Source organism: Elaeis guineensis, chromosome 10, assembly GCF_000442705.2.
Source record: "Elaeis guineensis isolate ETL-2024a chromosome 10, EG11, whole genome shotgun sequence".
In the NCBI taxonomy this organism is placed as follows: Eukaryota; Viridiplantae; Streptophyta; class Magnoliopsida; order Arecales; family Arecaceae; genus Elaeis; species Elaeis guineensis.
The window spans coordinates 22,003,091-22,147,269 of NC_026002.2; the positions used below are offsets into that span (position 1 = coordinate 22,003,091).

Below are 144,179 nucleotides of genomic sequence, written 5' to 3' on the forward strand. Positions count from 1 at the left end.
TCCAAGAATTCCGAATGAAACAACCTTGGGCCTTATCGAAGAGGAATGGGACGTGAGATTAATAACTTAAAAAAAAGAATTAAACTATCCCGATCCCTTTCAATGTTTGGAGTAATTATATGTCCCCATCCAATATTTCAAAAATATACACATACTCTCATATTTAAATATAAAAATTTAAAATTTAAAAAATAAAAAATTATTAAAATAAAAAATATAAAATATTATAAGATTCAAATAAATTAGATAATGATGATGTTAGTGAGGCCATTAATTTATTTAACAGAAAGATATTAATAAGAATTACATATCATGTATATAATAAAAATTAAATAATAAAATATATATTTTCAAAATAGAGGTGACTAATAATTAGCCCAACCTTCGAGGGAGGCTAGTATAATTTAGTTAAAAAAGTAGTATTTAGCACGTGCCATACACGACCATTTCACCAATTGATGGATGGCCATGATCCACCATGGCATCAGGATTTTGTTACATATACCCCGCCGCGGGCAGGCAAGACCACGAGGGAGAGGTCGCGGTGAGTGAAGGATGGATCGGGACTGGGGATCGAAGCCGGGGAGCGGCGGTGCGGCCTCCGCCCAGAATGAGGCGATCGACCGCCGGGAGCGCCTCCGGCGGCTCGCCCTCGAGACCATCGACCTCGCCAAGGACCCCTATTTCATGCGGAACCACCTGGGCAGGTACCTCCTCCTCCCAAACCCTAATCCTCGCCATTGCCGGATCTCCTCATCGTTTGATGCTGTGAATCTTGTGGCAGCTATGAGTGCAAGCTCTGTCTCACGCTCCACAACAACGAGGGGAACTACCTGGCCCACACCCAGGGGAAGCGCCACCAGACCAACCTCGCCAAGAGAGCTGCCCGCGAGGCCAAGGACGCCCCTGCCCAGCCCCAGCCCCACAAGCGAAAGGTCACCGTCCGCAAGACTGGTGAGCGCCCCCTTCCTTCCACCTTTTTCTCCCCCTTCGTCTTCCTCTTTTCCTCTTTGCTCTGCTGGAGTGGAAGAATGGGTAAAAAGCCCTTAAAGATTGGTTTTTTTTTTTTTTTTTTTTATGTTGTTTCCTCACTTGTGAGGTCCAAAGTAGATCGGCCATGAATCTTTTTGATGCGTTCTTATATGCAGGCGCAGATTTCTTCTAAACATAAGATAGTTTGTTCCTACTGAATTTGGTCACTTCTTTTTAAGCACATGAATGCAACGGTGTCTGATATTGTGAGTTTATGTTGGTGGGTTATGAAGGTCAAATCCATGGTTTGATAATTGATAATTGAATATTACCTTAAGTGTGATATGTATTTTGAAAGATTTGATTTTTTTTCCCTTTTAATTTTGGAAGAGGGTTTTAATTCTGCAAGAATTTGATAATCAGAGTTTGGCCATATATGAATTGATTTGATAGGAGACACCATAAGATAATGGAAGCACTTATGCTTTGGTCAAATGCATCTCCAGCAGTTCTAGCAGTGGAAAATACTCGAGATTACTATAAGAAATTTCTCTATTTTTATTCTATTGATGTTTTAAGTCCTCATCATCGAAGAATTTTCATCTGATGTTTTCCCTATATATTCTGTTCAATCAATACTATATCACCTATAGATTGTGTAAACCATGAACTATTCTTTTAAATATTAAACGTATGTTTGTATATTATGAGTAGAAAAAAAGATACATGAGTGCTAATCCTTGGTGTAAGTTCATTGTTAGTGACTCTTTCCATACTAGTTTTTAATGCTTCTCATTATTCGATCATGCATGTCCTAAAAATTTTAACACATCTCCTGTGTGTACCTTTCCTTCTTAAATCCCACCAAATTACTTTTGGTACCTGATCATAAGTTCTCCATAGTTGATCAAGACAATGTAGAATGTTTAATATTCTGTATGTCTTTTTGTTAATTGCAAACAAGAAGATTGCCTCGCATATAGATCTTCCTGTCATGATACTAAATTGGTCATCTAAGCTTGTCAAACTTTTCATATTTTTTTCTTTATCATTGTTTCCCATAACTTTGTTGAGTTCTGATTAGTTTAATGGCAATAGTTTGTGTACTTCCGTAGATCTTTCTTATGAATGGGTACTATAACACTTTTGCAATCATCTGATTTTTTTCTTTTTTCTCTCTTTAATTGTTCAAATCTGTATATGGTGAACTAGTTGCCTAAATTAACTCTACATCTCCCATGATGTATCCAAACATCAAATGATTTTCATCAAGCCTAAGTGCCTTACCTTGTCGCATCCTTTTAAAAGTTATTCTTTTAGTATTGAGCAAGGGAAACTTGCCAAATTGTGTATTATATCTTTTATACAATTCTCTCCAATAGAATCCTTTTTTTAACAATGTCTAGACATAACCTTTCCATCTTTGTTTAACCCAGTCATCTTCCATCAAATGTCTTAACTTTTAATGTATCTAAATCAACTAGTATTTCTTGATTCATCTTTTCATTTTGGCTAAATTTATCAATTTCATTTTCACGTTCCTTTGAATCAAGTCTTTCGAACTAAATTATCACATGCTATATAATAAGCTTTACTGACTACTCCTTTGCATCTTTCCTGACCTTACTTTGTCAACCAAGTTTATATCTTCATTTTTTTTTTTGATATTGTTTGAAGAAAACAATTACCTTGATTACCTCTTGTACTTCATCATTTGACCACCAAGTTTCTTGTTGTGCATGTCTTCGATACTTGACTTCAAGAATTTCTTTAGCCTTTTTAGTATAATAAGTCTTCCAAACTTATAATTTTTTTGGCTCAATTGTCATGTTTGCAATTCCTTTATCAGGTTATTGGTGAAAATGTTACATTTTATCATTAAATCCCACCATGTTATCATTGAAAATTTAGCGGTTCCATTTGTTTCCTCTTGCACCTAGTAAAGACATGCTAGGCTATTCTAGTTTTTTCGTGGAACAAGATATCCCACATCCCTATGCTTGACTTGTTCGTTTGTGATCTAGTCCATTTCCTGACTCGTCTTGACCCGACACTCAATAGCACTGTCCTGTCACTTGGGATGGTAGGATAGCCTTGCCATCCCACCAATATTTTAAATGTTGCTCCCAAGGCTATTGAGTTATTGTATACTAGGTCTCTTATGATATTAGCTTGCGCTCTTTTCATGTTGATCCATTTCTGTCATTGGAAAGAAATCTATGGCATTCTGAATTTTAAAAATAAGAGAATGATAATTTCTTAGCTTGTTGAACTTAGTGTTAGCTTCTAATGTTCATTGAGTTTCCTCATGTACACAACTCATGAAGGTAGTTCAACATCATAATTGAGCTAGTAAGATCCCTAGGAAGGTGCTTCACTTTCCTTTTGGGCTCTTGGGTTATTTAGTAGCATAACTACTAATATGTTAGGGTATCAAGGTTTTTTTTGATTATTGAATTGTTATACATTACTAATTTAGCATATTAGATGAGATGGTAAACCGGTTGTATGATACTCTTTAATGTAGAATTATTGAACATTGTGGTTATTAAACAAATACTATTAAAGATTTCTTTTACTAGATAAATGAAATTTATTTATGAAAATAAGTAGATTGTTGCAAAATAATAATTATAAACAAAAATATGAAATGCAATTAGATGCTATTATTAAGTTAGATTGAAGGTGTAACATTGTCATTGACTAAAGGAGTGAAAAAGGACTTTTTTTAGAGATTTTATACATATATATAATTAATCAGGAATAGGAATACAAAAACTGTTTTTTTTATTATTGCAATTTGTGAATTAGAATAAAATGTTGAACAATTACGACTATAAACATGGGAAAAATTTAATAGAGATTAGGGATATTAATGAACCCATGCTCTTGAGGCTTGTAAGGCCAATTCATGAAAAAAAATCTAGGATTGGAATGCATTTGTGCTAGGCATGGGCTGACCTTGTATTGGCCTTGTGGTAATATATTGCATTAGGAGCAATTTTGATGATATGTTATCTATTTAAAAATTTTTCATCAATAGTTATACAAATTTCTAAACCTAATTCTTGTACTATTCATATCTTCTCCTTTTCTCTCCATTTGTCCTTCACTCCCCTCATTGACATTTGATATAACCGAGGTTGGGCATATCATACCGAAGCGGGATGGTATGGGTTGTTGTGTTCTGGTTCAGTATCGATACATGGTTCCTGGGGCATATTGATACTCGGTATATTGAATTGGCTCATATTGATACTCAGTATGTCGAACCAGCTCCACACCAACACAGTAACAACATGGCATGCCGTGGTAACACAGCAACAGCATGGCACCAATATGGGGCCTGATATCGAAATGACATACCTTGGATGTAACCATAGCCATTGTCTTCCACGACCTTGAGCATGGTTTCTTCCTTGCACAAAATCTGATCGTCATGTTGACTATTATTGTTGTCTTGTTGCCAAATCCGATCACTTACTATTTGTTCCCACCTCTCGTTTTATCCCTAAGTTTATGCTTGCACCTATCTCCAGCAGTTTTGGCCAGGCTCGAGTTTTTGGGTTGACCAGGGTTGAGGTTGGCCCATAAGCTACAGAAAGGAAGGTTTTGTATGGTCTAGTCAAGCAAATGGTTGTATGAGAGAGGCTTTGTTGATAAGGCTACAATGAGGTACATATTGTGTAAAGCCAGGTTTTAAATCTTGTAGGATAGAGGTGTCTCGGTATCTTTATGGAATGGGGCACTTTGCTATCCTGTCCGGTCACAATAGGCATTCTGATCATGCATCTTGATAGATATCCTCCATCTCTCTACTCTTCTTTTTTCCTTTCTTTCTTTCTTTCTTTTTTTCCTTTCCTTCTTTTCTTTTTTCTTTCTACCTTCCTTTCATTTGTTTTCTTTCTTTTCTTATCACTTTCTTTTTTCCTTTTTTTCTTTTTCTTATCCCTTTCTTTTTTTCTTTTTCTTCTTCTTTTTCTTTTCTTTCTTCTTTCCTTCTTTCTTTCCTTCCTTTCTTTCGTTTTTCTTCTTCTTCTTTCCTTTCATTTTTTTCCTTTTTCAATCTTTCTTTTTATCTTTCCTCGTTCTTCTTCTTTCCTTATTTGGTTGGGTTTCGGAGTCTCAACCCCATCCTGATCCCGTTTTTCTTTGAGGAACGGGACGTGCAGGATGCCCCCCTCCCATCGGGATGTAAAACCTTGGTGCAAAGAACTTTTCTCCTACTTCTGTCTACATAGGTGTATTTTGTACACAGCATATTCAAGGTTATGTGGTAACATGAAATGTAGAACCATTAGATGAAGTGGAAACACTATTTGAGCATTATGTCTAAATAAGAGATGTTGACTAATATGTTTTAATCATGCCATGTTTTTTTAAAATAATACAAAAAATTAGGGTGATGAAGTTGCTATTACCATCTGCGAACTTAATATGCTAAACTTTCTTGCAGACTTTTATAATCTAAGTAGACTAAAACAGCCACTTAACATTTAAATATATATTGCTTAAATGGTAAATCATTGCCTAACATTTTAAGTTGCTGTTTTTCATAAAATGTTCAATTTCATCAAATTTTTTGCCAATGGTGCCAATGAAAAAAAGTTGAAGCTTGCCATTTGTTTCCGTTAGAATTATGTGCCCCATTTTAAACTCTTAATGTCGTAATATTAGTAGTGATGAGTTTGTCACAGTTCTTGAGTAAGAGATCACAACTAGAGCATGATGTAAGACTAGTAAATATGGATATAATATTGAATCAGTTATATTTGTTGACTTATTGCGCACCTCTATTGCTAGCAATGATGGTGATACCATCTTGAATCATCCGTTCAAGGCATACCGAGCCATAGTGGGGGGAGGCCAACATGGTTCTGCCCCTCACCTCGAGAAACCGGCGAGGGAGGGGGGGAGAGAGAGAGAGAGAAGGAAAAAGAGGAAAAGAGAGAGGAGGAGGGGGGGAGAGGGAGGCAACAATTGCTGACTTCACTTAAAGAAATTTCCAAAGAAAAAAAGGGGTTGGAGCCCCTATTATGCAGTGGCTAGAGGAGAGGGGCCTGGAAAGACCTCTCTCCCTCTTTCTTTCTCCCCCTCTCTACCCCTTCCTCTTCCTCTCCACCCACCCTTCCTCCCTCTCCTACCCACCCTTTCTCTCTCTCTCTCTGTCCCCCCCCTCTCTTCTCCCTCTCCCCTTCCCTCTTTGACTTCCCTGTGTTGGCATGCTGTTAGTTCGCATGGCACAATTCCATATCATATTGTTGGGCAACCATTGTAGGTTTCGGAACTGGTTCCGCCGACCTTGATGATTGGTGTAAACTTACTTTCTCATTTTTGTGATCAGTTGATTTTGGTACTTCGCATTTCAGAAGTTCTGTAATTATTTCATCATTAGTGGGGCAATATGGTTATTAGCTACTTGCGGTGATAGTGCTATGATTAACAGATACAAGAGGAAGCAACAAGAATGGACTTGAATATTTGTGAAATAAGTGCAAGAAGAAATGTCTCAAGGAATTGGTTAGAATTGGATATGAATAGTGAATGATTTGAGAAGGCTTGCCTAAGGATTTGCACTTGAGTTGAATTATATATGAGGTGATATGATTATCTTGAGGCAGGCTGTTTGGTATGGTTATGCTTGTGTTCCTTCTTGGTAGCAATCATAGACAATCATCTAACAACTTATAAATCTTTTAGCTATTTTTTCAACATCCACTAGGTTCTGTGAACAAGGCTTGAATCTTAAAGGTCAACTTTTAGATTTTTGAAAAATGCACATAGGCTTCTTTAAATGAAGAGTAACGGGAAGTTAATTTATCGAGTCTTTTATGGAAAAAGAATACATTGATGCCACAGAAAGAATGCTGAAGTATGTGATGTTTTACCTTATATCATGCATTCTGATTTTAATGCTTGAAATTTGGATGTTCAGCAATAAATGGATGAGAATTTTGAGGTGGAAGTGTGCTAGGCTAGCTGATGAGGAAGGATGAAACTGTTCCCTTGTTCCAAGTGGTTAGTTCATTATTAGGGCTTCTAGTGTGTAATGATTGGTTTTCTTCTGTTGCTAATTGTGGTTTCAAAGAAGAAATGGATACATTAGAAGAATCCTTGAAGTTAATTTGCCGGCAAAGCAGTGAAGAATCAATTGTAATTTGGCTATGGGCAATGCAGACTTGAGGAAGAAATACTAAGGAAGGCAGATTAGAGCAGAAAGAGGTAAAGAGCTAAGGAGATTAATGTTAAGTTGTGAGCAGATTTCATAACTGCCGAAATGGGATAGTGTGATCGGTACCATATCATTCTAGCACAAAACATGCACTGATGCACCTATACAAGTGTCAGGATGTTGAAACAGCTATCCAGTACATACTGGCTGTATCAGTGTGTATCTGTCAGTATCAGTGGTTTTTCAATTTTTTAGAATCTGTCAGTTTCAATACATACTGTCAGTACCAGTATGGTAGAAATACCATACCTTTCTTATGTAAAAATGTATGATGTTTGATAGCAGTATATGAACCCTTAGTTGTGAGAATATTCTATGAAAAAATTTGCCTGATCATGTATTTGTCCTTTGATTGTATTTATAGGCAAATTGTTTCTGAAGTCGGCTTTGCATAAATGGTATAGTATTGATTAGGTCATGCTTAGGATCTTTTTGTTAGTTTAGATTTTTTAATACCTAACAAACAAAGGAAATTATGAAAGTCATTTCCTTCATCTTTTCTATTATGAACTTTATCCACCTCACTTGACTATGACATTTGTTCAGGCATAGGAGAAATGAAATTGCTTGATGACCTCTGATTTATCCCCGATATCCCCCCCTCCCCCAAACCCAAAATAAAAAGAGGAGAAGAAAAAAAAAACATGAATGGCATTTCTTTCATGCTTAGGTTATCTTGTTTTTCTGTACATGATGAAATATAATTCAGCTGTTCTAGCTTCGTATGAGGAAAACAATATGCTGATACCCTTTCACGAGAATGGGTTTTACACATAATACATCATACCCTTTCAATGTTTCCAGCTGCACAGGAAGTTCATGGCGCCCATCTGTAATTACCAATCATGTAAATGCAACTTGATGATTTAAAGCCGTCTGTTGGAATATCTTGCTGTCCATCAGTTTTTTCTTCCTTTTTCTTTAAGTAGGACACATAGACTCTTCATGATGTGTGTAGCAATTTCACTTTTATTGTATTTATCAGATATGGATTTCAATCAATTTTCTGAGTTGTACTCCAGATTTTATTTTTATGCTAATAATTTTCACTTCTAATATAGTTTCTTAATGTGTCTAAAATATAATCCCTAATTCTCTAGATTGATTTATAGTTTTATATCCATCTACAAACTTCAAGTCCTGTGAAACTATCCAATGAGTAAAATTTCTGCAATATCAGTTTAGTTAGGTCTGTCTTTCATTTAAGATGCCTTTTGGCAAATATTATAATTCATCGTGCGTAGTACTTTAGTTGTCTTGGGAACAGTGTGTATATGTTATTCTTATGTTACATTTGATCTTTCACTTCTACACTAGGTTAGATAGTTTGCAATCTCCCTCCAAAGAAATAGTGGGTGGGGGTAATCTAATTGTGTAGAAGGTGGTTCATAATATTTATGAAGAGCATTCATTGTTATATATCTAAGAGTGTATGCTGGTCATTGATTCTTATGTTAATCTAGATTAGTTGCATGCAAGGATTGCCGTACCGGATTGAACCGTCCGGTACGGGGCGTGCCGAACCGTCCCGACGGAGAACCGAGACAGTTCCGGCATGCAAAACGGCACATGCCGGTGCTGGAGAAAAAGAGAGAGAGAGAGGGAGGGAGGAAGAAAAAGAGGGAGGGGAATCCGTCGGAGGGCAGCTGTGGTCGTCGGGTGACAGAAAGGGCTCCCGCGGCTCCGCGCGGGGAACAGGGGCGATCCGCCCGTTTCTCGGAGTTTTTTTTGAAAAAAGCCTTTTCAAAGTGAAATCGGCATGGGTTTTGCTAGCTTCACTTAAAGTGAAGCCGGCAAGGGTTTTGCCGACTTCACTTTGAAAAGACTTTTTTTAAAAAAAAAGCCCCGAGAAACAGGGGCGGATCGCCCCTATTCCCTGCGCGAAGCCGCGGGAGCCCTTTCTGCCGTCCGACGGTCACGGTGGCCCCTCCGGCAGATTCCCCTCCCTCTTTTTCTTCCTCCCTCCCTCTCTCTCTCTTTTTTTTCCCCGGTTCATCTGTATTTTCCTTCGTCGGTTCGTCTCGGTTCGGAATGGAACAGAGACGTGCTATACCGTACCGCCGGCCGGCCGATCCGGCCACCGGTTCCGCCAACCTTGGTTGCATGTATACTGAGGTATTTAACTATTTTTAATCATGTTTCACTATTATGTCTAAAAATGATATTTTTTCACATCAAATAAGAGTTGTAAAAATGACCAGTACATCGTTTAACTGTTTTTTTTGTTGAACACCATGATCTAAAGGGTGTCTGGTCATTGCACTATTGCATTAAATGTATCTGAAAGCATTCGACACACAAGCTAGATAGCTGAAATTCCCTTCAAGGTAAATGGTGTGATGGTGGTGTGCTTCGATTACACCTTATGCATATTGTAACCGAAGTGGGCACATTCAATGCATATTTCTACACCACGTTATGCCCTGGTGTGCCCAAATTTAAGTCAATATACCTTCATGATTTACACCTTATGCATTATGTATTCAAGAATCATAATGTTATCTGATAACAAAATAAATCAATTAGTTTTATCTGTGTTATTTGTCTCTTACCATGTATAAAGAGAATGCATGAATGATTGACTATCAGACATTAAGTACCTGCTCACGTGTATCACACATCATGTGCAAGGAAAGAACATCGACATCAAAATAGGAAAATACAATCAGACACTAAAAAAACAGGCTTTTAATTTCTAACACAGAAATCACAAGAAAGTTGGCCTTTTAGGAGTTGCAAGAAATAAACTATCTTTAATCAGCTGGGACAGAACAGGATTGTAACTGGATGGGATAGGTTCATTGGGAAAAAAAGAAAGTAATTGGATTCTTGATGCATGATTGGACTCTTAATGCACAACATTCTCTTTTTTTCTCTCAGAAGAAATCTCAAACGGACACTCTCCTTTAATCATCAAACGGCTTTCTCTTTCTCTCTTAACAAGTTTGAACTTCCAAAAATTTTAAAAGAAAATCTAACTAGATGGACTGCTCCTAGTAGTTCATTTTGATACTAATAGGATGATATGATTATAGCCATTCATTTTCAAAAACATGCAACGCACTTGTCAAGGTCAAACTTGTGAATAAAAAGTATTCAGGCACTTGAAATTGTGTCCATATGCAGTGGATCGAGTGGATTATTGACTTTGATTGGTTGTTATACATTTGCCACTTGGGCATAGCTATGTCACAATGCATTGGTAATATCAAGCAAGCTTTTCGATTCCGGTGGGATGGCAAGGCATCCCACCTGCCCAAGAATCAGGATGGGGCACCTTCCCAAGTGTCACTATGGGAAGATTCAGAAAATGGGCCCGGATGGGATGAGATATCCACCATTCCAAGTGTTGGTATGCGGGGCATCTTGTTCTAGGAAAAACTAGGATGCTCCCATGATCCCATCCGACTGTAACTGAAACCTTGATATCAAGTTTATTCATTGCATGTGCACATTCTTCTCTTTTTGCATGCATGTATGTGTGGATTTCCTTGCTTCTCGTTGGTGCTTAGTCTATGTCTTTCTATGGATGCAGTTAAGATTGGCAGACCTGGATATAGGGTAACGAAGCAATTTGATTCAGAGACCAAGCAGCGTTCTCTTCTGTTCCAGGTTTGCGTATATTATTTATGTAGTCTTATTTAGTGGAATTACTTGCTAATATTGGTTTCTAGTCCCTTTTCTAAATTTTACTTTGTTTTGAATATGTTTAGGTTGCAATACTTTGTGACAGTGTGATTGATTTTAATCTCTCTCATTAACTAGATTTTTCACCTCAACTCAGATTAAAGATTCAAGTGCTAGTACCAATGTGCATACCGACCAGCATGGCACATGCCATATGAGCTTAGTGCCAGCAGCATGGAGCCATATGAACCTGTGCTGAACTGACATGGGTTAATACCCAGTGTATATACCCTGTGCTACACATGCTTGCTCAATGCTGGCAGAAGCATGGCATGATGCAAACATTAGTTGAATTCTTGAAGTACATGTTTAGTAATATTTCTCATAGGAAAAAAGTTGTGTTGCTGGGATGATTTATCATACAATGTGTCAATGTCATGACATGTACTCTGGAAATATATTTTCTTCCCTTATGAAGTTATTAAGGCTAAAACATTTTCATTTTTCTCATATATTCTTGTTGTCAGATGGGTGAGCCTTGTTACAACAGTAAGGTTGCTTTACCGTGGCCTGGAGGTCATGGGTTCAAAACACTGAAGTAGCCTCTGTGCATGTGGGTAAGGCTGTGTAAACCTGACCCCTCCCAGACCCAGGCAGGAGTCTAGCACCAGCCTGCCCTTTACATATTCCCATTGTCTGTAAATCTTAACATGAAAATATTGGTGGATTTAAAGAGTAAAGAGCAAACCCTTAAGTTTATAACCTTTGAATGCTATCTCCGGAGAGTGAAATCTCATTGCATGTTTGGTTTTGAGGGTTGGTGACTTACAGATGCATGTATGGCTTTTCTTCTTCTCTTTTTACTTGTTATAACTCTTCATCTTCCTTTTTGCTGCTTCACCTACTTCCACCATCTCTTTTAGATTTTGTATGGAAAACTTTAAAATCATGTCATGGCTTCTTACCAAGTTGTACTCTGTTATTAAACTGTTGATGACAATAAGGTCGACAGTCCAAAATTTTGGGCCAAGTACATATCATGTTAATGTGATCCATTTCTTTCTTGGATGCCCGTGTTGTGCATGTTGCTGGATGGGAAATTATAAAACCTTTATAGTCCTTTTCATATTACTAAAAAATATCATGTTATTGGGGAGAAGAGCACTGGAACAAACATGGGGATAATTAGATATGCACTCTTGTTGGATCATGGACTGGTTCTCCACTACATAGTATGTCTCCATTCCCGAGTCCATCTCATTTGAGCTTTCTTTCTCTTACTAGGAGTCCTCTTAACCTAGGGGTTTTTCTATAATCCTAGTTCCATACAGTATATAATTTTTTCATTCTTTATTTTTTAATGGATGATGTTTCTCAAGGATTGACTTCCGATATATTGTATTTATTATAAGTGGCAAGTCATTGATTTTTAGATATAGAGATGAATATGCTGTTCTTACATTAAGGATAAAAATGTTGATGAATGTTGTATTGTGTCAGTAGGCAAGTTACTTAGAAAAAAAGAATTGTATTTATTGTTTTGGCTTTCATTAGCATACATCAGTGGACGTACTTAAATCGCTTGAATGCTATTTCAGATTGAATATCCGGAAATTGAAGATAATACTAAGCCAAGGCACCGATTCATGTCATCCTTTGAGCAGGTATGTTCTTGCTGTGTTATGGTAGCTCTATTTGGTTAATTTGATTCAATAGAACAAAGATGTGATGTGCTGAGCCAGCTTACCTCCAATATTTGCAGCTGCATCATTTTTCTTAACCTATTCAATTTCCTTTGGAGAACATGCTATTCAGTTCATTGTCTTGTTTGTGGCAGAGGGTCCAAGCCTGTGACAAGAGATACCAGTATCTTCTATTTGCAGCTGAACCATATGAAATCATTGCTTTCAAGGTTTTCTCCTATAGCGTACACCACCTAAAATAATTATTGTCTCGTGTTATTATCTTACTTTAAGCTATTTATTCCTCTCCAGGTTCCTAGCACTGAGATTGATAAATCCACTCCAAAGTTCTTTTCACATTGGGATCCAGACCTAAAAATGTTCACGGTTTGTTGGCGCTGATTGTTTACCCTCTGATTATTATTTCCTTACTGCAGTGACTTATATTTAGCCCTATCTGAAATTGCGTGGGTCTTGGTGTCATCTGCAGCTGCAGCTGTACTTCAAGACCAAGCCACCAGAAGGTAATAAACCACAGGCAGCACCTCCACCGGTGCCCAATGGCACTGCAGCTCCCGGTGTTCCTCCGAGGCCATTACCCCCACCACCTCAAGCACCACCGCCGCCACCACCACCGCCACAAGTACCAACGCCTATGGCAGGCACGCTGCCCCCACCTCCACCACCGGTGGCTAACGGTCCTCCGCGACCAATACCACCTCCACCTGCGGGAAGCGGCACAATGGCTAACTTCACTCCAGGCATCCAGACTGCTCCTCGGCCTCCTCCACAAGGCTTTCCTGGACAGCAGATTCAAGGCCTAGGTGCTCGCCCACCACCACCACCCCCCATGGGTCGCTAGATTCTGAGGCTACTCTCTTCCAGTTATCGAGGGGCAAGCAAGTACCGGGCGATCAGCTTCTGCTTGACATGTCTTACCTGTTATCTGTTGCAATTGGTTTCCTACTTGAAGTGATTTTGTCCCCTCTTACCTAATCATATTTCTTCTCAGAACTGCATGCGCAGCTGCAGAAGACAGCCATATGATAAGATGCAAATCACATGTATGATCAGGTGAATTAGTCTGAACCGCGTTGAAAGTTGATGGATCGCACTATTAAGTCCATTTAAAGGTGATTTCAAGGATCGACTGCACTAATGCTATTTGGTCTTCAGTGATTAACTTCTTTAATTCCTTTTGCAATCTCCCAGAGCTTCAAGTTTGAAAAAGAATGGCAATCATATATCCTTGTAGGTCAGCTGCGCTGATGCAAATTTGATCTTGCAATATGTTTGGCATGCTGCAGGTCCCTGAAGAATTAATGTCCCTTTCAAAAAGAAAATCTGTGCACTTATGAGAACATTGCAACAATAAAATAATAAATCAATGCTAAGATGTTGAGAGCTTTTCCAAAATTATTGTTCTCAAAAAAAAAAAAAAAAAAAAAAATCCAACAATAAGATCGGGGACAAAGGGGTACGACTGCCATGTTATCACTTCCATATCTGGAATCCCTCGTTACATGCTTAGTGGCATTGTCTCTCACGTTTACAATCATTTTGTGGCCTTGCAAATTTGTTGGCAGGTGGCAAGATATTGTTGGCAAAGTTGGCCTTGGGACTTTACTCCACCTAATCAAAATTCGAGTAATTACAGTGGTGGTCAAGTGATATGTGGCGTTCTAATCAATTTTTTTGTAAATTAAATTAAAATTACAAGACGAAAAGAACCAAATATAAACACCTTTATACATGGATTAGTCAACACAGATATATTTGATATTCCTGCCCCCAGAGAAACAAAATTGATTTTCTAAAGCTATTCTTAATTTTTGAAATATCTTTGAGCAAGGAATTACCTTATCAAACAATCAGCAACCATTGCACTGCTCCTGCGGTTAACATGGAAAAGCTACCATCATATGGATCAATTATCTCAGACCATGCTTTCTTGGAGCACAGAGTGCTGCTGCTATTACATAGTCACAGTGTAGATTTAACTCAATACTATTGTTAGCGACGCTCAAATGAAGTTCAAAAGCAACTTCAATAGTGACAAAAATTTAAAATTTAATAAAATTATGAAAATTATTTTCAAAACAAGATATTAATAGTTAAAATGTTGATATGTACATATTAATGAAATATTAATTTTATAATTATGTATTTGTTAATATAAAATAAAATTGGAAAATACTTCAGTGAACTGTATGCAAAGTGATAAAATTTGAAAATTATTTAATATTTTTTTAATATTTAGACTAGCTGCAAATAAATTTTAGCATTATTTGACAAATAACTGAAGATCATGTTTGCCATAATTTTTTAATAATTTAAAGAATATTATTATTATTACTTCATTACTACTTAGTAGTACACTCTTCCATTAGTTGATATGAAAGAGAGATGCCTATCAAGAATATATGTTTAAACAATAACACTTTTCTATCAAAAAAAAAATACTTACAAACCCAAAATATGAACATAGAAATTAAAGGTGGAAGATTAGATTTGCTCGGTTATATAATTCTTTGGAATCAAAAGAGGGTTCCGGCACCCACCCATTTTATTGATAGGACTAGGACTCGAAACTATTTTGTTGCTAAACTATATATTTTATGTAAAAAATATAAATATAAAAATTGAATGAATAATATTGGAAGAAATGGAGGCGCATCAACCAAAAAAAACTATCATAAGGATAATCAAAGTAATCATATAAATAATTCTATATAATTCAGTATTTAGATCTATTAATGAAATGCTGAATGCTAATTACAATCTAATTTACATATAGAGATAATTGATAGCACAAATGGACGATCTTATATTCATTCTATATATGATGAAGTTATGGCTTTTGATAGTTGGTGATGGACTGAAAAAATTGGTAGGAGAGATATTGTTCTTTAGCAAAGATCCATTTTAGTACAATATGTCCAAACTACATGCCTTTACAATACCTATTTTTATTTTCTTGTAGAAAAGATGTTGGCCGATCAATAATCAATACAAAATTATTTCAATTAGAATTGAAAACAAAGTATATATTTTTGTAATGGATTTGATGCTAAAAGAAAAACTCTTCTATAGGATGGTTAGCATATTCAGCAAAACATCATTAATAGTTATAGCATTATTAAAGAAAATTGACTAAAATAATTATGATTCGATTAGAGGAAAAGAAGATTTTTTTCAATCCGTTTAACTCGAATCTTATTAAAAAAAAAAAAAGAAGAGATAAGAATTTCAAAAATAGGGCTTAAGTACTCTTTTGTTTCTTTGATGGATTTATAAACAAGATACAAGTCTCCATTTATAATAGCAAAGTTCTCCCTTAAACAAATTTAGGTTGGATACCTCTTTCTAGCTTTTTGAAGAACTTCCATCCTTACATAATCACGTGAGATTCCTTTTGCTAATTATAGTAGGACCTTTTATTTGAAATAGATATGTCTAATAAAAATAATCTAAACATATATTATGTCATCATCCATACGAGTGATAATGTGATATATGGATGCTAACATATCACTTAGTTATTGGACACTTTCGAATAAAATTTTATAGTAGATGCTACATCATTACCCATGCTATATCAGCAAAATAAAAATTTCTATCTCCTAAGCCACATCATTATCCATATGCCATGTCACCTCAATTAATGCCATATCATCTTTATTTATACGATTTTTGCCATGGATATTTATTTTCACCACATAAGCATTGGTTATTGCCAACTAGAATTTTTGATAAGAGAAAATAATTAGAATCTATAAAAAGGATCATACTCAAATAGTTCACAAAGTATGGGGACTAAATTTTAGGTTTTTATAGTTCAGGGATATTTTTAAAAAATGCATATTAATTCAGGACTAGAAACATAATTGATACCCCCTCAATTTTAAATCAATTTTACTTATACCCCCTCAACTTTAAAAAGCATCAAACTATTCCACCAAATTTTCGAGATATTTCGAAATGATCCTACTGTTCACTTACCAACAAATAGTATTAGCTTGTTATTTGAAATAGATAAATTTTTTTTCACTCATATAAGAGAGGTAGCCGATGAGCAAGGGATGAAGGTGGTGGAGCCGCCATAGAGGAGGAGAGTGGGATTGTAGAGGTCGGCATAGAGGGGAGAGGATGGTATCAAATGTCTTATAAACGAGATTGGAGGAGGAGGAGAGAAGGTGAGGAGGGGAAAAAAGAGATCATAGGCAAGGAAAGGATGGAGGTGGAGGGAGCCAATGTGAAGAGAGAGAGCTTATGAGTAGGCCTAGAGGAGAAGAACAACAAAGAGGAGAAGGGGGTGAGGAGGAAGGGGAGGGAGAAGGAGGTATCGCCGGTTAGGAAGGATGAAGGTAGAGAGAGTCACTATGTATAAGGAGGGCGGGGTCCTGAAAGTTGGCATGGAGGGGGAGGGTGTTATTGAAGGCCTCATGGTCATGGGTAGAATTAGAGGAGACAGAGGAGGAAAAGAAGGAGAAAATAGTGAAGAGGAAGGAGAGGAGGGGGGAGGAGAGGTCACCGACGAAAAAAGAGTGGAGGTAGAAAGAGCCATTGTGGGGAGGGAGAGCTCATAGGCGAGCTTGAAAGAAGACATGTAGCGATCTGAATGGTTCTTTTGATTTTTTGAGAGCCTCCACTCTTGAGATTTGTCAAAGTTAACTTCGATAGCAGTATGAGAAATGACAGAGATAGTGCAAACTATGTTATTCATGGCTTGGATATCAGACTACTGGCTGCTAGGGGCTCATCCCTTTTTGAATCATCAATCCTCAATGCGAAGCTCTGTACCGTTTGAGCTGGCATTATCTGTGCACGTCAGGAACTGTGGGCTGAGAGGATCTTTATTGAGAGTGACTCTACCACGGTTATTAATTGGATCTTTGATGAGGAGAGGTATCTTGATGTTCATCTGTTGCTCCATAACATTTAGAGGGCCCTCAGTCATTCTACCATGATGACTGTTCGACATGTCTTTCGAGAGATGATCAGTGTTGTGGACTACGTTGCTTCCTTCGTGGCCGACCATACTGAAGACTAAATTTGACGTCGAGGTAACGACTATCCAAAAATACTGTGTGATATTTTGTACTTTAATATTTTCGATTGCACTCGTACTAGACTAGTGTGACCGTCCGATTATACAAAAAAAAAAGGACAATAGGGAGGAGAAAGGGATAAGAAGGAAGGGAAGGAGAAGGATGGATTATCGATGAGAAATGAATGGAGATGGAAGAAGTTGTTATAGAGGAAGAGGGCTCATGGGCAAACTTAGATGAGGAGGAGGAGGAGAAGTGGGTGAGGTGGAAGGAGAGAAGAGGGAAGGAGGGGTCACCAACGATGAATGAGTGGAGATAGAGAGAGCCTCTATAAAGGGGGGAGGTCTTATAGACGAGCTTAAAGAAAGAGAACGACGAAGATAGGGGGTGAGAAGAAAGGGGAGGAGGGGAAAGGAGGAAGGAGGGATATCGACGGTGGTGGAAGAGGAGAGGGCAATCAAGGAGAAGAAAGCGAAAGGGGAAGAAAGAGAAAGGAGGGATGTGAGCGGCATAGGAGAAGGGGAGCAATTAGAGAGGAGGAAGAAGAAAAAAGGAGGAAGAGAAACATACTTTGATCATTTTGTATAATAATGATACTATGTGATGATCATATGATATTATTTTATTAACAAAGATAAATGATAGGATTATTTTGGAATATCTCTAAAATTTGAAAGATAGTTTGGTACTTTTTAAAATAAATAGAATATAAATAAAATTAGATTAAAATTTTAAAAAATATTTTTATAATTTATATAAATTTTAAGTTATAATTAAAAAAAAAAACTTCAACCCAACTTTATTTAAGGCTTCCGTAGGTTTTTTCTCTTTTTCTTTTTCACCGGAACCGGTTGCAAAGAGAGAAACCCTTCCAATCCCGGTCCAACCATGAGTCAAGGTCGGTCCAGGAATTCAAACTATCCTAAAAAATCCACACCAAGCGAGGAGCTGCCACGCACCCACTTCTACGTCGGACCCAGTTGCAGTTCAAGTACGCCATCGAACCACCCAGAACAAACGAACGTTTCGCTTCCGCTCTCTCCGATCCCGATTCGGTTTCGAGTGATTTGTTCGCATCTCCCCCGCCGCCATGTCGAAGCTTCCCCTCCCTTTCGCCGCCCCGTCGCCCTCCGCCCCTGTTGCCGCCGGTGCCGTTCAGCCCGTGAAGGACCGGAAGATGGCGTCCGCGGAGCAGCTTGTGCTGGATCTTCTTGACCCGCATCTCCGAGAAAATGCGCTGCTCGATCTCTCCAAGGTTGCTTTCTCCGCGTGTGTTTGAATTTGTGATTTGTTTTTTCATATGTCTTTGAAATTTCTGTTTATTCAATAAAAATTCTGGGAAAAAGTTTCTTTTTGTGGTTAATTTCCGTTGAAGGAAGATTTGTTTTCTTGGTTTTTCCCCGAATTTTTGGTTTGTTTCTTTTATGTTTTCATTGAATTTTTATCTCCATTCAATAAGAATTCTGGAAAAGGATAGCGTTTTTACTGCCATTGAGGGAAGCTTTGTTTTATCTATATATCTTTGGATTTTTTTTGTTGGTTTTCTTCCTGTGTCTTGAATTTTTTATTTAGAATTCTTGGAAAAAGATAGGTTTTTTTTTTTTAATTGCCATTGAGGAGAAAATTTTTCTTTTATAATCACCAAGAATTCTGGAGGAAAGCTTTCCACCCCCCTGATTGATTAGTTGCCTAAGATTTTATTGTAGGAGGGGAATTTTGTTGGTAAAGAAATAGTTCTATGTGCAGTACTATTCTTTATTTTAATTCCATGGAGAGGAGATTCCCATTAAATTTTTGTTGAGGAGAAGACATATTGTAGAAGAATTGTATTAAAATGGCACCATATAGTACTTTTTTTTAAAAAAAAATTGCTATAATGAATGTCTGTCTTGATTTATCTTGGTCTCGGGATATCTTGCTTTGTCGAAAAATTGTGTCATTCTTTTTCCTTTTTTTAAAAGAAAAAAAATCTCTGGGAAGTACAATCCAGATTTTTTACTTTAGGAGTGGGAATTTTGATCCAGATCTGGATTTTGGTGTTACATTGGCCAACAACTTTGGCGCTGGCGCTGAAAGTTTATTATTGTATGAATTAGTATTTATTTCACTACTGCTGTGATAGTACGTACCTTACCTATGTTTTTCCCCAATGAAACCTGAGGAATGTAGTTCTGCTGCACTTTCTTAAAGAGTTTAGTTATCAACATTCTGCAGGGGGATGTAATCTGGTGAAACTAAGTGTGCATTCACTGCAAGGGCCATGCTGAGTACCGACTCTAGGAAAGGAGAAACCTTTGTTACTTTGTACCTAGGTTTTTAGTGCTGGTGTATGTCGTACCAGCATGTGTGCTTGTGCACTGTGGTAGCTTGCCTATAGCAGGATGTTGACCTGTGTCGGTCCATATCGACCTATTCGGATAGTATTATGTTGGTTTGACACGGGTTGATGCAACTTGATACTGCTTCTTATGGAGTCAACCTAGTTTTTATAATTTTGTTTTGAAAGCACATGGAACTTCTTGGCACAGCATGGTTGTGCCAGTCAGTAGCCAGCATGCCATGTATTTTTTTTTTATTGTCACTCTACAAAATGTTTAGACGGTTGAGTTATCATAAATTTCAGGCTTTGTTTCATATCTGACAAACTAAAGGAAAATAAATCAGTGGAAAAAAGGAGAAGAAGAGAAAAGCAGGAAACTTCTCATGTTTGGTTGAACTAAGGAAATTGCAGGGTGGGCTAACAGTTGGCTAAGTTGTCTTGAACAACTTGCCCATTCATCTTTTTATTTCAAATTACTACCTTTCTGAGAGGAAAAGATTTAGTGTTGTTGGTGAAATTGTTGTCCTAGCTTCTCTTTGTTTTCTCTTCTAGAATTCTCTTTCCATTTCGGAACCATAGAAAAGAAATTCAGACTACAACCACCCTAGAATTTAGGTCATGCCGCAGTTTCACATTGATGCCACTTGAGCATAGGCATGAGTGCATGAAAATAATTACCTAAAAAATAAAATTGCAAAATTCTCATGATGAGGAACTTGAATGATAAAAGAAGCAAAGAAATCATGCAACTTTAAATGTACCAATAATTTTTTTATATAGAAAGATAAAAATATGATTCAACTTGTGCAGATGGTTAGTTGTTCTGGCTCTCTCAGATCTCCTCTATTGCAATATTTTTTTGGGCTATAAATCTTTTTTTTTTTTATTACTTGATCAAATTTGGTTTTAATAATAAAAGATGATTTAGTTCATGTAACTAAATAGACAATAGTTCTGTCTTTCTAAGGTCTCTTTTAATTTAAAGATTTTTTCATAGTTTTCTAAAACCCTTTTCTTATTATTTGGCTAAAGGGTTGGAAGATGGATGATTGGAATGAACCAGAGTAAATGGAAATTAGAGGTAATGGTCAATTCATTGTTTTTGGTTTCTCACTCTGATACCTTCTGATTGATTTTTAAAGAAGGAAAGAATCCATTTCCTTTCTTCTCCAACCCTCCTTTATATAGAGGTCGTGAGAAGTAGGTAGCTAGTTGCCAATGTAAATTGGGGGCTTGAAAATTTTTCTAAGTTTCAGGAACCACTTAAGGTTGCTTGATGTTTGCACAAGCTTTTGAACAGCTAATATAGTATGAACATTCTGGCTTCATGGTGTTCTCTTCTTCTACTTCCTTGTCAATGAATTTTGTATTACTCATGAGGGTTCATATTAGGTTTCTAGCTGGTCTAATATGGTTACAAATATTACTCTGATCCTCAAAGCTGAAGGATGGAAATGGGATAACTGCTGCTGGTTAAGGCAATGCAGATGCCTTATTGGTCTGAGATGGTAATGTTACATCTATATGAGCATCTAGAGCCATCTGTTATAAATAAGTGGGTGGATAATTATATAAAAGTTTATCAGATATTATTTGTAATAGATTTTTAAGATGGTTATATGAGATTGGTACTTCATTGTGGGCTTGGTTTAATATGGTATGTTATGTAGTATGCATTTTTTATGGTCCATATTTGAAAAGCCACTTTACTTGATTTTGTTTGAAGGTAATCTGCTCCTTGTAGTCAATTATAAAATTTTGGTGTATGTGTCTATCAAGTTGCTTCCTTGTTTATTTCATAGAAATGGATAATTATGTAGTTTGAGAGCAGAAATGTTGTCTATGAAAATGTTTGTGTCAATCCTATGGTTATAGCTTCATCCTTAATCTAAGCTTGAGCTTTTGTTGATGGTTTTTGTAGTCTTTGAGATGCATGTGTTGATTTGTTTAAACTGTATTACACCTTGCATTTTTCATTTAATTGGTACCGATGAAAGGAACTTTGAAAGCCTAAGATGTGGTTTAGCAACAACATGAGTTTTCATGGGGCAGAATTATCTAATAATGTTAAGACAACCTCCACAAATCTTGGATAATGGAACTTGGAAATACATAGTCTGGGTGGGATCACAAGACCCAATTATGTAGGCTGACAATAGCCTAAACTAGGATCCCTATGTTAAATGAAGGCATCATGATGTATTGTTTACTTCTTGAATTGTCAGTGCTAGAGGGACTATCTTTAATAGATTTGTTGGTATACCAATGAGAATGAGATAAATTTGGCAAAGTATTTGCCTTCATATGAGAGAATGACCTAGATATTGTCTCATCTCAAATTAGACGAATACTATAGCATGGCATTTGTACATGAAACGTGACAAAACATTGTAGAGGAAACAAACTTTAGACATTTTTAGCTTCTTGCAGCAGTTCTTTTGGATGAGCTTTGTCATTGTTATCATTGGTTTTTCTGACATAGTTTAATATGTTGCATCACTTCTTTACTGTTTATTCTTTGACAACTGTAAATGACAAATTTTATTGGTTAACAGTGCCTGTTGCTGATCTCATTCGAGCATGGTGAGTTTGGATAGCAGGAATCAGTAAGACTAAGTGGAACCAATAAAAGCAATAGTTAACTTAAATACACCAATGCAGAAATAGTTAATTAATGTATAAGTCTTAAATACTTATCTAATGCAACTAAAGTGTCCTAACTAAATATGGTAGTAATACTTAGAGAAGACATATAAAAGAAGACTAAAGGTGGAATCAGCAAGACAACAATCCAAAAAATGCACCTTAAATACTCCAATATAGAAGTAGTTCATGAAACTTACAAGTCTTGAATACTTATCTAATGCAACTAAAGTAGACAAACTAAATGTGGCCCAAAACTGTTGCTTCTCTGGGCATGTCATCCTTTGATGCCGATGCTTTGTGAAATTCTGATATTCCTGGAAATTCAACAATTATAGGACTAAAAACTTGTTCATGACATCTTTGTCCTTCACCTAACATACATTTGACATTTGACATGCTTTGAAAAAAAATTTTAAGGCTTGTAGTGTCTTTAGAGCTTTGCATGCACCACCTTAGATCTTTCTTGTCTCTCGAGTTTGGAATGACAATATATATCAAATTTATTAAGAAATATCAAATCATAGATGATTGCTTATGACAATATCATCCAAGGAAATTCTGTTAAATGATAATGCTTGTTATTTCTTTGGAACCTCAACTTCAAGCAATCTTCACTCCAACTAAGATAGCTTTTCTTGCGTCTCTTGAGGATACTTTGTCAAATGTATGTCATACTTATTCAACATATCAACCAATACATAATTGATTGACTATATGTAACAATTGAGAGATTATTTTAATGGTATGTTGAGAAATAGAATTGATATTTGGATTTTCTCTAGTTCCATGTCAGCTTTCCAGGTACTCCCTTAGTTAGAATTTAGAAAAAAAAATGCAGATCTTTTAAGTTACATTAGATCCTTTCTGTTAGTTTTTGGCTTAATGGTACTCCCTTAGTTAGAATTTAGACAAAAAAATGCAGATCTTTTAAGTTGCTTCAGATCCTTTCTGTTAGTTTTTTTGGCTACTACCATACCATCTTTGGATTCAGTTTGCCTATTGAGTTTTTTTAAATTTTTTAAATTGACTTTGGTGCAATTGCTAAATAAGAATTTTATTATGGAATTGCATATTGTCCTAGTTTTTACTTGATCAAAAAAAAAAAATCAAGTTTTATTTTTTAGTTTTTCTTTCTTTTTTGCTTCTTTGAGATTTTGGCGGGATAAGCTTAAGTTGCATAATTTTACCCTGCAGAAAAGAGAGATATTTCAAGATTTAGCTCCACTATTATGGAATTCTTATGGCACTATTGCAGCACTCCTTCAGGTTTGATTGTAGCCCAATCTAGTTTCAATTTCTTTTATGAGTTACATTAGTTGGGGGAAGATTTTATATTCTTTTGCATGAAATATTTGTTGATTGTTTACTTAAGTAAAGAAGAAGAATAATGAAGAAAAACAATGCTAGAAGAAAAGAACAAGGCTTGTCAAAAGTAAACTTATTTCTATCATTTACAACTTTTTTTTAATTTGTGTTTCTATTATGCTTATTGGTGGTGTGCTTTGATTTTATTTTAGATTATTGAGCATTGACTGATTGGCCCACTCTCCTCCTCTCTTTTTTATAAAGTGCTTTTGTAGTTGCATGTACTTTGTGCACACCACAAGTTTTGGATCTACACATGGCTGAAACTTTGGTGCAAAATTTTAGAGTGAAGCTATTAATAATGTCTAGGGTTATAGCCAAGAGTAAAGCAAGAATTTTTATTATTGGTTGAAAAAAATAGATATTGTGAAATAAAATAGTTGTATCAGCATTTCATGAACTGAGTTATAGGTTTATCTAAAGACCTAAACTCAGTGTTTGGATTCACTTTTGTAATATTTTCCCTAGGATCTTAGGGTTTGGAAATTTCTTTTGTGGTTCTATTGTTCTTTTCATTTTTCTTGGAAGAATGTTTGACAACAATGAGAAGCATCGCCAATTAAAAGAAGAGAAACCAATTTGGTCCATACACATTTGAGGCATTTCTATATTACTCATTGATGGAAGTTCATTGTGCTACATTAGTAATGATTGATATCTGATTAGATTTAATAGGGCTGACTGGATGTTGGTTCCATGAATTCCTATGTCTGCTAGACTTAGGCTAGGAAAAATTTGGTTTTAGGAGCCAAGCTTCAATTTTAAGGCTCGGATTGAAATCTAGGATATATTGGTCACCTCTAGTCTGGCTTTGGTATTATTTGAAGCTTAAATTTATTATTACCTTGTAATAATATATAAAACACCTACTAAAGAATATGCCACATTAAGAAACCTCTATGTCATGCCCCCACCTCTGAAAAGAAGAACAAAAATCAAACTCTTCACTTTCTTTACGTATCCTTTCCCCTATTCTGCCTCATTCTTCTACCGCTGACCTATAATGCCCTTCTTGTCCCCATGACCACTATGCCTCATGTAACCTTTGTCTCCATCCCTTACCCTCTGTTTGGTTGAGGTCATAAGAGAATGGATGGAATGGATTGGAAGGATGGATGGCCCCCATCTATCGTTTGATTTAAAAAATCTTAGGATGGATGAAAAGTTGTCCGGCTATCCGGGCCCACCAATTTGCATCCTCCCAAAATGGAAGGATGCAAGGAAGGGTGGAACATGTGAGAGGTGGGTTTATATATTGACAAAATTATGATTTATTAACTTGTTGACAAAATCCTAACATTTCTTAACTTTTTTATTCATTTTATTTATATATATTTCTATATTTTTACCTATATTATTTACCCTATAATATTAAATTTTATTACTAATTATTTATTTTAGCACATTATTTCTATAATTACAAATGGATAACTAGATTTGTCTTTTATTTTTTATTTATATTCACTATTTTTTTAGTTAATTATTTGTATAAAATTAATCAAGAATTTTAATTATAAATTAATCAGTTATTTATATAATTAATGTATAAATAGATTTATTCATGTATAATTATTTTATAAAATTATTTACTCAAGTAAACTAAATTAAAATTAAATATTTATATGATTTTTTTTATATAGATATAAATTATAAAATTAGAAGTTTATATATTACTCTACTTCTTTAGTATAAATAAGTGTTACAAATTGATAATAATTATATTTTTTTATTAAAGGATAGTTTGGTAAAAATATCATACAAATATCATCCATCCATCCTATTATTCATTCCATACTAAATAGAGAAAGGATGAATGAGTCCTTTCATGTTTCATCAAACACGGAGGTGGATGCATGTAAGATCCATCCATTCTCTCCCTCATCCATTTTTCCTCCCCTATCCATCCTTTATAACAAAGAAAGGGTTAATGTTATTTCAATCCCACCTAGCTACCTTGCATATGACAAGAGGGGCTGCATCCTTATTCTTTCTAAACCATTTGCTGCACAAGGCTGCTCTATGCTTGAACTGACCAATCTTGTTGCACCCTTTGTTGTTGCACCTACTGCAATCTTGGACCTATGACATTTGCATCATTGAGCCCTGCTACACTTCCCCACTCCACCATTTTTTCACCCCCAAGCTTGGTTCAAGCTTAAGGCTTAGGCATGTCTTGAAAATGCAGCTCTCCTTCCATGTACTCTACCAAGCACATCGAGCAACTTTCCTCCTCACCATGAATAGAACAAGAAGATGACAAGGATGCCAAGCGAAAGACTGTCATAGGGATCAATTGTAGCTGGGCAATAGGCCTGGTCAGGTATGATATCAATACTTATATTGTGATTGGAGGCAATGACATAGTGGCAGCATAGCAATTGAGGTAGTGTTAGGTGGAGTTGAGTATGAGGTAGCTGATGGTGATGAAAAAATGGTTGCAGATGTGATGCTAAGGGTTTTGTTGAGTTGAATGCAGTTGTGTGGATCCGACAGCAATGACAGGAGATGAGTTTGAGGGTTGTAGGGATGGTGGTATTGGTGATGAGAGTGTTTGTGGAATGAGTTCATGGTGGAGTTTTAGTTTTTGTTTCTTCTAAGGAAAGAAAGGAGGGAGAGATGGAAGGGGGCAAGTGGTTTAGAGGGGGATTTGCTTGTGATTTTTGACATGGATATTGTGAGGGGATTTTATGTTTTGAAAATGGAAATGTAGGTGGGTGAGAGGATTTGCTTCTTTTTAGTATTTTCCATTTAAAGGGAGGATATTGTGAGGGGATTTTGTGTTTTGAAAATGAAAATGTAGGTGGGTGAGGGGATTTGCTTCTTTTTAGTTTTTTCCATTTAAAAGGGGGAAGAGAGAGAGAGAGAGAGAGAGAGAGAGAGAGAGAGAGGAGCACATCTCCAGAATCTTACAGTGAGGGATTGCCTTTTCCAGAGAGTCTTATGAAGGCTTGCTAGAAAGAGGAAGGTTATGTAGTTTAATCTTTGTTTCCGCACGCACTTATCATTCCCAAGGGAAGTTACCCATCTGGTTTTCTTTTCAAAATGTTTTAGGCTTCCACATCTATGCCTGAACTCCTCACTCATCCATTTCCCAACTCCTTGATGATCCAATCATCCATTCTCACTTTAAAACATAGGAGAGATTACGAAGATTGATGCATTGGAAAATGATACAATGGCTTATGGTATCACAATTTTCTTGACATAAATTATACATGGCATTTTGATGTATGTGATGCTTGTTTTGAGCATCTGAATATGTTTCTTTTTTAATATCAACAAAGAAAAAGTTGTATCACAGGAAGTGATATAGGTCTGTTATCAAGTTGAAACTCATTCACTAAGGATTCCTTTCCCATACATGAAAGATTTTAAGCTTCGTGATTGCCATCATGTTCTCAGCAGTGAACTGAAACTCTACATGATACTGTTCCCAAATCTCAAAATCTACTGTGTGACAACTTGTGTTTATTCAGCTCATGCAGGATGTCATAAGAATATTCAGACTTCTTTATGATGTTATCAGATTCTACATATCCAAGTCTTCTTTTATATCATAAAATGTTGAAAGTTTCCTTCCACTTTGTAAGTCCAGATTTGCACTCATAAGCACACGCTGGGGCTGGTTTAGTCCAGGGATGCTCAACATGACCCTTATTTATGTTGGCTATGCTACCATATTTTTGGGTTGAAATCAGATGGGGTCAGAATTTTGAGCTCAACACAAGCTGCACTAGTGCCACCAATTTGCAAGTACTTATTAACCATGATTTCAAATGGTCAAGCTTGTTTCAGGCCATGCTGAGGCTAGGGGTGGTCAAGCTCACATGACTCCTGATTAACCTCTTACTCATTGAATCTGGTCGATTTGATTATGAATGAAAGGTTTAATATCATAGTTAAGAGCAAGGTTCGTGGACTGGGTATTGAATTGGACCGGCGCAAACTGATAGGTTAAAGAAGGGAGAGGGAGAAGAAAGAGAGGAAGAGAGAGAGGGGGGAGAAGGAGAGGAAGAGAGGGAGAAGGAGAGGAAAATAGGGCCTCAGGAGGCCATTTGGGATCTTGTTGAGTATTGATATGTGTGGAGGGAGGGAAGGAGAGAGAGTGGGAGATCTCATCGGTTCATCGAAGGTTCTCGGAGGCCTTCGGATGGCCGGTGCCGTCGCCGCGAGCTCTCCGACAGTCGGCGAGGCAATGCAGAGGGAGCGGAGGGGCAGTCGAGGGCCACAGAGGATGGCGGATTCGAAATAGTGGTTCGTTCCTGTTTCGATTTTTATTTTTGATTTTTAACGAGCGAAGTCGGCAACAGCATTGCTGATTTCATGCTTTTTTAAAAAAAAATACGGATGAAGTCGGCAAATGGTTTGCCGACTTCAACTGAATTTTTTTTTTAAAAAAAAAAATTGCGGAGTCGGCAAATGGGTTGCCGGCTTCACACGTTAAAATCCAAAAAAAATTTGAAACAGGGGCGAACCCTTATTTCGAAAATGAAGAAGGTGGCGGAGGCCCTCCTTTAGCTCAGCCACCCTCAGGCCCCTCGACGTGGGCTTGCCGGCTTTCGGATATGTCGCGGCAGAAGCACCGTCCGTCCGGAGGCCTGGTAAGGACCTCCCACTCTCTCCTTCCTTCCCTGCACACGTACCGACCCGGCAAGATGTCGGCCGCCGGAGGCCCTCTCTTCCTCTCTCTGCCTTCGGAGGCCCTCTCTTCCTTTTTCTTCCCCCCTCTTTCTCTCCAGCCCTCTCTTCCTTTTCCTACCGTCGGAGGCCGTCTCTTCCTCTCCCTCTTCTTCTCTCCCTCCTCCCTCTCTCTTCCTCTCTTTCTTGTCGCTCCCTCTAAGAACCGTTTTGGACACCGGAACCATCCCGATTCCCGACCTGTTCGGCTCGATACATGGTGTACCAGGCGGTTCAGGTTGGTTCTCAAAACCATGGTTAAGAGTTTAAGCCTTAAACTTTATAATATTCAATTTTTTTAGGCTCTTGAAAATCTTGGTGGAAAGGTTTTAAATCCCATGGGACAGGGTTGTTCCAATTTTTTCATGGAACGGGATGCGCCGCCTAAGACTGCAAACGGATCGGATTAATCCGTGATCCGATCCGACCCGATCCAATTAGACCCGACCCGAATCCATTTAAAAGACTCATGGAGCCGGGTCGGGTTCAAAAATTGGACCCGTTCATCTTTCCGGGTCGGGTCTGGATTTTCTGAATTTGGACCCGACCCGACCTGACCCGTAGAGACTTTTGGATTAATTTGGATCTCAAGATATATGACCCGACCCGATCCGATCCGAACCGGATCCAAATATAAGACCCGAACTCAGTTAGAATGACTCATCCAAATAAGAATTTGGGCTTGGATCAAAAGAGTGACTCACCCAAATTCTTTCTTAAATCTCTTACTAAAATCTTTAATACTATCACACTATCACAAGATCATTAATGCACTGCACAAGAAATGTCATTCTTATAGCTAATCTCGAAACTTTTCTAAAAGTCCTTCCACAAATTCAAAGTAAACTGGAGACATACCAACAGTTGTTCATAATTAAAATATCCAGTTATTTGTTTACTGTTGTACATTACTATTGTTTTAGGGATGGTATACAATATCCACTATCAATGGTGAAGTGAGAAGACGTAGGAAGAGAGGAGGGGAGAGAATATCTATATGAAAAGATAGATATGGCCATGCTATTTTGCTGTCGATGTGACCTCTAATTTCACTTTATGTAGATTTTTAAACCCATGATCCGATCCGACCCGAATTAGACCCGAACCGGACCTGCATTTCATGGATTGGGACTGGGTTATATATGGACCCGACCCGAATGATCCAATGGGTCAATAAATTCGGTCATGGATCCGACCTGACCCGATCCGATTTTTTATTGGGATGGGTATGGGTCCAATATCAAGATTCAATCAAGAAACCGGATCGGATCGGGATCACTCAAGACCCGGTCCGACCCGACCCATTTGCAAGCCTAGCACTGCCATCCCATCCCGTTTCGATACTTGGGACAAAGAATGTCTCAAGACATCCCGATCGGGATGCTGGGATGCTAGCGGGATGTCCTGTCCCGACACATGGGATGGTACCCCGTCCAAGTATCTCGTGGGATGTCCTGTTGGGACCTGCATTCTTGCTTGGTGGTACCAAAAAAGTAAATGACCAAGAGTAATGTGAGGAACAATGATATTAATACTCAGATGACAATTGATCTTGTATTAGTGCTGATTCTTTTAAATTATGAGAACAAAACGGTGCCAGTTTGTTTTCCTAAATTAATTGACACCATATGGTTTTCATAGCTCAGCAAAATGGAACAAAATTTCTTTGTAAACATGCACCACTCAAATGCTGGATTGCAAGGCATAAAAAAGCAAAAGAAAGAAAAAGCAAGTTCAGTGGGGTACTTTTGGACATATTATTCTGGATTTTGTGAATTATTCTCCACAGATTAACTGGGATCTGCTAGCTCCCTCATATAGTTTAACTTAGAAATTAGGTTTTCATATGTATAGTGAACAAGGATATTTCTTCCTTTTCTCAGTTGGTAAGCCCTTTCTGAAATATGTTTCTTTATACATTACATTCTCCCGATTTCTCACCAGGCTTCTGCTTTATCTATTTCAGCATTATTGAGACACATCGACTAGACACATAAATTATTTCATATTTTATGTGTATGTATTTTATGTTTGTATGAGGAACAATAGAATAATATTTGTACATTTTTGAATGATATTTCTAGTTTTCATGACTGAATTGCCTAATTAGTTTTGGTGCATAACTGCACATGCTTAATCAGCACCTTGACTGGGTTTTCATTCTCATCTAATTTCTCATCGAATTGCTTGTTTCCTTAGTTGCATTATTCACTAAAGTTTAGGTGGAATGAGCAGAGCTTCTTTTATGCTAATGTGGGATCACTATGTTGCGCATTTCATAGCAGTCAAAGAGCTTTTATGCCTATGCACCTTAAAAAAATCTTATTTTGCATGCTCACAGTTTTTCCCTTGAAAGTACTTTTGTTCGAGAGATTTGTGTGTTCTTGAGAACCAGAGTATATATCCATTGGAAGCTTCTTTTTTTTATAACATGATAATATGGTTGTGTAGGTAGATACTGTATATATAGGCAACTTAAGAAGAATAAATCTTCTGAATTGATGCCACTATATTTCTCTTTAGTTTCTATTTATACAGTGGATACTTAAATTGTCTTACTACTTATGATTGTCTAATAAGGATCCATAAACATGATCCTAAGTATTTGGAAGATTTCGTGGTTATGTTTGTCATTAATCAGTAACAGCCTCTTGTCTAATTATTTGCAGGAGATTGTTTCAATATACCCCTATCTTTCCCCTCCAACTCTGTCGCCAGGAGCATCGAATCGAGTTTGTAATGCACTTGCTCTTCTTCAGGTCAACTCTTTGCCTTAGAGGTTTCTTTCCCCTTTTTCTTTAGTTAGTTTTGCATCATGACACATATAACTATGGTTGCTTCTATATTAGGTCTCGTGGCAATATAGTATTACATGATATTCTTTACTCTGTCTTTTAATGTTCCACTTTGAAATGCTGCATATGAATTAACTCATGTATGAAAAGGGTAGGCTTGCTTGATCATGGGCCTGTTCTAATTTGTTCACATGTAGCATGGGCCAAGTAGAAGTTGCTTTTTAGGCTTAGGTAATACATGAACCTAGTGGGATCTCAAGATCTGATATTGAACACCTGTAGCCGAGATCAGCCTATAACCGTATCAATAATCATAAACATCAAGCCTTATTCCAACTATTTTGGGCCAGCTTGATGGAATCCTTTGCTAAGAATTCCTATTTAGGTCCACCTTTGATGTAATTTGAAGCTTTTATGTATCCTTTTTCACAACTTCTATCCATGTCACCTTATGTTGTTCTCCTACATCTTTCAACAAAAATTGAAGTACATTTTTTTTTAATTTTACAGGAGCCCCCTCATGCGTCCATTGTGCATGCCATACTATATCAATCAGTTCTCCCCACCACTTTGTCTATACTTTGTGCAACTCCAACATCTAGTCCAATTTACTAGTTCTCAATGTATTCTTTCTAGTGCATCCAGAAATCCATATTAATATTCTTATTTTTGATACGATTAGCTTATTTTTCTGATCCCTCTTTGTTGCCTGACATTCGAGTCCATACAACTTTAGCTCAAACAACCAAACTTGGCTTTTATTAGCCACCATACATGTTTGATAAAAATGTTGTTGGCTTACTCAAGCAATACCGTACCAATGAAGGTTGCTCTTAATATTTGAACTTTGAAGTACTACTACTCATCTCTCTTTGTTGATATTTTTTGCTAAAATATTAGATGACTACATTTTTTTTCCCTAATGAAATGAGCTCCAGCCATCTGGGTGAAGCATTCTTTTAAGTTTTAACTATGGATGACAATAAAAAAATTGTATCAGTATTCGCTACAATTAGAAGTTGATCTGAATGACATGATCAATGGTCCAGCACTCCTTTAACTTGGTGAATTTGTAACAGGTGATGAGACTGAAAATGAGATTCTATTGCATGTGATTGGAGATTGCTGCTAGATGCCAAAACCCTGAATTTTTTTGTCCGTGTGATACATGGAAGCATACGTAATATTAGAGCTATTCCAGTTTTCCACATGAAATTATTGATACAAAGAATCAGGAGGGTCTAGGTTCTTTTGTAGCATCTGTTAAATGGTTTTCTCAAGGGATTCTGTTTCCGATAGTAATGACACATCCTACAAATAGTGTTGTTCCATTGAGAGAATGATACCTGGGACAACCTTGAGATATAAGTTTGTGCATGAACCAGGACGTTCAAGCTGTTTGGTGCCATCTCAATTGGTATTAGTCAGGACCAGTTGGTTTGCTAAATGGGTCTTCCAATACTAAGACAGCAGGGCCCGAAAGAGAGCCCTGTTGGCAATCTTCTCTCTTGTAGGTTCAGTCATAGGAGAAGATCAGAGAGGAAAATTGGGAGAGAAAAAGAGGAAGGAGAGGAAGGGAGACTTAAAATTAAGAAACTAAAAAATATTCAAGAAAGGGCATCTTGACACTATACCTATTTAAAAGGCTAAAAAGATCTTAAACATCATTAAAACCAGTAAAATAATAGAAAACAAAAATTAATAAAAAAAGGATTTGGTGGTGTATTGGTAAAGTATTGGGATCCCAACCAATCCCTCCATAGGATAGGAGCATCCTAATACTATACCAATTGAGACTAGGCTGAGATAGATGTGGTACCAGGTCCTAAAATCCTTGATTTTGCCGTCAATATTTACTCTTTCTTAGTTTGGCATCAAAGTTTGCCACACCAATCGGTACATACTGTATCGATACTGAACCGATTATTCATGAACTCTATTCTTTATTTCAAGATTTTGAATATCGATATTAGTTGCTATTCCGACTGGCCGATGGCACGTCCGTACCGAATCGGACTGACGCGAACCAACAGAGTGGGGAAGGGACAAACCGGGGAGGAGAAAAAGAGAGGAAGAGAAAAAGAGAGGGAAGGAAGGAGGTTGAGGGGCGGAGATGCCGTCGGTGGCCACCTGAGGGCTGCATGGGCCCTCGGAGGGCCACCGTGGCCACCGTGGCTCCACGTCGTTCGCGAGAGAAAAGATAGAGGGGGAAGAATTGGATCGAGGGGGATCCGATAAAGAGTCCATCGGAGGGCCTCCGGCTGGCCACCATGGCTGCCAGACGGCGTAAACGCCACCTTCGACTTCGAGGTCATCGCACAGGGTTTTTTTTTAAAAAGCTCCCTATTTCAGGGGCTTTTTTAAAAATTTTTGACAACAGTGAAGCCGACAATGGGTTTGTCGGCTTCAATATTTCTGGGCTTTTCTAAAAAAATATTGAAATAGTGAAGCCGGCAAACTGATTGCCGACTTCATTATTTTTAAATTTAAAAAAAAATTATTAAAAAAATAAAACTGGCAAACCACATGCCGGCTTCACTGTTCATCTCCCTTTTTAAAAAATGGCCGACGCGTGAACAACGGCGGTCACCCTTGTTTCGCGACCACGACTCCGTCCGCATCGCTTCCGCCACCTGGTGGCCACAACGGCCACCCAGAGACCTCCGATAGCCCCTCCATCGTCCCGTCCTCTCATCTTCGGTGGCCTCCCCCTCTCTTTCTTTCTCGATCGTTGCGGCAGCCCTATCGGGTGAATCGAGCTGCAGAGGCTTCCACGGCCTCCAGCAGCCATAGAGAGCCACCACCGGCCTCCGACGGTCTCTCCCTCTCCTTCTCTCTCTCTCTTCCTTTATTTCTCTCTCTTCTTTTTTTTGGCACTGACGTGTGTCGTTTTTCCTGTTGAAACCGTCCTGATTCTCTGTTGGTCCGGTTCGACATGCCCTGAACCGTCCGGTTCGAGATGGTTTTGAAAACCATACTTTATTTTATCTCTGATTTGGTCTAGAATGTCATATGAAACTCTAGAAACTGAAATGAAGGTGCTTCAATTTCTGCACAACCAATGCAATACTAGGTCAATCTCATATGTTTTGGCCAAAACTAAGTCATGCAAACAAATTCAATGTACGCATGGGATGTTTATTTATCTTTTATGTGACATTCATTTCTCTGAGTGTCAGAATCATTTTCTCTCCGTCAAATTAAATTTTGCAAGTTTTGAGAAGACTTAGAAGTATTGTGACTTCGGTTTGAAGAGATGGTGGAAAAGAAAGTATTTGGACATCAATTTGGTTTTTCTAGGATTCAAAACCATAGATGTTACTAGCATCCTATGCTAAACTTCTATTAAACATTATAATGAATAAATGGTATGGTACACTGAACCCAAATTTTGCAAGCATTTTCATTCAAAATAGTTGTTTGATTTTCTCAGTGCAAACTATCAATATAATACATCAAAAGGTAAACAATAAAAAACATTTTAACAATGTCTATTGTCTAATTTATTTCTTCACTAAATTTGTTTTTCTTATTTCAATTTTTCTTAATTTTAGTTGAATTATTTTATTTTTATAATTGTCAATTGGAGTTGTTCATCTAAAGCTAGACCTAACAAAGTGGCTGAAAACAAATTCATTTGGTCTTGCCAAAATTGAATTGGAAAAGAAGTTCTTGCACTTTAGTCTGTGAAAATCAATTAAGACACTTACCTAAAGAAAAATAGTCATTATACGATTAATATCATGAGCATTATCTGATTCCTTTCCATTTTATTTTGTTCTTTTTGTAGTGTGTGGCCTCACATCCTGATACAAGGATTCATTTCCTCAATGGTAAGCTGTACATTTGAACCAAATGCATGTGCTTTTCTAGGATCAAATATAGGTGTATACATTTGCGCTAGGCTGTTTTTCTTAGTGTATTTTCAAATTGAATGCAAGTCATCAATGTGGACATTTTCTAGAACTATATAATTATTCTGCAAGGATGGATCTTCTTGGATAATTTGTAGCTTCCTTGTTTGCCTTTTGTGAAATGCAAGTGCTTTGCACTCTAGCACACATTGTTATCTTTATTCATAACAAATGCACCATCCTTTTAGTACATTGGGAAATGAATCGGTGGAAATCATGAATTCAATTTTTCTTTCAAGATTCAAGAATGTTTTAGGTTTACAATAAATGTTGTTAATTGAGGTTATTTTTTGATGTGACGAAAGTAACTTTCTAAAGTTTAACTATGCTCATTGTTCACGCCCTAACCCAGCCACGCAAGCTAGTTGTGTGAGACAGCTGCCTATCCTACAAGGCATGGCCCCATGAAATGTACAAGGCCTCAAAACTCATAAAATAGCTTAACAACAAAGAAAACAACATAAACATTGTTTTTAAACAAGGATAGAGGCTCTGGATTCAACATAGGAGTAACTGAGTTCTCAAACATAAACTAAACATTCCAACCATAAATTCAAAATAGACTACCCACAACATTGACAGTCCACATCCAACCAAAATATCTGAGTGAACAATTTAATCACCAGAGTCTAGAATCCTGGAGAATAACTAATGCAAGATTCTGCTAGAACTCAAAATCTAATAATCAGTCCACCTCACAAGCAACAAAAGACTGCATTAGATCTAAGTATCCTGCTCCTCTATGAACGTAAAAAAGGGAAAAGATGCCAGCTTGAAGGCTTAGTAAGAATTCCACTGCCCATATACACCTTAAAGATATCTTGAACTAGGTAATAAGGATGAAGGCAACTATATACATTACAAGTATAGGGATTCAAGAGATGCAATAACCATAATGTTGCTCAGCATACCTTAAATTATAATTAGATAAATAAATGGCATATAATTTGACCATGCTCCAACTAAGCAACACTCTGTAATTCCAAAATGTAAAAGGAAGCAAAATCAGTGACTAAGCTATAGTTATCGTTACGCCCTATGACTAGGCATAAAATGATGTCATGCTTATGCTCCATGGCTAGTCATTGATAACATCATGTCATGCTTTTGGAGCATGCAAGGTTCGCCATCCTGTTTGACACCATACCTTACTGATACCAAACCGATATGTAGTCTTGTACCGCACTGACACTTGGTACGCCTTGCCATCTTGTATTATACTACATTCCGGCACTATAATAGAATGGCATAGGTACAAGGTCTGATACCAAGCTGATGAACCTTGGGACCATGTTTGGGTATCTATACAATATGGCTAGATATCAAACACACATTCATAAGAAACTTTAGAAGAACCAAGACCATGACCAACATAAGTTATGCAAAAACATACTAGCATGGTAATGGTTCCAGCACAAAACCCTTTTATTCTTCAAGTTGTTTTAAGATTTGGAAACTCATAATTATGGTTTCATATTTTCTTTTTGTATGTTTCGAAAACTTTTCTTTCATAGTGGTCCTAGGATAGTGCATGCCATGTGCATTGTGAAAAATTAATAAATTAAAATAGATATTTAATAAAATATAGATTGAAAAGATATATGTTAAAATATTGAAATACTACCGGTAGAATTTGAATTTTGAATTATATTGGAAGTTTGGATGGAAAATTTGCCTTTTCAAGTTATCATTGTTGTGCTTTCTTTTTCATATCCATAGGTTCATGAAAATATTAATTTGTTGCACAATAATTATGTTGCATGGTGTCTTAGTAATATTTAAACATTTTATAGTTACCATAATGTAGGCCTTCTACTTATTAATTTGCCTTTTAACCACTAATCTAGTGCAAATAGGGTTGAGACAAAGTAAGCTCAGACTAGGGCTTCCCCAATCAAGGCCTAGCTCTAATTGTCTATGGCTTGCCCATAGCTAATCTTGGTGCAAATTAGACTTAGCAATCAAGGCCCAAGCTTGGCCTGTTATTGATTGTGGATGCAAGCCTGAACTCTCCCAAATTAGGCTTGAAATGAATTTACTAATAAATAACAAGACTCTAGCCTTCAACCTAGAGGTTGTAAGTGCAATTATGCAAGCTTAAATCTTATTAACAATAGAGATTACATAATCCCTATTAGTAGATCTATTGAATAGGGAAGATACCTATAAGAAGACTTAGCAAATAGGGAAGTCTGAAGGGAGGGATAGTGTTGCCTTCCAGGAGTTATGGTAAGGTCATGTCTTCTGTTGGTTAGATGTCAGTGTTAAGTGATGTTTCAAGGTTAGGCTAGTGAATTGTGAAGGATGTGTCATATTGAAGACCTTTTGGTCTTGCTGCACTGTTGAAGGAACTAAGTAAAGAGGAGAGGAACTGATGTATAAGAAAGTGGGAATGTAAGAGGATAAGGCTATTTAGGGAGCTAGGGTTTTAATCCAATCTAATCATCGCAAAAAAAAGATAGCTGATATTTTAGTAAAATTAAGCATTAGATCAAGATGAGATGACTATGATCCAACTAGAACAAATATGGTTAGAAAATCTTACGATAAATTAGACTCATGTATATTCTTGATGTTAGAAGATCCATACTGGACCACAACAAAGCCCGGGCCTATTATTAACTTTCAGTGGTTATTTGGTTGTCTATAATTCCAATAGGATGAAATAGGAATTGCCATCGTAATTGGAATCATAGTTGCCAAAATCGTCTCTCTTTAGTTACTTGTACTGCACATTTGCAAATTACTTGCAGCTTTTTGGTTGGATGATGCTGACAGAGGTGTGATAACCTTGCAAGTGGCTTGGTAAGCTTACCCCACAAGAGACATTGAGGCCTCATTTGTTTTGTGGGAAGAGGGGGAACGTGTGGTTAATGGGAAAATTGAGAAATGCCTCATGTTTTGTTGGAGTTTTCAAAGCACAGAGATGGGAAAGTAACTTTCGCATGGGAAAAAGATTTCCATATTTCATTTAAAAGAAAAATCCATGTGCTATGTGGGACATAGAAAAGTCCAATTCCCACTAGCTGATAACTAAGGTATTTTTTTTCAAAATTGTAGTTAAGCTTTCAAATAGAATGGGATAAGATCTTTCCCTTTATTAAGGGCATAGTAGGTATTTTGCACAATTTTTCTGAGAAAGTAGATGCTCAACTAAACATAAGCCATTTTGGAATGTGCCACTTTCTCATGGTCAACCAAACATATAAAAACTATTTTCCTAGGCATCATCTACCCAAGCATCAACTTCCTAGAAAAAACATTGTAGCCAAGGGAAATTCTTCTTGCGAGCCAAACGAGTCTAATGGATTGTAGATTTTTTATGGCGTGTGAATGGATCCATATAATTTTGAACTTCAGCTATAATTTGAGTCATTTTTGTTCTTATAGAAAAGGAAATCTTATTCTTACTTGTAACTTAAGTTGGGCACTTCTGTAGAATACAAAGAGAAACCCGACATTTATTGAGCCATCTCCTTTTGCTAGCTGCATTTCAACTCAAACTAACAAGCCAGAGGAGGTAGTGTCCCCAACAATAAACCATTATTCAAAAGATTGAAACTATAAGAGATTGTCCTTTTGTTTTGTGAAAATAGATCCATATGGGAACATATAAATTCGTATATAAGTACAATAGGTTTAGACTCTATTTTTATGGGAATATTTGAAAGGAAAAAAATCATTTCGATGGTTATGACTTGTCACCAAAAGGAAGCAAAAAGTAATATAGAAATGAAATACTGATCCTTCTAGGATAAAAATAAAAGAAAAAGAAAAAGTGTTGGTTTCCTTTCCATATATTGCATTGATAATATTTTTGTCTACTTGTATCATGCTAAATTGCTAATTATCTCTTGAGCGGGCAACATCTTGATAATCCAAGTAGACAAACCATCTTAAAGAAAGGGACTAGCTCATGGCAAGCTTACAACCCAAAAGCAATGAATATTTCATTATTAAAGGTGTAGTACTGCTTCCAGTAGCAACCTTGTATCTCATATTAGCAACTAAAAGATGGTCAAAAGAAAAAAAATCTCCATTTGATGTGCCATATTAATAATTTTATATATTATTAAATAATTAATTGATATTTGTAATATAAAAATATTGTAATATCATTAATATGCTAGAATCAGTATAATATCTTATGAATGCGCTATTGTATCATAGATACCTAATGCACAATATTAGTACAAAATATGTAGTAATTCATTACCGTAATATATATTATCCTATATTTGTTAAATAATATTACATATTTGTTATAACAATATTATAATATCATTAATATGTTAGAAACAGTATAATATCTTATGAATGCACTATTATATCATAGATATCTAATCTACAATATTAATACAAAATATGTAGTAATTCATTACAGTAATATATATTATCTTATATTTGTTAAATAATATTACATATCTGCGATAACAATAATATTATTATGTGATTATTACGAAATTACAATAATAATTACTATAATAATTATTGTTATTTTATTCTTTGATATTATCATATTACTATAAACTTATATTTATGATATGTATTATGACAATAAATAATAATTTCTATATAATAGTTATTGTTAATGTAATTGTGCTCATGATAAGAATTAGAATCATATAATATAATACGAAAGTCTGATTACTTGATCTTAACTTAATTTAACAAATTATTATTTTTGCAAAGAAGTATCTCTTTTCCTAAAGGCTCATCTCAAGATAAGTTATCCAATATGAGAGAGAAGGAAGTGATTCATTCAATTCACGCAACTTAGACTTCTCATAGAAAATAATAATAAATAAAAAATAATCGAAAGTAGGGTTTTAGACACATTTTGCTTTCATTAAAGATGAAGAAAACTATTTTACAGGTTCTTTATTTATACGAGTGAGGTTTGACTTCCCAAATTTGGGTTGAATTCATCTTCTAGTTGGAAGAGATCAAGATTTTCCGGAAATAGCATGTAACTGATAAAAATAATTATACAAAATCTAAAATCTTATTGGAGCTAGATCTCAGCTTTTATATCAACTTCGCTTTTGATTGCATCAACTAACTCCTCTTGGATTGGAAGATTAAGCTTGGTCAAAAGTTTCTAAAAATGTCAAAATTTGGTTTGATCGGGCATCTCAAAGGCCTAAACAGCCTCAAAGCAGGGTTGTCTGGAGTCTAAGGAGCCTATTGGCCGGGCACCATATTGCAGATCTTGTAAAGTTATTCAATTTCAAAAAGGAAGAAAGATGCCCCAAAGGAATACTGCATGTGAAAATAATATCTGTCTGAGGTTTTCATGCATGAATCAGCTTTGTATGTGGCAGATCTTGGTCTCGAATCCTGTCCCGATCTACCCAAGGCAGCCAAAGTAGTCCACAATAGGTAATGGTCCTCCTAGATCCTGAGCCAATGAGCCTATTGTCCAGTTGCTACATGGTACATCTTGAAAAGTTCTCCAATTTAAGGAAAGAAAACTCAGAACACTCACCAATTTTTTGATCCTTCGGTATTTTCTGCCCATGCATCCAAATAGACTTTGAATTTAAGGCACCCTGCCTTAGCAAGTTTTTAATATAATAAAGAAAAACTGTTAATTCCTCCCCCAACTCACAAAAAACAAAGCAAAAATCACAATTGAGGTACTTAAAATACATAGTTTTAGTTATTCCATCTCTTTTTATATATTGTTTCGAATTTTTGTTTATGCAACTGATGTGAGTAGGAGGTTTTCCAATCAGTAAGATTCATAAATGGTCCCCTGAATATCCTGCATAATGTTAGGCAGTAATATAATGATAATATTGATGATAGGTGACCTGTTAATTGTTCTTTCATTTTTCTCATTTTGCAGCACATATACCTTTGTATTTGTACCCATTTTTAAATACTACAAGCAAAACAAGGCCTTTTGAGTATTTAAGACTAACCAGCTTGGGAGTTATAGGTGCGCTTGTAAAGGTACTTTTGCTTCTTTTAATAGCATATAGAAAATAATTGCATCTAACCTACATGGATCCTGTATTGTTGTTTTCATTATTTTTCTGTGTCTTTAAGCAATCATAAAAGTGAGGAGAACCCTATTGATTATGAGATACATGCTTTAGTGTAGACTAACAATTGACATTCCCATTGAGCTCTCTGCTAATAATTCTTCTCGAACTTGCAAAAAGAAAAAGTGTTCAAAAAGCAAAAGAGAGAAAAAAAAAACGGTATGTTGCCTCACTGGTTTGAGTTGCAAATTAGGTGTTCATATCCTGCTAGGCAAGTTTTTGGCTTGTCTTTTTGTGGTCTATTTATTTTAAAACATGCTAGGTTGCATTAGTTATTTTAGGAACTTATTCCTATGGATTTTGTTCTTAGGACTGTGATTCAGCAGTTATGTCACCATGATTGTGAAGTGAGCAAGTGAAAGTGAGAACTCCAGCTGAATCTTGTTTTAGAGTTCAAAATTAGTTTCTTTATATTTCTTCTGGAAGCTACCAACCTCATGAAAATGCTGATCGTTTTTTTAAAAAAATAAAGTTCTATCATGTGTGATTTATAACTCCCCCAAAACCAACATAATTGGGACAAGACAATGAAATTGGATATAAATGGAAAGTGAAGGATTAAAATTGCAAGATAGTTTGGATAAAGAGGATATATGGATGCTGACTTGTAAATATGCTTCCACCAAGTATCTGGAGTCAGCATTGTAAAGACTAATGATTGAGAAAATCAATTCCTTAATGATGACCATGAATGTACAGAAGTTTTCATAATAATTTTAGTTTTTACTTATTAGAGTAAGAAAAACCCTTAGTTTTTACTTCATTGCTCTTTTGTTACCATATCATGACAACCTGTAGCCTTGGCTTTATTCATGTCTTCACATGTTGTCTGATCGTGGTCTTCATGATTATTAAGTTGTACCATCCATCCTCCGGAAACAATGTGTTTGTGCTATCTCTGAATTAATTTAGATTTACAACCATTTTCCCTTCTCGCTTATTTTGCCTTTTCATGCTTTGTGTGGTTTCTATTACTGGCAAATAATGAAATAAAATAATTTTTTAGCACCTGTTACTGGAAACAAGTGAAAGATATCGATTTATATTCTGATGTAGTGGTATGCTGGTAGCGGTTAGTGTTAATGGGAGAGAATACTCATTTTGCCCTTTGCAGGTTGATGATACTGAGGTTATCGGTTTTCTTCTTCAGACAGAAATAATTCCTTTGTGCTTGAGAACTATGGAGATGGGTAGTGAACTTTCAAAAACAGTAGGTGATCAAGCGCATTTGTTATATTTTGTTTGCAAAGAAATTTGTGTCAAGGAGCAATATGGCAAATAAATTCACAAATGTTACTTGGATACATGTTACTCAGTAGGGCTGTATGCAATAATATAAAAAGTGTATAAACTTTTGGAGATGTGATCAAATAAAGAATGGATGAATAAAAATGGTCTACTGAATGTACTTATGTTTGTGATATACCACCAGAATGTTTCCAGCTCTCTCCTTTTCATAGTGGATTATCCTCTAAAGTTTGCTGCAAAATTGCCAAACCAACATTGCAGTTGCCATGGGGAATATAATATAAAATTCAAGATGTTTGTTTATCATCATGCATATATCCAGCATAATCTAGTTCTAAAAAATGTTGGACGCTCATAATCTACTGTGAAGATGGCATTGGATTTATGAGCATGGACAGACAAGATATTGTTTCTTTCACTTAGAGCTCAAATCACAATTTCTTTTTTTTTTTCTTTTTATTTTATTTTCTTTCTTTGGGCAGGGGGTGTATCTGACAGGTGAAAATTTTCTGGGTTACAATTTTGTAGTTTGGTTATATGTATATTTGTCTCTGTGGCTTGTTTCTGGCTTTTAATTTCATATAACAAATATAATGTTATGCACATTGTTCTGTTGAGTTTTGAGTATAGCTTTCTTGGTGATGTACCTGCTTTATGTCTCCTAATCCTGTTCTGTTTTTCATTGTGGGCATAAACTTACTGATAGATTGACTCATTAACTTTCTAGGTGGCGACTTTTATTGTGCAAAAAATATTATTGGATGATGTTGGGCTTCGATATATTTGTGCTACTGCAGACCGCTTCTATGCTGTGGGTCAAGTGCTTGGGTCTATGGTTACATCACTTGCTGAGCAACCCTCTACTAGGCTATTGAAGCATATAATCCGTTGTTACCAACGGCTTTCAGAGCACCCAAGGTTTGTTATTCACCTCTATTGCAAACTAGGCAGATAAATTGCGGTATCTGGATGCCGGGAGATGATATACGCAGAAAGAATGTGCAAAATTAACTAATTTTTAGCTAAAAGGGTTACAGAATCAGGAATGGAGAAGGCAGAATGAGATTGATGTGTTTTACATCCATAATATGTTGTCATATTCGGGAAAGTATTGCAATATTATATTTGATGTTGAGGAAGAGGCTCTCATCTCATCAATAAATTAAGGTAGAGAAAAAAAGTGAGGTTGAGGCTCGAGCAAGATTTCAGTGCTAATATGTTGCTTTTTGGCATGCTTTTTGTCTATATGACATGACAGTGCTACTTAACACCCCACTGTCTGTATTATGCTCATATGCTATACATATGCTGCCGGTATGGAACCTTGATTTTTTGCTTACCACATCACAGGGCATGTGACAGTTTGAAGAACTGCCTTCCAGATATGCTAAAAGATGGAACCTTTAACAATTGCCTTCGTGTAAGTTCTACTCTGTGGAAGTATTACATCAAGTTTATTCAATTAATGCCCTTGAATGCGTCGTAGGATGCTGTTGTTTTTATTATTGAAACAGATCCAATTTGATTGGATGCTGGTGTATTTTTACATTTTAATTATTAACCTTGTCCTCAATCTTCCTTTTCTGGGGTCACTAATTGTCTGATATAAACTAGTGTTTTGATCATAATGGTAATGAATTCATCAACCCCCACCCTTCCCCCCCGCCTTTGTCGCCCACCCCTCCCGTCTCTGAGTTGCTGACTTCAGGGGGGAAGAGGAAGCGAACGGTCACCAAAGCATAAGTTTAACAGCAATAAATTATGATCTTTATGCAGGCAATTTGAAAATGAATTTTTATTCTTTGACTGTTGAAGATGTAATGCCATCTCTGACAATTGATAATCATGGATTCAGCATGGAATTTTTTTTTATTTTTTATTTTTTTACATTTATAGCATCCGTTCACTGTATTCTTCCCTGCACCCATGCAACTGGATACTTGTAGGTTGCCTATGCAAGCGTTAGTTTTGCTCCATCAGAAAACAAGAATGGTATCTAACAGAAATCAATATCTTGTTGTATATGAACTTATGCCCGCATGCAACTCTTATAAGATTTTGAAGGGGGTCACTATGTCAGTCCAAGTCATTTGTTACAATATTTTGTCATCCCCTCATATCACAATCTTTGTTGCCGTAGTTTGATCTTGAGACCTCATATTGAAACTTTTATATGTTTTATAACTAATATTCTATCTGGTATGCTTCATGCTTTGCATTCAATTATTATTTTTACAGGATGATCCTGGGACACGAGAGTGGCTACAACAGCTTCAGGACAATGTAAGCGGAGCAAAGCGAGTAGCCAACCTTCATGCTAGACTAGATCACATGATGGGAAACTAGGATTTCGGTTAGCATCTATTCAAGAATAATGGCAAATGATATTATGTTTTAAGCAGCTTTTTCATATTTGTTGTCTAAGCTATCTACTGTTGTGAGGACATGTTCTAGTGATGCTAATATATGTATAATTTTCTTCTCAGTAAATTTAGGTAATGTTTCTTTTCTTTTTTCTTTTGTGTGTTAGTGGGTGAAGTATATAGCATGCATTGTACAACCATTGCATGTTAACCTTATCTTGTCTTTGGGTGCTTCTATATTCCGAATTTGCTTTCTTAGATTTTTTTTTCTCTTTTTTTTTTTTTTTTTCCCCCAGCAAATGAAGGGGAGTCCGAGGTATTTGATGGGGAGCAGCCTTGTTGGATACCAAGTCTCTGACAATTGCAGGTCTTGCAAAAGGCATGCTTACCCTTTTTTTCTCGTCTGATGGAGAGGCCAGGTAGAGCTTCAAAATCTTGGAAAATTTTAGGGCAGCAACCAAGGACTGGAGAAAACCGGAAGGTCGTCGGCCAAAGAAGAAACTGGAAATTTTGATATTGACACCATATTTCAGACTTTGAATGCGCCGTTGATCATCACCTCCATAATAATAGCTAAAAGATATGGGGTCAGGGGGTCTTCTTGTCGCAGCCCTCTTTCAGATCGGAAGATTCTGACGAGAATCGTCGGCGAGGATGGGAACCATGGGGTCACCGATGCAGGCTTTATTTCCGGGGGTCCGAGTATTAATACACCCAAGACATTGAAGGTATTCTGAATTTTTGATAATTTCATTTTTAAAAAAAATAATATTTTAGGAATTCTACATATCTCCAAGATGTAATCAATGAATAATATTACTCTTTGGAAGTTAAAGTTTAAAATACAATTCACCATCACCATTTACATCACGTGAAAAAGCAGCCTTGTGTACATATTTTTCTTTCTATGGGCTAAGTGAGATCTGAGGTTATTTGCTTTTATATTTCCACTTTGCTTGGATTTTCTTAAGGTACTTTGGAGAGGTACTTTAGGAGGAATAATTCTCCTGTACACATGGAAAATAAATAAATGAAAATAAAACATTTTCTCTAAAAGTATGGCAAGGAGATATCAACTCCCTCACCTACGTCCTAACTAGGAGAAACATGTGGCGATGGATTTGGTCCAGCTACTTTAAAGACGGCCAAGGGCAAAGAAGAAGAGAAGAAAGAGAAACAGCTTTTTTTATGTATATCCTAATTTGTAAACAGAAGTTTCATTTTTGTGTAACTATCCTGTGGTTTGTAAGCTCCTGCAGTAAGATCGATTTTCGCATATGTGACCATGAGCAAAGGAAGTTAATCAACATGATATCATGTGTGTATACCTATACATATATACATACATACATATATATGTGTGTATTAATTATAGATTTTTTCAAAAAAGTCTTTTACAATCAATTGTGCAGAAAAAGTAGGATTTTTTTCGCTACAGAAAGGTACAAAATTAGTATCATTTGGACACTTGCCTCTGTATGTAGGAAGAGATGGGCAATATTAGTTTGGTGTATGTACATATCATCGTACAACTTTAGTAACTTTGAAAAAAATAGGGCCAGCAAGATATAACCCTATCCATCAATCGGATCCATTTTCGATCGGTTATAAATAGGTTTCGGTTTAGACTAAATAAATTTGGATCGTAAACAGGTTAACTCATTTTATCCATTTAATATTTGGGTTGAATTTAAGTTTCAAATATTTGATCCATTTAATCTATTTAATATTCAGATCGAATTGAGTCAGATAATTTGTTTAATCTATTTAACCTATTTCAAATCTATTTAACTTATTTCTGATCTATTTAATCTAATTTATTTAACTTATTTAACCTAATTTGATCCGTTTAATAAATGAGTTAAACATGTTTGATCAGATTACTTGTTTAATAAATAAATTAGATTTAAATCTGAATTTTTGATCCGTTTAATAAACAAATCGGATTTGAATTAATGATTTTATGATCTGAACCGTATTAATCTGATCCGTATCCAATCTGATCAGATTCAATTGCTATTTTTAGATAAAAACATATCTGAATCACCATTAAGATGTCCTCCACCGAGAACTCAACAAACTCATAATCCAGTGAATATAGTGATGCACATTGTCAATAAAAAGTGAAGTCTATAATACAATGAATTCACCATTGGTTCCTCCACATCTTCAAATCATGGGAGGAAATATGGGATCTTGGAGGGATTTTTAGAGGTTTCTTTGGCAGATGTAGTGTAGAATGACATTACCATAAAGGTCTATCTCAAAATTAGCAAGGTCTATGCCACAAGATAGAAGGTGCGGTGAGCACCATGGCCAACACTGGTTTGGAAGGTGGAAACAACATCATTGAGGTGGATATTGATAGCACAAATAGCAAGGTAGTGGTTGTCCATGCAAATTAGGGGTGCAATTGAGTTGAGCCGAGTTGAGTAGCTGGAAGCTCGAACTCGATTCGATTCAAAATACTCGGATGAAAATTTAATTCAATATCAACTGAGTCTTAATATCCCGAATTTGAGCTCGACTCGATAAAAAATAGACAAAATTTGAGATCAATTCGATTCGACTTGAATATCAATCGAACCATATTCGAACTAGAGTTCAAACTCGAAATCGAGTTTTAATCTATTAATAATATATATATTAATATATATTATAAATAAAAATAATATTATTAAAAACTTAAGTAGGCTCATGAGCTTTCAAGCCGAGTATTCTGCTACTCAAGCTCGACTTGAAAAGCTACTCGAGCTAGATAATAATCAAGTCGAGTCGAGCTCCAATAGCTTGCGAACAATGCGACTCATTTGCACCACTACTTTCTGTGTCTTTCTATGATATCTTGAACAATATATATGACTTTTTAATATTTTATATAACTTTCTATGAATATATATGACAATCTGAATAATATATATGATCTTTTGTGAATATGTATGACATCCTGAACAACATATATGGCTTCTTAATTTCTTATATGACTTTCTGTCAATATATATGACATATTGAATAATATATAAGACTTCATGTGAATATATATGACATCCTGAATAATATATATAACTTTTTAATATCTTATATAACTTTCTGTCAATATATATAATATCTTAAATAATATATACGATATTCTGTACAATACATATGACTTCTTATATCTTTATGTGATATCTTGTTGATTGTTATAACCAATAGAAAATCATATACGATATCAAAAAGTCGTATATATTATTTAGAATGTCATATATATTCACAGGAAGTTATATATTCATATCTTTATATGATATCTTGTTGATCATTATAACCAACAAAAAATCATATACGATATCAAAAAGTCATATATATTATTTAGGATATCATATATATTCATAGAAAGTTATATATATTGTTCAAAAAGTCATATAAGGTATCAAAAAGTTATAATACCCAATAAAATATTATATAAAGACATAGGATGTCATATATATATATTGTTCAGAATATCATATATATTGATAGAAAGTCATGTAAAACATTGAAAAGCTATAAATATTATTTAGGATGTTATATATATTAATAGCAAGTTATATAAGGTATCAGGAAGCTTTATATATTATTCAGGATGTCATATATATTAACAGAAAATCATATATATTGTTCAGGATGTCATATATATTCACAAAAAGTTATATATATTATTCAAGATATTATATAAAAGTACATGAAGTCATATATATTGTTCAAGATATCATATATATATATATATATATATATATATATATATATATATATATATATATATATATATATATATATAATAAGTCATATATGGTATAAAAAAATAATAATATTGTTCTTTATTTATTCAATAAAAAAAGATATTATCATCACTAAAAAATTGAAAGAAAAAAAAACTGAACAGTATTAAATATCTATCTTATTATTAACTGTACTACGTGGTCCAATATGACTGGACAATGCACTTTACATCAATTTTGCTACATTGCAAATGGTGCATAAAGAATTTTTCCTTAATATACATTAGAAAAATATTTTTTATGAGATACCCATGTTTGAATCCCAGCAATAAGAATTTTTTTAAAAAATTAATTTAAAAATAATTTATAAGTTAATAATATTTTTATAATAATAAATTTTTAGGATATAATTTAATATAATATGACATACTATACATCATCGTGATGTGCCATAACATTTATTTTCTATTTTCATCAATTACATGGATAGATATTTCACGTATTATTTAGTTCATCTCGTGCAACATTTATGCTTGTTTCATATACATTTCGCCTAAAGTAATGTAGTTATGATTGTAGACAAGTCGCACACATGGATCCAAATTGCACATGATCCAATCCATGCTCCAACGCTACTTCGTCCAGCTTCTACCGGATCCGACTCAATTTTTGGACGGACAAGTTTTGGGTTAAAAAATAAAATGTGGACAAAACCCATCTAACAGGTCGGATCCAAGTACTCAGACCCGACCCGCACCTCAATCCATTAACAAGTGCAATGGAAACCCTAGGCGATAGCTATAAAAGCCGATGCTCGGGGCATTGGGGTTTCAGGGAGGTTAAACAGACGGCCACCGTCCGCCTTGACCAAGTTAAGCTTCGTCTTGGCCCTCTCGGCTCGATCTCAAGTTTTGCTCTGCTCTCATCTGCCCTTTTGCTAGGTTTAGGGTTTTTCTGGGTTTCTCTGTTGTTCTGCTCTCTTCTTCCCCTTTGCTAGGTTTAGGGTTTTTCTTTTCCATCCGTTCTTAGGGTTTATCTGCAGCCATGACTGTCAAACTCTCCAAGTCCGAGAAGAAGATCGAGTATGACAAGAAGCTGTGCCGTCTCCTGGACGAGTACAGTCAGGTGCTGATCGCCGCGGCGGACAACGTGGGGTCGAACCAGCTCCAGAACATCCGGAAGGGGCTCCGGGGTGATTCGGTGGTCCTCATGGGGAAGAACACGCTGATCCGGCGCTGCATCAAGATCCATGCTGAGAAAACCGGAAACAAGGACTACCTCAACCTCCTCCCTTTGCTTGTGGTATGGATTTTTGTCTCGGGACTAAGATTTCGGTAGATATGTTTTGAACTTTTATTGTGTTTTGCCTGTATTTTTTTTTTCCCCGGAGCATTTTTTTTGTCAGTTTATAAGGATTCTAGGATTCGGTAGTTCGATGATTAAAAACGGTTGTTTTTTAAACTATCCTTCCTTATTTTTTTAATGATTTTAAAATTCTTTCTGTAAATCTGGAGGAATCATTATTTGGTTAAAGGGTTTGAAGGGCTTAAATGGTCCATAATAAACTAAAATCAGATTTTTCATGATACTATGGCCTGTGATTTGCTAAGATCTTGTATTATTTTTGTTGTATTTGTTATTATATTACTAGATTGGATGGCTTTTGACAGCAGATGGCATGCCTTATATTTAGGATCGTGGAGATTTGGTCATCGGATGGTGGTTTTGTTCACATAGTTAGTTCCTGCATAGGTTATTTATTCGGTGGTTTGTGTGACATTCTTCTCCATGAAAATCAACATTTTTGATTTTGAGCATTTTGTATCAGATGGCATGGGTTTTTTTGGACCATATTTTTTTTTGATCGTTGACTTTTGATATTGGTCCTTGTAATACTTGTTATTTTGTTTGTTGAATCATGTTTCTGTTTTTTCCTCTCCTCCTTTATATGATGTGGTCTGGTTATGTTGCTTGTTTAATACAGGGAAATGTGGGTTTGATTTTCACGAAGGGAGATCTGAAGGAGGTTCGAGAGGAAGTGGCAAAATACAAGGTTTGCTGGATCATTCTCACTAACATTGTGTGTGTGTGTGTGTTTTCTTTGGAACCGTTGTGCTTCTAAAATGGTCTGATAAGCCCCTAGAGTTCTCAAACAGTGCAAATATGGTTGATTAAGAGTTAATGCCATGGAAAAATGCATATCATTATACAATGGTATGACGGAATTTTATAGTAGCTTATATTCCTCATCATTGTATCAATATTTTAATTGAGTAAATGCTAAGTGATTGACTTTTGAAAACAAAAGGAATTGAACCTGTTTATGATTGGTCCTAAAGAAAAGTTTTTTTTTTCCCTTTTGGTTTTCTTTATTGGGGAATAAGATGGGTAAAGCATCTCAAAATTTGTTGAGATCAGGAACTATGGTAAAGGCAGTACTTGAACTCAGGTCACTGGTACACAACCTTCAATGTTGTTGCCAATAGATTGGGTGGCAGCCAAATTGTTGAAGAAAAAAGTTAATCCTATGATTAAATTCATTTTAGTAATTTGATTTGGTCTGATTCAACTATAATCCAGAAAATTGGTTTTTCACAATTACTTGAAAGACTTTAATTTTATGTCCTCTATATACGATCGGTAGATCAGCTGATTTTTATAGACCTGGCATCATGGATGCATTATGATAAGATTTCTGCACTTTTATGAAAGCAAGGTTAAATCCTATGATATTTCCTATCACATAGCTGTTATGTGTGGTGATTATCCATCATATCTACTGATATCTCAGCCAATTGCAGCTCTTGATGAGCTGCTATTCCTTGGCATTCTGTTTTATTGCTTTATGCCTTTCTCGATAAGCCCTTGATAAACTAAATAGTTTTGGTGGATGTGTTGAATTTTGCTATTAGTGAAGGTACTGCAGAGATCGATCAAATACACCTCTAGCAAAAGAGAAAAAATTAACCAAATAGGATGAAACTTGATTGAGTGCTAGAGGTTACGTAAAATTTTGGCAGACTGTAATGTTGTCAAGTTTGTAAATTAGACAATACTAATTAAGATTCTAAGTTTGTGAAAGCTAGTTATTTTTGCTTTTGGTTAAAGCCCTTAATCCATCATTGCAGGTGCTTTGTTAAATGACAAACATGATAAGTAAACCCTTCTTTTTTAACTTTTATATACGATGCTTGATTAGGCTAGTATAGTTATCCGGTAATGTGCTTGTGTTGGACTGGTGTCAGATTCTTATTTGAACAAGATATGCTATCACTCCCTCTCCCCTTCCCCAACTTCCATCCCCAGCATAAATTTGAACTTGCAACTGAAGACCAACTGGAAGTGGGTTTCCTAATTGGCATGCTCTCCTCAGTGCATGTGCTAAGTAGAGGTTCCATGTTCAATCCCAAAGGAAGGTGGTTTTCCCACTTTGCTCGAAAAAATAGCAATTGAAGAGTTTGGGTACAATGCAGAAAGAACATTGCTTTTATGAGATTTTAATAGTATATTTGCAGGCGGTTGTTCATGATTATGAACTTTTATGCTCTTATTTGGATCATTTGCCAAAAAAAAGTGGAAAATATGAGTCTGTGTATGCACATGCCTACGTGGGACACTCATCTCTTTCAACTATGTGGGGCCCAAACCCCCCCCCAAAAAAAAAAAGACATCCCCTGTGGCTGCCTTCCCATTGATTCGCATTTGATTGATTTGATGTTGTTTCTTCTTTTCTTTCTGTTAAACAGGTTGGAGCTCCTGCCCGTGTAGGACTGGTTGCTCCCATTGATGTCGTGGTTCCTCCTGGCAACACTGGATTAGATCCATCACAGACCTCCTTCTTTCAGGTCCATGAGCAATCTCCTTAGCTTTGCTCTTTTAGTTTTAGTGAGTCCTATGACACTCATCTCTTTCAACTTTACTTTTCAGGTGCTCAACATCCCAACCAAGATCAACAAGGGTACTGTTGAAATTATTACCCCTGTTGAGCTGATCAGGAAAGGGGACAAGGTTGGCTCTTCTGAGGCTGCTCTTCTTGCTAAGCTTGGTATAAGACCATTCTCCTATGGTCTAGTCATCCAAGCTGTGTATGACAATGGGTCAGTTTTCAGCCCAGAGGTTCTGGACCTCACTGAGGATGACTTGGTTGAGAAGTTTGCAGCTGGAGTCTCTATGGTCACTTCACTGTCCTTGGCCCTTTCCTACCCTACTTTAGTGGCTGCACCACATATGTTCATCAATGCATACAAGAATGTCCTGGCAGTTGCTATTGCGACTGAGTATACTTTTGAACAAGCTGAGAAGGTGAAGGAGTATTTGAAGGTAGGTTCTGTTTTCTTCTGCAGGGCCATAGTAATAAGCCTTTATAGCATGATTTTAGTTGGTTCTAATAGCGTTATCTATTGGATGCAGGACCCCAGCAAGTTTGCTGTTGCTGCTCCTGTTGAAGCTGCTGCTGCTGCTGCTGCTGCACCTGCTGCAGCAGCCAAGGAAGAAGAGAAGAAAGAGGAGCCAGCTGAGGAATCCGATGAGGATATGGGTTTCAGCCTGTTTGATTAAAATTATAGTCCTCTTGGATCTCTTTATAAGTTGCATTTTTTAACCTCTTTTTGATAGCTGGAATATTGAAGCTTTACGGTTTGCTATGGTAGACTGGTTTTGACCAGAGATTCTGGATTGAATTTGCTTTCTTCTAGATGTGCTATGACTTTATGTTCGTATGTTTTGTGTAATTTGCTGAGAATATGATCTGTTCTTTAATGGTATATTTGAGTATGATCTTTGCTTAGTAAAATCGATTTTGTTTTGTGGTGGTGTTTTTCTATGGGCACTTCAGAAACAAGGGAATCCTTCTTCCAACTGGAATATGCTGGGAGCACAGGTGAAAGCATACCTTATAGGTGCCCTTTGTCTCAGGGTCACTGTAGTGCACATCAAAAATTTACTATTATCGAGTTTTCACTTCTCATGGGATGTGCTGAGATGAGATGACGGTGGTGATTTAACAAACCCTATGGCTGCCCCTAGTTTCTTTTTCACTGTGATAGTCATCAAAAATTGAGTGTCAGCAATATGTATCAGATTGGTTAGGGCAAACATTGTTCCTATGTGGGATGGTGTTTGAAGATCTTATTGTAGTTTTTGTAGCTGTAGATGTGCGGTTGGAGAGGCGAGCTGATCGGTAAGACCGTCCTACGTTACAAGCAAATGGGCATGTAGCTTTATGTATCAAGTGACTCCTACGTAGGGTTGATTTAGCCTTGTGTAGCCTCCCTTTGCATGAAACCCGGTAGCTTCGTCCAACCAAATTTACCTTCTTTCAGACTACGTTAGCGGTTGATTCCTGATCAGTTCTTTTTGTATAACCGGTCTTGTTTAAAGTTTGATCTCCGCTGGGACAGCATATGTAAATTCACAACTATATTTTTTTTAAAAAACAGCATGCAGTTTCTAGTCGGAGGATAGCTGATATAGTTGTAGTCCTCTTATCACCCTAACTAATAATAGACTTCCAAATTGCTTAACATAACATACGTTATGAAACTATCTAGAAATCGGAATTTTTGTGTTTTGTTGACCTCGAATCTAATTAAGAAGGCAATAAAATATTCTACCAAAAAAAAAAGGTAGGCATTAAAATAGACAGTTTTAATAGGCATGGTGCCATATTTTATTATAATTTAATTATCAAAATCTAAGGAACTTAAATTTATTTAAGTTTTAAGATATATGGATTAAGATTCATGAAGTGGATTTTCAATTTATGTATGCTATCATATATTTCATTATACTGGTACAGTTGATACGGATCATGTATGTATGGACTGGATGTATAGATTAAAGATTATTAAAATATATAATTTTAGATTTTTAATATTTTTATATAATTATCCTCTTGAGATAAAAAGGACGGAAGGGGGATGTAACAACTAAAAAGATGTGTGAGAAACAATGAGAAGAAACCGTGATAACACATTACTTGTAATATGACAAGAGCAAAGACGTGAATTTTTTTATCAATCAGTTTGTAATGATTACTTTAGTAGTATTAAGTATTTGATAACCATCATTCTTTTCCACCGTAATGCAGGTCATTGATTTATATCGGAGCACTTAAATACAATATCTAGTATAACCTATCCTATGGACCTGGTTTGTCTCCTTTATCTTGAACTGTCTTTGGTACGAGTCTCCAACTCCCAGCACAACCAGGCAACACCATTACGATATCCCAGCCACCGTTGTCTATCCTTGCCATGTGAGTTTCTCTCTCCAGTCCCTAGGTACAAACTATCAAAAAAGTCTGGGTGCGGTAGGGTAAAAATATAGATAAAAATTAGAAATTGTTAACCTATTTTAATCCCAACCAAACAGAACAATGAACTTAATTATTGAATTTGGAGAAAGCCATATCCATTTCTTGGACAAGAATAACTTAATTTAGATTTTATGGACCATTATGCTCGAGTCGGATGTGCGGGTTGTTATCCAAACAAGCCCAATATGCTCGGCGATGGATGCCGAACCTTGCCTATATAAACTCACACCCAATGGTACCTTTGGATAAGTTCTCTCGACTCCACCACTGTTGCCACTCTACCATTTCGAAATCTCTGCTATTCCCTAAGTTTAGTGCCTAAGTTTGACATTGGAGGGTTCGCTGCTGGATACTGTCCAATAAGCGGATTTCCAAATTTGCATTGTTTTAGATCAGATCGGGCACAAGCCCCGCCAACCAAGTGAAACCACCATCATCCAATCCTTCAACTTCAGCAGGCTCCGGCCGAACTTGGCAGCATGAATGAGCAACCTCCTGATCTTTCTCATCCACCCAACTTGCTCGACACCAAGGTCAGATCAGATCTTCGCAGCAATACCTACAAATAATGTGTTTCAAAATGGAACCACTTCACCCGCACATGTGGCAAGGAAAGTGAGGTGTATTTGTTCTCTTATATGGAGATATAGGCTGCAATTCTATTTTCAGCCTCCATTTGGACACCGGTAAGCCACTCATGTACAACGTATTTTCGCTGTCTATTAAACTTGTTAGGTGGTTTCCTCCTCCTATAGGAGTGCTAAAGATTATTTTCGATGCACCCGTTATAATACTGACTCTGCAACAGCCTAATGTTATTAAAAATCATAAACGACAGCTGATTAGATTTAGAGGCAAGTTGTTGCCATCCTTTTCAGTGCCCTGTGCAGGGCTAGTTGCAACATGGTTGGAGGTGCAGGCGGCTGCTTCAGATTTACCATTGCAGCGATTATGGATACAGGGTGATACTAAAACAATTATTGCATGGATTACTAACTCCAAACAGGTACAAAAGAACCACATCTTGAAGGATCTTATGGCATGGAGGCACATCAGTCAAGTGTTTGTAGCAGTACATATTTATCATGAAGCTAATCATGTGGTAGATTTCTTGGCAAAGAGAACAAGGATGGATGCCTTTCAATCCTCTGCTCATCTAATGCCAGCATTTGGAGCAATTTTGCAGCCGGATGAGTGGGGTGTCGCGTTTGAGAAATGAGGGAAGCATGCCAACAGGTGCCGGTTATTGAGGTTAATGCAGTGCATTCACCATGACATTATCCAGGTTTTGCTGGTGGTTTGTTCCAGTTTACTTGCTGCTGCGATGATCAGGAAGTCTGGCCCTTACAATATTGTGGGTTGAGGGTCCTATGTCGAATGTATACATGTTTGGGATGTCAGCTGGCATGCATTCTGAGTTAGCCACAAACCTTTGTATCTTCTAAACTGCAGCAGTTAGATCTCTCTTTTGCACCGAAAAAAGAAAAAAGAAAGACAAAAGGATCAGCTGTCTACCATAAAAGAATCATACAGAATATAAGAGAAAATAAGCAGCGGTGTAGAGCAGACGGGTTTTTGTCACAATCATGATTAGCCAGAAAAATATTCTGCATTCGCAAACATTGCTTTTATGTCGATCTAGTTAAAAAAATATTAAAAATAACAGAAAAATGAAGGGTTGCATTCTAGATGCAAACAGTATGAAGGATGACCAAAAGAACAAAAAGAAGAAAATCAAGAAGCAAATGATCTTTCCATTCACTTCTTTCTGTATATATTGTACACTCTGAACTTTTTTAGAAGGTAATACAAGCCATGAATTGACAGAAGGAAAAAGATAGAAATTGCATGTACTGGGTATGAAATTCAGAAATCAGGTCAAACAACTGCCAAAAGTTTTAATGCCAATGGAGATGCTAGTGACGCCTGAGCAATTTTCCTTTTTATTTTTCAGCTTTCTTGTTAATCTCCTATCTGGAAATGCGTTACTGTACAGTAAACACTTTCTTCAAGCCAAATAACTTTACTCGGATTAACTGCCATGGTCACCCTTAAAGTTCTTTAATGTAATGATTCCAAGCCAGCAATGCTGCCCCAACAGCTGGTTCCACCTGCAGTTGAGGATTAAGTGCTCGAACAGAAAAGAGAAAAGGAAAAGATAATAACTGAAGGATCACATGGTCAGCCATTGCATAATAGTATCATTACAAAAGCCGTAAAAACTGGGAATTAGGAGAGACCGAGAAGAAGATTCATGAATCCATACTTCATCCAAACAAGCTGTTTTATTAGAACTAGGATTCACGTCATCTGGTTCATGTTACAGAAATTGCAACTCCACATGGAATAAGAGATTCTCACGCAACCAATGATGCACATAATTCAGCTAGTTCTGCTGTAGCCAATAATCTTGGCATCAGAAAGATGGTGTTCAAAAGCATGTCAACATGAATTCTACATAGAAAGGGATGTTTTCGCACATTTTAATTTAAGGAATAGGAAGTATTAATATATTAAATTTCTAGAAATAGATAATTTGGCTTAATGGTTAGTGTTACTGGACTAGTCTGACCATGGAAAAAGCTGATAAATCCATTGAAATACACAAAAAAAGGAATAAGGTGTTGATTTAGTTTTCTACAGATATAAACAATTGTGAAAAGATTTTTGTCTGCTGGAACTCCACCTAGTCTTTATTGCTTAAAGTTAATACCATGTTCACCAAAATTCATAATTATCATGTCAATTCCATGGTTTTCAGTTGCAATAATTATATCCTCCATTTCTACAACATCCAAAACCACAACCAATATGGGAAATAGAAATCATATAGGGAAAGATTCATACATGCTGATTTATCCGACCCATGAGGAAAAACAATATCAGAGTTTGAAAATATGATGAAAAAAACAAGTTTCTCATAGTTAGACACCATTAAAAAGGCACCGTTTCTACCACTATATGAAAATATAAATTGGAGGTCTACACACCTTAGGTCGAATAGGATCAGCACCGGGGTAGACCTTGGAGATGCAGTTTATGACTTCTTTCCCTATATCCCATCTCTTGTTAGCTTCGAGAACACCTCCAACCATAACAAGTGGGAAAGTATCCCCCCCATCTGCAACTAAAAAGCATAAGCAACCAGAAAGAGTAAAAACTTTGTGGATCATCATGATTTACTGCACCTTTACCACACAATCTAAGTCTTCGGACAACAGCTATGACACTATCAGCCAACTCTTGGACTGAATCATATAATATTCTGTTTGCAACTTCATCGCCATCTTCAGCTGAAGATACCACTACTGGAACAAGTGCCGCAATACGAGCCCAAGAGGGATCAGCATAGGTCCACCTATACCACATCAAAATAAAAAGTAAATGCCTGTTTTTGAGCTTGACTTTCTAGTTTACTGCACCCATGAAATTGATCAACTGAAAAACATCCGCAGCATGCCATGCAGTTGCCAATCATAAATACAAAGCCTTATTTGTGCAACACTTTTGTCCTTCAACAAGAACTTATATGTATTTGTGTGCATTTTATGTCCAAGGGTACAATAAATTCTGGACTCACAGAGAAATTTGTAGAATGGCAGAAAGACAATTGAAATACGAAAACTTTTAGCATGCTTTTAAAAAGAATATTAAGATCAACAATCCTTGAAAGCATTTCTAGGATAAACCACTATGAGAAATTAAGGGGTTAAACAAACAATCCAAACCAAGGTTCGCAATCTTGACAGTGGATGTACTGGTATGCCTGGTAAGACAGTCGGTTCGACATACCAAGACTCGCTACGCTCCCTGCACCGAGTCTCGGTTCGTTACCTACATGGCACAGTATGCATAGTATGGTGCAGTATACACTAGTACAGCACACCTTGGTCCAAACCAACCAAGTAACATTATCCTTCTATAACAACTGGTAACCAGAGAAGATGCTGTCAGCTATGTGAAGACCTGCAAATAAGTTTTGCATGATCCATCAGATAACTGGATGCACAGGTATCTGAATCTTTTTACCACGAACCTTTTCAATTATGAATTAAAAAAAAAATCAAATATTAGTTTATTAATCATAGGATTCAACTCAGCCAACAAAGAAAATATGATAAAGTAATAAACAGTGTTTCATGGAATTGTAAAATTTTATGTTCCAACTTATCAATCTGCAAGAGACTGGCTCCATGCATCTATTATGTTGAGGGATGCAAAGTTAAGGAAGTACCCAATCAGTTCATCTGGTGAAGAAAGACCAAGTATGTCAAGAATGTTTTTTGTGAGTTTTGTTTGGGGTCCACGACCATCATGTGCCCTCATCACTGCAGTCAATGCCTGTGCAGCAATTCCATATCCGCTGCATGAAGTACACATCTAGTCACCTACATTTTCTTTGCAACTAAAAAAGCATAAAAAAAATAAATCTAAGAGGGAAACATGATTCGCACTGGACATTCTACATCCATAAAACCAATCATCCAAAGAAAAGAGAAGACATTGTTTAAAAGCAAAGGCAATCTGGCACTTGCATGTATAAGCTAGTTAATGCATGCATGTAAACCTGAAAACTTAACAACTAGAATATAACGCACACTCATGAACAGCATCAGGCTTGTAGATATGTGTGTACATTTATTCATATGTATTAAGTCATTTAAAGATCAGACTGTAGCATCTAAATATGCACAAATCATATTCAAATTTAATTTCAAAAAGCTACTAGCATTCTGCATGAGCTAGTTAATGACAAAGCAAAGAACAAAATCCTCTCGCTTCCCCTAAGTACCTTCCTTGTCGATCATCTTTTCCTTTCACAAAAATTCTTTTTTCCCCAATGCTTTCCCCTTTCCTCATGAGTTTGCTTCATTTTTTCAGAATTACAATACAGACCTATATACCCATATTTTCAATAGCGAAATTGGCATATTTTGATTTCAATAGAATACACATCCAGCATGGATCATACAAGTCAGTTCTCATGCTTGATTGGCAACATAATTTTGAGAGGACTATGGTTTTGGTTTTCAATAATGAAATTGGCCTATTTTCATTTCAATAGCATGCATATCCAGCATGCATCATACAACTCAGTTATGCTTGATTGGCATCGTAATTTTCCTACAATCAATGAAGAGATAAAGAGGCCAATTTTGAATGAGTTTATTGAGAAAGTTTGAAGGAAATAAACAACACATTTCCCAACATGCATACCTTCCAGTTGTTAAGATCAGAGAATACTAACTCCTATCATTTTACTGGTTAACAATTCTACCAAGGAGGCTTAGTGTATCAACTACAGGAACAACTGGAAAACCACAAGCTTTTCTACAAGTAATGATACAAATGGATGTACTAGTATTTGGTAGGAAAAACTAAATTTTGACGATAGCAACCTTTGAGGTGCTATCTAGGTGATCCAAACTGCCTTCTCCAGTCCAATCATAATGAAAACATCAAATGATCTGGAGCCTTGCACACAAAGAACAGGCTCACATCATTGACTGCCTGTTTAACAGTTAAAGTATAAACACAAAGTGGAATACTGTTGCCCGTGCATAGCTATCGCACTTTATTGTTATCAATAAATTGTTTCAATTACAAGGTGACTATGGAACATAACTCCAACAGCATTAATAGTTAGGTGATGGTGGGTATTGCACCTAAATATATGAGACTGTCTTGTCCTCCAATCTGCAGTTTAACTTCATTAATGTCTTATATTATGTCAATAATGTAGCAGAAATTATTGCCATCATTAGGCTGAATCGACCATCTTGCAAGTCTTGCAGAAGTACCTCTCTCACATGCATTACTTTATCTTCATCTAACAGAATCCGAGTGCCCATCAAAACTGAAGTAGACAGGTAGCAAGTTATTAAATACATAATATAACAGATGAAGATAGACCTTAAATACAGGATACATCAAAAAATACATAGATTTTGCTCCAATTAATAAGAAACTCAGGATATCTTATAAAATCTATCAATATAGAGAGAGGTTCTAAAAAGATGGAAAGTATTTAAAAACAACCTAAAGTAAAATCACATATTGGTTCTCTGAAAATCCAACAAATTGGTGTTTGCTTATTCAAATTGGTTGGGCTAGGCTTTTTAACATGGCCATAAACCATTGAGCATAATTGAAAGGCTTAGTAGAAATAAGCTCAAGCAAAGGTTGAATCTTAAATATGACAAAGTTCTCTACATATCATCTAGTAGATAAATAGTAATTTCTGATCACATTGGCACCTTTTTTTGTTGGTTACAGCACTTCTAACCAAGTTTCTAAATCCCCTAGGATAGAGCTGTCCTGGTTTGCCCATGGCGGTGCATCTCGACACTTAAGAGAGGAGATGTCCCAAGATATGCTGATCAGAATACTAGGATGATGGCGGATAGTCCTATCCCGACATTCAAGATGGTACCCCATTCAAGCATCCTATGGGACGTCCCCCACCTAGTAAGATAGCAAACAGGCATGTAACATAATGCCGCTTGTGAAAAAGTGCAGGGCGTAAGACAGCAGACAAACGTTTAGTAATATATAGAATCCATCTGCTCAGATGACCATAAATAGGATTCCAAAATAAGGCATCCATGTCATTCCATAAGAATAAAGGTGATAGATGAAATAGCATAAGTCCCATCTAAAAATAAGCTCTATGCTATGGTAGTAGTTGTCAATAAGTGTAGTGGAACAAAGGTTGAAACAACACGATCTCTATGAACCCACTGATGTTAATCATTTGCTCAAAATAATGAAAATATCGATAAGAACATAATTTACATACATCTCTTAACTTAGAGTAGCATATGATAAGAGTATGACATACAGTACTTGTGGAATAAAAGGTACCAATCAATATTTTAAATTCCGTGGGATGTAAGTATCCCGATATCTCTATAGAACGAGACGCCCCACTGTCCCAATCCGTCTTGATAGCCATCCCGATCATGCATCTCGATAGATATCCTCCATCTCTCTCCCATCTTTTTTTCCTTTGTTTTTTCCTTCCCTTCTTTTCTTTCTTTTTGTCATCCCTTTCTTTCTTTTTTTTCTTCTTTCTCTTTCCTTCTTTCCTTTCTTTCTTTTTCTTCTCCCTTCCCTTCTTTCTTTCATTTTTTTTCTTTTTCTTTCCTTTCACTTTTTCTATTTTTCATCTTCCTTTCTTTCTTTCCTCTTTCTTCTTCTTTCTTTCTATGGATGGATTTCGGAGTCCCAACCCCATCCCGATCTCGTTTTCTCATAAGAATGGGATGGGACAGTTGGGACGCCTCCCATCTCAACGGGATGTAAAACCTTGGAACCAACTAAGAGTAAATGTAAAAAAATAATCAGTACGCATAAGAAAACAACAACAATTGCGAGTAGTAGTTAGGTGACAATTAAGTTAGTTACCAATCATCGTGGATCTACGCCATGTGTCAGCAATATAATCTATCTTCTTAGTTCTTACACAGGTCATATATTCATATGTGAATTGATGAATGATATCCTGGAGCAGGCCCCATTTTCCATATTTTGATATGACAACAGGTGGATCATTATTTATTGCCCAGCAAAACTGTTGGATGCTTAGCTAAGTTATTTGGAACAGCTTTCCTGGTAAGTGTCTAAGTATCACTTGAACCAGAATATAACAATATAAGGACTTATCACGAATGGCCTACAGATGCTCTAAAGTGATTACTTGCTACATCTCTCATACGAAAGGACAAAAAAAATGGAATATATTTCCATTATAGCCAGATCAACATGGATTAAGTAAAAATTGTGAATCTAAAGTGTTCTGTGATCATGGAATGCTAGCTTAAACTTCAGGGGAAATCTAACAAGATGCCAATTAGGTCAACATGTTGTCAAATTTAGAAATTTGGTAATATAGTAACAATGCAGGATGAGCATTGTAAAGATAAGGAAGTTGATATTGTGAGGATCTGGGGATTTGTATGCTAGATTGAGCACATCAAAAAAAACTTGGAAGATACACCAATAAAAAGGTGATGATGCAGTCATGTTGAAATGCAGATCAATGAAAACCTTGGCAACAAAAAGGGCTCCAATCTATCTTGAGGGACCCCGAAAGGTCAGGAGAGAGCCTAAAAAGACCTAGATGGATGTTGCAAGAAAATCTTCAGACACTTTTTTGTTGACTGATTGTAGGAAATAAGTAGTGAACAGTTAGGATATAACTTATTGGTAATCGATGTACTGATAAAAAATATTGCTAAATAAGAAGGAAACATTTCTAAGCGCACTAAAAGATCAAAAGGAATAATGCAAACCAAGATTTCCTTAAGAAACTTGGAGGGCATATGTGACAAATTAATTTGAGACCTAGCGTTACTGACTTCTCATTGCTCTTTGTTGACAGAATCATATCCACATATACTTATGGAAGTTACACATCTGAATCTGGGAATCTAAAAAGTGAAAACTATCACATTAATTAGATATCAATTCTCCCAAGCAAGTTATCAACTTTCAGCAAAATCTTGAAGCTGCAGCCATAGTGCAACGCCTAGTTATATTCTCATTGGCCCTATACACTCCTTCCAATTAATACATTTAATATCTTATACATTGAAATACTTCTTCTCTTAGCTATCAATACATCTACTTTGGCCAATCTGTCTGTCAAACTCTAAAGTGTGCATGTCTTTCTGCCTCTCTGTTTGCACTAAAAAAATAATGATCTTTCATCAATTATGGGGACTTTCTTTCAATATGATTCTCTAAGATTTTAAGAAGAAAACAAAAAATGGAGATGGATCACAAGACACGAGATGACCTTGAGCTACTCAATGCAGGCAGATGGAATTATTGAGTAAATATGTTAAAGTCCAAAAACATTTTTCCAAACTTGTAGATTTTCTTTTGCATCACTGAAATATGACAAACATCTAAACTTAAGCAAAACAAAGAAAAGGAAAAGCGAAGCAAAATAAAGTCAGACTAATATTGCTATCACTTTTCTAGTATGTTTCCGCTCAAACATCAGCCATCAAATTGTAATATTGGAAGGCAAAAGACTTCTGTCCTTAACAAAGTTCTGTGCGAAATTATGAATCACGATTTACACATGGTCAAATCTGATAGAGACCAGATATAACGGTTGAAATAAAAACCAGGCAATAATTATTTTTTGTATTTTGTTACAACATCTTCTAGTAAAATGGTGAAACTAGGAAACAGACAAAATGACAAGATTCACTACAATGTCAAGATTGTAGAGGGAGGAGAACCAATGATAGCCAATGATATTTAATAGTCAAAAAGCCCTTGAAGTTCTAGTAAACTTCTATATCTGACATTACATGCAACAACTCATATTTAAAGTACTGAGATGTATGCTCAAGCTGCATCATTAACGCAGTAATGTATCAAAGTTTATTTCATACTACCGAGGTTTCATCCCTTTAAGCATAAAATATGCAATATCAAGCTCATTAAAATCCAACCTAACATAATATTTAAATTCAAATCTATTTACAATGAAGAATAGATTTATTGGCAGCATGTGTTGAGCAATACTGTTACTGTTCAGACTTCAGACTTCAAAGCAAGTACTGTCAGAGTAACCACAGAAGCTAGCTCACCCTGAGCACCTCCGATACATACACAATTTAACTTGACTCAGAGTATCAGCTTAACTTATTTTAGCATAAAAAGAGTCTAAAACAAACCTTCCCCAATCCCCCAAGATTGGTCCTGCACCAGCAGCTCGGGCTTCTCTTCCATCTTCAGTGAACCCATAAGCAATGGTGCCTGTGCCTGCAATCAGTACACACCCATGGAGCTTTCCCATCGTGCCACTAGCCAGTGCTGCCACAGCATCATTTTCTACATAGAACTTGACATGGCTTGGAAATATGTCTCTAGTAGAAGGAACAACAAATTAAGGCATAACAAGTTTTAATTTCCAAATCATTTGAAAGTTGCAGCAAGGCATGGCTAAATAATGTTTATGTAAAAATCAAAATGCTAGAATTGGAGATGATGAAAAAGTCAGGATATGTTGAAAGATGCAAGTAGTGATAGCAAGATTTAATGACAGGAAAGGATATTCAATCATCTTTTAGTTACCTAGATCAATGCAAACAAAAAAAACCCAGCCCACTCCCAATGATGAACAAAAATCAACAAAGATACAATGCTACGCCACACCAAAAGATCCACCATTATTGCCCTTTCATTTGCATATGGTATGCGTTTGAAAAAAAGAATAATGTTGAAAGAGGTGTGAGTTCATACAGTGTAGTGAAAGACCTGCAGATAAGGTAGACCAATCAGCAAAAACAAGAAGAAGAAAAAGAAGAAAAGGACTGGTGGGCCAAATGCATTTTCGGCATGTAGATTTCTTACAATCATTTACTCATATTAGTTTTGGGCCAAATCGGCATTGTAGATTTCTTACAATCATTTATTCATATTAGTTTTGTTTTGGGCCAATTTAACAGCGGTTTAGTTTGTTAAGAGTTATCCAGTTATCTGGCTACAATTAATAACTATATAATCTGTATAATCACATAAATATAGCTGTGCTAGAAAGTTTTGGTTTTAAAATCTCAAAGAGCAAGAAGCTATTAGCATTTTGTTCGGAAATGTGAATATAACGACATCTTTAAAGAGTAACATTGATCAGTAGCTGCATCATAATGCATCAATACTATACTGATACCCCTAATTATCATAGTAGTAAATTTCAAGGATTTGGCATAAATAATCATCATCTAATTGGACATACAAGCCACTGAAAGTTTATTAAGCCAGCTCAACAACCATAACCAACATCTATCATCCATCTTTTTTTTGGAAATCAGATAGGTACAAACTTAAGGACTTCTTATAAGGTCAGAAATCCCAGTGTAAATCTCCACAAGCATGAAAACTGCAGGATAAGTGGTCCTCTAGTACTAGTAGATAACTAAAAGCCATTCTCCATGAAAGAAAATACATTTTTCCAACATCTTACTCCCAGAAAGCAGAAGACATACAGTCAAGGCATCTAATTCCATCCCAATATCAGATACAATTACATGAAAGGATATCCAAAATCCACTACAAAGTTAGATTTCAAGATATGATGCCTTTTCAGTTTCCTCAAAATGTTGACTGGGAAATGTTACAAAAACTATGAAATGCCAACTGTCATGAGTTGCCTTTGTCATCCAAAAATTAAATTTCTATTCGGAAAAAATATGTTTTTTACAATATGATTATTAAATGTACTACATCAGATAAAAGATATGAAAGTAAGAAAGTTATTTAACAAGTTTACAGAAAGAACATTTATTTGATACTCTTTGGTCTGGTAGCACAATCCTTCAATTTGGTAAAGCAAATTATCAAACAACTATGACAACAATTTAACTAAACCAAACTGTAGCACTTTAAGACTAAGAACTGATCAACTCTGGCAGCTGGGAGGAATCATCATAAAAGAGAGAGAAAAAATATATATCTCCTCACATAAATATCATCGTTGTTTAAATGAATAAGCAATAAGTAAATTCTGATGTTGTAGTGTTGACAAGATATCATGTTGGCATGGAGAAGACAAAAATTTTAAAAACCTAGGCTTCAAAAGAGTCAAAGGACTTAAATAGTTCTGTTGCTTCCCTGAAATAATTTATGGAACAGACCTGAGCCAATCCAGTAATCGCTGTTGATCCATAGGATGATTTACACCAGATACAGCTAAGCAAACTGCCTGAACAGCTGCACGACTAGAGCAAGCTTTAGAAAGGGCTTGAGCCATAACCTCCTGTAGGGTCTCTCTGGCTGCAGTTTCTGTGGAACTCATGATAAAAACAACTCCTTCAAATCTTCAATATTCATCAGTTTAACAACAAATTATCAACTTAAATCTATCAGACATTTTCTACCAATTATGTAGCCATACTGAAAGGTATAACAAATTGAAATCAGTTAATCAAATGATATGAACAGGCACCACTATGTTACCACCTCAAAAGGATCATCAAAGCATGCAAAACAATTCTGATATTTACTTGGGACAATTAAATATTTTTCTCACAATTATTAAGCAACATAATGTGAATTATCATATCAAGAATAGCTTTGTGAATGACAACTTGTCATCCATTTCTTTCAAAGATCCTTTGCTAATGCAAACTTCCTTTAACTCTCATGCATCTTAATTTTAGGTTTTCTTAGGAATCTGTCTTTTCTCAAAATCTTCTAAACAAACGAATTCTGCCTCACATTAAAAGATAAACAGGATTAAACTTGTATTTGAAAAACAAGCTAAAGCTACACCTTAGGTCTTTAAAAAGCATTTCAACATCAAAATGGGACAACAATTGTCCAATTTACAACAGGAGTTTGTGTGTGTGTGTGTTGTTGGGGGGGGGAGATATTTATAATACCTAATATCACACTAGAATAACAAGGAAACAACCTACACAGGTTTGTAGAATCTCTCCAAAAGGAATGCCCCAATTACAGACCAGTCACCTACCACCTGTCCGCTCAATAGATTCTTGTCACAAAATGTTATTCCAAGAACAATAAAATGAAAGGAAAATTATCAAATTTGAATCACTAATATGTGGACACTGACGTCAAATCCATTTCAGTTACATATTCGAGTCGGATACATATCACATTATTGGATACTATAAAGTTCTTTAGCAGCCGCATATAGATTGGAAGAGAGATGAACTCTTCCAACAATAAGTTTGATCCTCTATTTTTGACATTAGAAGGGACTATTTATTCTTTTTCAAGAATAAAGATTAGTCAAGGATGTAGATATTCAAATAACTTTACAAAATATTATTTTTCTTGCATCTTTAAGTTAATTAGAAAGATTGACTGAGAAACATATTAATTGAAAGATTTTAACGAACAAATATCTTCTAAATGTCCAAGCAAAAAGTGTTTAAAGTTATAAATACAAAATTTAGTTCAAATTACATTCTATCCATGTATGCACATATCTCCCTTTTTCTCTCTTGCTTAGTTAGATACCTGGGTATGTGTCCAAGTCTGATCCTCGTATGTGTCTATGCAACACCAGTTTGAATCATGCAACAATATATCCAACCAAATTTGGTCCTCTCTCTACCCACAGCTAACCTAATTACCAACCTGTGTATATTACTCCTCTAGCTACAATTCCCTACATAGAAGAAAAACAAGAAATGTGGCATAGCCAAGAGGTGCCTAGCTTGCGAAATCTATCAATGACCATTGTCTTGTGTCAGATTTAGTAAGGCTGAATTGTCCCAAATCACCAAGTTCAGGGCATACCAACATGAACCAATTCAATTATCAAGATGGTTCAACAGTGTGGAAGTTTGGCTCGATAAAAGGTCCAAACCAGACCATACCAAGCATAATCGCCCCATTCCACTAGGTTTATAGTGGTTTAGGGCAATTCAGGCCCCTTACCCATTTTTCTTTCACTTTTTCCTTCTTTCTTTCCTTCTTTCCTTCCTCATTTCCTTTTCTTTTCTTCTGCCTTCCTTGCTCTTTTTCCTTTTCTTCCTTCTTTTTCATTCTTCCTTCATTCCTTTCTTTCCTTCCCTTTTCTTCTTCTTACCTTCATGTCTTTCTTTCATTTTCTTCTTATTTCCTTCCTTTCTTTTGCTCCTTTTTCTTCTTCTTTCCTTTTCTTTTTTGCAATCTAAATTTTGGTTTTAAGTAGTATAGAAAACAATCAATATATGAGGAAAACATATATATAAAAAGATGCTCTAATCTGAGCATGGCAATGTGTAGCTTTTACAGTTCATGAAAAAGCTACTGCTATTTATAGAAACAAAAAACTGAAAAGAGGATAGAAGGTGCTACATGTCATGAATTAACTAAAACCTAAAACATATAAAAACACTAAGCCCATGATACCTTTTCTCTGTTTTCTGAAAATAATCAATAGATGCATGAGATATTTTTCAAAGAAGAAACTGAATGTTAAAATGTATAAACACCAAATCAGCCTCAAACTAAAATACTAACTATGAAAACCATTTTCATCAATAGACACACTCAGATCACCTTTTTCAAGATTACATAAATTAAATTCAAAAAGAAATATGATAATATAACAAAAGGTATCCGAATTGTTGTTACTAAAAACTTGCAATAAATTGTCTGGATCTCATGATCTGGATAAAAGTAGCCATATAGGTTCACATCTTGGAATTGGAGTCTTTTAGGATCGTAAGATCTCCCATCCTTCCTTTCCTTCTTTACTTTTTCTTCTTTCCTTTTAAACATCATAAAGCATAAAATAATCCTCAAAAAAAAAAAAAAATGTTGTACCAATATCGAATCAGTATGCATTTGCATACAGTTGATAGGGTAAGGTTCAATACCATACTGCATGATCAGGTACCAGCATGGTACTGAGTACCGAAACTGCAGACATTGCTCTGAATGATACAATGTCCAATCCCTAATGATGTATAATCTATATAGTGATCAACAACACATGAGCAGTTTGTAAGCAACTAATTCCATAATGTAGTAAAAATCCTTTAACATCCCAACCACCATATTAGATGCATCTAATGCCTACTGCCATGCATCAGATTGTTCAAAGTTCAAGTTGATTTTAAGTCCTATTTCTCTTTCCTTTATAGAAATTCAAATTTGAGTCAAATACTAAGGGCACTGAGAAGTCCTAGCTATTGCAAAGGGGCCTAGAAACCATAAATATCCCATGTACTTTACATAATCTACCACAATGATGAATGGAGTTTTAAATTTCATCTTAAATTTACATGTGTCATGTGACATTATGTGAGAGACTGTGATTTGAGACAATGGTTAAAAAGAAGATGCATGAGAGCCCATGATATTTCAACTGAGACCCTATGAAGGTTAAAGGTTAAGCAAGAAAAGGAATGAGGCCTTTTGTTCATTCCACAAATTCCACTATTTCACATTAAATCCTTACAATTTTGTTTCAATTAATTATTTCAGCTTCTGTATCCACTACTTTATTTTCTTTCACTTGGTTATAAGCTATTTTCTGAGCAGAAAATTTTTGATTATGCTGCAATAAACGGGCTTTAACCTCCCAATTTTTGGCTTAATTGATCAAAATGCTTTTTACGAGCCTGTTCAACATGTCATTCTGCTGTAGATGATTCTTCCCTTCTTTCATCCTCAGGTCATACAACTGTTGCATTAGGAAAGATGTTTCAACGTGTCTTTGCCATATACACTTCTCCAACATTTCCAACAATGTTAGCATTTACTCCGTCCATGATGTTGTGCATCACCTCGTTAGCAATGTACAGTTGGATAAAGTTTTCACCACTCTGAGATCTAGCTCCTCCCAATCTTCATCTCTTATTGTTGCCAACTTTGGAAAGTCTGGTCCAATGCCTTATGCAGGCCCTATTGAAGTGAAACAATACTCTTCTCTGCTGCATTTCAAACTTCAACTTGGTACAGAACTTCACCTTTCAACCATGGTTAGCAGTATCGTTTTGGTACCTGTATCAGTACCACATCATAGTGTCAACATGCGCTGATTCATGGTTCAGAATTTCAGATACTTGATACACCCCCTCCCCATACCAAATATCATTTTGCTACCAATATGATACGGTACACTGGGTACCAAGTGGTCCAGTCCGGTACAATGAACCATGCTTTCATCCCGCTAATGGCTGCTAATGTTCCTATAGACATCACCGTTCTTACCAATCTAGGGCTCTAATATCAATGGTTGATATTCCTACGGATTTCTAAACCCTAATCCTCTTCTAGAGCAAAGAAATCCATGTAAACTGAATTCTAATCAAAAAAAAATTGAATGGCCTTCAAGATGAAGCATAAGCAAGAAAGAAACAAGCCATGGGATCACCACACCTCCCATTTTAGTCCCATAAAAGACAATCATGCAATGTAACAATTTGCAGAATGAACTACCCTAAACAGAAGGAAAAACCAAGACGCTAAACATGAAATCAAAAAATATGAAGAGTTGACCATATTCAAAACAAACAGAAACATAAATAAAAATTCAGCTTCAAAGAACAATTGTTCTGGAAGAATTAAACACATGCCGATCTGCGGATTGTAAATTGACCTAATTTATATAAAAACACATGAAAAGACGAACACCCACATGAAAATAAACTTCCCAGAACCCAAAGGAGACGTCTTTCTATGTGTTCGTGTGGGTTAGAGATCTATATAACAAAGAGAAACAGAGAAAGGGGGAAGGGATCGATACCTCCGACGGAGTTGTGGTTGGAGCAACCGGCGACGGCACGGGAGAGGATGGGGAGGGGGTTGGGGAGGGGGCCAGCGGGGGGCATTGCCACCGGCAGACAGACGCAGACAGTGGAGGTGGTGCCGCCGTCGAGGCCCAGGATGACGCCGGCGCCGGCAGCCGGCGTCTGGCTCTCGAAGTTCCATATCTCCCCATTACGGTGCCTTTTCATCTCCGCTACTCTCTCGAGACGAAAGGCAACGATCCCAAATCTTCTTGTGATCTCTCTCTCCCTCGTCCAAACAAGCAGAATTGGAGGGGAAGGAAGGATTGATGGATTGATGGATTCGAATTTCGATCGAATGAGAGAGAGAGGGGTATCCGGATTCGGACGGCAAATGGACCAAAGGAAGGATGATGATTTCGACAGGAGAGAAATAGGAGTCCATTACCCAAATAATATTAAAAAAAAAGTTTATAAAAATAATATATATTTTAATTTATTTATTAAATTAATATAAAATTATAAAATATCAGTTGGGATGACGTTTTACGTCATTTGAAATGACGATTCCTTAGTCCATGTTACCTCCTCCCATCCCACGTGGCCTTTCATCGTGGACCCTTCTCGAAACGGGTTTTTCGGTGCTCAAAAACGTCGGATGAAACGATGTTTTTGGAGATAATGGCATCTCCAATCCTAATAAAAAAATATATATATAAAAAAAATAAAAAATAAAAAAAATATTTTGTTAGGATAAAAAAAAAACAACACAAAAAAAAATATCCCATCTTGACGGACAAAAAAAAAAAGTGTCATATTAAATGATATTTTTAAAATCATCATTCCAAATGGCATTTTCAATCTTTTCAAAAAAAATAAAAAATAAAAAAATAAAAAACCATCCCGTCAGGATATCAGAAAAAAAATTAAAAAAAAATTAAAAATTTAAAAATTTAAAAAAAAGAGAAAAAAATAAAAAACCATCCTGTCAGGACACATGAAAAAAATAAAAAAAATTAAAAAAAATAGAGAAGCGCCATGTGAAATGGCATTTTTGAAAGCACTGTTCACCATGGCATTTTCAAAAACGTCATTTCAAACTCTGTTTCTCTTGTATATATAAAAAAAAATATATACAAAAAAAAAATCATACCTCTACCTTCTATCCGACAGCAACTTCCTCCTCTCCGATGACTTCCCCTCTCCGACGGTGATTGATCTCTCCTCCTCCTCCTCCGTGCCGGTAAACTCTTCCCCTTCTTCTCTCTTCCTACTCTTCTCTCCTTCTTCTCTCCCTCTACCACTGCCGGCGACAGCCACCCGGAACCGCCCCAGCCACCCCCACCCCCCCCGACCCAGGCAGCTCCACCCCCCTTTGGCCCGAGGCGGCGGCCACACCCACCCCCCTTTGGCCCCCGCCCCCCTTTGGCTTGATGGCAGCCCAGTGACCGCCATCTCGCCTCCCTTCACCCCCTGGCAGTAGCCCCAGCCCCCGACGGCGATCGCTCCCTTCCTCACCCGCCTCCTCTCTGTCATCGGTGGTAGTGGCCTGATGGCAGTCCTGTCCCTGACGGCGGCCGTGCTCCCTCCCCTCACCCCCACTGGCGACAGTGGGCCGGCAGCAGCCTCACCCCCTGGCGGCGGCGATCGCCACCCCTCCCCTTCTGCCTCCCCTCACTCCCTCTAGCCGGCAGTAGCCCCGCCCCCGGCACTCGCCCCCTTCCCCACCTGTCTCCCTCACCCCCCTGATAACGGCAGCGGCTGCCCTTTGCCCCCCTCACCCCTTGCCCCCCTCACACCCTCTGACGGTCCGATCCCTCTCCGTCGTGGGACCCTCCCCTCCCACCCCTCGTGCCTCCGCCCAGACCCTTTAACCAACCCCTGTCCCACCACTACCATATTTTTTTATTCTTTTATTTTTTTGTTGATTAATATTATTGATTAATTTAAGAATTTTAAATATTCTACAGCATCCAGCTAGCATCTGGCATCCAAAGACTTATCAGTTGAGCAATGTAAAATATTCTACGGCATTCCAAAAATATGATTAAATTATAAAAAAAATTTTGATTGAGGTTAGATCGAAATTACCACATAAGTTCAAACGTACACCTACATATCTAACATCTACGAAAAACCTACAATTTAATCCCCATAAGGTGAGGATTAAATTGTAGATTTTTCGTAAATGTTGGGCTGTAGGTGTATATTTTTCAAAATACTGGACTTAAGTATAATCTCGACCTAAACTCAAGAAAGATTTTTATAATTTAATTATATATTTTTGTACGGATACCGTAAAATATATATATTGATCAATTGATTGTTAAGTTTGGACAGTTTGGGAATTGTATTTAATTCTATAAGTAATTACAGTAATCAAACGATATGCAGAGGGTTCGAAAGAAATTTCAGATAGTATTTTTCTTTAGTTCTCCTCACACATCGTGAGGAGAACTAAAAAAAATACTGTCGAAGTTTTTTCTGTCTCTATTGCGTATCGTTTGATTACTGTGATTAGCTTATAGAATTGATGCAATTCTTGAAGAAGATAGGATCTATCTTTGCCTATTAGTTGATAATATGATGCATATTTATCATGTAAGTCATTGAAATGATAAAATAATTATCAATATAAATTTTTTTATTTTGAAATTATCATAGATTTTTGTGAGAAAATAGATACTACTCGAGTTCGTCTACTATTATATTATGATGGCATAATACAGAATGATGAAGCTGGCATACAGTATAGTCACCTTACAAATCAGATGATTAGGATATCTTCATTATTATCACGTCAAAAATTATTGGACCATTTATACAGTAGTATTTATATAGACAAAGAAAAATATAGACTCAAATTGAAATAAAAATCTCCTAATTTGTTGGGGCAGTTAATGCAGAATAAGTATATCTTAGTACCAATTGGTGACGATGAAAATGTCCAAGAAATACTGATATTTCTTTTGAAATATTCAAAATATTAATTTTTTGAATTATATATTGAAAAGGAAGATGTACCGAGTTTTGGGTACTATAGTCGGCTTTTAACCCAAGACAGCAATATTCCTGAGCCTTCCTCTCCTTTAATGACTCCGATGGTGCAAATGGATAGTATTGAGATCATGTTTACAGAATAATATTCTACTACTGCTGGTCTTAATTGTCCAATTATTCAAAGTCCTATGGTGACTTCTCCTGTGATATCTTCTACTATGGTGACTTCTCCTATAGTGGAAGTAATAGTAAGTGCAGGATACGAGACTCATATAGGGGATAATGATTGAGTAGGTGGTGGAATAAATTTTGATAATCTAGATTTTGAGTTAAATGAAAGTGAGGATGAAGATTATTGGATGGATGAGGATAGTAGCGGTGATGATGATGAAGATGAAGATGGTGATGAAGATGATATCAATGTGAAAAAATCTCAATCTCGTTTGCACGAACCTCCATAACTTTTTAACAATATAAATTTAGATGATGGTGGTTGTGTTAGTACTGATCGAGGATTGAATTTTGACTATCAATTTTGGGACTCCTCGACGACTAAATTTTCGAAAAGTCTAATATTTGAGAGTAAAGATTATCTAAAGAGAGCTGTTGATCTTCATCACATTATGAAGTATCAGACATATAATGTGGTGCAATCACATTCAAAATTGTGGTCCATACGATATGCATCATCAGATAACGTATAAAATTGTAAATGGAGGTTTCGTGCTGTATTGTTAAAAAAGTATGGATATTTTCAAATTACAAAATATGAGGGTCTTTATACTTGTTTGTTTACGGGGTTGAGTCGAGACCACGAACATATCAGTAGAAGGATGATTGACATACTAGTCCGACATATTATTGAGAAGGATCCTAGTGTTAGAGTTGAAGCTATTGTGGCAACCGTTAATGATCAATTTCAGTGTACAGCATCTTACAAGAAAGTATGGTGTGGAAAGCAAAAGCCATTGATTGATATTTATGGAAAATAGGAGCTATCTTATGCAAAATTATCTTATTATATGGCTGCGCTCCAACATGCAAATCTCGGTACTGTTGTTTCATGAGATTTTTTTTAAATTATAAATTTCGATGTTCGAATTTTAAATTATATTTTTTGGGCTTTCAAACTATCCATCCAGAATTTTAGGCACTGCCATCCTGTAATCAGCATTGATAGCACACACTTGTATGAAAAGTTTAAAGGTAAGATGTTAGTTGCAACAGGAATTGATACAGAAAATGAGATTTTTCCTTTAGCATATGCAATTGTGGATGAAGAGACGACTGCCAGTTGGAGTTGGTTTCTTTTTCAGTTCAGAACACATATCGTCAAAGACAGAAATGGAGTATGCTTAATTTCTGACAGACATCCAGGTATATTAAATGTCATTGTAGATGAATCTATTGGATGGAGTCCACCACATGTCTATCACCGATACTGCTTACGACATATCTACAGTAATTTCAACACTTATTTTAAAAATATGCAGCTTAAAAGAGCAGTATGGCAAGCAAAAAGTACTCATCAAATTCGCAAGTTTAATTTTATCATGGGTAGGATTAGAACAGTGAACGAAGAGGCTTGGAGTTGGTTGTCTGAGTTAGAAAAAGAAAAATGGACACTGACACATGATGATGGTCTGTGCTATGGTGTGTTAACTATAAATTTGTCAAAAATTTTTAACAGTATTTTATAAGGAGCTAGGAATGTGCCAATTACAGCTTGTGTTCCAATGATATTTTACCGTCTTGTGAAATACTTTAATATGAGACATGCCCAAGCCTTAAGATATGTACAAGATAATCCAAATAATCTTTTTACTCCTCATGTTGCTATTAAGATTGCTGAAGATCAAGTTAAAGCTAATCAGCATCGAATAACGGTATTCAATCTTCAAAAAGGCATATATGAAGTACTGACGAGAAGAGTAAGTGCAGGATTATGAGGTGGAGAAAATTCATATATTATTATTTTAAGTAAAAAAAATATATTTTTATAGAAAGTGGAACATGTATAAATATCCATGTTCACACGTTTTAGCTGCATGCCAAAAAATTACGATATATTTTAGTAAATTTGTAGATGATGCATATACAATTACAACATATATGAATGCTTGGAGTGACGAGTTTAATTCATTACCACATGAAGATTATTTGATGCATACATGTATGTTCAAATGTATTTCTGATTATCATTGTTTGAGATCCAAGCAGAAAGGCAGACCAAAGTCAACAAGATTGCAAAATGAGATGGATGATAGGCAAATAAGAAACAAGAATCATTGTGGTATTTATAAGGAACAAGGTCACGATCACCGTCGCTGTCCTAGGATACTTCAACACACTTCAACTTCAAGCAGTGGAAGAAATTAAAGGCTGTAGAGATATATTTTCAATATTATTTTATGTCTTTTTATGGGATTATATTTTAAATATTATTTTATATCCAAAAATGTATTATGTGATAATGTTGTGCTATCAGATATTTACTAGTAATGGAATAGTCACATCATTGTTTTCATACATTGAAAATTATATTTTTTATGCTCTAATACACTTAGGATATATATCATTATTTTAGATATATTAGCGTGTTATGGCGTACGATCCACGACATTCAAACCCTCGAGATAGGAGTATTCTTATATTGCAGGAGCACCATCAATTACAAACTATTTTAGATGGCGATGTAAGCATTCCATACCTACTCTTACATATTTATATTTTTTATAAAAAAATATTGTTAAAGTCCTATACATTATCTAATTATTGTTTCTTATTTCAGGAGTCCAGACATCTTCGACTAAGATGATCTGATGCTGACTTTTGGAGGACAGAGCACATTCTAGCTAGAGTGCTAGATTATTTACAATATCTGCGATTCTATGGAGTGTATCGGATTAGTCGCATACAGATTGATGTTGGTCTTATTACTGCCTTGCTTGAGAGATGGCATCCAGAGACACATACATTTTATCTTCCATTCGGCGAGACAACCATTACATTACAGGATGTCAGCATCCTTACTGGACTACCAGTTGATGGCAATCCAATTACCGGAGTTGATCCCACGCTTATCATTCCGGAGTGGCAGGCTTTGTGCTTACGATTGCTAGGGTTTGAGTCCAACGCTTAGTTTTTTGATTATTCATGACTCAGGATAGAGTGTTTGGATGATCATTATCGATATTTTTATATTGAAGATGATGCACCAGATGAGATGGTACAGCAGTATGTCAGGAGTCAGGTACTCCGATTTTTAGGTGGTGTTCTATTACCTGATACTTTATCCAATAAGATGAAGTTGATGTTTTTGTCATTATTGGAGGATTTAGAGTTTGTTCGTAGGCTCAATTGGAGCAGTGCAGTACTAGCTTGTCTGTATAGGACTATGAGTCGAGGTTCTTATGCTGATCAGAATGAGATATGTGATTATCTTATATTATTACAGGTATATAAATTAAAAATTTATATTTTTAATATTCTATTATATCTTTGATTGGGTATATTACTTATATTTTTTTTAAATTTACAGATTTAGACATGAGAGAGGATACCAACTATCAGTCTATTACGATGACAGTTGCTCGAGATGCCAACAGAGCAGCATGACCCTGATGTTCCATTCAGACTAGACGAACCGTTGGGATATAGGTATCAAAATATTGCTTCCTCTACTTGATATTTAGTACTATTTTAAATTTGATAAAATTTATTTAATATGAATACACTGTCACATAGATGGAACGTTACATTCAACGTTCACCACGTATCAATGAGAGTGACATGGATTTATAGGTACCAGCTGGATACATTAGTTGATATACATAGACGGATAAATTTAATTTATTTATAAATATCATTTCACAATATTCATAATCTATTAAAAATTTAGCTTACTAATTTATTTTTTTATTTTAACTCTATCAATTTTTGTGGGAGCCATATACAGATGAGATATTAGCTATATTGCCATAGATGTGTACAGTTGGACATGACATATGGTCTACTAGGGTGCCACTTATTTATTTTGATGTGGTGGAATGACATCTTTCCGATCGTGTACTGCGGCAGTTTGACCAGATTCAAGGCATCCCACAGCAATTTGATACCAGCCAGAGACTACATCATATTGATCATCGAGGGAGAGCTCGTGTTGTTTGATGTATCAGACATGCAGAGTATATCACCATTTGGAATACACGTCGAGATTACATAGTTCATGACGATCATATTTTGAGAGGTCGTGCATATACTGAGAACTACATGGCTTGATTTTTTTATATTACAGTGCGAGTCATTGGACAGCCTCGGTATGTAGTTCAAGGATACGAGGGTGAGAGTTCTGCTGTACGTCTTTTGGTAAGACCATAGAAATTTTACTTTATATCATTATCTTTACTTCTAATAATTTAAGATTACAAAATATTTTATATAATTTCGTTTGTTCTCAGTTTTATAGTATATTGCTAATTTTATTTTTATTATGTAGACTGATTCTATGTCAGATTTTATGTTAGACTGTCATCGTATTTTATCTACGACTGATGAGGACGAGAGGATTCGGATAGTGTGTGAGATGGAGAGATCATGTTCGAGAACATTGGTGGTGATTGGCGTTGACCTAGATAGGTGTGCACCTTGGCATGGAGCAGTCGATGCGCCAGATATGACATATACACCGTCATCATATGTTTCACAAATACCATCACTGTATATTTCACAAATATCATCACTACAGGCTGCACTAATACTACCACCATTTGATCTATAAATGACATGGCCTTCTTCTTCCTACATATCCCAGATGACATCATCGAGTCCTAGTTGGCCACATAAGTATGACATTTTTTTTTTCAGACCCACCCTTATATCCAGATGAGGGGGTCGGGGTCACTCAGCCTGCAAATGCTCCGACAGCATCGATTATTCCTGAGCAGCATGATGATGTTATTCCTGAGCAGCATGATGATGATATGGGGGAGAAGCCATCACAGCAAATACAGGAGCAGCAGATACAGGAGCAGAAGCAGGAGCGGCCGCTAAGAAGATCCAAGCAACCACGATGACCTCGACATCTTTGTGAGACTTAGTATTTTTTGGATTTGTACTTGCTATTTTTGAGACTTTGTATTTTGATATTTTTTTAATTATATTTTTATTCTATTGTACTTTATATTACTCTATATCATTCTCATATCATAAATCAAAAGATATATTCATGCCATAAATCAAAGACCAGCTGTAAAAAAATATACATTAACACACCATACAATATATATACACAACAGAATACATAAAATCCTCATAATTTAATCTTTCGGATCAGCTTGAACAGCAGGGCGATAGCGACGAGCTGATGATGATGGACGAATTGAGGATGGCTGACTAGGAAGAGACTGACTGGGAGACTAACTGGATTGATCACTTGAAAGATTTGAAACAAGAATATTCATCTACTGATCGATTCGGACAATATTCTGTAAAACTGTAGCCAATTCAGTAGAGAGAATATTTTATCTTTCTGTTCTACCTGATTCTCTTTGTATTGCAGTTTGAAGCACTCTTAAATTATAGATAATCTAACCTAACTGATGTTGCATATCTGTATGAGGCGAATATCTCTCTAATTCTTCGATACGACAGACTAAATTACGAATATTTTGTCTGATATCCTGCACTGCTGAAATAAGATTATCTATTTTTTGCTCAAATAAGGAAGAACTATGTATCCCATTATCCATACGTGCAGTGCTCTCTTCTGAAGATAATGATTGAAGAATAGATACAACTTCTCGGATAATTGCACTGACCATATCTGGAGCTATCCTCATTTGTTAAACATGTTTCGTACTCTCTATAGATCGAGAAGGTCCTGCTTCACTCCTCCTAGAAGGTCTTGCTTCACTCCTCCTCCTGGAAGAAAGTCCTGCTTCACTTTTAACTCTTTCCTCACTTGAAATATCTTCATCTTCTCTCCTTCCATATTTTCTAATCCACTCACCATCAATTTTAAACTAATACATTCTGTGCAAGGCTTCTTCATTAATTTTGCTATCTCTATCTAATTTTATTGATTGTTTACCCTGAAATCTTACTCCATAATGTTTAAAAATATGGGTTAATATCATTGTATAAGGCAGAGATGTCTGTACCATAGCGATAGCTTCTTGCATAACCTTGATTATCATTTTTGGAAGGTTGAGTGGAATGGATATCACTACATGATACATAATTGCTAAATCTCTCTTAGTTACAATATCAAATCCTCCAGCCCGAGGTTGTATAATCCAGCAAATAATTATATGCGGTAATCTCATTTCAATATTTAAATATCTTCCATAAATTCTCTGAAACTGACCATTATCTTCTATCCAAATAACAGTTTCAATTCTTGTACTTCATCTCTTCTACTGTTTTTCAACTCACCTATCGTCGAAAGTTTTAAAATTGCTCATAATATTTCATTATCCAAATAAATTTCTTCTCATTTCACTGAAGATGATACAGTATGTTCTTCGAATGAAATATTTTCATAAAATTCTCTAACTAACTTCATAAATATCGGAGTTTCAGCGGTGCAAATAAATTTTCATCCCATGACTCTAATTAAGTTAGCAATCTCAAATCCTTCTGAATCTAAAAAATCCATATCAACAACATGGCTAGAAAGAATATTTTTATCACTTATAGGTCTCGCAGGAGTTGGTGATCTTGAGGTAGGAGTTATCGGAGGAGGAGATCTTGAAGGAGGAGGAGGTGATGGTGCTTCGGTTGCTTCTCTTCTCCTTCCTCTGCTTTATTGACTTCTGCTGACTCTTTAGCGTTGGGAAAGATGCATCTTCGGAGCCATTGGCCGAGAATGAGATGGAGGAGGTTGATGGAAGGAGGTTGAGAGGAGAAAGAGAAGGAGAAGGAGAGAAGATGATTGTGAAGATGACAGATAAAAATTCTCATCGAGAAGGAGATGAAGAAGGAGAGGAGATGGTTAGAGATTCTGGTCGAGAAAAGAAGATGGAGAAGGAGAGGAGATGGTTGTGAAGATGAGCTAAAAGATTCTAAAGGAGATGGAGAGAAGAAGATGGAAGGAGATTGATGGAAGGAGGTTTTGTAGCAGAGCTAAGGATGGAAGGAAAGCAGAGAGCTAAGAATGGAAGGAAAGCAGATGAAGATGAAGATGGAGTGTTTCATTTCGAAATATATAAAGATCGATCGGAGCAACCCAATGTAGGCGCCTACATTTGGATCGTAGGCATCTATAATCTAATTATTCATATTTAATTAAAAAAATATAAAAAAATAGGTGTCTGGATTGTAGGCACCTACAATCTAGATGTAGGCACCTACATCTGGATTGTAGGCCCTACAATCTAGAAACACCTATTTTTTATTTTTTTAAATAAAATATTATTTTTATATTTAATTAAAAAAATTTAAAAAAATTAGGTGCCTGGATTGTAAGCACCTACAATCCAGATGTAGGCTGGATTGTAGGTGCCTACAATCTAAAAATACCTAATTTTTTTATTTTTTTAAATAAAATATTATTATTTTATATTTAATTAAAAAAAAATTAGGCACCTAATCTGGATTGTAGGCACCTACAATCTAGATGTAGGTGCCTACATCTGGATTGTAGACGCCTACAATCTGAAACACTTAATTTTTTTATTATTTTAAATAAAATAGTATTATTTATATTTAATTAAAAAAATTAAAAAAAATTAGGTGCCTAACTTGGATTGTAGACGCCTGCAATCCAGATGTAGGCACCTACATCTGGATTGTAGGCGCCTACAATTCGAAAACACCTATTTTTTTATTTTTTTTAAAATAAAATATTATTTTTTTATATTTAATTAAAAAAATTAAAAAAATTAGGTGCCTGGATTGTAGGCACCTATAATTCAGAAACAATTAATTTTTTTATATTTTTTAAATAAAATATCATTATTTTATATTTAATTAAAAAAATTAAAAAAATTTAAGTGCATAACCTGGATTGTAGGCACCTACAATTTAGATGTAGGCGCCTATGATTCAGAAACACCTAATTTTTTTATTTTTTTAAATAAAATATTATTTATATTTAATTAAAAAAAATTTAAAAAAATAAGTGCCTAATCTGGATTGTAGGTGCCTACAATCCAGATGTAGTCGCCTACATCTGGATTGTAGGCGCCTACAATCCAGGAACACCTATTTTTTATTTTTTTAAATAAAATATTATTTTTTATATTTAATTAAAAAAATAAAAAAAATTAGGTGCCTACAATCCAGATGTAGGCGCCTACATCTGGATTGTAGGTGCCTACAATCTAATAACATCTAATTTTTTATTTTTTTAAATAAAATATTATTATTTCATATTTAATTAAAAAAATTTAAAAAAAATTAGGTACTAATCTGGATTGTAGGCACCTACATCTGGATTGCAGGTGCCTATAATCCAAATGTAGGCACCTACATCTGGATTGTAGACACCTACAATCCGAAACACTTAATTTTTTTATTTTTTTAAATTAAATATTATTATTCATATTTAATTAAAAAATTAAAAAAAATTAGACGCCTAACCTGAATTGTAGGCACCTACAATCCAGATGTATGCGCCTACATCTGGATTGTAGGCACCTACAATCTAGAAATACCTATTTTTTATTTTTTTTTAAAAAAAATATTTTTTATATTTAATTAAAAAAATTAAAAAAATTAGGCGTCTGGATTGTAGGCACCTACAATCCAGATGTAGGCACCTACATCTGGATTGTAGATGCCTACAATTCAGAAATAATTAATTTTTTATTTTTTTAAATAAAATATCATTATTTTATATTTAATTAAAAAAATTAAAAAAAATTAGGTACCTAACCTGGATTGTAGATGCCTACAACCAGATGTAGGTGCCTACATCTGGATTGTAGGTGCCTACGATCTAGAAACATCTAATTTTTTATTTTTTTAAATAAAATATTATTATTCATATTTAATTTAAAAAAATTAAGTGCCTAACTTGAATTGTAGGCGCCTACATCTGGATTGTAGGCACCTACAATTCAGAAACACCTATTTTTTATTTTTTAAATAAAATATTATTTTTTATATTTAATTAAAAAAATTATGCATTTACAATTTAATCTAGATGTAGGCGCCTACAATCCAGAAATAATTAATTTTTTTATTTTTTAAATAAAATATTATTATTTCATATTTAATTAAAAAATTTAAAAAAAATTTAGGTGCCTAACCTGGATTGTAGGTGCCTACAATCCAGATGTAGGCGCCTACAATCCAGATGTAGGCGTCTATATCTGGATGGTAGGCCGGAAACATCTATTTTTTTTATTTTTTTAAAATAAAATATTATTATTTATATTTAATTAAAAGAATTAAAGAAATTAGGTGCCTAACATGGATTATAGGCGCCTATAATTTAGAAGTAGGCGCCTACATCTGGATTATAGGTGCCTACAATCCAAAAATACTTAATTTTTTTATTTTTTAAATAAAATATTATTTTTTATATTTAATTAAAAAATTTAAAAAATTAGGCACCTAGATTGTAGGCGCCTACAAACCAATGTAGGCACCTACATCTCATTGTAGGCACCTACAATCCAGAAACATCTATTTTTTATTTTTAAATAAAATATTATTATTTTATATTTAATTAAAAAAATAAAAAAAATTAGACGCATAACCTGGAGCCTACAATCCATAGGCACCTACATCACAAACATCTATTTTTTTAATAAAATATCGTTATTCATATTTAATTAAAAAAATTAAAAAAAATTAGGTGCTTGGATTATAGGTGCCTACATCTGCTAAGTCGCGTATTTTTTTTAGGCGCCTACAATCCAAATGTAGGTGCGACGCTTAGTGTTTTGAATTTTTATCAAAATTGGATTGTGGGCGCCTATAATCTAACCATGTAGGCACACCTACATCTGGTTAGTCCTGTTGGATCACGAGTGGCTCAAGGTCACGGGTCGGTCAGTCAGGTCATACTGTGCTTTAGGTCAGGTCAGGTCCGATCATACTGAACTTCAGGTCAGATTAGATTATAGTGTTCTGTCCACATCACTGCACATCGTTGGACGTTAGCGACCTCTGATTTAGGGTTTAAGGTTTAAGATTTAGGATTTGGGTTTAGGGTTTAGGGTTTGGGTTTAAGGTTTAGGGTTTAGAGTTTAGACTGGTTAGCATCCATACGGCTTGGAGATCTCCTGATTGATCATCGAACCTCTGATGAGAGCTGGGAGGATCCTATCGGCTCAGATCGGAGGATAAGAGTTGGAAAGATCTGGATCCTACTGGAAGATGATCGGATCCGACCGGAGGATGAAAAAAAAAGATCGACTGGATATGACTGGAGGATGAGAGCTGGGAGGATCGATCGATCGGATTTAACCGGAGGATGAGAGTTAGGAGGATCCAGATCTATCAGATGAGAGCTGGTAGGATCCGACTGGAGGATGATCGGATCCGATTGGAGGATAATAACTGGGAGGATTCGACCATAAGAGCTGGAGGATCTGATCAAAGGATGATCGAGGATGATGAGAGTTGGGAGGATCTGGATCTGAGAAGATGAGAGCTAGCATAATTAGATTGGAGGACGACCGGAGGTGGATTATTTTCATAATTTATTTTAAAATTATTTTCATAAATTATTTTAAAATTAATAATAAATCAGTAAAAATTAAATTTAATAGGATGCTGGTGGATTATTTTTTTAAAATTAATTTAAAAATATCATTTCAAATGGCGCTTTTGATTTTTTTTGACATTTACCGAAGTGCCACGGGGTATAATGGGGCGTACCGAAGTGCCACGGGGTATAACGGGGGCGTACCGAACTGCCACGGGGGTGGGGATGTGTAGCGAAAAAATACCATTCTAAATGACGTTTATTATCTAATAAACATCATTCCAAGTGATGTTTTGTGGTTTCGCATTATCTTTCTAAATAAGTTGAAAGATGCATTATTTTTGTAAATTTTTTTTTTAATATTATTTGGGGAAAGAACTCAGAGAAATAGTGGAACGAGAAGTTGACTCGATCTAACTGACCGACGTAACTCGATCCAAAGCAGGCTTTTTGGCTTCTAAGGTGAGGCAAGCAATACAAACCGAATCTCTGCTTATCCCTTCAAACTTTACAAAATATTTAAAAATTATTTAAAAAAAATAATTTTAAAATTTAAAAATATATATAGAGAGAGAGTAAGATTCAAATCGATATTCTTACAGCAATCAGAATGAACTTGAATTGGTAATCTAATTAGATGTTTTGAAGGTGACGTGGATTTATCCTTCTAAAACTTGTAAACTTTTAGGTACACTTAAGTTATGATTTTTTTTTAAAATTATAACAAAATATAATTTATATTATTTTAATAATTTTTAATTCGATTAGAGTGAAGAAAATTTTTTTAAACCCACTCAATTTGAATCTATAGGTGACAATTTTCAATACGACATGAAATTTTTGTGTTAGCATTGGACTTATATAGATTCGTGTTGATCTATTTATGATACGAGGAATTTCGTATCTTATTGCATGTTAACCTATGAATCTGTTTATGTCACGTTTAACCTATGTATGAAAAAAATATAATTATATAATTTTTAACAAAATTAATGGTTATGTTTATCTTTTTATTAGAAACCTTAAAACAAAACTAAACAATCATAATCATGCGGCATATTGTATTATTGATATTCTTTTTAATCTTGATTATTATTATATATTTATATGATATTTGTGTGAGTTGTAATTTTTTGATTGTTGTTTATATATATGTATGTATGTATATATGTGTGTATATATATATATATGTGTGTGTGTGGAATTTATTATTTAAACAAGTTAGAACAAGTTCATTCATTAAAAATATGTATTTCATGTAAAACAGGTTATTCATATCAAATGGGTTGTGTAAACATGTTAACCCAATATGACATATTTAATAATTACGTTAAACAGATAACACATTTAATAAACAGATTCATATATATATTGGAGAATCCTGACATGTTTATTAATCGTGTCACAATCATGTTATTCATAATCAAATTCGTGTCGAAATCATGTCGACATAATTACGTCGTGCGAACATAAATTGCCACCTCTACTTGAATCTCTTAAAATAAATTGAGAAAAGATGAAAAAACTATAAAAATAAGATTTATATGCTTTTTTTAATTGATGACTATTTATAGTAGTGAGATTTGTCTACGCACAATTTGAGTAAGATTCTTCTATTGGTTTTAATATGACTCACTTTTTTGAAAATAGATATGATTATTGAAAATAAATTGGAGGAAGCTAAAACTCCATAGAAGATAAACCTTAATTTGTACTTCAACTTTATCTTCTATTGCTTCTACTGATTATCGTCGGATTAAAAAATATACTTGATCAAAATTATTCCTAAAAAGATTTTTTCGTTTTTTGACTGGCTAGTTTTGGGTCTAAATAGTAGAATTTAAGCTCGATCATTAAAAGCATGGTCTATCTTATAGTATGACCCAATATTGTAGATCTCCAAAAGTTATCCGATTCTATGTTATAGATCTTAAATAGTTATTTGATTAAAAAAAGATAACATTGCATTTGAATATTGTATGACAAAGTTATGACTTTCCAATTTGATGAATTTCATTTCTAATCTCTATCTAACTCTATTTATGATGGTCAAAGTAGTCCACATTTAGCCTAATAATTCTTTTGGATCAATTTTTTATATCTGATTATAATTTATGTACTTGAAACCAAAACTTAGTAAAAAAACTCATGGCATAATCTCTTAATTATTTTTCATTAGTATTATTTTTAGGCATGGTTTACAATTGACGGGCTAACATTTTAGATGCATGTTTCTCTCTCTCTCAAAAAAAAAAAATTTTAGATGCATCAAATAAACTGATGAAATAGTTCCAAATCGAGTAAAAATCTAATTCAATATCCGAATTTTTGGATCTAATATTACATAGGAATATAGCGTTTTAATTATGGAGTGGATTTGAACTTGTAAAAATAATTTGGCTTTGGGCATCACATGGTGAAACCTGCATCTATGACCACTCATAGCTGTACCAAGATTGTGATAAGTTTTGAAAGAAAAGTTGAGGGTATAGAATAAATTTCAAACAACAAATATAAATTAATTATTTAAATATTTTTAGAAAAAATATTTAAATTTTATAATATCATAATAAAATTTTTAGCATATTAATAATAAATTTAATTATTAGATGGATTAGATTGAATAAATCAGTCCAATAATCACGCGCCACGTTACCCTGCGAATTTAAACAAGATAAAAAAAAGAGGCTTGTTACCCACGGCGCATGTACCTCCGACTTTACTATGATGGGTTATGTTTGAAAGAAAATCCAAGTTCAAGCTGGATTAGAAACAGGTCGGACCTGAGAGAAAACCACAGCTTTTTGACATCACTTCACAACGCCCTCCCCCTCTCTCTCTTTCTCCTCTCGCACTTCTCCAGATCTCCCATCTCTTTCCGATTCCTCCAATCCCTTCTCTTCCCTCCAAATTTTCCACAAACCCTCGCCACGCTCCGTCCTGCTTCCCGCCAAGAAGAGCTTCTACTGACCAAAACCCAGAGTCCAGAGAGAAACGAGAGGGAGATGGCGAAGGACGAGGAGGAGTTCCGGGGAGAGGTGGAGGAGAGGCTGATCAACGAGGAGTACAAGATATGGAAGAAGAACACCCCCTTCCTCTACGATCTGGTCATTACCCACGCCCTCGAGTGGCCTTCCCTCACCGTCCAGTGGCTGCCGGACCGGGAGGAGCCCGCCGGCAAGGACTACTCCGTCCAGAAGATGGTGCTTGGCACCCACACCTCCGATGGCGAGCCCAACTATCTGATGCTCGCCCAGGTCCAGCTCCCCCTCGAGGACTCCGAGGCCGACGCCCGCCAGTACGACGACGAGCGCGGGGAGAACGGGGGGTTCGGATGCGCCAGTGGGAAGGTGACCAATTTCCGTCTCTGTCTCTCTTCCCACCCCCCCACCCCCCGCTCCGGGGGCTTTTCTTTTCCCTTAACTTCATTTCGATCCGTGCTTTATCGTTTCTACTAGTCCGATCTTTGGGTTCTTAGATTGGTTACAGAAATTGCTGTTTTTGTCAAGGAAAAATCTCATCTTTTGTTTTCTTTTTAGATAAGGATCTTATCTTTTGTTTCAAGTGGGGTTTATCACTATAGGGTTTTACATTAGATTTGAGGGAAAGGAATAATCTTTTTAGGGAAATGCACGAAGATTTGACTGGGGTTGGCAACCTGAAAGAAAAATCTCATCTTTTGTTTCAATTGAGGTTATCACTAGGGTTTTACATTAGATTTGAGGGAAAAGAATCATCTTTTTGAGTAAAATACACGAAAATATTGGGTTGGGGCTAGAAACCTGAAGGAAAAATCTCATCTTTTGTTTCAATCGGGGTTTATCACTAGGGTTTTACGTTAGATTTGAGGGGAAGAAATAATTTTTTTAAGTAAAATACACGAAGATCTGACTGGGACTTGCAACCTGGAGGAAAAATCTCATCTATTGTTTTAATTGGGGTTTATCACAAGGGTTTTACGTTATATTTAACGGAAAGGAATAATCTTTCAAGTAAAATACACGAAGATTTAACTAGGGCTTGCAACCTGAATGAAAAATCTTATCTTTTGTTTCAATTGGGGTTTATCGTTAGGGTTTTATGCTAGATTTGAGGTAAAGAAATAATCTTTTTTAGTAAAATACACGAATATTTGACTGGGGCTTGCAACCTGAAGGAAAATCTCATCGTTTGTTTCAATCGGGGTTTATCGCTAGGGTTCTACGGTAGATTTGGGGGGGAAAAATAACCTTTTTAAGTAAAATAAACGAAGATTTGACTGGGGCTTGCAACCTGAAGGAAAAATCTCATCTTTTGTTTCCATTACATTTATCATTAGGGTTTTATGTTAGATTGGAGGGAAAGTAGTTATCTTTTTGAGTAGAAATAGAATTGTGGCTGGGTTTGCCATCTGGGACTCCCTGTTTCATATATCTATTTTTTTTCATCTGATCAGTTTTGTGACATTGGGTTAATTTTAAAAAGAATAATAGTTCATTGCCTTTTTAAGGACATCATTTTTAAGTGTGCGGTGGCTATTTGGTTTGTTATGCTCTATTTTTTTTATAAAAAAGACTAAATGTTTATCTGCACTTTGTTTATGAGATCTGGATTTCAGTTTCATAAATATTCATGTTATGTCTTGCATTGATTTTGCATCAAAATTTGACGTTATTCTGGTTATCTGCAAAATTATTTATCACCTAGTTCAATATTGTAACATGAATGTATGCAGCGAGTTTGTTTATAATGGGGTGCAAAAATGGCAGTGCTTATTAATTGTGCAGTTAGCTTGGTTACCTCAAGGTAAAGTTGCATATGCTGAGAAATGTAAAGACACGTGGGCTCCTTTTGGAAATTTTTAATCTGTCAAGTGTTATAGTTTGTTGATGATATTGATCATATAATAATACGAAAAACTGACCATATGGTTAAGAAAGGCTTGCTTGTGAAGCTAATGTTTATTACTAATATCCTCAATGGTGTATGAATTTATGGATAAGCAAGTGATGTGGTTTCACCATTCCTAAGGGCATCTTGTAACAATTAGAGTGATCTGTTTGGCTAGGCAATATCATCAGCATGCTAATTACTTTCTTAGGCTTGTAACTCATTCTTAATTTGTTTTACAAACGTCTCATTGAAAAAGTGATTTATTTGGGCTTTTTTTTTTTAAAAAAAAAATTTTGTGATTCAAATTACAGTCCCTACTACTGTTATACTTGAAAAAGCTACACTCCAACAGCTTTAGTTTTGTTTGTCTGAGTTTATGACCATACTATTTTCTTTTCCTAATACAGAACTCCAGATTAAGTTTTGGGCCATTCGTATTCTTATTGACCAAAATAATATCATTTGTATTTGTATAAAACATATGCTAAGAGTTATTCCTATTGTTATTGACCAATATTATATCATTTGTATAAAACATATGCTAAGAGGACTCCTTGCAGATAGTGCTAATTTGTGGATCTAAAGCATATACAAAGAGGATCTTAAATCTGCTGAGTGCTTTTTGCTTTTAAGGACTTATTGGTTTGCAGGAAGAATTTTATCTCATTGAAATATTTTTCCTAGGAAGTTGATGCTTGAGTATATGATGTTTAAGAAAGTGGTTTTTGCATGTTTGGTTGACTATGGGAAAGTGGCAGAAGAAACACACTTTATAGAGTGACTTATGTTTGATTGAGCATCTACTTTCTTAGAAAAGTTATGTAAAATATCTGTTATGCCCTTAATAAAAGGACCGCAAGGAAGAAATATCAGATGCATAATTTCTAGAATTAGATATTTGGAACACTAAGGTTTGGAGGTTTTGAAGGTTCAATACCAAAAAGATCAAAATATATTTTTAATAGCTATTTTTATTTTTTTAATTATTAAAACTATAATATATTTAGAAATATTTAGAAATATTTAAAAATAGCCATAAAAATTATTTTTTGGGTTGATTTTTAGTTACTAGGTAGACAACTTCTTTATATTGTGATAATTTTTTAAATAGTTATTAATGTATTTTTATATTAAAATTACCACAACATCTTTATATTATGGTAATTTTTAGTAGTATATTTTTAATAGTTTAAGATTAACTATTAAAAATAACCATTAAGAAGATCATGATAGCTTAAGAGCATTTGTAGAAAAGAATCTACCACAATTCCCATTGCATGTGAAAGTGGCTTTTCCATGCCCTACATGGGTTTTTCTTTCTTATGAAATGTGGAAAACTTATTCCCAAGGGAAAGCTCCTTTACCGTGTCTTTTCTTTGAAAACTCCAACCAAACATGAGATATTTTTTTATTTTTCCATTAACCACACTTTTCCCCTTCCTCATTCCATGTGCCAAACAAGTCCTAAGCTCTCTCTGCTACCTTCCTGTGTTGGTAGTTTTCCTTACTGCCTCATAAACGTGTTATATGGTTAGTAGATCCATTAGCTGTGCTTGTCTCTATCATCCTATTATTTAAGCTCTCTTTATAATCTAAATACGTGTTTTCCCACTTCATTTTGAATATATCCATCAATCGTTTCAGTAAGAATACACACTGATAATCTTATACATGCAGCTGAATTACTTCTAGAAAGCATTATAACCTTTTTAAATCCTGGTTGCACTGTCCTCTCGTATAGCATAATAATCTGACTTTTAAATCTGAATGCCATGTAAATTTATGGAATTTTATTGATCTTCTTTATTTTTAATTTACTGTTACCATGCACTTCATTATGTTGTTCTCCTAGTCCTCATGAGCTTCTTTTTTAGAAATTTATCATCATGTCCATGTCATTTTTTTTCATGCATCAAATGGTGTCACATTTGATCCAGTCGTCTTATTTCATCTCATTTTCTGTAGAATCTATATTACTTCATCTTTTGATATGAATCTTTGCATAACTCAACTTCCAAGCTATGTAGGAAAAGATGCTCACTGCGTACACAGCATTTAAAGGGAGGCCAAGGTGTCTATGATGTTTGCATGGATTTGAGATAGATGCATCTGTATGCATGCTTGCTTATGATAGTGTTGTAATAATTGCTTAAATGATTTTTAAATTCATGGTCTACAACGTAATTCATTTTGTTTCCTTTTTTTCTTTTTTTTTTTTTGAGGATCTTTCGTCTTCTATTATTTTTTTGTACTGAAGTCATTATCTGCTGTACATTTTCTCTCTGATTATTAAGGAAAGATCTTTTTTTAGGATCCAAGGTGGCGAGACTCAAGTCAAAGTTTATTTCATGCCTTTCTTCCGATATTTTGAGGGATTTCCTCCTAATTGCTTCTTAATCATAATTTACTGTAGGATTTTAAGTTATTTAAATATAATTTATTCTTAGTACCATTGCTGTTTCTTTCTGTTAAGAGCACTAAAGGTTTAGTGTTTCTGCAACTGCATGCCAACTTGAGTTAGACTTTAGAGCTGGGTAAAAAATATATATGTATGGTTATGGTAAAGAACTAAAGTGGGATTATGTTTCCTTTTTTTGTTTCTTTTTTATTTCTTGTTTGTTCATATTGTGCATTCTCTCACTCATGACCTTCTCTCCATTCTCATTAGTGCACTTTAGGACTCAGCAAGGTAGTAGATTTACATGACTTAGCTCTGAGCCCCTCTCCCCTAACCCTAAGCCCCAATGGGGAATACCTAAAACAACAGGTGCTTAACAAAGAGCTCCAAGCCAAGCTGATACAACATCTGCCATTTTCTGTATCTTGTAGCCTTGACTGGAGATTTTCTTTTCCAATGACTTCGAGAATCTTCACATTTTCAAACCAGTTTTATATGATGGCCGACCACAATCATTGTCCATTCTCTCATTACATTTTTTTTCCTTCCTGTTGCTACATGGTTGACAGTGAGCTCAGCCTTTTGCATTGTTCAAGAATCAGCATGATAATGTTTGATTGAGGCATTTCAATTTTCTGTAACCAGATTTCAGATTACTTAGGCCTAAGCTGAAGTTACTTATTGTGCATGATAGCTTCACTGAGAGGATATATATGTTAAAAGATCTTTCATTATTAGTTTTGGAGAATAGAACAAAGCTGGTTTATTCATGCAGGTTGCTTTCTCTATTTGGCAAGATTTAGATATGGGGCAAGCTATCTTTTCCTGTAGTGCTTATTATCAAAAATGAAACAAAGAATCAGCTGGTGAAGCCATGCTGGTTGTTTTCTCTGGTTAACAAGATATGCATAAATGGATTCTGATTTGTTCCCTTTTGTGCTTATTTAGACAAATAGAAAAAGAAAAAAAGGTTTTCTGATTAGTTGGTCAAAATTGCAATTTTCCACAGCAATGTCGCGTTCCTTTTTTTTCCTGGGGCATAGGTCAATCATTTGGTGCTCATTTCTTCTATCTTACTTGTTGACAGAACTATCATAGAAGACTGCTTTGATTATCTATTTAATGTATGATACAGCTAAGGATGCTATAACATGCCTTTTTGGTTCCCTTTTTTTTCAGGTGCAAATTATCCAGCAGATAAATCATGATGGCGAGGTTAATCGTGCTCGCTATATGCCTCAAAACCAGTTCATTATCGCGACAAAAACAGTTAGTGCAGAGGTCTATGTTTTTGACTATAGCAAGCATCCATCAAAGCCTCCTCTTGATGGTGTATGCAATCCTGAGTTGAGGTTAAGGGGTCACAGTTCTGAAGGATATGGCTTATCTTGGAGCATATTTAAGCAAGGTTTTCTGCTAAGTGGCTCTGATGATGCTCAAATATGCTTGTGGGACATCAATGCAGCTCCTAAAAATAAGGCTCTTGATTGTCTACAGATTTTTAAGGTAAATTTTAGATTTTTTTTTAATAAAAAACTTGTTTAATTTTTATATGGAAATTCTGATAAATATCTTATACTGGTTTGCCATAGATGCGTTTAGTTTTGCATTTGACTATAATTATAGAGTAGTTATTTCGGCATATAAACATAACTCATATTTTATAGAGAGACTCAGCTGTTGGATAATACTAAAAGGTTTAAGCTTGCTAGTATAACTTTGCCACATTGCGATATTGAAAGATTAGAAGGTATAATGAGGTCAAATTTCACTACAGTTGCCATCATATTTTGTCAATGTAATTTATGACATATGTGGGTCATTTAACATATTTGTATGAGCTGTAATAGGTGTGAACAAATCATGAAATTTAAAGCATGCCCAGTTGCTGAATAACCCTTTTACCTTAATACTATCAAGGATCTGTAAGTATTTGATTAATAAAATCATATTATTGTTTCACGCTTTTGACTAAAAAAGTGGCAACTTTTCTTTTAAAATGTTGTCAAGATGTTAAACTTTGAAGTTTGAAAGATGCAGTAACTATTGATGCTTACTCCGATGATCAGGTGGGATGCAAAATAATATTTATTTACATTTATTATTTTGATATATTTTGTGGTCACCTAAAGTCTTTTAGATTTACGTAGTTCTCTGCAAACTTTGAAGATACCTTTATGGCCAGTGAATGATACTAATTATCTCTTGTATTTGCAAAATTCCTTTATACAGTTCCATGAAGATGTTGTTGAAGATGTTGCTTGGCATTTAAGGCATGAGTATCTGTTTGGGTCTGTTGGTGATGATCGTCATCTACACATATGGGACCTGCGGACACCCTCAGCGACTAAGCCAAGTCAGTCTGTTGTTGCTCATAAAGGTGAAGTGAGTATCCTGAGCAACAAGAATGGTTCTCTTTCCCACCCTCTTCTTACTTCATATATTGACATAAAAAGATGCGGTAGAATATGTAACCCGAATTTTCACCAGAATGTCTTTTCTATATGCTTCTTGAAGATGATTTGTTTTGTTGATGATTGCCCATCAGATCTATCATGAGCTTAGCTCAAAGTGATCAGTTAGCTGATCCTGAGCAGATGGTACAGTGCCGGTTACCTTTTGTTGTCTTTCTGGAAAACTAGTCAGGTTAAACTTTGTGTAATGCTTTGTTGAGTTTGATATACAAATGTGGTAACAAAAATGAGTTAGTGCATATTTATTTTATAATTTCTTCATGAAACTGAAAGAAACCTCATACCTTCTTAAGCAATACCATTTTAGGGCAAACACATAATGTTTGGAACATGTTAAAGAGATGATATCAGCAATTCATGTTGCAGCCTGCTAATAACCACATGTCACCATTGTTTCTGCAGTTATAGAGCTGTGTCCATGGTTCAACAGTCACTAATTTATCCCTGCACATAAAATAATGAAAACTGACTTGCACAAAGCATTTAGCTAAGATATTTGCATGACAAATTTCTGTGTATTTATACCAGAGGACTGCCACTTCCTTTTTCCTTCATAAATCCTATAATGATAGAGCAAGAAATAATTGTTTTACCCAAGGATCGCTGTGCCGGTACCAAGGTCCGTACTGGTTGCTCAGCAATATGGTTTGGTACGTCCCTATGCCAGGTCCATACTGACACAACAAAGAAGGTGGTGGAGAGGGAGAATGGGAGAGAGAAAGAGAGTGGGGGGGGGGAGGCAGCAGGTCGGTGGAGCACAGCCTAACACAACAGAGAGTGCAGGGGAAAGGGTGAATGGGAGAGAGGAAGAGAGAGAGAGATGAAGAGGAAGGGAGAGGGAGGAAGGTGTGAGGGATGGAGACGGAGGATGGTGAATGGCCGGTGGAGGGCCATGGAGTGGTAGAGGAGGGGCTTTGCACTCCGATTCTCCTATTTTGTTCGAAACAGGGTCTGAGATGTGGGTGCCCTTTTTTTATTTTGGAGAATTTAAGTGAAGTCAGGAAATCTTTTGTCGACTTTATTTAATTTTTTTTCAAAATAAACAAGTCTTTTTTTTTTGAAAAAGTTAAGTAAATTTTTTCAAAATAAAAATTTTTTATTTTGAAAAAAAAAATAAGTAAAGTTGCCAAGGGGGTTGCCAACTTCATTTAAATTCTTTGAAACTAAAAAGTGGCCCCACCCATGGGAACCCTGTTTTGAATGAAATAGGAAATTGGAGGGTGAATCCCCTCCTGCATCCCTTCGCACCCCTCTCCGGCCCTCCGTTGGCCATCCCCTATCCTGTGTCCCTTTTCCTTCCTGCCCCCCTCTCTCTTTTCTTCTCTTTTCTTCTCCCTTTTCCCTTCTTTTGCCAATTTTTTGATTGGAAGGTCGGAACCATGTCGGTTTGCTATTGGCATGGCTTAGTATGCCCCGAGCCAGGTGGTTTGGGATAGTTTCGCCGATGCTGGTTTTACCTAATGATTATTGATATGTGTGGATAAAGTTGCATACATCTGACCATCTCCAGACCTCGCGTTGGTGGGAGCCTTGCATACTGGGTCATCTTTTTAACTTACGGATATAAGTACCAGTGCACATCATTCCATGTTGGCCATACTGGATCATATTGGTAAGGTATCTGTACGTGTTTGAGGCATGGTAATTCACCTCTAATTTACTGTTCTGTATCAAGAGACATCATTTGTCAAAATGGTTCCGTACTATTATGGGTACCTACACTGTTGCTCTAAACCTTGGTTTCACCTATGCATATAAGCAGAATAGTGCTTCCAGATGCAATTGGTTGCCTTAGTCTCTGTAATACTAGGCCTTAAAAGTTCCATTGCACTTGTGGCAGTTACTTTTCAAAATTCTTATTTTGATGCTTGTGGAAATAGATTTTTAACACAAATTTACTTAAGGCTGAAGAGGGAGGAGGGAAGCTTGAGTTAAAAATGTAGCCAAGTTGAAGCAACTGTTTCATGGAAAGAGGGAGAGTAGCAACTGTATGGTGATAATGACTACTAAGGAATGAATCTATGTATGAGCTGCATTAAACATGTTAAAAATGGTTTAATGCCTAAATCACATGTCTAATTTAGTTTGAATGAATAAGCAATATAAAACAAAAGGATATTTTTTTTAAAAACAATGATTCTCAGACTTAAAATTTTTCACTTCTGGGTGTCTTGAGTCTGATGAAAATGTGTCATGATGTATTTTAAACATTTTCTCCTGCATCAAAACTTACAAGTTCATGATATCTGTGTCATTAAAATTCATTCTTATTCAATAACATTTTATTTGTAATAATGCAGTGATGTACTTGGCTCTGCATCTTTATATCTCAGACATTGAAATCATGCTTGTGTCAGGTTAACTGCTTAGCATTCAACCCCTTCAATGAGTGGGTGGTAGCAACTGGATCAACTGATAAAACTGTTAAATTATTTGACCTTCGCAAGATAAATACTGCGTTGCATACCCTTGATTGCCACAAGTAAGTAATATTTTACTGTTATGTGACATGTTATTTGGTGTTTTAATTTGGCTTGCTCAATTTCTCTGTAATCTGATTAGCTGGCATATGAATGTACACATCCTTGACAACCTGATTTTTTGTCGTGATAAAAAACAGAGAAGAAGTTTTCCAAGTTGGTTGGAACCCGAAGAATGAGACTATATTAGCATCTTGCTGCCTGGGTAGGAGGCTCATGGTGTGGGATCTTAGCAGGTACTCTCTCCACTATGTTTTCTTATTTTTTGAATTTATCAACTTAAGAGTATTTAACTGGAGAACCCTTCTTGTTTGTGGTTGTTGCATTCTACTACTATGTATATCTAGGATGTTCCATAAAGTTCTGGTCCTAATATTTGTGGTATAGTCCGTTGAGCACTATAGGAAAATGAGAATTGTGCCAGTATAACTATTGAAGCGAACAATGTTAACACCTAAACTGGGTAGGTCTATCAAAATCAAGTACATAAGGAGATGATTGGCACATGGGATTTGCTCCACTCCATTTTTAGTTTTTTTGAGAGACTAAATATGAGCCATCTAATTTAAAAGGGTATGCGGACAATAAGATTATCTACCCATTCAACTGGGTTTCCCTTGTTCCTTGATGTCCCAATTCCCAATCCTCATGCCTCCCCATCTACCTCTTTATCTTTGACCCTTCCCCAGTCCAGCACACCTCCCCTTCCCCCTCTTTATCTTCCACCCATCCCCAGTCCTTGCTCTTATAGCCCTCCTCTCTCTCTCTCTCTCTCTCTCTCTCTCTCTCTCTCTCTCTCTCTCTCTAACACATGTCCCTGTCATGTTGATCTCCCCCTCCCCCTCTCTCTCATTTATGCATGCACCCACCAGTACAAGCCATGATGGTTAGTCTCTAAGAAGGTATAAGACTATAAAGATGATCAGTGAAGGGAGCACTGCTAATATGCTAGAGAAGCACCGATGGAAAAGAGTGGGAAAAAGCGAGACAGTGAGAGAGAGAGAGACACCAAGAATGTTATATGGATGGGAGGATTTTCCATCATTACATACTCTGATTGGATGTCTCATTAGATTGGGACTCTGATTCATTGTGAAAAAGCCTTGAAGTTGTGAAAGTTGATGCATACCTTGCCACTTTTATTGGACATCTATGAGGTATAATAGATTACCAGTAGTTGAAAAGACCTACACCATTTGTTTTAAAGATGCTCTCTAGCGGAAAAAAAATCTACTAACATATAGCTAAAAGACTTGGACAAAAAACTTTATGTATCTTTGAAAGAGGAGTTGACAATACAAATCAATGATGGACCATCCAAATTCAAGATTGAAAACTTTGAACATCATTTACACTATAAAAAAGATGTTTCGACCCCAAAATTCATGTATTTTGTGGTAGGTGTCAAATGGATGATTTTAATAATATAATACTATATGCAAGGTATGTTGAAGTGGTACCATCCCCATATTGGTCAGCTGCTAGTTTGGTACTATACTGGTTTAACACCGTACTGTGTAATACTGTACCAACACAGTACGGTGTTGTGTGTTGGCTTTGAATTGGCATGCCATTTTTTTTCCTGTTTTTTCTTTTTTTTAGCATTTAATGAAAGGTAATCAAAATTAAGTCTAATTGTAAGTGTAATTTGATGTTTTTAACAAAAAGTTTTTTTTCGAAAGATTTTAAGTCGAATTTTACATTTTTTTTTGATATCTTTTGATGCTTTTATTAGTGCTAAAACCATAATTTGATGTTTTTATTAGTGCTAAAATCCTAGTTTGATGTTTTAAGTGATCTTGGCTTCGCACACCAAGAGAAGCAACATGAAATATCTTAAAATCAATGAAATACAAGACATACCCTGATACAACCAATTAGATGTATTTAAAGTACATACATATCAACATTTAAAATCTCATCAAGTGGCAATGTCTCTTGTAGACATCGGGGTTGTATTTCTATATAAGGGACTTAACCCAGTGCTTCAACCACATGGCCCTCCACTTCTATAAACTTGTGGGGGCCTTAAGTTATGTACTAGATGGTTCTGTATGTGCTATGGATAATGGTGTCACTCGAGGAGGAATCATCTGCCTAATACTGCAGCTGTGGAGCGATTCATCCGAATATGCTGACAACAAATTCTGACCTATAAGGTGTTTTAGGTTGTGTAGGATCATAGCTACGGTAGGATGACATGTCTGAAGTATCATATCCATAAGGAAAATAGCCGGCACTATATCTACAAATTCCATATAGGATTCTAAATCAGATACTTTGAGGAATTCTACCCACGCGCTATCATTTGCAGTAGGCTTCTATCTACCATGATCTTAAGGACCTCATCTCCTATACGCAATCATATCCTCATGGTCTCTCGATCGTGCATTGTAGCCCCTATCTTGCAGCGTGAGTGAATTAGGACTCTTCAGTGAATCAAATTTCATCTTGGGGTTGTGAGCAATATGCAGTGGTCTGACCTTCTAGGCCACCAGATGCATCATCACTGCTACTCCTATGTGACTGTGAGTGTGAGGGCTTTCTAGTATCTAAATTTGACTCCACTCTCTCCGATGGGGCCTTGCCTTTGCCTTTGCCTTTCTTCTCAATTGCTTTCTTTCGTGTCTTGTTCTGCTTTAACTGGCTTCGGTGCGATGATCGACCGTGCCCTCCTGATTTAGTAGATTGGATAGCATAGCGGCCTCATTGGAGTATCTCTCGATCAAATTGCTGGGAGGATATTTCGTACGTAAAATTAACTGACGATTTGATCCCACTGACCCTTTTGCCTGATTTGTTGTATGTGAGTGTGGGATGTTACATTTTGCCCATTGCTTCACATCCTTCCTAGCCTCATCGGCTAAAATACTAGCTGGTCAGAGAGGCGATTTTGACTTATCGAGCTCTAGCTTCCGCTGCTGGCTCTCAAGCTAACCAATTATTGGATCCTTATCATACTATACAAAATCATTATGGAGTGGATCATTATACTTCAACTCTACTTCCTCGATGCACTTAAGTCTCAACCTTAGATTATAGTGCATATAGACGAGATAGTTGAGGTGTTTATGTGTGAGACAGTTCATTTGTTTGCTATGGCTTAGGGCAAATGCGGATCAATTATTTTCACAGTCACTAAAGGTCACCATTTGCGAGAGGATCTAGATAGCAAGCAGCCTATATTTTGGGCTGACCCCCCAAAATGAAACCACCACTCAACTATAGAAGCATTGAAAAAACTACAAAAAGATGGTGGTAACTATAAAATATCAACCAACCTCCTAATACCTATAGTTCATATGTAATATACGAGGATTCATCATGATCTTGCCCTTGTCGAGCATAGCTTCTCATTCGTCGAACCTATGGGAGCCCTTCCTAAATAATTTTGTCTGTGCAAAAGAGATATGGCTTGTGATGTTATAATATGTTGAATAAACTTAAAATTATGGAAGACATATCGCACTTAAATTAGCTGACCTCATCAAGACACTATGTTGAAACATTTGGATCAAGCTCCATCTTGTATATCACACTGCATAGAATGGATAGAAGTTCATGGTCTATTGCAATACCAAGATGTTGTATTGGAACTTTGGGTTCAAGAAGTAAGCTGCCAATGCACTTTGCAATTGTTTTAGTATGACATGACCAACTAGATGACTAAATAGTGAACAACTATTTTAATGCATATTCTTGCTAGATGCAACTTCCTATCTATCTGGTAGTCCCATGACTCCCATCAATGCTCAATGATGTCTATGTACTCATAGGTTGTCATTGGATCTATTTGCCTAATCTGCTCCTTAGCAACTATCATCACATAATAAAGGAAGCCCATCAACGGGTACCTCTCACGGTTCACAGCTCGAAGTGCGATGCATAAAGGCTTGATAGCCTTCATAACTTTCTCGACCCACATCTAAAACTGTTGGCTCGTCACCATGTCCTCCATGTGGCTCCCCTCAATGCCAGCTCTCGTATATCTGCTCTCTTGTTACTTAACACTGACATGGTGTATAATGGCTCGATAGCCTTCACAACCCTCTCGGCCCGTGTCCAGAACTGCTAGCTTGTCACCACGTCCTTGACGTGGCTCCCCTCAATGCCAACTCTTGTATATTTACTCTCTTGCCTCTCAACACTAACAAACATTTGGCGCAAATCTATCTTCCTCTCAAGAAGGTTATGAAGTGTAATATAATTCGTCACAAAGTGTGTACACCTGGCCTTAATATTTATCCCGAAGTGAACTTCCTCATCAGAGCTAGGATCCATGTATAATAGTAGATGAATTCAGTGATAGATTTTGCTACCTTCATGACCTAACCCTACGAATCTTCTCGATGTCCAGCAATATAAAGTTGATGCAGTATGTAGCACATGGTGTCTAGAAAATATGGGGCCACTTCTCTATCAACAACTCACCAGCAACCTTATATTATGGCCCATTATTGGTGACCATCTGCATGATGTTGTGCTCTCCTATGTAATATATCACTTCATCAGTTTCAGAAGGTACTGTGCATCATATACGTTATCTAAAGCATCAATTGACTTATGGAAGAAGGTCTTCATGTCATAATAAGTTAGAAAGTTGATGATACTTTACCTGCTTGGATTTGTCCACCCATCACACATCACTATCAGTCCATTGGCGCCCCGCCTACTTTGATATGGAGCTATCCAATTCTAGAGCTCTTCATTGTTAAGGAGCTCACCAAAATATCCTTCGGCCCTGGAGGATCCACTACATTCATTGGAATATGACTGAAGTGGAACTAGGATGTGATAGCTCTCTGTATGTCTTTCGTCTTATCCTTCACCAATACGGTATCGATCTTGTGTTGCTTCGCATCCCTTCTAGGAGAAGGTATGTGGATCAAGATTGTGGATAGTGCTCCTTGGTGGTATCTCACTGGAGTTCTTGTGGTTGCTGCCGAATGCTCCCAGCATGGATGCTATGCCCCTTCCACCTCTACTAACGGCCTCCTTGATTGAGGCCCTCCTGATCTTGGCTCTACCTTATCAGCCTTTGAATCAGAGTCCAACTTGTACTATAGGGGCCCACATTGAGCTTTATACTTGGCCACCTTCTCCTGCTAGCATTAGTCATCCAAACTCGCCTGAGTGGTAGCCTTGATCTGTGCCTCATCAATTGGAATGGAGCAGTCCTCCGACATCTTGGAATAGTAGGAAGGTGGCTCTACTGCTCGATGATCTACCTCTACCCTCTTCAACTTTTCTAAGTACTCTCCTTCGCTGCTTTGGAATCAATAAAGTGCTTCATCAGCTGTCGGATTTGCTCGGGGCATTCTGGTGCATTGATACATTGAGTAACTGCCAGCAAGATGTTGCTTTAGCCTAATTATCCTGTTTCCTATGAGCTCGATGTCGCACCATTTGCAACTTCAGTGGTGCAAATCGAAGCATGACACTGATCTTAGTGGATGTCATGCTCCGGCTCCTTTTCAGATGGATCCATTCTTGCAAGTGAATCAAACACATGTCAAACATTTTTACTTTAACTGATATTTAAAATAGTTAACTATGTGTAGTGCTGAATTTTTTTTATATAACTAATTTTAGTTATTTTTTAAAAATTAATTTAATATTCAAATAAAAATATCTATATTATTTTATTTTAATTAAAAAATGAAGAAACATAATAGGAATTTTGAATTTATTACTATCTAAGCTTATTGTTATTTTAATTTTTTAAAAAATAGTGGAATTTTGATATGTTGCGAAAAATATGTTTTCTACTTAAAAAAATACTTCTAATTTACCTATACATAGTACTAATATTTCATAATTTTGGGTATTATTTTCATCTTTTAATTTTTTATTTGAAAAAATAATTATTAGATATAAATATTTAGAAAATTATTTTGAGCTTAGATCATCCCAACCTAGATGCTACATATGTTTTCCTCAGCCTTTGAGATGCATGAAATGCCACTTATTTTTGAATTTTATTTAAATTTGGGTCTATATCACTATTTTTGTATTCATGCCCAAACTTAAATAAAATGGTATGAAATTGTCATGGAGAGTGGCACTCATGTTCCTAAATGTATTTTTTATTTTACAGTTATTGTTTGAATTTTTTCAATTTTTAAATCTGAAAATATATTTTTAAGTTTAAAAAATTACAAGTTGAACGAAACTTCAATATCTTGGGTTCATCGTGTAGGTTTTCCCTAAATCTACAATATATGATGAAATGACACTAAAATATAAAAATTTGACATGATTTTCTTTTTTTTTTTAAATTACGGACAATTTTTGGTGTCAAAATAAAAAAAGAAATTATAGAAGTAAAGAGAGGAGAGTGGCGTTACCTGATTTTAGCGAACATCCAGGTTGAAATTTATGAATTTAGCGAGATCTGTCTGATTTTCAAATTTATTTATAAAAAAAGTGCTGCGCATAAACTTTGAGATGCTCGACCTTCCCCCAAGACCATGTTGCATGCAGGATGCATGTGGCAGGTGCAGATGCATGCTTGATGCGCATGGGATGCATGCACCATGCGAGTTGAGCGCAGCATAGTTGCAGGCACAGGCATAGTCATGGGTGCAAGCGCATGCATGGGCGCAAGTGAATGGGCTTGATCTGAACTTGAACCGGTACGAACCGATCTGTTCGCATTGGTATTGTTCCGAACTGGTATGAAGTTTGCACCGATATTGTTCCGAACTGGCCGGTTTAGAGTGATTCACCCATTTTTCCATTTTATAAGGCCGAATTGTCCCAGTTTGGGGACGATCCAGTATGGTGCACCCCATACTGGCTGATTCGGGACAATATGGTGTACCTTGACTGTATGTTACTATGATCTAATATCAAAACCTAGCCAAGTTAAATCCACTCATGTTTTAAGATGTATAGATCATGATATGTAAAGTGGATTTTTAACTTATGTACCTTATCATGTATTTTACCATTCTAGTGCAATTGATATTGTTCATTTTTTATACTGACTACTTGATGCATAATTTAGAAATCACCAAAATAAACTGCTTATGTAGTATAGGTCATGTTTAACAACTTGAATTTTCAATTTGGATGGTCTATTATTGTTTCTAAATCGTTAATTCCTTTTACAAGGAGCTAACAAAGCATGTTGTCTAACTCTAACCAAAATATTTGGTCATGTATATAGAACATTTGATGTGAACTTGCTTGGATTTGTGTGCAAACGTCTGGATTAAAAAAATGGGGATATGCCCTTGAAAATTCTATCTGAAGTTGTTGATGGATATTAGAATTAGTTTGGCTAGAAATGCTACTCTAATTTATTAATTTGGTTTCTAGAAACAAGAGGAGAAAATTCTTATAAATTTATCTTTTAGTTCCTATTCAACAATATCTTGGTGTCCTCCTACATCTTATGAGATATCTATTGTTGAGATGTTGAAACGAATGCAACAAGAGATACAAACTCATAAGAAAAAAGATCAAAAATTAGACAAGCATTCCTGAACAAAGATCATCACAGCTTTTTGCAGGAGCAATGGAAAGCCATCTATCCCAGCAGGCTTTTCTCACATCCTTGATCAGGTTATCTTCCTTCCTAAGAACAGATTGAAATATTCCTCATTCTATTCAAGCCAGATCTTCCACCAAACAGCCCAGAGAGAGAGGAGAGAGAGAGAGAGAGTTTTCCAACCACTCCTGAACTTTCTGTTGACCTTTGATTTCTTCCATGAAACCTAAAATATGATGACCGAAGTAGGCTCCTCATGAAAATTCAGTTTGTCCTTAAAAGGTTTTCAATAGATGTAGCAAAACGGCACTGATGTAGAGCAGGTGACAAACAATGCCTTTATCATGATCAAACAGGCTTGTGGATGAGGTCTGTTTCTTTTTATGATGTTATCAGCAGTTCAAATTTTCCTCAGTATTTCATTTTCATTAGTGATTTGCAGAAGCTTGATGTATTACGAATCTGAGGAAAATATAAATCAAGAAATTAGTATGCACAAAAAATGAACTTTGTTGATTCGGGGAGGAGGGAGTTACAGTAGAAAATCTAAGATATTAAACAATCCAAAAAGGGTGAGGTAATAAATTGAATACAAAGAAGTCAATTCTACAAATGTTCATGCACCGAATCACAATCTATCAAGGGCAGTGAGCCTTCTTGGTGGACCTTCACCTTTAGGCCAATAATCCCCTTCCACTATAAGGGGAACTGGGGTACTTGAAGTAAATAACTTAAATATTAGTGGATGCTTAATTACATTGTGCAAGTGAAGCAGATCCACAAAAGAGTACAAGATCTTTAATCTTGCAAACTTTTCAGAGGTTTTGTTTAACAAGCAGAGGCTCACTGATGTTCAGATCTAGTTATCTCAAAGCAAAAAGTTTCTATAGCGTCTTTTGTGTTTTGTTGGAGATTGAAGTTTAAACATAGTGGATTTCTCTGATAACATCTCTTGTATTTTGTTGGAGATTCAAATTTAAATATGCTGGATATCTCTTTTGCATTCTTTCTAGATAAGAAGATTTGCAGCATCAAGATCTTCACCTCTTCATATATTTATCTGGTTGAATTCCAGAATTTGTATTTTGGCTTGTGTCTACATTTTCCCTGTTCCTTTTTGGATGAGGCACTCCTTTGATGCGAAGTATTCTTATCATCTAACAATCATTCAAGTAGCTTGTTAATACGAAATTATCTTTTTGGCATATGACCGATTCTTCTAAGTAAGCTAGCAACCATTATGTACTCCATTTTGTTAGTTCTGAAGCTCAGCATACTTGCTGGGACTGGTTCAAAGCATCATAAGATCCAAGTATTTGTACATCATGTAAACAACATGGAGTCATATAATTTTATCGTTGTTTTGTTGGTGTAACTTCTAAGCCAGTTTGGCATTTTTTAACAGGATTGATGAGGAACAAACGCCAGAAGATGCAGAGGATGGCCCGCCTGAGCTTCTCTTCATTCATGGTGGGCACACGAGCAAAATATCCGATTTCTCATGGAACCCACGCGATGAATGGGTCATTGCCAGCGTAGCTGAAGATAACATCCTTCAGATTTGGCAGATGGCAGAAAACATCTACCATGATGAAGATGATTTGCCTGGTGACAAAACCAACTAAAGCCCCATAGCATTCAGATTCTTTGCACTGCCTGGATGTGTTCACCTTGTGAAAGGAAAAGAGGTTATGAAGATGGTGAAAGATCTGGATTTTGCCTTCCATGTTTTGGCTCCCTAGTGGAATGACATACCGAGTATACCAAGCTTCTATCTTGTACTAATTTATGATGTTTAGATTTTGAGACACCAAGCTATCTTGTACTAACTTATGATGTGCATGTCTTGAGTCATGTTTAGTTCCAGTTGGTGATGACTGCCTTTCTTTGTCTTGAATGCTGATTTATGTTGAAGCAAAAGGCAATTTTCTCTCATTGTTGGCGTTTGTTGATTGATCCATCTCTTTGACACCAAGCCTCATTATGTCCAGGGAAGAGGTAGTGTAGTTTATAAATTCATAATTAATCCAGGCAAGTCCTGCAAATCTAGGAATATTTCATTTTTTGTACTTTCTGTAAATTATGATTCTTGTTTATTGTTGTTTTTTCTTTAACCGGAAAAAGATTTGCAATATCGGATTGTCAATCAGCAGCTATTACACGTAATTTACAGGTCTTCACAGGAATCACCAATCTAATTGAAATTTAATAGATCTTGAGCTTCAAGAAAAATACTCTTAAGGATAAACAACAATCTTAATCTCATTGGTCTGGGTCTTTTTTTTTTTTTTTTTTGGCTTTCTGTTTTAGGAGAAACCTAGAAGCAGGGTAAATCGACACAAGCAGGATCACATGGATCTGAAGCTAGATTTGGAGCCAAAGTATATTCTGAACCACTTGAAATTGCGTACAAGTCACTGGGTTTCCTTCTCTCTTAGAATTTAACGTGTGCATTGTATGTGGAAGGGGAGAAAGATGGAAGGCTCTATTTGTAAGATTCTTTTAAATTTATGTTAGATGATGGATGTATGACCGCTTGTGGTTGCCATGGTTGTGGGTGCTCTTTTCATTTTCCTAAATCAAAGATCCAAGATTGGACGGGTTCGCTGACAGTTTCCACCACCACCACATCCCAAGCGCCACCGAAAAGCTTGGTAGGAGGCCGATAATCTTTGAGTTAACCTTTTCTCCCTCTTCCTTATCCAAGGGATCTTAGTTTCTGGCTAGCCATAGCCGGATTTTAGTGAGAATATTTGCCCATTCCCCCCTCTGTTTTTCTTCGTTACTATCCATTAATGTTTCACTGTCGGTATGCTTGGCCGGCCGCTAGTCTGGGAATCCCAGGTTGCGCCACCATGGCCCACATCCCCGGCTCACCGCCGCCAGTCTTGAGTCACTCTTGTTTCTGGAAGAGCATGTTGTTGTAATTGAAATGGGCCAAGTATGAGACTTTCCAGGTTCAACAAGCTTCTCTGATGGTATTGTTTATATTCTGATAGTAATTCCTAATTTGAATTCCATAATTCATCAGGTTTTGTTACTTCACAATGCATTAGTATAGTAGCAAACAACTCTCTTTATTATGATCTAGATGCCCATGTAGATATTTCCTTAATGCAATCACCCCATTCTTTATCGTCACCGAGGAAGCCCAATGTACAGCATGTAGACCTAAATATCGCTCTCCACTTGTAGGATGAGCAAAGTAGATTCTGCAAACTAATTATTTTGTTTTTCTTCTTCTTCATTTTTATTTTTTTGCTGTCCTAAATCCATTTGGTAGGAAACTCAGATTATGTCAATTCCCTCATATGTTCATTAATTTGATTTGCTATCATCCATTTAGCGAATATTGTCTTGCTAATGCCTAGTCTGTCTAAAACAATTTGAATTTCGGTCGAGTCAGAGAAAATAACATTTTGTTCATCTAGTAAATGAAAACTATGTCGTTCAACAGAGGGCTACCAATAATACATATTAAATTACGGGATGCTTCAATATGCTTCGCATGTAGAAATATATCTGAATTGAAAATATACGTTATATTGTAGTTTACATATTTAACTTTTACAAATTAGAATATATATAAATTAGTTAACTATAAATATACATACGATAAGTTTTGATTTTATCCAAGTTTTTATTTATAATCACAGTTGCTTGATCTAGATTTTTTTGATGTGTTTGAACCATTACTTCACCGATCTTGATCTATTACACCATTCAATATTAATATGAGCCTAGAATTTGACAATTAAATTCTTATTATATGGGACAACATATTTGATTGCCTAGCTTCACTCCTTTTCTCAAGACAAAATTTCCATCATCTTGTATTTTATACACTGAAAAACCATCTTCAGTAATGGTAGTTTTATTGTAAAATTTTTTTGAGAAATGCTTGCTTCATCAATTTTCCACCATACAAGGTGAGGATGGATTTATTATGCCATAAGACCATGAATCCTAAACTTTTCAACAACTCTATATCCTTCATGATCTTCATTAAAATCTAAAAATTTTAGTTGAAATAATGTCATCAATTTGTGATAGATTTGGATGCTTGTCATCAGCTTGGAGAAAAATCGAGATATGAGCATATGGCGATCCTCTCTTTTGGAACTCTCTTGTATAAATAATTGGAACAAATGAAACAAAAATTTATAATAGCAACAAATTTATATGTTATATGGACCTATTTATGCAATATCAATCAATGACAACAATTTCACTTGTAATAATTTTTAATGAGTAATTTATATAAAATAACATATATACAAAATCATGCTATTTCAAACAAAAGCATAACTTACTTGCTATTGTACGGTCAAAATAATTTTTTTCTTAAGATCTGTTATTAGTTTCTACAACTTTATCTCAAAAATTTTGTTAATAATATCAATACGATCTTCTATTTTTTATTTTTCTATTTATGCTATGAACCATTCAATTTCAGATCATTTTGGATTGCATGTGAATGTCAAAAATAAATCAGATAATTTTGAATCTTACATCTTGGGCTTCTTGCATAGGATGATGAGAGAATATATCTTTTCCAACTTCATTTGACATAGTATCACCTCTAACAATTGCATCTTTAGATCTTTATAAAGCTTAGTTTTTAGTTTATTCTAAATTCTTCTTATCTATTCCAACCTTTCTTCTTTAATACATGCATAATAATCTACTAAGAACTGTTGGAATTACTATCCACTACATAGCAATGCAGTGTCTTTATTTTGTCTTTATTGAATTTTATATGCATAGTGCTCACAAATGGTCAAATTCTTTCTCTTTTCATTATTCATGCTCAAAATAGCTTTATGCCTTATTCTTGTTCTATAACCATCTTCTCCATAAAGAAAAAGTAATTAATGGTACTACATAGCCATGGAACATAGGTGCAACTCCATAAATTTTTACAAATCTTCTCTTCTATGCTCAATAATTAAATCCCGATGAATATTTTCTTCATCAAGATTATCAACAATCAGAGCTACAACTTTTGAGTAGTAGGGCATATTGTATTCTCTATCACCAGTTTTTCTATTATCAATCAAGTGTAAAGTAAAATCTGTAATAGCACTCTCTCTAAATATATCATTCGCCATTTTGAATGATTTGAGCAACACGTTGCAATCGTTTAGTATTTTTAACAATATTTTCATAACTTACTGATTAGATTTACATATAAATCTTGACTTCTAATCTTATTTTGCACTTCATTTTGGGTGTTATGGATATACAATTAAGCAAAATATGATTTTTTTTCCCAACCATAGGAAGCAGAGAACCAATTCGATAATGATTTTATTTATTCAATCTAAACACATAAGGACAAGCAGACCTATTAATGGCATGATCAACTTGACCCCCCATAGAAGTAAATGTAAGTATACTATTATAACTTTTGATATTCTCATGAAAGCTGCTAGCAATCTTCCTTTATGGGTAGTCAAGTAATTCTATAAGTGGCGATGGAGCTTCCTTAAGAAGCAAAAGTTGCACTTTTTCTTTTATACAACAAAATGTAAACTTAGGATTTCAAGGCCTTCATGATTTTTTTGATTTTTCCTCGTACCATATCAATGCACCATAATATTCACACCAACAATTTGGTTTCCTAATATTAAATACTATGTTCATGCCATCTATAAATAGAATATTACTTTTATTATCTTGTAATATTTGATAGAATAATTTTATGTTTGCATGGTAGATTGAGAAAGGATGCAACGGAAAATAAGAAAATATGGTATATGGAATAAGTGCAAGTGAGACAACGTAAGTCAAATATTGATATAGATCATATTTGAAATTAAGTCATTAAATAAAATAACATTTGCTTATGCCATTTGAAGTTTTTTGTAGAGAATACAACTATAAAAATAACTAAAATCCAAGTTATCTATCAAAGTTATTTGTCAAAATGCTTTATATCCATAATTCAACAATAACCACAAATGAGATAATATAAGTTCAATCTCAATGGGACATGAATATGTAGATAATTAAAATCTAACACTGATTGTGTTAACTTGACAATACTCACTAATTACAATACTTTATTTTGCCATTTTTGCGATTGGTTCCTTCGCACTTACCATGTTGATATCATCAAACTCAAAAATTACATATACTATACAGAAAGTATGCAATGTAAAATAATAAAAAAATAGTATATGAAATAAGTGTAAGTGAGACAATGTAAATCCAATCTTGATACGGGATCACATGTTGAGATAAAGTGATTAAATAACATAATATTTTTTTATGTTATTTGAAATTTTTGTAGAGAATACAACTACAAAGATAACTAAAATCCAGATTATCTATCAAAATACTCTATATCAATAAGCCAATAATAAATATGAGTGAGATGATATAACTCTAATCTTAATCGAATATTTCATAAATAATTAAAATCCAATATATATTGTATTAACTTGAAAATACTCCTTTACCACAATAATTTATTTAGGCATCTTTACTTCTTTTTTATTTCTTTCCTGTATTTATAATTTATGTACTACTCATGCGTTTATTATTGATTACTTTGTAGTTTAGTTTTCTTTAAGTCATCCATAAAAAATTGTATCATCAATAATTCAAAATAAAAGACTGATTCCATTATCAAGTACTATGTTCATATCATTCACAAACTTAACAATCACATTTGCAAATATTATTGGGCTTAATTACTTCAAAAATCTTAAAATTTTTGAAAATTTTTATTTTTATCCAGAACTTTAGTTCATTACAATCAGATCATCAAAATTTTAAAATATTATAATTTTTTTCTACTTGCTACTCTTATTTAACATCATGATAGAAATGATCACATGCTATCATGTGATATATAGTGGAAGTTAATGTGATATGAAATAACTGATGTGGAATCTTTGTAAAATTTTTCTTCCTCGTTTTTTTCTTCTAGCTAAGGTTTCTATTTTTTACTTTATCTTTTTCTCTTTACTACTATCTTCTCTAAAATTTTAGCACCTCCTACACCACCATTAGTAACTCTATCTCCACCATCACCAACTTCAAAGCTTCCACCATGACCACCACTATCAAGATCGTCTTTATTGCTACCACCAAATCCACCATCGCCACCCCCTATAACCCTTAAGAAGTAAGCCATTTTCATGGAGTATATGTTAGGAAGGCAAATATCTTTTATATGATAGTATATTGAAGCTATAAAACTCCTTCAATCATACTAAGCCCATGTGTTTGTCTCCTCCCTAAACATAAAAAAGATGAGGTACAAATGGTAGAGATTTTGGAGAAGATAATAGTAGAGGAAAATGGAGAAAAAATGAGAAGTAGAAATCCCAGCTACAAGAGGAGAAAAAGTTGAAAAAAAGAGTTTAAACCCTAGTTAGAAGAGAAGAAAAAAGGAGAAAGGAGGAGATTAAACCTTAACTAAAAGAGGAGGAAAAAGGAGAAAAAGGAGTTTAGAATTTTACGTCAGCTAGTTTCATGTCACATTAGCTTCCAATATGTATCATATGGTGTCACGTGACTATTTCCACCATAATTTTTAGATGGAAGTAGCAGTCAGGAGAGAAATTATAATATTTTAAAAATTCGATGATCCGATTGCAATGAATTAAAATTCATGATAAAAATAAAATTTTTTAAAAAATTTAAGATTTTTAAAATAATTAAGTCATATTATTGAGATAATCATCAATGATAAATTTGTTAAGCTAATAGTGAGTATGAAAATTAAAAACTGACCAGCAATTATTGGCTAAAATTCATCATCGCCAGTATCTTGATCAATTATATCAATCTTAATATTATTTTCATCTTCTTCAATAAGATCATGTAAGCTTGTTAAATTAAACAATTTTTATAAATTACTCATACATACATTATACAAATTATCAATTACCATGTTCATATCATTCACAAACTGAACAATCATCTATGCAAATATTATTTAGATAATCATCAATGATAAATTTGTTAAGCTAATAGTGAGTGTGAAAATTAAAATCTGACCAACAGTTGTTGGCAGAAATTCATCATCATATTATCTTGATCAGTTTCATCAATCCTATCATTATTTTTATCTTCTTCAATAAAATCATGTAAGCCTATTAAACAAAGCAATTTCTACAAATTACACATATATACATTATATAACTAATGACATATATTTGCAACATATAATAAGAAACCTGTAAGTGCTATCTATATTAGTTTTTATCATACCTTGATTATGGTTCCCACCACCACCAAGCGCAGCACCAATTCTCATAGACATTTTCATCTATTTTTTCTTTGCCAGTATAGTCCATCTCCTTTGTTTGGCAAGCCTAGTGCTAATCTGTTTATTGTTGGTTGCAATAAATACAATGCATATAGGCCATTGGTTATGTGATATAAATCTACAAAAGTAATCATATTTGAATAATTTGCAAAAGATAAATTTTTAAAAAAATTATATCCTGACATTGCACGGGCTGTTCCATTCAAATTCTAACTAAGTAGTATCTAATCCAATATGGTAAAAACAATCATTACTTGCCGATCAAGATCACCGGATAATATATCAATCTTTCTTTTGCCAAGAGTAATTAGCTTCGTTTTTCTATTGCACAATTGCTTATCCCATATCGTAACTTTTGTTTCTCATTTAAAATCTTTCTCCTCTATAATCTTGCCCAACGATAATATTCAACTTTGCAAATAATATTTACTCAGTATAACGTATAAGGCATTTGTTGTCCACGATGATAATCCTCATGTTTCTCAACAAACATTTCTGACATAAAATGAAATGCCTTCGTAATCTCGCAAATCGATAATCGACCATTATATCTAATTTTGAATAAATATTTTACCACACTTAAATATGGATTACGCATAAAATACCAGTTGATACATAGTCAATCCTAAACAAAAGCACCACTTGAATATCCAAATGATTGCAGACATAGAGTAAAATGGCAAAATAAAAAAAAAATAAAAAAATAACAATGGATAAAAAAAAGATTATAGAACATGAAACTATACCTTCTACTCTCAATAATATCTCCGATAATAGAAAAACTTCTCTCAAATAATATTCAGCCATTATAAATAACAAATCCATAAAATTCGAAGTGGCAAACCCATGACAAAATAATAGGTTATATATTAGCTAATCTAAATTTCTAGTTTCAATCTAAATTCTCAGCTACATTAATGATAGTGGAATGAATGATGAATAATCAATAATAATTTATTAAACTTCAATTTAATTCACATGATTGAAATTTAATTATAAGAATATAATTATAAGTTTTATGAACTATAATATTTTTATCTATAAGTTATTGTTTTCAATATTTTAATAACATAATATTTTTTATTTTTTTTAGACAGTATTTTTAAGATGCTTTCAATATTTTAATAACATAATACTTTCAATACTTTAATAACACAATATTTTTTATTTTTTATTTTTAAATAATATTTTAAAAATATTTTTAATATTTTAATAACATAATGCTTTTCACATGTACTTCTTATTTTCATCTGGTACGAGGGAGATTTGTTTTGATTGAGATGGCATTAGTAGTTGATAATTCTATGTTTTCATTAACAGAATTTAATCTCTCTCTCTCTCTCTCTATATATATATATCTTAGAAACACTAGATTTCCTGCTCTAAAGGCGAAACCTTGGGGCGAAATCGAACCATTGCAACCTAGTCAGAGCTGGGAAAAAAACCTCTGGGCAGCAAAACCCTTGAAAAATCTTGGAGGAGCTCCTGGCAGGATATCGGAGATGCCTCCGAAGGCTGCCAAATCGAAGGATGCTGCCCCCGAGCGGCCTATTCTGGGTCGGTTCTCCTCCCATTTGAAGATTGGAATCGTAAGTGTCGAATCCACACCTCTCCCTGAAATTTTTCTAAGATCTGGCTGTCGAGTTGAATTCCATCGTTTGCAGTCGCGAAGCAGTCCTTAGGACCTGTTTTGATTTTGGAAGGAGTTTAGGTACTTTGGATCGCTATAAGCTCTGATTTTCGATATTGGTTGCTCTAGTTGATTTTATTAAAAGAATTAGGATCTTTGGAAGTATCATGGGCTTCATTTCTAAATTTTAGTTCTTCGGTTTTAATTTCAACTGCACAAATATCTGCTGATTTGCAAATTTTTTCAAATTCCACTCTGTATACACGCTTTGCTTCAGTATGATTTAGTTGCACTGCTGTTGCTCAGATGATTTATTTTGTACTGTTTATGTTTGCTTAAAATCATGTCAAGTTATATCAGTTGAAGATTTTAGCTAATTATGTTAGCAGCATGTACTTATTTTCTTTGTTGCTTTTGGACGACTAGGAATCTGTATTATGTGCTCATTTTTGCATTTTATAATAGTTAAATCTACAATTTTTAGACAAAATGAAATGCTAGAGACCATAAAAATGGATGTGAAACATTTAGTTTGTATCTCCGTTGGCAATGTTATCCTTTCTGTTTGATCAATAAATATGTCTTAAGGTCTTCTGTTTTTTTCATTTCTTGATACCTTCTGTTATACAGAATTTTAGAGTGCTTTCTCTTCTTTGGCTTCTCTAATTTGATCTTATTATTAGTTTCTGATGTGAACCTGGAATTGGAAATTATCATTCTTAACTAATTAGTGGCGTATGTCATTATTTTGATTCACAGGTTGGGTTGCCTAATGTTGGGAAGTCAACCCTTTTCAACACACTAACAAAGCTCTCAATCCCAGCAGAGAACTTCCCTTTCTGTACCATAGAACCAAATGAGGCACGGATTAATATCCCTGATAAAAGGTTTGATTGGCTCTGTCAATTATATAAGCCAAAGAGTGAGGTTTGTGACCAATTCTCTCGACTTAAATTTTCTTTTCATTGCTATAAGTAATCTCCTTATATTTTGATATGATTTCATTTGTGCTTCTCAAAGAATAAAGACTCCACTAAGGTTTCGCATGTTCTGTTATATTTTCTTGCAACTAGTTGAATATTGTTCTTGTTTCTCCTTTCGAATGCACTATCCAGAGACTGTGGTGTCAGGAAGTGCGGTTAGAGATTTATGGGATTGATACATTGATGAAGTTTAGCTTGATGCCATGTTATACAACATGGTTTTTAAGTGAAGGAGTCCTTTGACAGACATAAATGCCCTATGGTCATCTAATGGTAGTGCTGCTACTGTGAAGCTACAGTGGTCTTGCATTCCTATCCTGTCTTTTTTCCTTGTTACTATCAGGGTAACCTTCAGTGTAATTGCTGGCTGTTGGTAAGAACTGTATTCTAGGAGAACTTAAAAGTTATAAAAACCCATGTCCTTTTTCATGTTGCGTGCTGTGTGGGTTGTATCTATTTCAGACTATTTACTGTTGACCTCTTGTTCAAGCCATATTTTTCTAAATAATATAACAGCCGTATGGGATGGTCTTCCATTCAGGTAATGGCATATTTGGAAATACATGACATTGCTGGACTTGTAAGAGGGGCTCATGAAGGGCAGGGTCTGGGGAACAACTTCCTATCTCACATACGTGCAGTTGATGGCATCTTTCATGTGTTAAGTAAGATTCTTTGTCTTTCTGCCTTTAGGACAAGAGATTCTCATTTCTATTATGTGTTATTGAGTAGTAAAACCAACTTTGGTGTCAAATTTGCTCAGGTCATGAAGTAATTTGCATAGTGTGATTACTTGAGGTAAACTACTGTTGTTTTTGTTTTATTGCTATAGCATGTTTTCACTTGCAAAGATATGCAACTCTTTGGATCATCAAGTATTCCCCTTCCAGTGGGTAAAGCAGGGAGAACTTAATTACATGGTCATGTGCTGCCTCAGAGTGCTCCTGGATTTAGGATTAGAAGAAAAAAGGGAAGATAAAAGAAGATTTGAAAGTTGTGAAAAGCGATTTCCCATTTAGGGATGTCATATTGGATATATGCTTGATGCAGCAAACCTGTTGAGCCAAAGAATAATTTATCACTGTTGTTTATATGTTTGCGAATGTTAGCTATGTGCGATCAGTTAAATGACTAGAAAGATTTATATGTTTTGTACTTTACTAAGAGACCGAACATTATATAAATGGGTTTTGAAGGATCATGTACTTGGATCACTTGGAATGCACCATTGACTATTTATGTGGTCAAACATGATTAGATTGCCTTTCCTTCTCAGCACTTGGGCACTTCTATAGTGACAATCTCCTATTTAATATGTCCTCAATCAGGGGTAGGGTTAAGTTTATTAAGCTGTAGTGCATCTTATGCAACTTTCATACGTATATGTGAACCCTTACATGGTGACCATATCAAGTTTTTTGAAAGTTTCCATGTCAGATTCTTTTGTTCACCTAGACACTTGTCTCATATGTCTAGGTAATCTTGAGTTTTCATTTGTTCCATAAGCTTATCATTCAAGACTTTTAATAACAACATACAATAAATTGATGCCATTATATTATTGTTTCACATTTTCATTTATTATGTACAGCAGCAAGAGTTTATGAGGTTTCATTCTTTTTCTTTTTAATTTCTTTTTTGATTTTTCATATATTGGTAGTAGCTGAAGACACTTTTGTCATGTGCCAGGAGCATTTGAAGATCCAGAAATAATTCATGTTGATGACTCTGTGGATCCGGTTAGGGATTTGGAGACAATAAGTGAGGAACTACGACTTAAGGTATTTTTGATCTTTATTCTTAAGAGATATGTTGTCTGCTGTAGGTTTGCTAGTTATGTATTAAGCATATCCAGATTGCTGGATATATTTGAAGTGCTTTATTTTGTTGATCTGTCAGGTGACTTCAGACTCACCCCTTGACCCAACCCAACTATTTTTAATATACATGCTATCAATACATGCCATTTTTTTGTACCCACCTTACCCCATATTAAAAGTTATCCATCATTTTTGGTCTTTGCTATTGTTATTTTTGTGCGGCTTATATCTATAATGGAGCATTTGTATTCTCAAATGCAATCAAAAGAATGCTCATACATTTCATTGTATTTACTATTATCATGTATTGGGCAGTTAGTAAGATGGAGTTTAAAGCATATACCATGTGTATTCATTTTATGTCTCTTCAGAGAATCTCTATGAGATTCATTCCACAGGATTTTATCATAGTTTATAATAACTTAGGTTAAATGGTGGAATAGCTTAAACACCATGTAAGTTCATGGAAGCATGCAGTATTATATCCTTTATGCTGGATGCTTTATTTTTAAAATCTCATATGTTGCTTTTTATAAGAAGCATTTATTGGCCCTGCAAGATGATAGTATGTATATTGTGCAAACCTTCATTAATTCTCTATTGCAATTAGAGCTAAAATTATATGCATACTGAATCCTTTTTTTGGTAATTTTCTTCTCATAGATCTAGAGTCTAGATCACTTTCAGGTTGGGATTTGTTTTGTTGAGCAAGATGATAGTATGTATATTGTGCAAACCTTCATTAATTCTCTTTTGCAATTAGAGCTAAAATTATATGCATACTGAATCCTTTTTTTGGAAATTTTTTCTTCTCATAGATCTAGAGTCTAGATCACTTTCAGGTTGGGATTTGTTTTGTTGTGAAAAATATTGTGATATATGTTTCCTAGTGAGCCAAGGATCTTGAGTTAGATTCTTTGGATCCCTTGGTCATTTTTAGCTTTATATAAAAATTGAGGATGGCTGTTTTATATGGCCGCCGTCAGCTTTTTTATCATCTTCATAATGAAAAAGATATCTATTTTCTTCAGATTAAATATAATTTTGAGATATAGTAAACACAAGGAAACACATATAGAACATATATTTAGAGCCCCATGCTTCTTTTACTCTAATTTATTACTATTTTTAAAATTTTAAATTCATGTTTGTGCTTTGTTTAACTTTAAGCTTCAAGAATTATGCACTATAATTTGTATTTTACATCAGTTTCCTAGGTCATATTTTTGTCATAATTTGTTTTGCTGTTGATACCGCCCCCTCATAGTGAAGCTTTTTGTTTCCAAAACCTAAAAGTGTAAGCATTTTTAACCTCTTATCTACTGCATTTGCTCTTTGTAGGATATAGAATTCGTGGATAGGAGGTTGGAGGATCTTGAAAAGAGCATGAAAAGGAGCAATGACAAGCAGCTAAAAATAGAACATGAATTGTGTGAGAAGGTTGGCAGAATAGATTTGCTGGAAATTAATTAATGAGATGCATACATTTCTTCATACTATGTTCTTCTTGCATGAAGTTAATTATAATTCATTCATTTATTGATCTTGTTGAACATATTTCACGTCATAGTTGCTTTATACTCATGGTTTCTGTAGTTTGACATCTGTATATTGTAAAGGATGGTTAATAGAGATGAACTTTTATTACCTCAGGCTTTCCATTGATTTTAGCTATGGAGATGAGTGAAGGAGGGAGAATTAGATTGTGTTGATCATGCTTTTATAATAAACAAGATGATGTTTATAGACGTGTGTATTGAAAGTTATTTGTAAAGGAGTGTGTTATGGCTCACCTGTTCATTGATGGAAATGACCAAATCAGTTTGATATGTAGCTTATCACCATACTATGTACTTGAATGCCACTAATATAGGGCATCCAAGTTCTCTTTTATATGCTAAACAGTAGCCTAGAATGCTTCATATCTAACTATAAGATAACACTACTGTCTAGCATAATTGGAAAGAGATCATAGAGGATGGGAGAAAACAGAGAACCCAGAATAGTTGAAGATCTCATGATTATCAGTGTACATTAACTCGAGCTAGAAATTGCATTTAGTATCGTACATATGGATATCATTTAAAATTCTACTCCAATTACATAACTCTTCATCAGCCAGTTGTAGCACGATGTTTTTGCATAACATATTGGGCTGTTTAAATGCCTTTTTATCCTTCTCTGGTGGACCAAAAAGAAGGACAAACATCTGTTTTCTATTTATTCATCTTTGTTAATCGGAGTAAAATGAAACGAGGTAATGTTCTTCTGAGTTTGTTAGTGCGATTGTGGAAAACTTGAAAGCTTTTTGCAGTGTTCTGAGTTAGTAATTCTTTATATTTTCACATACAGGGTTTGTCTTGTTTATCCTTGTAGCTTTTCCTTTATCCTATATGATCCAGACCTTTGTTTTGGCCTGAAAAACTCTCACTTGACACTTAAATATGGATATTTTGTATGACACTTGCATGGTTCATTAAGAAACTCTTGGATACTCAAAGGACCCACAAATAAGATACGTACCGATACTTGACACAAAATTTGAATTCATGTAAAATAGCCTTTATCAATAGTTTGAGGCTATAAAATCTTTAATAGTCTGGCATTACTTTCTCATGTTGCAGATTAAAGCATGGCTAAAGGATGGGAAAGATGTTCGCCTAGGTGATTGGAAAGCTGCTGATGTTGAGATCCTGAATACTTTTCAATTACTTACTGCCAAACCTGTTGTCTATTTGGTATGAGTTTTGTTTCCCTAAATTTAACAATTTGCTAATATCTAACTCATGCAGTTGTTATCTTCCAAAGTAAGTTTCTTAATATGAGTAAAGGATTGATTTTATGCTTAGCTTCATGAAACACGAAAGCATGAAAGCAACCTCTCTGCATGCCGGGGTAAGGCTACATATATTTAACTTGCAATGACGGGAGCCTCATGCATCAGGATGCTCATTTTCAGCTTCATGAAGAGAAAAATTGAGTTATTAGTTTATAACCACAAGGAAACATCAATTATGTGCAAGTTTGACCATGTGATATGGAGCAATCATCCTGCATAACCACTTTTATATAAAGAGGCTATTCAACTTGCAAGTTTGTCTGTACCTACTGAAATATTTTTAGTTGTGCTCCTGCAATCGTGTTCAGATATGAGTTATCTTTTTATCCCTGTGTAGAAGTTGGAGACTCACCAGTGCTGTCAATAATGATTGCCTGAATTGTCATTATAAAATACTTGGTGAAGTTGGAATATGTAAGTCTAATCTTGTTAATCACCTTAAGGATGACATGTTCCTCAGATCAAGTGGAAAGAAACCAAGGCTATGTTTTCAGGGTTGTTGATTAGCAGTTTGTTTGATCAAATTCCATTGAAATATTGCTTATAATTTGGGAACAACATGATCCTGCCATTAGGATCTTCTGAAAAGTTGGGTACACACGAACCAGGATGGGTTATACATGCATAGTTCATGCTATTATGATCTCACGTCATGTTTGTGAAGAAGCAAACTTTTTGGTCATAATGCTAAATCTCTTGCATGTATTCTTGGTGGGCCTTATACTACAATAACTTAGTGCTGTTAATGTAATATGTTTTATTGGTGGTATGATGCCTGACAAGAATAAAATAGGTAATTGAAAACCAGTTGGACTAAGATGATGCATGATTAGGCCTATCTAACCTGTTTGGACCTGTAGATGCTCTCAAAATCATGCCTATATTTGAATGGCAACTTTTAGTCTTTCTGTTATTTGCTTGCATGTGTAACAAGACCCTTTGAGCATTTTCAAAATTTATCTATTTAAAACTCTGTATTATAATAAATATCAACTTGCAATATTTGTCATGGATTAAAAGTTGTGCTATTGCTCTTTCTTCCATTCATTCTTCATCTTGCACTTTTTCATTTATGTGAAAACAATATTTTAATGCTCTGTTTGTTGCCATATTTTGTTTGCAGGTGAATATGAATGAGAAGGACTATCAAAGAAAAAAGAACAAGTTTCTACCCAAGATACATGCTTGGTATGCCTCCCACCAATAGTGTTGAACTGTTAGAGTAGCATCTGGCCGTGGCTTGAAATGAATTTAATGCTCTTGCACCCCATGTTACCCTTTATGTTTGGCCTATGTCTTTCTTTGGCAACATACTTTTGTAAGAAATCAGTGTTTCAGATCTGGAGATTTAATAAATTAGTCACCCTTATGTCATTAATCTTTTGGACGGTTCCTTGCTTTATCATGTTATAGCTGTTGTGATAGAACTGTAGTGTAGTCTTGTGCCCTTATTTCTGTTTTAGACAAAGGAAATTTAGGTTATTTCATTCATTTTCTCATAGAAACATCAATATTTTTGTCTGATATTTTATTACTCATACTTTTAGGGTGCAGGATCATGGTGGTGAGCCTATTATTCCTTTCAGCTGTGTTTTTGAAAAGAATCTTGTAGATATGCCAGAGGGTGAAGCTCCTAAATACTGTGAGGCAAACAAAATACAGAGGCAAGTTTTTAATGAATTGCATTCTTGGTCTCATCTTTATTAAATATTTACTGACCAATAAACTGCATGGGTTCCATGCAACATGTAAGGAAAAATGTTGCACAACTTGGACATGATGATCAGGACCGAATGGTTTATGCCTTACTGTTCAATTTTAATTGTTTTTCATCTTTCCCATCCAGTACCTTTTTCTTAACCCTGATAAACCAGTATAAATGTACATGTTATATTCCTTTATGTGTGAATTGTGCTCTCTGAAAGTCATCTTGTTCATATACAAAGCATTATTCTAGGATGTTTGTGCTCCCATGCTCTCTCTTTATGTTGAGGAGTTTTGATTTGCTTATGAAGAAGAAATTTAGATCTTCATTTAGAAATATTCTTTTTTTTTCTCTCTTTGGTTAAAAAAACATATGAAAAGTTTTGATTTGACTTATGAATGAGAAATTTAGATCATCATTTGAAAATATTTTTTTTTGTTGGCAAAAAGGTAATGTTCTCAAATTAAGACAAAGAATTCTGATGTGGTTGAATATCACCAATGTGCGCCTACGTATTATAGCAGCGGAAGCAACAGTATGCTTGAGTAGTAATATTTCCTGTTTGCAATATTTTTTTTCTTGTGTATGGCATGTAATGTCTTGACTCTTATATGGTGACTCAGCATGCCCAACAACAGATAAGTACTGATCTGAGAATCCTCCCATATACTTTGTTGAGCTAGCATATTACCTCATCCATACTTGAATATTGCTATGTCAGCCAAATATTACTGTTTAGCGACAGGAAAATTTTGTGAGAAAATTTCACCTGTTCTTTGCACTGTTCCTCTACACTTTGCCAAGTACTCAGGCATCATTACTCTTTTGAACTTCATTGCATCTAGCAGTTAAACTTCTCCACTGAGCCCCTCATACATTGTATTGGAGCTGATTAATTCATTGTCTAGAACTGTAAACAATGTTCTTTCTAAGGAAACACTTGACTAGAATCAAATTATATTACTTGTTATCTACTTATTATCTTTAGCTTTAATGTCAAAACTGTTGTCATTACTTTTACTAATTTTTGATAGATATTTTGGGCTGTTCAGTCCTCAGAACATTTTCTGCTACAGCTAGTGATTTCCATATGTTCTTTAGTAATGCATGCACTGGTATAGACACATCAGAATATCCATATAATAAAGTTCAAATTCCTAATCACTTTTATGCTTTGGATAGATAAAGATTAGAAGATTCATAATTTGCTAGAAATATGGTTGTTCCAAACTGAACTAATTTGATGGTTTGAGAGTGTGAACTTATGACGGACAAAAAATTTCTTGTAGGTACTAATATTACTTAAATTTATTATTTTCTTTAAGTACATCCACGTAAAGTATAATATTGTAACTCTAGAAGGTCTGGCAAAGCTAATATATATGCCTGTTGGCTAAACTAGTTTTTCTAAGAAAATAAGAGATGTTGTGCCCATTAAATTTCAAACAATTTGATAGGAGGTTACTATCTCTTGTTTGCTTTTTCCATTTGATGATTTGACCCAATCAAAGAATTTTAGGACGTGATTTTATTTTGGAACATAGCTCATATCATATGCCTGTCACTGTAAGCTTCTGATTTGGAGGTTCTAAAACATGGCATTAAAAACATTATGCTTGACAAAATATTAGTGAGCTTCATATGTTTTTACCCCCAAAATGCTAGATTTTTCTGACAGCTTTGTACAAGCAATGACTTGGATATACTAGTCAGCATTCTTAAATTGCATGCACACGCATTCTGAACAAAGGTTTATGTATATGTGTGTAAGGCATATTTCTGAAATGTTTGGGCTTTATGTTGCTGCAGTGCTATCCCTAAAATCATAAAGACTGGTTTTGCTGCAATCAACCTTATATACTTTTTCACTGCTGGTCCAGATGAGGTATTACCTCTTCCGAACAGGCATATTACCATATTTGACCTATTTGATCATGTGGTTTACAGTACATGATGTTAAGGTTTTTGGTCAACGTCTCATTCACTTTCAATCACAACTTGCTGGTTGTGGTGAAGGTTTCTTACCATCTGCTGATTTATATCCAACTTAAGATAATTCGTTTCATAGCAGTTGGTACATGTAACTGTCATTTCTGAAAAGGAAATTCTCTGTGATGATGAGTTACTCTGCATGCTACATTCATAGTTTCTTTTCAATATGATATTTACTACCAACGATGCCATCTCTTACCCTGTGATTTGTATGACAGCTGCAAGACTAGAACAGCATAATGTTATTTATTGACTGACCGGATGGCCTCTCTTATGATGAAATTTTGGCTGTTATTAGGTAAAATGTTGGCAGATCAGACGGCAAACCAAAGCCCCTCAAGCTGCGGGTGCCATTCATTCTGATTTTGAAAAAGGTTTTATATGTGCCGAGGTATTTCCGCTATCTTACTCTGATTGCATAGACATGAACTTTACTTATTTATTTATTTTGTGACTAGAAAGTCATGCTATGAGAGAGGTGCAGTTTAGAGATCCCACTTATATTTTCTCAGGGTGGTGAAGACATTTAGGGCCTCTTTGAGTAATCTGTTGGATTCATTGATTGGGCAGTCATCTGAGATGGTCATATTAAACCCCACCTCCCCCTGTTGAAAGCCTGAAGCCTGCGGGAGGAAGAAAAAGACCTCCCTGGGTCTTTTGTTTCCTTACAGCAATTTTTGATGTCTTTTTTCCTTATCTTCTCCATTCTTCTATCCTCTTCCTCTCCTCCCTTATTCCCTACCCCCTACAACCCCTCTCTCTTCCTGATTCCTGCGGGAAGGCCTTAAACAGTGTGGATGTGACCTCTGTGTGAACAGTATCATCTGACCTACCATGATTCTCTTTACAATTTCTTATTTATAGAAAAAATCTGATATCAGCTGAAAACATTATGGTTAGCCAAGGATTGCAAACTTTTGATTTTTAGTTCCCAGTTATTTTAGATGCTTTTGAAGATTCTTAACATATCCATGAATCTCAATTTAGCGTACTTTGTATTATGCACTTGTCATGGGCCTAAATCCCATCTGTAGCATTGTATTTCAACTGTCTTTTCAACTAGAGGAGGAAATATCGTGTTTGTTTTCAGTCTTTGATATGATCAAATGAAGATGGAAATCACTGGCATAGGATTTAGCTTGTAAGGTTCTTACCATAGTTAATTAGTATCTAAGTCATTAATGGGTAGGATTTGCATATGCATTTCCTGGATGGGCTTTGGAGATAATCTTGGCCTTTTTTTATATGATGCTTTTAATCATCGTATAACTTTGCATGCTTTCTGGGTGCTGCAGTCTTTCATTCTTCTTGTTTTTGACTTTATAGTGTTCTGTTATGAAGTTATGGGTTTTTTGTATCTTGATTCAGACAGCAATAATGCAGTTCCTTTTAACTTAGGCATCAAGTATGAATTATTTCTATTTAATTATTTCATATTGGAAAATGCTCCATGGAACTAACATTAGTATCCAAACATGAGACAACAGTTTGTGTGAGTAATGCTGTCCTTTGTTTATGATAATACTGTATTTATTCTGTGTCCACCCTGCTTTTATTATTTATGCTAATGAGAAAGTGGGATGCTACATTTTTGACCAATATTTGCTTCCAATATCTCGTGTGTCTGTTGTTACTACCTAGATATATTGTCTCCATATCCAAGTGTTAGTTCACTTTCCTGCTTCAAATTTTAAGCAACAAAAGCAAAAATCTGTCAATCCCCTTTGTCAAGGAGCATATGTGCAAGATTTTAATTAATGTGCAATGCAGTTACTATTCACTTGTATTACATAGGATAAGATGTTTAGCTTATATGTTGCTTGAATCAAAATATTTAGAAATACGTAGGACATAAGTTTTTATTTCCATGAAATGATTTTTTATTTGGTAACTTGTATTGTCTTCAGGTCATGAAGTTTGAAGATCTAAAAGAACTGGGCAGTGAAGCTGCAGTCAAGGTACTGGACTATGGTAACATGTACTTTATTTTGGATGTCACGCCCACTGTAGTTAGTGGCCCCTTCTCATTATCTACATTTTATTCTTCATAATCATGAAAATATAATTCCTGATCTTTTGTGTTGCTTCTTACAGGCTGCTGGGAAGTACAGGCAAGAAGGGAAGACCTATGTTGTTCAGGATGGAGATATTATCTTCTTCAAATTCAATGTTTCTGGGGGTGGGAAAAAGTGAAAACTCTTTTTGAAGGTGATTGCCCTTTCTAAAGTGCTCCTAAGTTCATGCTTTTGCTGTCATGCATTTGGATTGCTTTTTTAATGTTATCTACTTCACTAAATGTAGGTCATTTATATACTTGGTTCATCAAATGAAGTTGTACTGCTGGGAGCAAATTCAAATTTTTCCTGAAACAGATTGTAAGGACACTGATTCATATCATATATAATATCCTGTCTGGTGGCTTTCAGATCCATATATGTATATCAAGTACCAATTCAGTGTGGAGAACTATAGCTTTATTGTCTTGTGAAGTAAATTTTTGGTAACCAAGTCCATAATTGAAAATATCTGGGTTCTGATGATCACTGTAATGGTACCTTTTCTTCCCTTTTGCTGTTCTTTGCTTGATCACATCCTGATCTGAGCTGCTTTCATAAATCAAGCTGTTTTCACTCTCAAGGATATTTTCTTTGTTTGAACAAAACAGAATTGATTATGTACTCAAAAGGAAATTTGAATGCCCTGTGTTTTCTGCATATTTATGGCACTACAAGTTAGTTACCTTTTTAACCTTGTCCTATTGGCTATAGTGTTAAAGAGGAGAGGCTTATGTTATTGCATATTGCTTGTACATTTTATTGTTCACATTACTAATTTTGATGGCACCTTCACCGAGTTATGTATATGTAGTTTTGATCTGTCTATTACTTTGTTATATACTGATCATTCATGAATGACATAATGATCCAGATGATAGCAACTGGAGTAGTCAATAGGTCCAAGTGAGGGATAAACCCATGGCATATATATATATATATATATATATGGTTCTGTTTATCTGCTATGCAAGCATCTTGCTTGCATTTGCTGAAAGATCAGATTCCAAGGTTATCAGTCATTTTAATTTTATGATAGAGTGCCTAACTATCTGTTATTTGTCTGGCTAACTAACGGTCAGAGAGCTTTTGAAGGGCACATACCTTGCAGTGTGATCTTGTAACTTGTGAAGATGGGCGAAACTGAGATTCTAAGCACTGTTCCTGACTGATCCTATGCTGTAACTAGGCAGTTGGAGCTTTGTTAGGGCATGTTTTGTGTTGCTTAACAATGGCCTTTCGAAACTTTCAAAGCAAAAACGTACCTTTTAGAAAAAAATAGTGCTTGGTAATAGTGTAAAGAGGTGCTTCTACAGGAGGAAAAGGTCAAAAAAGTGCTTTTAGGAGGACCTATGCTACCCAGAGCCTCTAATTTAGTCTGAAGTATCTTCACTCGATACTTGTAAACAGACATTGGGATGCCACTTTGACATGTAAATCTTTGGATATTAAAAGGATCTGACAAGTAGGCACATAGCCGCATCCAACACACGAACCTGAGTCCATGTGACGTAGAGGAGAAGCTAGGAAATATAGCTTCTGGCTTCTTTTATAATAGCTTTTTTAAAAGCACAAGCAACACCAAGCATGCCCTTAGAAGTAATGCTTATAATGTCAATCATGTTGTCATTAGCATTCCTTTCTCTGTTCACACTCCAGCTCCTGCCCTCTTGTTTTCAAACTTTAGCTGGATTTTACTATTATTGGAATGTAAACTATGCTTGTAAACTGCGGCCAGTTCTTGTATCTATCATTAGTAGTGAATGGTTTATATGCACCCGGATGCGATTCTACTTGGAAAGAACCAAATGCAATACATGCAATACTTTAATATATTATAAGAACTTTTACCGAGTGCAGACTGCAAGAATGGATTACAACAGGATTCTCAAGAAGCATACCAAATTAACATGATGCCGATGAAAAGGTGTCTGCCTTCCAGCACTGCCCCTAACAAACTAATATGCCCATGGATGTCTCTTCTCTATGAAGACATGCAAAAATGGTTTTGTTGGACATGCATGTTGTTTCTAGATGCAAGAAATTTTTTGAGAGGATGAAAAGGAGGGGATGATTCTCGAGATTGAGTAATGGGGTGTTTTGAAGGACTTGTGTTGTTATTTTGATAGCTAAACTTTATCAAGAGCTGAAGCCCGTTCTATCATGATATAAGGTTGGCCCTCCAGCTCTGGGTACAAAAGGTTCTCATCAGATCATGCAGATTGGTCCTATGCAAAATAATACTATGCAATAAGCAACCCTTGGCATATCCGTAATTTAAAAAAGAATGTCCAAGGCAAGAAGGTGCAGCAATGTCCTGTTATATTTTTTCCCATAGAGAACTCCATTGAGGCTGCTGATTAGAGTTCAAGATATATATTAGGATCGTGGAGGAGATAATGTACTGAGACCGTTTTCAGGGTTGGGAGATGCAATCATGTTGATGGTTGAATATGGGCTCGTATCACCCAAGGTAAAGAGGCAATGCGGTTTATTTCTTTTAGTTGAGTGAAATTAATGCCAATTGGTAATTGTTATAGAATAAAATCATGGGTGGTGGACCTTAATTTACAGAAAGATAATTCTGTGAATGGTAACCTCAATTTTCCTGAAGCAACGCAAGTATGAGATAAATCACATGCAACAAAGTTCCGCGTAGATGCATAATTCTATTTACATGGTGTGGAGATAGATGACAGTTTGAGAACTTATTTGGAGTTTGAATTTAATACTAGAATATTATTTGGGCCAAAATGTTTATAAAAAAATACGATGTTTTCGTTTTCTTTTTGTTTTTGGTAGAACAAAATATAATATCTTTGTTTCTATGGAATGACTAATCAGCAATGGAATGGATAGAAGATTAACCAATGACCTAGAATTATTTTCTATCTTGTTCAATAATTGGACCATACTTTGCTCCCTACACTAAATTTGAAAGTGATTCCTTTTGATGCAGAACTAGAACACCACCCCTCATGCGCAAAAGTTGCCACGACCAAAGCCTGTCATTTTGAGCAACATGCATTCGTGAACTGAAAGTGTTACTATAGGATTTTTATTTATTTTTTTTCTTGAAAATAGGGCTGAAAAATGAATTCTAAAACTCAAACCTTACATTTCTTTAAGAATTCAAATTTTCATTCTGATTCTGATTCCAATTCTGTTCACGAACCAAACGAAATATTTGGCCATTCTATTTTGGATTTCCATTTTAATTTCGATTTTGATTTCAAAATTTTGTTCACGAACCAAACAATTCAGAAGATTTGACCATTCTATTTTTGATTCTCATTTTAATTCCGAATCAAACACCCCTCCGATCAAGCCAGTTAAAGTTTGGCCAGAGCGTTATAAGACTCAGCTATGTGTGTAGATTTTGCTGATGAGTTGCTTAGCTATGTTCCTCTCAGACCCACTGGGATTTTAACCAGCATGAGAACAGAACATGACTTTATCGTTTGATGAAGAGTACTAGGATTCCTGAACTTGCTAAGATGCAAGTATAAGGTCAAAATTTATGAAAATTTTCAAAATTCATATATAAGTGGCTTTGTTGAAACCAAAATAGTTGCATGTAACGAATATAAACTAGTCCTTAGGATGGACTTCATTGAGTTGGCCAAGCTAATCCAATCTTGCATCTTGGACCAGTATCTTATGAATAAACACCATAAATAGCGTTTAAAAATCAAAGCATATCATTAAAACTGAATTTTTGAACATACACACTATGAATTAAATAGGCAAAGGAATTCCATGAAAAAAAAAAGGGAAAGGAATGCTTATAGTTTGGCCCTTAGTAGAACTTAAGAGCCCATAATTACAAACAAAGCTGCAATGGCTCTACACTTTCAAAACAATAAATGAATAAAAAATCCAGAAGTTTCAATAGATGATGATTTTGACTACTTTGTACGCCACAAATTAAATATCAAAGTAGTTTTCAATCTTTGGAGCACACTTCAAGCTGCTGTTAGAGGTCCCATGATCTTTTTACATCTGAATATACTTCAGAAATCTTTCCTTGGTGTTCCAAAATTTTCCTCCTTGATGATGGTGTTAAGACAAAATTTTCTTTTAAGGGGTAGGAGAACAAGATTTCCTGAAAACATATAAAGAACTAGTCATGAAGATGAGAGAACGGTTTAGATGTGCTAATGCCAAGAAAAGAAGATATAGCTGAGAACAAGGACATGTTCTCTATCTAAAATGTAAAGTAGAACCCTACAAAAACAACACAATAGCAATAATAGGGAGAGTAGATATACAATACTTGGTGGTAACTACTCAGATGCGTGTGTAATCTCCTCTTTGAAGTCCACCATCAAGGGTTCTTCTTAAGAAAGATTTTCTATTGATAGACCAACTTTTTCTTAGTGCACGCTGTCTCCTCCAAGCAGACACACGTGTGTAGAGAGATGGAAAGCTGAAACAGCATAACAAAAGAAAAAGTATCACTGCACAAACTATCATAACATTAATGAACCCATCTTTCAATTCAGGGTCCCTCTGGTTGGTCCACGGAACACCTCCGACATTCATCCCAAATACTGCAGCAGCAAAATGAAAATATCAGCTACTATCAAAAGAAACCGATATTTTAAACTTAGACTCCGATTTGAAGGGCGAGAAAACTTACTTCCAGTAACAATAGATAATGGAAGGAAGATCATCGAGAGGAAAGAAAGGTAGTATAGCTTTCGGTTTATCTGTTCTGATTGCCAGCTATCAAGACCAGCCTGAACTGCAGTCACCCGATTTGTTATGAATCCCAAATTCTCCTTTAGTCTCCTAAGGCGACCAATTAATTCTTCAAGAGCAACAATGTCTTCACTTGCAAACCAACTTTTGGTTGCACACTTCTCTTTTACACGTAGAAAAACCTGTTCGCCATGAGAAACTACCTGGAATACAGCATAATGTGGTAAATCAGAATCCAGAGATCATATTTGCAGGGTGTTCATAAACACAACCAGAACAGTTCAAAATTGAGACAACATTGAATGATGAGCCAACTTGGACAACTAGGATTTAGAATTAGCAAATACTATTCCTATTCAAATACTTTCTTGTTCCAACTTGGAAGCATACTTTCTTCCATCTTCCCCCATCCCTTTTTCTATCTTCGGTGTACCATCCCTTTCAAATTACGCTCATGAAAAAGAAAAGTACCTGTAGAAGGCGTTGCAAATTCAGATGCATTTTGGGGAATCTTCTATCATCCAACATTTGTTTCTTTAATGAGGAGCCACCTGTAGTGAAATAATCTTATTAATTATTTATTTGTTTTCCATAAATAGTGGAAGCGTGTAAGATTACAACTACTATAAAAGTTATTTTACACATCCTACTATGAGCTTATGCTGTAGCTTTTAAAGATACAGATATTTATAAAGGCCAGTTCGACAAAATATAAGGCTGACTGGCTACAAATATCAATTATTAATGCGCTCTGAGGTTAATGGTAGTTTACAAACACTTAAATAGTGTCATAAAAAGCATTTCAACAAGCATGCAGTACATAACTGCTGATATACATACTCATGTGGGTGATACAAACTGATGACATGTTTATCAGATACAGAAGATATATATTGCCCAGTTTCAATGGTCTGAAATTGTATAAAATTGCATCAGCTCGACGGATGACCAAATTATTGCTGTGTAAATGAATTTGTTGAAGACAAACAAGCATAAAAACCTTTCAGTGGAGAAAATAAATTTCAGATAGAAGCATATTTTACATGGAATGTTTTGCTTTAGAAAGTCAATCAGGTATATAGAAAAATATTATCATAAAGTAAAAATATACCTGCAGATTCCATCATTGAAAGCAATTCCTTTTGGTTACCAAGTCAAACCGACATTTAAATATGGGAAACAGGATATAATATCACCAAATTGAGTTCATTTTAAATGGATGAAGATTGTGAAGGGTTGTGATAGCTTGATGGATGAGCACAACTATTGGAACCAAGTTTTTAAAAGTCCAGTTTTTGTCCTTTTAAGCAGAGTTTCGATTCAGCAGTTTCAATGATTTCTGCAAATTTCACTATGAAAAATAAAAAATAACAAAAGTTTATTTTATATTACTGATTGTATTTTGAGTTTTTTAGGGTCATAATTTGTGACTGTAGGTAGTTTCAGGTTGAAAGCCAAAGTAACTAAACTATTTCAAAGCTTAATACATTAGATATACTTATATTTTCTCTAACATTAATAATATCCTGTACTTCTCACTAATTCTTGTATTTTCCCTCTTTTTTCTCTTTTTTCTTATAATTTTTCATATTTTCTCTATTATACATCTTTTCCCTAAGCATATTTCATTTTATTTCATTTAATAACCCAACTAAGTAAGAAGAAAACAATTTAAGCACATTTGACTCCATAAAGCAAGAGAAGATCCATCAACATAAGAACATATTTTCTTTCACTATTTTAGTTAGTAATATCATTTTATTCTAAAAGAAAAGAAAAAACTCACTTGAATAAGAAAAGACACATAGTAACCATGACACTTTATTAAGTAGTAAAGATACACATTAAATCAACAACTTGCTCACTATAATTACAAAACTTAGCCAAAAGTAACATAGAATATACTACCAGAAACTAACTTGTCATGTAACAAGCTCGTCCTTCTATCCCTATACTGGATCTTGTCTTAAGAAGCCACACCAAGTATCTAATTGAAATGCTCTACATGCTAAATTCAAGCAATATAGGGCTTCCTTTTAACATAGAAGTCATGTAGCACACTGCAAAACAACTATTCTTCAAGAAAATAACCTGCAGCCCAATAACATATCCAAAATAGCCTATTACAAAGATCAATATCAATTGCCTCAGCTCTTCTGAGTTGAAAGGCATAGAAAACTCCCATCCAGCATCATGATAACAAAAATAAAAATAATTAAAATGACCACTGAAGGAAGAAGCAATCATGTTTCCCCATTCTCAAATCTTTTGTTCTGCACAAATATCCTTCCAAGAAATATCACTAGTTAAAACTCAGAGCCAAATTGAGTTAACAAATCAAAAATTTACACAAGTTATGCATTGAGAAACAGCATGAGCTCCCATAGTGTAAACAATTCATGTTCCTAAGTAATACCTTAATATACATTAAAAAAATAGTCCATCCACATTAGTACAATGTACTAGTAATGAAAGAAAATATAAAGGTGTTTCCTGTTATCAAAAAATGTCCAGAGGAAGATGTGTCTCCGAGGAAATTCGAGTAAATCTTTTCTCTCTTTTTTCTTGATGGAATAAATGCTCTTCAATAAATTTTTAAACTTAGACTAGATCCAACATGTGGTGATATGCACATTTATCACTTTTTTATTCTAAGACGTGAATAAGGCTTCCATCATGAGGTGGCATATGGACTTGGTCCACTCTCAGAACTCCCAAAACTGTCGTCGCTTTCTTTTTGCCAAGTCCAACGATGCAACTTTAATATATATTCTTTCTCTTAAAATAAGCACAATTTGGTGGATCTACCCTTTCAAATCCTCATTAAGTTCGTTCTCAACCTAAAAATACCTTTTCTCCAGGTCCAACTTCTCCCAATCCTTCACAAATTATTAACAAATTTTTATTTCTTATCCAACCAAGTCTTCCTAATTGTACAACTTTATGTCCCAAAAATCATCAGTTTCTCAGAATACATCAAGAACAGTTGGAGCCAGTTAAATAAAAATTTGTAAACTTCGAATCCGATTGAGAAGTAATGAGCAAGCACTAATCCAGCAAAAAAAAGAGAGTGAAATATTGCATGAATGAGATTTGTGAAGAACATCAATTACCTTTATCCACTTCGAGCTCCACAGAGTCCAATTCCATCTCCAGCTTCGTCACTATATCCTGCACATGATCCACATGCGTATCGATAATATGCACGACCAAATTCGACACCGTCTTGGGCACCGGGTTGTCGGCCTCCTCCGAGTGATTCATCGTCAACAAGAACTCCAGCACATGCTCCGGAATCACAAAACTCCCACTCCCACCCTTCTCCCCATCGCCTCCCACGCTCGGAATCTCCGACAGCAGCGACCGCCCCGTCGGCGAGAACCCCAGCCTCGGCACCCTCCCGAGCGACACCGTGACGACCGAGTTCTCCGTCACCCTCGCCGCAAGCCGGAGCGTGAAATTGCTCTCCGCCGGGCCCGGGGAGTTCACCCGGAAGACCAACGCGCCATCGACGTGGCCGCAGAAGGGGCCATTGCTGACCAACGTTAGGATGTCGTTGAGCTTTAACGGCGGGCAGAGGACGTCGATGAGGTATTGAGTGGAGACCGCTAGCTTCTGGTTTCCTTTGGGTAGCTCGACGTGGTACCAGTAGAACTCTCCGCCGTTGCCGCTGCCGCTGCCGTTGGCTTCTGTGAGGTCCCATTCTTTGGTGGAGTAGTTGCCGAGGCCGTCGAAGCGGTAGGCGCGCTGCTTGACGGCGCCGGGGAAGTGGGAGCGAGGGAGACGCGCCTCTTTGGTGGTGGAAGTCGCATCGGAAGGCATGTACTCGTCGCCGGTGTTTCCGTATTCGCCGCCGGCCAGATCCATCGAAACAAGAAGGGCAAGAACGGGGGTTGGAAGCAGACAGAAGAAAGTCAAGGGGATTTGTTTGGTCATTGAATTGGAGGTGGTTGCAACGAGACGGAGTCTTTGCCTGACTGGGGAGATATTAAAAAGGAGATACGAGTTGGAATCGGATTGGGTTTATGATATAATAACATTTTTTGCGGAGCAAGGAGAACATGACTTTGGGGCGGTTGTATGATATTGCGGACCCAGGACACTCGGCGGTTTGGGTTGGTGATTAGGGATCCAAGTCATCAACAAAGTGGGCTTCTAGAGACAATCTAGGTTTCAGAAAACCGGACCCTAATCCCACTTTGACTTTGTCAGGATTCAATTTTAGGCATGGGTTAGGTCCAAACTAAGTGAGGTCCAGTACGAATTTAGGTTTAATAGATACCTTTCACCCCTCATATGATGATGATGATGATGATGATGGTGATGATGATTATTATTATTATTATTATTTTGCATCGAAAATAGTTGTTGTGAATCATTAGAGAGTATCTGTTTCTATTTTCAACAAAAAAAGAAACTAAATAAAAATAATTAAGGATTGAATTAGTAGGACATTATAAATGCAATGGGTCAAAAAGAGGCCCTACTTTGCACAAGCAATTCTTGCATTGGTGGGTTAAAAATTTTTTTATGCATAATGGATGGTGTAGAAAATCCAACATGGAGCATATTATCGTAGCCATCACTTTCCAATGCATATTTAATGTCTGCAGTTTTATTTTTTTATTTAAAATTTTGAATGATGAAAATTTTCTTATTTTTTGAAAAAAATTATGACGTATTATCTCTATATTATGATATACTGCATGTACAAAGTCATAATTTAACGCAGGATGTCATAATATTCCACAAGAAGTCATAATTTTTCAAAGAATAGAGGTATTTTCTTCATTCAAAATTTTCAAATGAAAAAGTAGAAATGCAGACATTAAATGCACATTAGAAAATGATTGGACAAAAATATCTTTCTCATATTATGATATTTTGGGCCATATTATAACATCTTGCGTACAGGAGGTTATAATTTGACGTAGGATGTCATAATATACTACATGATGTCATAATTTTTTTTAAAAAAAATATTTTTAAAATTTAAAATTTTAAATAAAAAAAATGAGTAGGTATTAAATATTTATTAAAAAATAATGACTATGTGAATCAATCGAAAAAGATGATATACTCTACATTAAATTTTTTACATCATCTGTAGTGCATAAAAAATTTTATAAAAAAAAAAAAAAAAAATCTCTCGCATCGATGGCTGAGTGAACTGCATTAGAGCTTGCCACGTGAAGCGCTGAAATGCAAGCTCGAGTTTAGGTTAGGTGGTCGTACCAAATTATTTTATGGTATTCTAGGAAATTTAATTCATTCTATTTTACCTCGTGGCTACAACTGTCCAATAACTGCTATCAAGAGAGTAAGGCTCATCTTGGGCATTGGTGAGGCATATACCTAAGTAAATAATAATAGTGGTTGAGTCGGAAAGTATGGTGTTTATTGTGTTGGGCACATAGTACTTAACGATAAGAACTTTGTAATCCAAATCTCCATATGTACCCTAGTTGGTCACACTCCAAAAATGGTCCATTCAATTCTAACTATTAGAAAGATCTAACATCCAGAGTGGATGCTGGATTGCAAGATCGTGGAAGAGACATGGGGATGTCGGATCATTGCCAGACTTGAGAAATGTCGGATCGTTGCCGGACTTGAGAAAGTTATTGGGATTTATTTATTAGTAGTTGAGGTAATTCGAAACCTTATTGTCATTATTAACATATTATTTTTGCAAATGCATCGTAACTCGATCCAGTTGAAATAAATAGTGATATATTTTCTTACAAATTGGAACCAGAGCATTTTATAAGGTCATCAATAAAAATATTATTAATATCTGTGTGTGTTGCTAACGGTCCTCGGATCGATGGCATGGTTTGCTTCCATATATTTGCCAAAGAAGGGTTTAATAAACTCACTAAAATTTTGCTCCGATCGGACTATCCGATCCATAAATTAGAGAGAGTATTTTTGGTGTGGGAACGAAGGAGAAATCATAATATTATTCTAATGGATTTAGTAGATATTTTTTTCGAAGGGTCTTTATGTTTATTTATAGCCTAGGTAGTTATGCCGTGACCATTAGAAATTCTGCTAGAACTATATGAGATTCGGCTGTAACCATTTGGGATAATGGCTTAGGATAGCACAATAAGTATAGCAAAATGTGCTGTAATTGATTGGGTGAGTGAGTGCCCGCTGTAATTTACGCCTCTACCCGCTTTCTTAGATGAGGGCCCCAGTCTATTTGGAATTGGATTGGTTTACGATACAATAAAATTTTTTGTCGTTGAGTGAATGTCTGATCAGGATACTATCTTTCAAGATCTTTTCGATACCACGTGATGCAGTAGGAAAAAATAAAATAAAAAACAATCAAAATATATAGATCAATAAAAAAAGGATCCATCTTCACGGGACATGCAAACTTCACTACGAGAAAAAAAATATTACAAGAAGAGATTTCACCCTCAACTCTCGTACATCCACTTTCTCCCTCTCAGAAAGTTCTCCTTCACAAAAGCTCTATCTCTAGGAAGATCCCTTGAACCCCTGAAGTGACAGCTGTCTGCTGTCCAGAAGCCTTCCTGCTCCTTCTTCTCTCAGTATCACGGATCTCTCTCTCTTCATGTGGGTTTGGGATTCTCTGCTGAAGCCTGTGCGTGCCACCAAAAACGAGCCACACCTTCCCTGTTGAGCATCAGGTCTTTTAAAGGCCTTAAAACCCTATTAAATTAGCATAAGGACTCCTAATAACACCCGTATAAAGGCCTTGGACCGTTGGATCAACACCAGAATCAACCCACGCCCTTCGATCATGCGTCGGTCCACGAAATAGTACCGTGGACTGCGAGAAATACATGAAAAATGCCCATCCGGTCCATGCGGTGGACTGTGCACCACCCGATCCATGGTGGATCGGGCAAATGGGCTCCCAGCGGGCACGCGTGGGCCTAGGCCGGCCCACGCCTCCGCGCACCTAGGCTGGGGCCGCGCCCCATGTGCCCGAGCGTAGGCCGGCCTGCACGCCCTGCGCCTGGGCCTGGCTGGTGCGCTGCGCACTGGGCCATGCCCTGTGGGCCCGGGCCCCGCGCAGCCGTGCTTGGGCCGCACCCCACCGTGCGCTGCCGTACCGCCGCCGCTCCGTCGGCCCGCCGCTGGCCGCCAGTGGTCCTCTGTCACTCTGAGTTTCGTGTCGAATTCTCTCATGCGTATCTTGACCATCTGGACTCCGTTTGAAGTGATCTTGATCTTGTTGGACTTCATTTTTTATCGTGGACCTCACTGTGGGCTCAATATGGAAAGAATCTCGAAACATCAAATCCTAACAATCTCCATTTTAACTCGATATTCGACCTCCTCCTGACTCCGAGAACTTTTGGATCTCCTCGCCTTCATGCCCTGGGACAATCGCTTGCTGATTATGGATGGACAAACATGGGAGTCGAGTAAGGCCGCTCGATCCCATCTCCGTCGTATGCTGTGCTCCTCCTGACCTGAGACCTGCTCAGGGCATCATCCTGCAGCAATAGGAATCTCACCTTGCAACGTCGCTTCTCATGCTTCTGACTCTCTTGTCTCGTGCCCGATCCATCTCTACTTGGAGCTCCACCTCACTCTGGGCTCCACCTGGCTCCTGAAGCTTCATCTCGCATTGGGCTTTCCGTCAAGTAATAATGTTGTCACGCCCCAAACCCAGCACCTGAGTTGGGCACGAGACATGGCCACACAATCCTAGAGCAATGCCCTGAGGATCATGTAAGGCCTAAAATTTAACACTTCAAAATTTTAAATAACCAATTAAATACCAAATCAATCAACCGAGTCACAACTTCAAATCGAATGTAAACTTGTTCAATACAATTATTCAAATGTTCATTGGTATCAGAGAATTTAAGCTAACTAAATTACTAAAGGCTTCAGTTCTCATTTGCTCTCGTTCAAACCATCCAACTAAGCATCCTGTGAGTCTGAAAAAATAAGAAGGAAAATATGAGCTTCTCCAGCTCAGTAAGAATCACTGCACATGTTCATCAAGCCAGTAGATAAAAGTAATATTTCTGAAACCAATACAATTGAGAAAACTCATAGGTATATAATATCTGGAATATTGTCACAAATATGCATATGTATCATCACGCATCATCAAGTGAAATCTTCATTCATTGTTGAATTTCATATTATATGTTTCATCTTTCGCATCTTCGGATTGACAACCTTTTATTCCTTTTTGGCTTTGGACTAACCAGGATCATGCGATGATCTTTTATTCGGATCGATTTCTGTGATCTTCCTCGGATCGAACTATTTATGATCTTTCTCGGATCAAGTGGCCATGATCTTTCTCGGATCAAATCATTCATGATCTCTCTCGGATCAAGTTCTTCCACACATAAGCCTGTGGAGGCTGTCCCAGGCATAAGCTCCTGGTTGACTATTCCACATGACAAGATCAGTCCAAACCATATTCTTTTTTTTTATTATTTTTATTTATTATATATATATATATGTATGTATATATATATAATTATATTATATATATATATATATATATTTATATATATTTAATTTTTAATTTTTAATTTTTATTTATTTTATATATACATGTATGTATATATATATATATATAATTATATTTTATGTAATATATATATATATATTTATATATATATATATTTTATTTAGAGAAGAGAGAAGAGACTTCTTCTTCTCTTCCCCACGCTCGAAAACAGGAACCCGAGCCCCTTTTTCCGAGCGCCTCCCCCTCATCCGGCCAGGTGAGCCACCTCTGGCCACCCTTTCCGGTAAAGACTCGACGACGGCGATGATACCATCTCGGTGGCAGTGCCACCATCCCTGTTGCCGGCGGCAGGAAAGGAAAAAGAAAAACAAACACAAACAGGGTGTCCCTGTTTGAGCCCAAACCGGTACCTCGCCGGCTTCCAAGCACCCAATGGCTGGAGAGATTAAACCGAAAAGGAGGAAGAAGGAACGTACCTTGTTCCGACGGCCAAAAATAGCTCCGGTGGCCCTTCTCTTCCGATTAATCCTCACGACGCTCTCTTTTGCCAAAGTCCTTCAAATTCCTTTAATTTCTTTGAAATTTTGTTGTAAGATTCTAAGGGAGGAAAGAGGGTCTTTATAGAGGAGGTTTCCTACCCTAGTCGGACTCCTCGAGTCTGATTTCATCGAAAATGGAGAGGAAGAAGACTCCGGTTAGGAGTCTTCCTCCTCCTCTGTAATTTTTTTTTTTTGTTGTTGTTGTTGGGCCGCCTGAGCTATAGGCCCAAATAACTGGGCTGTTACAATCTCTCCCCTTAAGAAAATTTCGTCCTCGAAATTTACATACCTGAGTTTTCAAAGAGTTGTGGATACTTGATCTTCATTTCTGTCTCGAGTTCCCATGTAGCCTCTCTCTCGCTATGATTGCTCCATTGGATTTTCACATAAGGAATACTTCGATGCCGTAACACCTGATCCTTCTTGTCAACAATCCGAACTGGATATTCTTCATAAGTCAGATCCTTCTGAAGATGCAAAGGTTCATAACTCACCACATGACTTGGATCTGGAATATACTTTCTCAACTTTGATACATGAAACACATTATGTACACCAGATAAAGCCGGCGGTAATGCTAACCGATATGCAACCTCTCCAATCCTGTCTAAAATTTCAAAAGGGCCAATATACTTTGGACTCAACTTACCACGAACTCCAAATCTCATGATACCTTTAGTAGGAGAAACTCTCAGAAAAATATGATCGCCAACTTGAAATTCCAGTTCCCTTCTTCTATTATCAGCATAACTCTTTTGCCTGTTCTGAGCCGTACGAAATCGTTTCTGGATCATGTGTACTTTTTTCACTGTCTGTTGCACTATTTCTAATCCCAACAGTTTTCTTTCTCCCACCTCATCTCAACAAATGGGTGATCTACACTTCCTTCCATATAATGCCTCGAAAGGAGCCATCTGAATGCTTGCTTGGTAACTATTATTATAAGTGAACTCAACCAATGATAAGTGATTATCCCATGCACCGCCCAAGTCTATAACACAAGCCCTTAACATATCCTCTAGGATCTGTATGGTTCGTTCTGATTGTCCGTCAGTTTGAGGATGAAAAGCTATACTGAAATTTAACTTGGTTCCAAGGGCTTTATGAAGGCTCTTCCAAAACTGAGAAACAAATCTACTATCTCGATCTGACACAATAGTAATTGGTACTCCATACAGTCGTACTATCTGCTCTATATACAAGCCTGCCAATCTTTCTAAGGAAAGACCAATCTGAAAGGGTAAGAAATATGCTGACTTCGTCAATCGGTCGACAATTACCCATATAGCATTATTATTTCGAAGCATTTTAGATAATCCAGTCACAAAATCCATAGTAATATGCTTCCATTTCCACTGAGGAATAAGAAGAGACTGCAATGGTCCTGCTGGTCTTTGATGTTCAGCTTTTACTTGTTGACATACCAAACATTAGGCTACAAATTGTGCAATATCCCTTTTCATACCAGACCACCAAAAATTTCTTTTCAAATCTTGATACATTTTTGTGCTTCCAGGATGCATAGTGTAAGCCGAACAGTGAGCCTCCTCTAGGATCTCGTCCCTTAATCCTGAAATCTTTGGAACACATAGTTTGTTATCAAATCTCAATGATCCATCCTCATGTATCCAAAATTTTATCTGTACACCGGATTTCATTGCTTCTATGACCTTTTTTAACTCTGAATCCTCCTTTTGAGCTGTCTTAATCTTTTCAATCAAAGCAGGCCGTAGTACAAGATTTGCAAGCTGAACTTGAGAATCATGTAGTCATATTTCAATTCCTGATTTCTCCAAATCTAGCAATATAGGCTTTTGTGAGGTAATTAGAGCAGCCAATTCACCAAAAGATTTTCTACTCAGAGCATCGGCTACAACATTCGTCTTCCCAGGATGATAATTTATTGTCAAGTCATAGTCCTTCAATAGTTCCAACCACCTTCTTTGTCTCAAATTTAACTCCTTCTAAGTAAAGATATATTTTAAACTTTTATGATCCGTGAAAATCTCGCAATGCTCTCCATATAAGTAATGCCTCCATATTTTTAAAGCAAACACCATAGCTGCTAATTCTAAGTCATGAGTAGGATAATTTTGCTCATATGACTTCAATTATCGAGAGGCATAAGCTATCACCTTTCCTTTCTGCATCAAAACACAACCGAGACCTTTACGAGAAGCATCACTATAGATAGTGAAACCTTCTGTCCCGGATGGAATGGTTAAGATTGGAGCAGTCACTAATCATCTTTTTAACTCTTGAAAGCTTTGCTCGCATTCGTCTGTCCATTCAAACTTTACTTGTTTCTGTGTTAGACGAGATAGAGGCATAGCAATACTAGAGAAACCTTCCACAAACCTTCGATAATAGCCAGCTAATCCCAAAAAGCTACGTATCTCTGATACGTTAGTAGGTCGGCTCCAGTCAACTACTGCCTCCACTTTTCTTGGGTCAACTGAGATACCATCCTTGGAGATGACATGCCCGAGGAAAGTAACACTGTTCATCCAAAATTCACATTTCTGTTGCTTTGCATACAGCTTCTTTTTCCTTAGAGTTTGTAATACAATCCTCAAATATTCTTCATGCTCGAGTGAGCTTTTCGAGTAAATCAAAATATCATCAATAAATACAACTACAAATCGATCAAAGTATGATGCAAACACTCGATTCATAAGATCCATGAAGGCTGCCGGTGCATTGGTCAAACCAAAGGGCATGACCAAAAACTCATAATGCCCATATCTAGTCCGAAAAGCTGTTTTTGATATGTCTCCAGGCTGTATCTTCAACTGATGGTAGCCAGAACGAAGATCAATTTTTGAGAAGACCTGAGCCCCTTGCAACTGATCAAACAAATCATCGATTCATGGTAAAAGATATTTATTTCGTACTGTTACCTTGTTTAATTCTCGATAGTCTATGCAAAGCCGAAGGCTACCATCTTTCTTCTTCACAAAAAGTACTGGAGCTCCCCAAGGTGACACACTAGGTCTAATGAATCCTTTGTCCAACAACTCTTGTAATTGCTTTTGTAATTCCTTCAATTCTGCTGGAGCCATTCGATAAGGGGCTTTAGAAACTGAACTCGTACCAGGGATCAAGTCAATAGAAAATTCAATCTCTCGATCAGGAGGTAGTCCAGGCAGGTCATCTGAAAAAATATCAAAAAATTCTTTCACAATAGGAATATCCTGTAACCTGAGCTTATTATCTTGAGTGTCTAATACAGTGGCTAAAAATCCTTCACATCCTTTTCTAAAAAATTTTTGGGCACGGATAGCTGAGATGAACTTCTGGTAAAAGAAGGATTTAGTACTCTTAAAACTAAACTCTGACTGATCTGAAATTTGAAACATTATTATTTTTTTGAAGCAGTCAACTGTAGTATGATATGCTGCTAACCAATCCATCCCCAAGATTAGATCAAAGTTCTTCATCTCTAAGACTAATAAGTCTGCTTTCATCTCCCTATCTTCAATACTTAGTACACAATCTTTGCAAATTGAATTAACCAAGATCACCTCTCCACTTGGTGTGCAGACACAGAGATTATTTTCTAAAAGTGTAGGAGACATCTCATTGGTCTTCTTAATAAAACTAGTTGCTATAAAAGAGTGGGTAGCTCCAGGATCAAATAGAGCATAGACATCGTTGGATGCTATTTTAATCATACCTGTCAGATATTCATTTATCATTCAGGGTTATATATCCATATAATATTTTATGACATATATATAAAAGAACTTAGGTGATCGGTTCAGTACCTGTCACCACTGAGTTAGAAGCATTAGCATCCTATTGTGTAAGTGCATAGACTCGTCCATGGATCTTTGATTTTTGTTGTCCCGCATCTTGTCCTTGTACATCTTAGGGTGCCCAATTTACGGAGGTATTTTGATAATTTTGAGGCATCTGCTGACTCTGTACTCCTCCTCCACTGCGGCATACAATTGCTTTATGACCATCTCGTCCATATTTATAACATTGTCCTCCGGGCCACGTACAATCTCGTCTAAAATGAGGTCCTCCACACCTATAACATATAAGGCTCCCTTGAGGTTGTACTTTACCTTCAGTGGCAATCTGGCTTGGTTTTAGGGTCTTTGGTTTGAAGGCTCTGCTACTTTGATCTTGAGAATCAATTGCTCGACCTCTTTTCTTCATATTTTTCTCTCTTGCTACTTGAGCATCATTAAGTCTTTTTTCTATTATTAAGCATTTGTTGACAACTTCCTTATAAGTGGGCAGCTCGAAAACAGTCACTAATTATTGCATTCTATCCCTTAATCCATTCTCAAATTTTCTAGCTTGAATATTTTCCTCAGCTATCAATGCAGGGGCATATCTTGACAATTCTTCAAATTTGGCTGCATATTGAGCAACTGTCATGTGGCCCTGTACCAATCGATCGAACTCTCAAAATTTTTGGAGTCGGATACTCTGAAAAAAATACTTCTCATAGAAAATCTTTCTAAATTCTTTCCATGTAAAAGGTGCATCATTTGGCCCTAACTTTCCAATTTTCATCTCCCACCAATCGGCTGCCTCACCTTGTAACA

The 144,179-nt window shown here is 35.7% G+C and overlaps 7 protein-coding genes across 12 annotated transcripts; 5 read left to right on the forward strand and 2 right to left on the reverse strand.

Moving 5' to 3' along the window:
• The first annotated feature begins 508 nt into the window (after positions 1-508).
• On the forward strand, positions 509-13,705 carry LOC105059800 (uncharacterized). Its single transcript, XM_010943242.4, has 7 exons — positions 509-707; positions 785-954; positions 10,740-10,816; positions 12,430-12,495; positions 12,669-12,743; positions 12,826-12,900; positions 13,004-13,705. Exons 1-7 carry the CDS (start codon positions 556-558, stop codon positions 13,373-13,375), a joined length of 987 nt encoding a protein of 328 aa, XP_010941544.1. The 5' UTR covers positions 509-555; the 3' UTR covers positions 13,376-13,705.
• Positions 13,706-18,562: 4,857 nt separating this feature from the next.
• LOC105059801 (uncharacterized) lies at positions 18,563-45,812 on the forward strand. Of its 3 annotated transcripts, none has more exons than XM_010943245.4 (10): positions 18,563-18,819; positions 23,725-23,796; positions 31,242-31,331; positions 35,158-35,200; positions 41,133-41,239; positions 42,446-42,541; positions 43,307-43,497; positions 43,930-43,999; positions 44,818-44,932; positions 45,239-45,812. In XM_010943245.4, exons 1-9 carry the CDS (start codon positions 18,655-18,657, stop codon positions 44,923-44,925), a joined length of 942 nt encoding a protein of 313 aa, XP_010941547.1. In that variant the 5' UTR covers positions 18,563-18,654; the 3' UTR covers positions 44,926-44,932; positions 45,239-45,812. The 3 variants fall into 3 exon arrangements, with proteins under 3 accessions (XP_010941547.1, XP_010941545.1, XP_029116208.1); XM_029260375.2 differs by lacking the exon at positions 45,239-45,812 and adding an exon at positions 20,917-20,965 and having other exon boundaries at positions 18,591-18,819; positions 44,818-45,094; XM_010943243.4 differs by lacking the exon at positions 45,239-45,812 and having other exon boundaries at positions 18,564-18,819; positions 44,818-45,094.
• Positions 45,813-49,517: 3,705 nt separating this feature from the next.
• LOC105059802 (large ribosomal subunit protein uL10) lies at positions 49,518-53,442 on the forward strand. The gene is made up of 5 exons (XM_010943249.4): positions 49,518-49,981; positions 50,664-50,732; positions 52,426-52,524; positions 52,607-52,999; positions 53,090-53,442. The coding sequence occupies exons 1-5, from the start codon at positions 49,724-49,726 to the stop codon at positions 53,234-53,236; spliced, it is 966 nt and encodes a 321-aa protein (XP_010941551.1). The 5' UTR covers positions 49,518-49,723; the 3' UTR covers positions 53,237-53,442.
• Positions 53,443-55,958: 2,516 nt separating this feature from the next.
• Positions 55,959-71,620, reverse strand: LOC105059803 (uncharacterized). 3 transcript variants are annotated; one of them, XM_073244015.1, is made up of 7 exons: positions 71,224-71,581; positions 66,650-66,797; positions 64,691-64,882; positions 59,230-59,358; positions 58,184-58,353; positions 57,986-58,116; positions 55,959-56,460 (listed from the first exon to the last, which is right to left on the reverse strand). In XM_073244015.1, exons 1-7 carry the CDS (start codon positions 71,432-71,434, stop codon positions 56,437-56,439), a joined length of 1,005 nt encoding a protein of 334 aa, XP_073100116.1. In that variant the 5' UTR covers positions 71,435-71,581; the 3' UTR covers positions 55,959-56,436. The 3 variants fall into 3 exon arrangements, with proteins under 3 accessions (XP_073100116.1, XP_073100117.1, XP_073100115.1); XM_073244016.1 differs by lacking the exon at positions 55,959-56,460 and adding an exon at positions 56,722-57,106 and having other exon boundaries at positions 71,224-71,620; XM_073244014.1 differs by lacking the exon at positions 55,959-56,460 and adding an exon at positions 56,722-57,106 and having other exon boundaries at positions 58,190-58,353.
• Positions 71,621-87,633: 16,013 nt separating this feature from the next.
• On the forward strand, positions 87,634-106,520 carry LOC105059804 (histone-binding protein MSI1). The gene is made up of 6 exons (XM_010943252.4): positions 87,634-88,216; positions 93,316-93,642; positions 94,369-94,521; positions 96,968-97,092; positions 97,231-97,326; positions 105,991-106,520. Exons 1-6 carry the CDS (start codon positions 87,872-87,874, stop codon positions 106,208-106,210), a joined length of 1,266 nt encoding a protein of 421 aa, XP_010941554.1. The 5' UTR covers positions 87,634-87,871; the 3' UTR covers positions 106,211-106,520.
• A 7,709-nt stretch (positions 106,521-114,229) lies between these two features.
• Positions 114,230-126,381, forward strand: LOC105059805 (obg-like ATPase 1). Its single transcript, XM_010943253.4, has 13 exons — positions 114,230-114,458; positions 115,259-115,426; positions 116,024-116,147; positions 117,172-117,263; positions 118,644-118,742; positions 119,927-120,040; positions 121,265-121,329; positions 121,689-121,805; positions 123,656-123,731; positions 124,137-124,229; positions 125,746-125,796; positions 125,933-126,046; positions 126,140-126,381. The coding sequence occupies exons 1-12, from the start codon at positions 114,372-114,374 to the stop codon at positions 126,029-126,031; spliced, it is 1,185 nt and encodes a 394-aa protein (XP_010941555.3). The 5' UTR covers positions 114,230-114,371; the 3' UTR covers positions 126,032-126,046; positions 126,140-126,381.
• A 3,194-nt stretch (positions 126,382-129,575) lies between these two features.
• On the reverse strand, positions 129,576-134,594 carry LOC105059806 (uncharacterized). 2 transcript variants are annotated; one of them, XM_010943255.3, is made up of 5 exons: positions 133,710-134,594; positions 131,068-131,147; positions 130,535-130,799; positions 130,164-130,445; positions 129,576-129,997 (listed from the first exon to the last, which is right to left on the reverse strand). In XM_010943255.3, the coding sequence occupies exons 1-4, from the start codon at positions 134,530-134,532 to the stop codon at positions 130,183-130,185; spliced, it is 1,431 nt and encodes a 476-aa protein (XP_010941557.1). In that variant the 5' UTR covers positions 134,533-134,594; the 3' UTR covers positions 129,576-129,997; positions 130,164-130,182. The 2 variants fall into 2 exon arrangements, with proteins under 2 accessions (XP_010941557.1, XP_010941556.1); XM_010943254.3 differs by having other exon boundaries at positions 130,169-130,445; positions 133,710-134,593.
• Between the last annotated feature and the right edge of the window lie 9,585 nt (positions 134,595-144,179).

What these genes read in the sequence shown, in the direction of transcription:
- LOC105059800 (XM_010943242.4), top strand. Translation starts at nt 556, where the DNA reads ATGGATCGGGACTGGGGATCGAAGCCGGGGAGCGGCGGTGCGGCCTCC. An exon ending in TCATGTCATCCTTTGAGCAG is followed by an intron (nt 12,496 to 12,668) that starts GTATGTTCTTGC and finishes TGTTTGTGGCAG; the next exon opens with AGGGTCCAAGCCTGTGACAA. An exon ending in ATGAAATCATTGCTTTCAAG is followed by an intron (nt 12,744 to 12,825) that starts GTTTTCTCCTAT and finishes ATTCCTCTCCAG; the next exon opens with GTTCCTAGCACTGAGATTGA.
- LOC105059801 (XM_010943245.4), top strand. Translation starts at nt 18,655, where the DNA reads ATGTCGAAGCTTCCCCTCCCTTTCGCCGCCCCGTCGCCCTCCGCCCCT. An exon ending in TTATAGGTGCGCTTGTAAAG is followed by an intron (nt 41,240 to 42,445) that starts GTACTTTTGCTT and finishes TGCCCTTTGCAG; the next exon opens with GTTGATGATACTGAGGTTAT. An exon ending in CCTTTAACAATTGCCTTCGT is followed by an intron (nt 44,000 to 44,817) that starts GTAAGTTCTACT and finishes TTATTTTTACAG; the next exon opens with GATGATCCTGGGACACGAGA.
- LOC105059802 (XM_010943249.4), top strand. Translation starts at nt 49,724, where the DNA reads ATGACTGTCAAACTCTCCAAGTCCGAGAAGAAGATCGAGTATGACAAG. An exon ending in ACCTCCTCCCTTTGCTTGTG is followed by an intron (nt 49,982 to 50,663) that starts GTATGGATTTTT and finishes TGTTTAATACAG; the next exon opens with GGAAATGTGGGTTTGATTTT. An exon ending in AGGTGAAGGAGTATTTGAAG is followed by an intron (nt 53,000 to 53,089) that starts GTAGGTTCTGTT and finishes TATTGGATGCAG; the next exon opens with GACCCCAGCAAGTTTGCTGT.
- LOC105059803 (XM_073244016.1), bottom strand. Translation starts at nt 71,434, where the DNA reads ATGAAAAGGCACCGTAATGGGGAGATATGGAACTTCGAGAGCCAGACG. An exon ending in CAACCACAACTCCGTCGGAG is followed by an intron (nt 66,798 to 71,223) that starts GTATCGATCCCT and finishes TGAGTTCCACAG; the next exon opens with AAACTGCAGCCAGAGAGACC. An exon ending in TCACCAGATGAACTGATTGG is followed by an intron (nt 58,354 to 59,229) that starts GTACTTCCTTAA and finishes GATGTGGTATAG; the next exon opens with GTGGACCTATGCTGATCCCT.
- LOC105059804 (XM_010943252.4), top strand. Translation starts at nt 87,872, where the DNA reads ATGGCGAAGGACGAGGAGGAGTTCCGGGGAGAGGTGGAGGAGAGGCTG. An exon ending in TTGTTGCTCATAAAGGTGAA is followed by an intron (nt 94,522 to 96,967) that starts GTGAGTATCCTG and finishes TGCTTGTGTCAG; the next exon opens with GTTAACTGCTTAGCATTCAA. An exon ending in ATGGTGTGGGATCTTAGCAG is followed by an intron (nt 97,327 to 105,990) that starts GTACTCTCTCCA and finishes ATTTTTTAACAG; the next exon opens with GATTGATGAGGAACAAACGC.
- LOC105059805 (XM_010943253.4), top strand. Translation starts at nt 114,372, where the DNA reads ATGCCTCCGAAGGCTGCCAAATCGAAGGATGCTGCCCCCGAGCGGCCT. An exon ending in CCCATTTGAAGATTGGAATC is followed by an intron (nt 114,459 to 115,258) that starts GTAAGTGTCGAA and finishes TTTGATTCACAG; the next exon opens with GTTGGGTTGCCTAATGTTGG. An exon ending in GCAGTGAAGCTGCAGTCAAG is followed by an intron (nt 125,797 to 125,932) that starts GTACTGGACTAT and finishes TGCTTCTTACAG; the next exon opens with GCTGCTGGGAAGTACAGGCA.
- LOC105059806 (XM_010943255.3), bottom strand. Translation starts at nt 134,532, where the DNA reads ATGACCAAACAAATCCCCTTGACTTTCTTCTGTCTGCTTCCAACCCCC. An exon ending in ATTTGCAACGCCTTCTACAG is followed by an intron (nt 130,800 to 131,067) that starts GTACTTTTCTTT and finishes GCTGTATTCCAG; the next exon opens with GTAGTTTCTCATGGCGAACA. An exon ending in ATTATCTATTGTTACTGGAA is followed by an intron (nt 130,446 to 130,534) that starts GTAAGTTTTCTC and finishes TTGCTGCTGCAG; the next exon opens with TATTTGGGATGAATGTCGGA.